Raw genomic sequence first — 125404 nt, forward strand, 5'->3', positions numbered from 1 at the left:
ATTTCCACCTGCTACTAATTTATTTGTCTTAGCTCTCAACCCCAGGAGGCACCCCCTATTAACCCAAGGGCTGCTCCTGCAAAAGAAACAAGTAAGCTGGCAGTGGGTCTACATTTCTCCTCTACCCCTCTAGATCTAATCTCTCCAGTCTGTAACTCTGTAACAAAAAATTCACTGCAGTCTCCCTCTCCATTCTGACCCCATTCCCAAGGAATCACAAAGAGCTTCTTCCCCACCTTTCCTTTCTCTTCACACTCCATTATCCTATCCTCCAATTCAAACAGACATAGCCTGGGAACACACTAGCTGAGTAGGCCAGAGAAACAAGTCCACAGAAAATTTGCCAGATAGCACACAGCCACCAGACTCTCCAGGCTTTATTCAAGGAAAACAGAAACCAAGGAACATAACACTCACCCAACAGAAACAAAACCATATATTATTACCCTCCTATAATCACTCCAGTCCCAGATGAATAGACATCAGAAGAAAAACACAATCAATAACAGTCAGGATAATATGTCTCCACTGGAGCCCAGAAACACTAAAACAATAAGCACTGAGTATTCCAACATAGCTGAAGCACGAGAAAAAGATCTTAAAATAGCCTGTTTGGAGATGATAGAGGTTCTTATAGAGGAAAGGGATAAATTCCTTAAAGAAATTCTAGGAAACACAAACAGTTCAATGAAATAAATAAATCCCTTAAAGAAATCCAGGAAAACATGAACAGTATAAGAAAATTAATAAAACTCACCAAGACCCAAAGACAGGAATAGAATCAATGAATAAAGCCCCAACTGAGAAAATGCTAGAAATGTAGAACTTGGAAATTTGAACAGGAACTATAGAGGCAAGCTTCACCAACAGAATACAAGAAATGAAAGAGGGAATCCCAGGAATTAAAGATTATATAAAGAAATTGATACATAGGTCAAAGAAAATTCCTGACATGACACAAAACGTCCATGAAATCTGGGATAATATGAAAAGAACAAACCTAGGAATAATAGAAATAGAAGAAGGAAAAGAAACCCAGCTCAAAGACCAAGAAATTTTCTTCAACAAAATGATAGAAGAAAAATTTCCTAAGCTAAAAAATGAGATACCCATAAAGGTACAAGAAGCATACAGAACACCAAATAGATAGAAAAGAAAGCCCATAATAATACATGTACACTAAATGTACAGAATTTTTTTAAAGAAACAAAAAGCTGCAAGGTAAAAAGGCATATGAAGATATAACATAAAAAGACAAACCTACTAGAAGTATACCTGATTTCTCAATAGAAATTCTAAAAGCAAGCCAGAAGGGTCTGGTCAGATCTGTTCCAGATGCTAAGAGACCACAGAGGCCAGCCCAGATACTATATCCAGCAAAACACTCAATTATCATAGATGGAGAAAGTAAGATATCCCATTATCAAACCAAATTTAAGCAATACCGATCTACAAATATAGCCATACACATGGTGCTACAAGAAAACTCCCAACCTCATGAGGTTAACTGAGACCATGAAAACACAGGGAATAAATAGTGATAGATCACCAAAATAAAAGGGAGGGAAACAGACATACCACCACTACCACCACTACCACTACCACCACCAACAACAACAACAATGACAATAAAATAATAGGAATTAGCAATCATTGGTCACTGATATCTCTCAATATAAATTACTACAATATCACAATAAAAAGACACAAACTAACAGAACTAGTGTAAAAACAGGAATCACTTTTGCCACACCCATGAAACACATTTCAACATCAAAGATAGACATTACCTTAGGATAAAGGGTTGAGAAAACATATTCCAAGAAAATGGTTTTAAGAAACAAGATTAGATATCCATTTTAATATCTAACAACTAGATTTCAAATCCCCAACTGAGAGATGAGGAAGGAGACTATATACTCATCAAAGGAAATATAGAGCATGATGACATTGCAATTCCAGCATCTATATATCTATATCCTAAACATGAAGATACACATGTTTGTAAAAGAAACACTTCTACAGCTTAAATCACTTATTGACCCTCAGACACTGAGAGTGGGATACTTCAATACTCCACTTTCACCAAGTGAAAAGATCATCTGGATTAAAAACTAAACAAAGAAATGCTAGAGCTAACAGACATTATAAACCAAATGGAACTAGCAGATATTGACAGAACACCCAAACACAAAAGAATATACATTTTCTAAACCTCATAGAACTTTCTTTAAAATTGGTCACTTGGTCAGTCACAGAAAAAATCTCAAAAGATACAAGAAAATTTAAATAAAACCATGTATTCTATAAGGATTAAAGCTGAGTATCAAAAACAGAAAGCTTACAAACTCATATAACTGAGCAATTCTCTGCTGAGTGAAAAATGGGTCAAGACAGAAATAAGAAATTAATGACTTTCTAGAATTGAATAAAAATGAATACCCAATATACCCAAACTTATGGAATATAATGAAAGTGGTTCTAAAAAGAAAATTCATATCAGTAAGTGCCTACATAAAAAAAGCTGGAGAGACCTCATACTATTAACTTAATAGCATATTTGAAAGCTCTAGAACAGAACAAAACAAACAAATGACGAATCACATCCAAGAGGAGTAGCCAGCAAAAATTAATCAAACTCAGGGCTGAAATCAATAAAATAGAAGCAAACCATAATATACAGAATCAATAAAATGAATGGTAGGTTCTTTGAGAAAAATCAATAAAACTGGTAAGCTCTTAGCTAAATAAACTAAAAAGTGGAGAGAGAAAATACAAATTGACAAAATCAGAAATTAAATGGGGAACACAACAACAGATACCAAAGAAACCAAGAGAATTGTAAGGACAAACTTTTAAAAACTGTACCTCACCAAATTGGAAAAAATCTAAAAGAAATGGATAATTTTCTCAACCTGTTCCACTTTCCAAATATAAATCAAGCTCAGATAAACAATATAAAATTCTACCTGACTCTCAAAAAAAAAAAAAAAGAGTTAAAACCAATAGTTCTCAAATTGCTCCACAAAAGAGAAACAGAATAGACATTGCCCAATTCACTTTATGAGGCCACAGTTATCATGATACCCAAACTACACAAAGACCCAACAAAGCAAGAGAACTATAGACCAATTTCCCTTTAGAACATAGATGTAAAAATACTCAACAAAATATTCGCAAACCAAATCTAAGAATACATCAGAAATATCATCCACCATGATCAAGTAGGCTTCATCCCAAAGAGGCATCCCAGCATGGTTTAACTACATAAATCGATAAAAAATATTATCCACCATATAAACAAACTGAAAGACCAAAACCACATGATCATCTCATTAGATGCAGAAGAGGTCTTTGACAAAATCCAACACCCCTTCATGATAAAGTTCCTGGATAGATTAGGAAAACAAGGGGCAAGCCTCAACACAATAAAGGGAGTTCACAGAAAGCTGATAGTTGTGGTTAAAAAAAAAAAAAAAAAAAAAAAAAAAAAGGTAGAAATGGCACGACCAGTTCCCCAGCGTACCACTCCATGCTTTCTCTCCCCGACTTCCTCTGACCTGGGCAGTCTGTGAGCCATTCCATCATGGCACCTTGCCACACTGTTTTGCTTTCACTCGCAGGCAGGTTGTTACCATTCCAGACATACACATCCCAATTCTGTAATGGGCTTGGTGTGTCCTACCACCACACATTCTCTTGAACTCAATTAAGTCACCACATAAAAGAACATACCACATAATAACTCCTGGTCCAATTGATAAGATATAATTTGCCCATCTAAACAGCACAAAATCCTGTACACATGCATCTCTTAAAAATATTCATAACAACCTGTATTTAAGCGCACAGAGAGTCTTAACATCTGTCGCCATATTCTCCCAGATCCTCTCCTCACTCGGGCTCCTTCTCTCCTGCTTCTCCCTCCCTTCTAAAACATCTGTTCCACCCCCCTTTCTTCTTGTCCAATGACAGGCCTCGTTTTATCTTGTCTGCCTTCACCTATATAATGACATCAAACTACAGCTAGTCAACACCAACTTAAATGGGGAGAAATTCCACTAAAATCAGGAACTAGGCAAAGTTGTCCACTTTCTTTATATCTTTTTAATATAGTGCTTGATGTCTTAGCTATAGCAATAAGACAACTGAAGAAGAGTAAAGGTATACAAATTGGGAAGAAAAAAGTTAAAGCAACATTATTTGCAGATTATATGAGAGTATACATAAGTGACCCTAAAAGTTCTACTAGGGAACGTCTACAGTTTATAAACACAATAAGCAAAGTAGCTAGATACAAGTTAATTCACAAAAATCAGTAGCCCTCCTATATTCAAATGACAAATAGACTGAGAAATAAGGGAAACAATACTTTTCACAATATAGATGATGATGATATATTCAATAATATAAAATATCTTGAGGTAACTCTAATCCAGCAAGTGAACGATTTGAGTGATAAAATTTCAAGTCATTGAAAAAAGAAATTGAAGAAAATATAAGAAAATGAAAAGATCTACATGTTCATGAATAATACAGTAAAAAATGGCCCAGCTACCATGAGCAGTATACAGATCGTGTACAATCCCTACCAAATTTCCAACATGATTCTTCACAGACTTTGAAAAGACAACTTCATATGGTAACACCAACAAACACACACACACACACACACGGGGGGGGGGCAAATGGACAGAGGGAACTAAGGGAGGAGGCTGAGACTAGATATAAAGTGAATGAATGAATGAATGAATGAATAAATAAATAAATAAATAAATAAATGGAAAAATCAGCTTAATAAAGAAGATTTTCAAGTTTGTTGCTAGACACATTGATGATGGTCATACTGTTTTTTTATCCAGGGCTTTGTTGCCACTGTTCTAAAAGTTTTCTAGTTGTAATAAAATACACAGAATATAAAATATATCATCGTAACTATTTGAAGTGAACAACAGGATATAAAACCAGGCTAGCTAAAGCAAAACAATCCTGAACAACAAAACAACTGTAGGAGATCTTACCATTCTTGATCTCAACTTAAACTACAAAGTTACAGTAATATCATTGGTATTGACACTAAAAGAGACATATTGATCAATGAAATCAAACTAAAGACCCAGATATAAAACCACACTCCTAAAGTATTTTATAATTATCAACAGAGGAAACACAAATGGCTTAGAAACACTTAAGGAACTGTTCAACACTCTTAGTCAAGAGGAACTGCATCTCAAAACATTTGAGATTCCATTTTATACATGTCAGAATCACAAAGATCAATAACACAAGTGATAGCTCATGCTGGCAAGGATATGGAACAAGGGGAACCTACCTTCATTGCTGGTTGGGGTGCAAACTTGTATTTCCACTATGAAAATTAGTGTGGCACTTCCACAGGACAGTGGAAATCAATCTAACCAAAGACTTACCTATACCATTCTTGGGCATATTCCCAAAGTGCACTTCATCCTACCACAGGGAAACTTGCTCTAACGTGTTTCTTGCTGCTCTATTCATAATATGCAGAAATTGGAAACAATCTAGATGTCCCTCAACAGAAGAATGAATAAGGAAAATGTACACATTTACACACAGGTTTTTTTTTATACTCAGTTGTTTAAAAAAAAATGGTATCATCAGATGGACCCGGAATACAGACCTGCACACACCTGCTCACCACCTGAGCTGCCACCCAGGGCCAGACCCAGTGCTTTGAGTCAGTCTACCACAACGTCTACTGCATCTACACTCTGCTGGGGTGAGTGGAGTAGCAAGACACCCAGAACTGCTTGTCGATACCAAATAGGGCCAGTCCTAAACTCCAGGCCTGCAACCAGCACGGAGCTGCTGTAGTTGTAGCTTCTCGCCCTGCTGAGAGACAGACAGAATAAGACAGTGATGATACTGTATAAAATCACCTTACTTCCATCTATGCATATAAGGAGTACATAGCACATTAACGAAGTTTGAGTTTATACTTTCAGTCCTAGCCCCAAGTGTACCGGTATATATGTAAAACATCTTCAATAAGCTGTTGGGTACTCGGTCCCCAGCTGGTAGCATGGTTTGGGGAGGTTATAGAACCTATTGGAGGTAGATCCTGGCTTGAGGAAGCAGGTTCTCCAAGGAACTAAAGAGAATTCTTTCTTCCTGTAAGTTTCTTCTTCAAATATTTTGAAAAATAACAGGAAAGCATTATCTTGGTATGCATAAGCACCGATGTCAAAACCTGAAACAAAAATCTCAAATGCAAAACACTTCTTGCTTTGAACACTACTGATAAAGGTTTCTAAGCCTATACAAGGCTAGAAAAATGAAGACAATGTGGACTGTTTTTATAATGTGCATGGTTGTCTTTAGTGAGCTGAATTTTGCTAAAGATACAAAGACAATTCAATAGGGACAGAATAGTCTTGTTAATAAGCAGTGATAGGATGATCTGAGAAGCAAATGAGACCCCTTATTTCCTGCTATTCCAAAACATAATAAAAAACTAATTCAGAATTGCAATTGAGCTAAATTTGGAATCTAAAGCCACAGCTCTTAGGGGAAAACCTATGGGCAAATCTCCATGACCTTTGGTTAGGCAAATGTTTTTGGGATATGGCAATAAAGCCCTAAGCAAGAGAAAAAATTATATTGGACCATGTCAAAATTTACCTTTCATACTAGCTGCAAACATACCACCAAGAAAGTGATGGTACTGGACAGTCTATATTATGGAAGACAAGATTTGAAAAGTCTTCTATCTGATAAAATATAAAAAATTGTTCCAGACATATAATATCCTTGAAAACATCTGTCAAGAGAAAGTAACAGGTCATAAAATACTACATTTAGGTAAATCCAGTAGACAAACACATGAAAAAAAATTGGATTACTAATAGCCCAGGGATGTGGATCGGAAGACGAGAAGTACCTGCTAATGAGTGGAGGCTTCTCTTGGCGGGAGATGAAGTGTTCTAAACTTGGATTATGGTAATAATTTTATGACTATACAAAAACTATTTAGCTTCACACTTTAAATTGAATTCAGTATAAATGGATGGATTTAATGGGAATGGTAAGTAAATAGGTGTATGGTCTTTTGAAGAGGGAATATATAATCCATCGGTCACCAGGCCACCAGAAACTGCAGAGTGTGATAGCTTGAGATTTCACAGATATTACTTCTTAAAGTTTTCATTAGACTGACACAACCTATAGTTTATATAATTTATATAGTATCAATTATGGAAAAATTAAAAATGGTTAACTAGTTCATTGCTGTATCTGGACAGATATGATATGACTAGATCAGGGATCATCTGTGAGAACCATCTGAGCCAGTAGGTTGCTGTCTCTTCTGTTTCTGGTCAGCTTCTCACCATTCTCTGTGTGCTCACACAGATATAAGCTGATCTCAATATTATCTTAAACAAAAGACAATTAGTATATTAGTCAGGGTTCCTAGAGTAACCACATTTATAGAATAAATGTGTATGGGGTGGGATGGAAGTAGGGAAAGAAGAAGGGGGATTTATTAAAATGTTTTACAGGCTGTGGTCTAGTTAATTCAATGTCTATATATGAACAGAAAGTCCAAAAATCCAAAAGTTGCTCAATCCATAAGGCTGGATGATGGAATCCTGAAGAAGCAGGCTCCAATGCTGCTGAAGGAACAAACATGCTACTAAGGTGAGGGCAAGCAAGGCAAAGAGCAAACTCTTTCGTCTTCCATGTCCTTATATAGGCTTCCAGCAGAACGTGTGGTCCAGATAACAGGCGTGTCTTCCCACGTCAAGATCTGGGTTAAAAGTGGATCTTCCTACTTCAGGTTAAGCAAAAAATGTATCACAAGTGTGTCCTTCAATATTTTGGATTTTAACTAATTCCAGATTGAAAATTGAAAACCTTGGTTGAAAACCAAGAATGGCCATCACAAGTCTACTCTTTGTCAACTTTACACACAATCATATTTCGTCGTTGTGATTAATTCTCAAATGAGGACAATAACCAGGTGTGATGCATAGTTTATGTCAACTTGGCTCAAGCCAACATCATCTGCGAGGAAAGAACCTGAACTAAGAAAATGCTTGCACTAGATCAAGCTGTATGCAAACCTATAGAACATTTTCCTAAATCGTGATTGATGGTAGAGGCCCACCATGGAGGGCAATCCCATCCCTGAGCTGATGGCCCTGGGTTCTATAAGAGAACAGTTGAGCAAGCCATGAGGAACAAGCCCAGTGGGCAGCACTCCAACACGTCCTTTACATCATCTCCTGCCTCCAGATTCCTGTCCTATTTTAGTTCCTGTCCCGAGTTCCTTGATAATGAACAGTGATACAGAACTGTAATTCGAATTAATTCTTTCTTCTCCAAGTTGATTTTGGTCATGCTGTTTCATCACAGCAGTAGTAACTCTAAGACACCAGGTCATAATCATGTCTAAACATAATATAAATAATATAGACACAAACCGAAAGAATTTCATATTTAACCAGAATATAAATATACCTAATATAATACAACTATCCCTCAAACATCCAAAAATGCATTATAAATTTGGAAAAGGTAGACACCTTTTTGGAGGGACATTCTTTTGTATATTAAACTTGCATATGATAATCATTGCTATTCTCTTAACTGTGTCTGTGCCTTTTGTCATCCTGTCTGGATTAGGCTGTTGTAGTTTCCCATTAACTTTAATCACAGAAAATAGTAGCACAAAGAGACACCCTAAAGGAGCTCCCGCACTCTAGGCATAAAGTTTCATATTTCCATGGAGGAGAAACAATCCAGTTTTCCCATGGTAATCTGGATCAATCACTCCTCCTAACACTGTTTTTCTTTTGCTAGCCTATTGGTTTAAGGGCATCAGAAGCCCAACGTAGCCAGGAGAAAGTCTGGGCTTCCAATTCAATAGAATGTTTGTTGTGGCTACTGACAGGAGCTCCCCTTACTCTGAAACCTAAACTTTTAGGCCAGCAGAGCTTAAAGTTGTTGAAATAGGAGGCAAACATTTTCTAGAGGTCACTGGGGTTAATAGTGAGTGGAACTTTTCTACCACTTAATTTCTGGGCCCATGGAACCTGGCTATGGATGAAATTGTACTACATATTGAATACTGATTCAGAACACATTTAACTTTCTGGAGAAGCGCTTCAGGCTGCTGCTGCCTAATTAATTCTGAAACTATGTCTTCAAAAAGTTATTCCATTTTTCTATCAGTCCAGCTGCTTCAGGATGGTAGAAATCATGATAAAACCAATGGACTCAATGATTGTAGGTCCACTGAAGGAGCTGAAGGGGATTTCAACCCTAGAATGAACAACAATATCAACCCAACCAGACCCCTAGAGCTCCCAGGAACTAAACCACCAACCAAAGAGAGTACTCATGGAGGGACTCATGGCTCCAGATGTATATGTAACAGAGGATTGCCTTATCTGGCATCAATGGGAGGGGAGGCCCTTGGTCCTATGGAGGGAGGCCTGATGGCCCAGCATAGGAGGATGCTAGGGTGGTGAGATAGGAGTGGGTGGGTGTGTGGGGAAGCACGTTCATAGAGGCAGGGGGAGAAGGAGATGGGATGGGGGATTTGCAGATGGGAAACTTGGAAGGCAGACAACATTTGAAATGTAAATAAATAAAATAACCAATTAAAAAATTCAAAAACTCAAGTACAATTGGCTACTGGATCATGTGGGCCAAGTGGTAGAGCCCTCTGCACAGCAGCCTGGACCTGTTGGAGAGCCTTTCCCTGATCCCCACACAAAGCTAGCCACTTAGTATATGGGCCTGAGTAACACACCCAAGTGAGGAATGTGCTGTTTCCAGAATTCACACACCAAACATTGTGATTTTTTTTTTTTTTGGTGGTGGGAGGAGCCAGGTACAATAAACTTATCCTTCACTTAGAAAGGAATATCTCTGCATGCTCCATGCCAGCGGACTCCTAAGAATTCCACTGAGGTAGAAGGCCCTTCAATTTTTGTTGGATTTATTTCCCATTCTGATGTGCATACATGTTACCAGTGAGTCCAAAGAGGTGCTACTCAAGGAATGGCCATTCAGAGCCTGCCCCACATGTGACATATATATATGTGTGTGTGTGTGTGTGTGTGTGTGTGAGAGAGAGAGTGTGTGTGTGTGTGTGAGTGTGAGAGAGAGAGAGACATATATACAGCCACCAAAACTAAATAAGACTGATGAAGCTAAAAAATGCATGTTGAAAGGGACCAGATATAGATCTCTCCTGAGAGATACATCCAGAGCTTGTCCAATACAGAGGTCAATGCTAGCAGCAAACCACTGAACTGAGAACAGGACAGCCTTGGGGAATTAGAGGAAGGATTGAAAGAGTTGAAGGGGCTTTCAACCCTATAAAAACAACAATGCCAACCGACCAGAGTTTCCAGGGACTAAACCACTACCGAAAGACTATACATGGACTGACCCAGGACTCAACTGCATATGTAGCAGAGAATACCTTTGTTGGGACACCAGTGGAAGGGGAAGCTCTTGGTCCTGCCAAGGTTGGACCCCCCCAGTGCAGGGGAATATGAGAGCAGTAAGAGGGATGTATGCGGGAATACTTTTATGGGGGAGGGGAGAGGATGGGGGTTTATGGACAGGAAACCAGAAAAGAGAATAACATTTGAAATGTAAGCAAAGAAATATATATATAAAAAAAAATCCTTCTTACTTGGTCCAATCAGTGTAATATTAATATATAATACACTAATGTGATATTCTGCCGAAAAGACAAACTATTACTATCCCTTCTAACTAAGTTACAACACAGGCCTGCAGAGTTAACATATCCTTGATGTAAAGCCATAAAGGTATACTTGCTGGCCTTTCCTATTACATGCAAATTGCTTCTAGGGATCCTTATGGACAGGAGCCAGAAAAAAGGCCAATAGTTGTAACAGGAGCTGTGTTAATCTGCTCAAGTAAAGACACCACATCTGATCTCATTGCCCCTGCAATGAGAGTCACTGCCAGAGAGATGGGATTTCTTTTTCTTTTTCTTTTTTATTAATCATTCTATTCATTTACATCTCAAGTGATATCCCACTTCCCAGTTACCCCTCCACAAGCCTCCCATCCCACAACCTCCCTCCCCCCCCTTTGCCTCTATGAGGGTGCTCTCCCACTCCACCCCTCCAGCATCTGCCTACCCTGGGGCATCAAACCTCCACAGGACCAAGGCCCTTCCTCCCATTAATGTCAGACAAGGCCATTCTCTGCTACCTATGTATCTGAAGCCATGGATTCCAACACTCCTGGGTTGGTGGTCTAGTCCCTGGGAGCACTGGGTGGTCCAGTCAGCTGATGTTGTTCTTCCTTTGAGGTTGCAATCCCCCTCAGCTCCTCCAGTCCTTCCACCAGCTCCCCCACCAGAGTCCCTGAGTTCAGTCTGATGGTTGGCTCCAAGCATCCACTTCTGCATTGGTCAGCTGCTGGCTGAACCTCCTGAGGCACAGTCATAACAGGTTCCTGTCAGCAAGTGCCTCTCGGCAACAGCAAGTGTTGGGTTTGGTGTCTGCACAAGATGGATCCCCAGGTGAAGGATGGGCTATCATTGCACTGGCCAGATAGGAGAGTTAAAGGGAGATGTGGTAGGAACCACCACCTCTGCATCTTTCAAGTGCTTGAAAGTGGTGCTAATTTTTGCAGTTCCTCCAGGGATGTAACATTGTGTTTAGTTTATTTACCTTGGCAGAGATGACTGGGAAGGATTCCATTTAGCCTTTACACCCATGATGGCCCTTAGTCCACGGGTCAAGGAACCAATGTGAGAATTCTGCCAATTCCTACATATATTGACCTCAATTACAGATTCTAGGAGTGGGGAAATAACCATGGAATGAATTTGGAGAACCAGTGGACCTACTGTAATTTGGACTTCAGCCACTCTAGCATTGCAAAACTCCATTACTTACCCAACCTCCGTAAGCACCTACTTTAACTGGAGGATCAAAATGTCTCTTGGGAATCAGTATCCGTTTAGAACCAATATCCAATAGACCCTAGAAAGTCTGATCATTTTCTTTCCCCAACTGTACAGTTACCTTTAAGGCTATAGGTGCCTTTGGGGAAGGACTTGGAGAAAGGCTAATAGTAAAACTTTCAGGTATTTTTTTTTAATCAAGGTTCTTCCTCAGGGGAACCTGTCCATCTCTTCATTCAAGGGGTTCTGAGTCTGCAGCCTGGCTCAAACCTGAAAATTGATTCACAGGCTTAAATTCCCTTTTGCCACAATCTAATGTAACCTTTCAAAAATTCAAATTTTTTAAAAAATTAGTTAATTCCAGATGTAGTCAAGCTGACATCCAAGATTAGCCATTGCACAAGGTAGGTATGTATCCATACACACACATGCACACACACACACACACACACACACACACACACACACACACATAACACACGATAGTGCATTTCATAGAGGCAGTTAAAATGAATTTGTACTACTTAGTAGCTAAATACTTTCTTGTTTAACATAGTTTTAATAGGTTAATACTTAGGCATAGCCATGAATAATATAGCCTAAATCCTTTTTGGCAGGGGTTAAGAAAATCGACAAGCTGAAATCTTGGAATATATCTATACACTTCCTCCAATTTCTATTAATCGAAAATGTTCACTCACCTCACTGTTCAAATTTGTGCATGGCATCTCTGTAGTCCAGCCATATCATATCTATACTTCTTAAGGAAGACTTGCACTTTATTGTCTTTACAATGCTGTATCCAGGATCCTGAGGCTTTCTGAACATAATTTACAAGACTCAAAGATTAAACACAAATTAAAATTTGTTAATTTTAGAAATTAATTGAAAGCATATAAGCTTATTTATTTGTGTAAAAGAATTTTCTTTTGCAAATATACTCATAAATTTATTTTTCTGTGTTTTAATTTTTAAATTACATTCCTTTATTTAGTGTTTTGTGGAAGGGCAGGGGGTGGGAACTTTCTGTTGAGTATGACTGTGGAGAAGAGAGGATAACTTGTGGGAGCAGTTCTCTCCTGCTTTGTGGCTCCTGGGCATTGACCTCAGGTTGTTAGTTTGGCAAGAAGCACCTTTACGCACTGAACTGTCTCACTAGCTTATAAAAGTAGTTTTATGGAAGGGGGTGGGAGGATTTAGAGATGAGACTGGAGTGCTAATATAGTAAAATACAAAGTTGCGAATTCTTCTGCCCCAAGTAAATACATTGTAGTCTTTCACATCCTTGTTTGGGATGTCCTAAAACTTCATGCATTATCTGCTAAGTAGTTTGGTTTTATCAGCTGTACTGAAGTTTCTACAAATAAGATCTCAGAGTAAAAGGCCTATCTTCTTTCCAGAGTCCCTTTCATTTTCTGTCTTTCTAATCTGCCTCAGTAAAGGCTGTAAACTTTATGGGACTCTATCATTAAATAACATAAAAAGTAGAGGAGCTGTTCCTAAATGAAACTTCTTCACTTTCCAGTTGTTTCTGACTTTTCGTCCTGACTTTGCCTTCTGAACTCCAGCACTGCATCATGGGAAAGCCCACCCTGATACTCATGAGAGAGTAGAAGGTGGTTAAGAGCTGCACTGGTGGCAGAAGTATCCTTGTGGGGTTTTTTTGTTTTTTGTTTGTTTGTTTTTGCTTTTCATTTGTTTGTTTGCTTGTTTGTTTGTTTATGTGACCCATCTGTTATTCTGGAAAAGAGCAACTCATACTGTGAAGCACCTCCTTCTGTCTCCCTTCCTCCACTTAAGTACAATTCAAGTATAGCCTTCACATGCCCTAAAGAGAGCAATTCTCATAAGCACACAAGGTTTGACTAAGTGGAAAACGGTGTTTTCCCTTTGCCCTGAATTTCTATTTCTTGAAAATGAAGTATATGCCTAGTAGTAGAAGGTCTTCCTTAGATAGCCCATTGGCCTTCAAGCCACAGTAGGCACGGAAAGATTAAGAGGACTCAAAAGAGATTCGTGCAGGATAACACTTCAAAAGCTCTGACCTTAAGATTCTGATTCTATGTGTATCCCTGTATTCCCACTCAGAAGACTCAGTGAGGAGACTCGTTTTAGGCCAGAGATATGAGGCCAGCTTTGCCACTATAACTAGACCTTGTATCAAACAACAATGAAAATGATTACCTTGGTTTCAGGGTTGGAGTACAGCACAAGCCAGGCATGTACAAGACCTTGTGTTTGGGCCCTAACATTACCAATAAAAGAGAAAAGAAAAGAAAAACACCATATTCTTGTAATAGATATGCTGGTTACTCTAACCTGATCATTACACATTGTAAGCCCAACTGACAGTACCACAAAAATACACAAAGTTAATGTATGTCAATTAAAAATAAAGTGTTGTTTTCAAATGATTCAAATGACTCTAGGAGACCTGGACTCAAAAATAAAATTTTATTTTTTTTTTTTAACTCAAACTGGTTGAGTCCAGCAGAGGCCCACATGCCAAGGAGCAGTGATATAGATATGACCCTAGGATGGCGGGTTTGGGACTGTATCTTTATAGACCCTCTGTGAATACATAGAATCTTCTGCTACATCTAGTACCCAATGCCATAGCTTAGCAAAAGAGTAGCATTTATATGTTTACCTTAAGGATCTCACTACTTTCTGGGGACTGGGGCAGGTGTTATGGAAGAATACTGAATTGCATATCATTAGCCAATGAATTATCAAAATTCAGAGTAGTTTCTGATGATGTATGCTTTTGAGCTATTATAAAGTTGGAGATCGGAAGTTCAGCAATGACTATAAGTTGAGGACTATTTTGAGGACTGCAGCGCTACCTTTTCCTATTCTTCAGTTATCTGTTTCCTGCTTTGAATTGATATTGCCACCGTTCATTATTGAGAAAAGATCTGCAGAGCACTCAACCACCTTTGCTGTGCTTGGGCTGAGTGGGTGGGATGGAGAATTCTGTGCACAAGGTGTGGCTACATTAGAAAGCAATTTCTCAACTTCCCTCTGAAATGACAAATTGACCTTCAAGATTTGTGAAATAGATGAACCGAAATAACTGAATTACCAAAGCAGAATTACCGGAACTTACTACCCTTTATCCAGAACCAGTATGCCAAAGGCACTGGGGCGTTCTATGACAGGATGTTGATCTGAAACTGCTAGGGTCCAAATCCTACCTCCCCTCTTATGGCTTATTATATAGCAGAGTAACTTTTCTGAGCCCTGGTTTCTCCTACCTACAGGTATATGGCCATATGTAATCCCTATTCCCTTGACTTGGTAAGAGGGTCTTAACTACCTGATAAAACCAATGATAAGATTCTAAATATTTGGCAAATACCTATTTAATTTTAGGTTAATGCCACAACACCATTGTGACAGTTTCCAGTAAACATTCTCTTCTATTTGAACAGGTTAAATGAATACTGTAACCTAACCGGAGTGACTTTCCAGGAGTCTCTGTTAGTTGAAAGTTCATTACCCTTCGTTTTCCTGCCACAGGCTGTTTGGCTCTGCCCGCTTCCTTTCCCAGGCTCTAGAACGAACCCCCGCGGAGCAGTCCCCAACAGGTGTCCCCTGGGCACAGCAGCCCGCGGGTCCCCAGAGCCGCCCCGCCCGCAGTGCGCACCGGGGAGGATGCGGCCTGGGCTTGAGCCTGCGCGGCCACGTGACGGCCGCTATAAGAGCGGCGGGCTGCGGACTCCCGCCCTCCCTGCTGGCCGCGGTCACCTACAGGCGCCCGGCTCCTCCGACCCACCGGCCACACTATGACAGGTACGCCCGCGTAACCGGGTCCTGCGGCGGGGCCGCCCCTACGCCCGGGAAGCTCCGGGCAGCTCGCGAACTGCTGTATTCTCCGGCTGCTGACCGAGTCCCGCTGCAGAGGCGGCTTCCGTCTCCGGCATCCGGGGAAGGCCAGGCGGGGTGGGGCGGGCACGGGGCGTGCCGGGGTCGCACGGAGCCCAGTGGGGCTCTTGCCACAGGGAACAGCGGGCGCCCTGCGGAAACACCGGCTTGCGCGGCCCTGCTCTGGCCTCTACACTGGCCTCTACACTGAGCCTATTTTTAGGCCTCAGCGGCGGGTGCTGCTAGACGGGAACCGGCTAGCGCCCCGGGCGGGCCTCGGTGCCACTTGTTGCACAGTGTCAGGCCCTAAGCAAATGAACCCCAGGACTGGGCACCAGAAGTAACTGGCCCTTCTGAAAGCTTGAAGCTGTAGCCTGGGTTGTGACAGCAATTAACTCGCCATCTGAAGGTTAAAGCACCAGATGTCAATTGGTCTTACCGTTCATTTGTAGGTGTTTTAGCCCGAGTTTATAACATCTGGCCTCTCCATTTGTTAATTTAACCTCAGAAAGCATAGTGTTGCTTCGTGTAATTTTTCAATCCTATTCATATTGCACGTTTCTCCACCTCCTCCTGAGGTCACTTTGGGGTTAACACATAATTCATTGTGCTCATTTTAAGTACTTCGGGGGGCAAAATGCTTTTGAAATGTTACTGTCTCCGAATGTTCTAAGAATAACGCGGACAAGTATCAGCCGAGGTTGATGGATGTAGCAGGTGTCATTACAGAGTATAATTGACTGGAGGTAGGGCATTCACGACTTTTTACATCTTGGTAGTATGTGGCTTGTTGTGAAAGATAGCCCTATTAGTGAAAATGGCTTTCAGGTTGGCTTCTAAGGAATGCACTGGATAAACAGGACAACCCACAACACTCTCCCTGCTCAGAGGAATTCCCACTACTTCTAGCATCCACAGCGGAAAATGGGCAAGGAAAAATGAGGAAACCCGAGAGTGACAGTGACAAAGTCTCCTAACTCTTTTTATGGGCAGCTGTCCCCCCCCCCCCAGGTGACTGCTATAGAGCCTTAGTATCCCTACACACTGTGGATACCCACCAGCTGCTAATGTTAAAGTCCCCTTTAGAGATGGTCCCAGAGTGAGCTTGCAAGAAACCTGAAAAACATCTTAAAGGCAGATATGTATAGTGAGGACCCTTCAGTGGGAGAAAGAATACATGTTTGACTTCCTTTCTAGCTGGGGCTTTGGGAAGATTGGCGTGTATGTCCATGTTGTTAGGAGAGGAGGGGAGAATGGGAGAATAGGGAAGTTGGTATATGGCTTGTTTTCCCAGAGAAGTGAAGGCAGCTGGCCATGGTTTACACCTTTAATCGTAGTACTTGGGAATTGGAGACAGGGTTGTTGTCTGGTCAGCTTAGTCTATGCAGCCAAGCCCTAGCTCAAAACAGTAAAAGCTGGGGATGTAGTTTATCGGTAGACCACTTGTCTAACATGCAGAAGGTTCAGAAGCGTGTGGATTGGAAGCCCAGGGAAGAATGTGGATGAAGATAAGGAAAAGACGGAAGAAAGGGGATAGAGATGAAGAGACAGCGAGAGAGATTACTTAGAGTTGGTTTCTAAGCTCACCAGTGGTGATTGGTCACTAAGAGGTAAGGCCACAATCTAGGTAGAAGCTTAGTTACTTTCTGGGGTGGTGGGTAAGAAGAATATTGCCTGGATGAAAATACTACTCACGAGGCCTCTTAAGAGAATGGAAGTGTGCTTCGTGACATTCTCATTATCAACAGTTTCCTAAGTCTCACTCCTGTGCTGGCTACAGTTTGCTCTAAGGATGTGTACAGACCTTAACTGGGACTTGAGTTTTGTGGTTGTTGGGACTGTCTTGAAGGTTAGCTGGCATTCCTGCTAAACTGCGGTTTTAGCCTGTTCCTAGGTAGATGACTGTGTGAGTTCTCCCACCAAAGGGGCTGCTGCTCCATGAACAGAGAGTTGATCTCTGAGGAGATGATTTTGCTGAACTGTGGTATGAGAGGACACCTGGGGAAAGTTCTTTTCCAGCTGAGATATGCTTCTTTTTCTTTGTATTAAGATCAGGCTTTTGTGACGCTCACCACAAACGATGCCTATGCCAAAGGGGCGCTGGTCCTGGGCTCATCTTTGAAACAGCATAGGACTACTAGGAGGACGGTTGTACTCGCCAGCCCACAGGTTTCAGACTCCATGAGGTAAAGATTACCTGCCTGTCCATCTCCTTGTCCTCAGGACACTAACACTCTTCTCCCTTGTACCAGTAGCACTGAGCCCACACCTTCCTAGGGAACTGAGCACTAAGACAGATAATCAATGCTAAGGTAAAGATTACAGAATTTGACATTTCTTCCTAGCTTTGGGGAGATTCCCAGGATTCCTCCAGGGAGGTTCTATTCTGTGCTCCATCTTCCTGAGTCCATCTCAGGATGGGAAAAGAACTGCCCACTCACTGAGTCTTCTGAGGGAGATCCTGCCAACGTCTGTCTGTCCTCACTCCCTTTCTAGTCCTTTCCCCAAATGAAGCTAGGATTGTGTTGTGTCCTGTAAACAAGGTAACCTTCAGGTGCTATTGAACTATTTTCATTCCTGGATGACATTTGTCACCTAGTGACCTTTATGTATGAGAGAATAAAGTCATTATTAGTCTTTCTGAAACCATTACAGAATTTGTTAGGGGACACATGCTGAGAAGTACAAGCTACTGGTTGATTGGAATAGTTCATTTTGAGTTTTTGGAATTCAATTTTGGTACTCAATTTAAAAACATTTTGGTGCTCCAGAAGCTTTGTGTTGTCTTATTTTTACAATCTCCTAGCCTTCTTAGAAATTGAGAATACCTTACATGTTTTAAATGTAAACATAGGCTGAGGGCCTTTAAAAAATAAGGCATTATACATATGTACATATACATATATTTATGTATCTTCCACATTAATGAAATTGATCCTACATGGCTCTTTGAGAAAAGTGCCTCAAACCTTTTCTCCTGATATATCCATTAGTGAGGATTGTGTAACACCCAGATCTGGTCTCAGATCCCAATACTCAATATAGTCACTGGTGCCATTTCTTATTTAAAAAAAGACAAAGGTTACTCAACTAAAATGTATTTGTTATCTAGCTTATCTAACTCAAGAGATGAAGTGCAATGCCAGTTTTTCTTCTGTTCCATGTTTCTCAGTAGGTAAATGTTTGTATCATTCATTTTTCCTCTAGCTAGGTATAGTGTCTGTGTCATTAGTGAGGACATCACTAAAGACATGGAAACCTGAGTTCGGTACCTATATAAAAATCTGGGCATCATGGTGGTGTATGTCTGTGATGTCATCACCAGAGAGACAGAGTTCGATCCCTAGAGTTCACTAGTCCTAGTCGGCCATCCTAACCTAGTCAGTAAGTTCCAGGTCCCAATGAGAAAACATTTCTCAGAAAATAAAAACAAAAAAATACCAAGGCGTATCATTCCATCATTCCTGAGAATGACCAATGACTTCTGCACGCATGTGATCTCATGTGTGTGCACTGGAATGAATGAGTGTACACTCATTCATACTCATACACACTCTCCCTCCCTTCCTCCCCCCCCCTCTTTCTCTCTCTCTCTTAGATAAAATCTCAAACCAAAATGAGCTTCTCATCATGGCAAGTGTTAAACACTTAAAAGCAGTTATACTGGGCTCTAAAACAATGATGATCTCATAGTTAATCCTTTTAATTTCTTTTCTTTTATTGGATATTTTATGTATTTACGTTTTAAATATTATCCCCTTTCCTGGTTTCCCCTTAGAAACCCTCTCCCATCCCCCTTTCCCCTACTTCTATAAGGGTGCTTCTCCACCAAACCTCCCACTCCCCCCTTACCACACTGGTAATCAAGCCTTGACAGGAATAAGGTCTTCTCCTAACATTGATGTCTAACAAGGCCATCCTCTTCTACATATGAGGTTGGAGCCATGAGTCCCTCTGTGTGTACTTATTGGTTGGTTTTTAGTCCCCTGGGAGCTCTGGAGGGAGAGTCTGGTTGGTTGATATTGTTGTTCTTCCTATGGGTTGCAAACCCCTTCAGTTCTTTCAGTCCTTTCTCTAACTCCACCATTGGGGTCCTTGTACTCAGTCCAATGATTAACTTTAGGGCAGTTATCTAATTTGCTTTCATTTGCTTTAATGAACACCATGACCAAAAGCAACGTTGGGAGGAATAGTTTTATTTTTGGCTTACAACTGACAATCTGTCATCATCCGGGTAGGAGCTCCAGGCAGGGATCTGGAGGCAGGAACTGAAGCAGAGGCCATAGAGGAACACTGTTCACTCTCTTGATTTCCATGGCTTGCTTACTCAGGACCACCCTGAGTAAAGTGCCCAGGAATGGCACCACCTACATAGGTCTAGACCTCTTACATCAACCACCAATCATGAAAATGCCCCCAGAGACTTGCTTATAGGCCAATCTGATGGAGACATTTTCTCGAATGAGGCTGTCTCTTCCCAAATGACTCTACCATGTGTCAAATTGGCAAAAACTTAACCAGTAGAGACATAAAACTTCAAGAAATTCTCAATTTATTGCTCTAGCAGAAGTGATTATTTATAGGCTTCATCTCATATACAGATATTATCCAGCATCACTTATTTAAAACATGCAAAAGTCAGTCAAGCCAATTCCAAAAGAATCTCATTGTCAAACACATGGGCTAGGACAGAGATACATTCTTAACACGTTACTTACATGTTTCAAATGTATTTTCCCATTAAAAAAAAAAAAAGGCAGATAGTTCTTGAGAGTGACTAATGACTTCTGCATGCACATGTCGTCCTGTGTGTGAACTCAAATGAATGAGAACACAAAATTAACTAAATTTTGAATTTTAGTTCATTTTGAACATTGAAAACTCTTATATGTTACATTGAGCTTACCGGATATACTCTCAGAAGAGAGAAAAGTTCTTCTATGATAATGTCTTGTTAGGTGGCACTGTAAAGTTATCATTTCTTATGGAATTAACTACATGTGCACATGAACACAGTTTTTTCTGAAATTCATAAAGGCAGGTTTAAGCGGGTATTCTATGCCAAAGCACCAACTGTCTTGTGATTGGTAGGTTGTGAAGTAAGGGAATAGTCTTAAAGTAAGTGTATCATGTGCTATGAAAAAGAGTATATGTGATGCTTTCTGGAACTTATTTTTACAGAAAAGTTTTAGAGACTGTCTTTGATGAAGTCATCATGGTAGATGTCTTGGACAGTGGTGATTCTGCTCATCTAACCTTAATGAAGAGGCCTGAGTTGGGCATCACGTTGACTAAACTCCACTGCTGGTCACTCACTCAGTATTCCAAATGTGTGTTCATGGATGCAGATACTCTGGTGAGTGTGGCTTTAAGGGCTGAAAAGATGTGCATAGTAGTGGAGACCTGTTACTCATTTGAGAAATGCTGTCAAGACATGACAGATAAAGCCACTATCAGAAGGAGTGCCAAGTGATGAAGGAGAGTAATTCTAGGCTGCCACATAGCTGTCCCCATCGTTTGTGTTGGGTAACAGGAAGGACACCCTAGGAAGGGGGTGCCATGGCAAAAGCATTCTTGTAATGCCTTTCTTTGTCTTTCTCCTTGAAAATCAGGTTCTCTCAAATATTGATGATCTTTTTGAAAGAGAAGAATTGTCAGCAGCACCAGACCCAGGGTGGCCTGACTGTTTCAATTCTGGAGTCTTTGTCTACCAACCCTCAATTGAAACGTATAACCAGCTGTTGCATCTTGCTTCTGAGCAAGGTAGTTTTGATGGTATGTACCTGCTCTCCTGCATTTGATAAGCGGCTAGTCAGTCTCTCTACACATGTCACTCTCTTCTCTGTCACACACACACCCCTACCTATGGATGCATCAAAGTTACCTAAACTAACATAGACACTTTTTGTGCCTGTTTGTTTATGACAGGGTCTCACATGGTCCAGACTGGCCTCAAACTCACTGTGTAGCTAAGGATGACCCTGATCCCCTGTCTCTACCTCCCCAAGTGGTATTCATCACAACTGGGTTTATTGTTTACTGGTGGGATCAAACCAAACTTCAGTCATGCCTGGTAAGTACTTCTCCAGATCCAGGCAGATGCTTAAGTGACTTTTTCTTATCTAAATTACAGTGAGTTTTTAAAAGCTGAGAAAAGACTACAGAATGACACACTTCTGTCTTAGGGCTAAGCTCAAGAATAGTGGCGGCTTGCTTGTTTTGAATACGTGATACCCTGGATACAATCCCTAGCACTGAATTAAACATAACTTCTGTTTTTAAACCTGAGTAAACCTCAAATGTGTTTGGCACCCATTGCTACCAAGGATGCAGTGTTTTGTGAATGGGAACTTAAGAAAACAGCCTGATAACTCAGAAAACAAGTTTATGTGAACAGTCTCTACTTCCAAAGTCTCACTTTCTATAAAGCTATGTGTTAAGTAAAATGGTATCCTCACAGCTGACGAGTAGAGCGTTGACTAAGTTGGGAGCTTTTACTTGTGCCTGTGAGTATGTCTAGAGCTGTACATAACATAGGCCCGTGTGGGTGTCTGCAAACCCTAGGGCATGCAGTATAATCCAAGCAAGACAAGAATAAAATATGGTTTAATACAACCGAGTAGCCGGCGTTGGTCCTAACTTATAAAGCCTGACACTGGATAGTTTATTTTAGGCATGCTTAAGTAGAGTACAATTTGGAAAAAAAGTTTCCTGGTGTAACACAATCCAAAGTGCACAATAAGGGATAATTACATTGAGGCTCCTTTCAACATGCTGTCACTTCTTCCATGAAGATAAGTTCTATAGATAGGCTACAAGTGTTACCTTAAAAGGGCCTAGGGAAGGCTCTGATGTGGTCTCGGTCATACAGATAGCACAGAGGTCATCTAGACCATTAACCTTCATTTCCACCCTTCGGGCAGGAAGCAGGTTCTACACCGCTTCCTCTGAAGAGACAACCCTGAGTGTGGTCTCCTCATGCTCTCTGTGAGCACAAGGACCTTTGTGCTCCCAACAGGCCCCCGTGTCTTTCATTTTTCTCTCTTTTCTTTTTATTCCTGGTGTTGGATCTTGAACCTAGAGCCTTGAATGTGTTAGGCAGCTCATCAGTGGGGAATATGGCCAGCTGAATTAGTAGGTGTATTTCTGTTTCAGGCCAGTGTTTTAAACAATGTCAGAAACCTCACAAGACAAAGCCAACAGTGACCGTGCAAAAGCAGTCCCTTTTCAAACTCCTGGTAGTGGTTCTTTAGAAAAGGTAGTCTACTTAGTGCAGACAGAATGGACGCACTCCATAAAACCTGTTCAGTGGTGACTCAGTATCAGACCTTTGACACTGTGCCAGAGTCACAAGCCGGAAACGGGGATGGCCAGAGGCCTGGGCACATTAGCAGATGCCTGCTTCAGCAGCTTTTTTCTTCTTAAGAACCTACCTTTGATTTGAAGTAAATGGGTCTTTCAGAATAAGCTGAGCCAGGCTTTCTCATTAAGATTCAGGGCTGATTATCAAAGATTCATTCTTAGGTCCAGGGATGTGGCTCAGTAGATAAAAGCATTTGAGATGCAAGCCCAGAGCCCTGTGTTTGCATCTACATCACCCATGTAAAGGATTGGCCTGAGATCCCAATGCTAAGGGTTTGGAGGGAGACACACAGAGATTCATTTCGGTTAACTAGTTAGAGAAGTTTAAACACCTTAAATGTCTCAAAGGTTAAGTGGAACATTTGTTTCATTGCTGAAGTCAAGCTTGAAACTTCATAACATTTCAAGCTATACATATGAGGTTATTTCCCAAATTCTGTATAGTTATTTGCCTGAAGAGTTGGGATTTACAGCTCTTTATAATCTCATTGCAAAGAATAAGGATGGCTAAGTTTCACTCTTGTTTTAATATTTGGCTTTTTAACATCCTGAGCTAGTAGTTTTCAGCTAGGGATGAGTCTGTGTTGTAACCCCTGCCCTCGCCCCCATCCAAAACCAAGAAATGTGTGGCTACTTCCAGAGAATGTGTTTTCTTGAGACAGATTGTTCTCATGTATCTAAACTACTTATGAAGCCCAGGCTGGCCTTCAACTCATAATCATCCTGCCCCAGCCTTCCAAATTCTGCTTGGACACATTTGTCTTAGCTGAGGGAAGCCACTGCTTACTGGCACCTGAAGGGTAGAAGCTGCTGCTGCTGCTGCTGAATGGTTTGTAGTACAGAGGAAAGCTACTCACAGTGAACTACGCAACCTACCATGTCAGCAGTGCTGAGGACAAAATGATCTGTTCTATGCCTGTGCTTTCCATGCTGTACCTATAAGGAAGTACAATCAGGCTGGGGAGAGTTCTCAGTGGGTAAAGCACCTGCCCTGCAATTGTAATAACCTGAGTTCAGTTCCTCAGGAACATGTAAGAAACTCATGGGAACTAAGAGTGCTGGACTCCTTGTGTAATCCAAGCAACAGGGGATCAGACCCAGGAGGATCTCTGAAACATTGGCGGGCCAGCCTAGCTTAACTGAAGAGCCTCAGGATCAGCGAGACAAAAGGAAGGTTAGGTGGCATACAGTCGAGGATCATACTAAACGTCAATCTTGAACCTCCACATGCATGTGGCATATACATATTAATGACTACAACACACAAGCACACACACATACACTTACACTGTCTTGCTTAAGCAACTTTAAGAAAATTAACTGTTCACTGGGACCAACAGATAAGAGGGTGCCACTTTACTGGCACGCTTTTAACTGATACTATTTTGTTCTCATAAACAGAATGGAAATATGCTACTATCCATGTTTAAACATGTGGAACGTTGCTGATCCTTACACTAGTTAGTTGCCTTAGCAAAAGTAGAAGGCAGTGATTTTAGCAGAACGCCACTGTGTCTCAACCTTTGCCTTAGGTTGAGCTCTTTCCATTTCCTGTAATTGAAGGAAGTTTAATCTTCCCGGAAGGTTAAACCACTCTGAAGTTTAGAATACGAGTCAAATTCTAAAATATATATGACGGCCTGCCAGCTGCTTAAAAGCCACATGATTTTCATCAGCTAAAGGAATTCTAGCTTCTAGTCTAGTGGCTAGGAGTTCGGATCCCAATAGTCACGTGCCATATTAAATTATTCAGGGTACAACCAAAGAAGAGAAAATGAGTAAACAGCTAGCAGCCAAGAGGCACTGTGCATTATGGAGGCCCTAGTCGTGGAGGGCCCACTGTTAAGCAGCTTGAGTATGTACAGTGTTCCTCTGGAAAGCGTCTGCATTTTCAACACTGTGCATTATGGAGGCCCTAGTCATGGAGGGCCCACTGTTAAGCAGCTTGAGTGTGTGCAGTGTTCCTCTGGAAAGTGTTTCTTCCGCTCTTTCAGTCAGAACTTGAACCACTGAGCTTCTCCTATGCTGCAATATGGTTCGTCATTTAACTGCAGCTTTCCAGACACTGGCCTTCTTTTCATTTGCTCCTGGCAAAGGAATGAGTTTTCTCTGGTGTTACAGGTTAAAAAGAAAAGAAAAACGAAAAAAAAAAAAAAAAAAAAGCCAAGCAGTTGGCTGTTCAAGATGTTTCAATTCAATAGAAGAATAAACCAGATACTCTTAGCTAAAAAGCTTTTTCCACTTGAGGTGTGTGTTGCTGAGTTTCATATAGCAAGGATAGTTGTCTCTATACCTCAGGAGCCTGCCCTTCTCTGCACTATAGTCACTCACTTGGAGCAGCACCTGTGTGACAGCAATTACTGGGGCTTAAACCTAATACCAGCAATAAACAACTTTCTGGTGGCAGTTTACGATTTGTCTCAAAATTTTAATAGACTTTATAGTTTCTAAAAATTAAAAATACATATATAAAGTTTCAAGGATCTATTTATTTTTATGTGAATGAATATCTTGTCTGCATACATGTGTTCCTTATGCCCAGCTAGATCAGAGAGGCCTTCAGAGCCCCCGGACCTGGCGTTACTGATTGTTGTAAGTCACCTAGGTACTCTGCAAGAGCACCAAGTACTCTTGTCTACTGAACCATCTCTCTATCCCAGTATATAAACATATTTTTAACGTCGTTGCTTGGCATGATGGCACACACATTAACAGGAGGAAGGGGCACAGCTCTGTGAGTTCAAAGCCAGCCTTGTCTACATAACAAGTTTCAGACCAGCTAGAGCTGCACAAATAAAATATTTGTTAAAAATATTTGTTGTTGCTAAGGTGTTAAGCCATAGGCACGGAGGCAAACATTTTCAGATACTCCTTTCTCTTGTGCACATCTTCTAACACTCACAGGGTACCCCTTCTCCTTTCACATATATTTATCAGGGCCGCGCGTATCAGCAGTGTCAGGTTGCTGCCACAGAAAGCTTGTTAGCAGATCATTGTATCTGTCTGAGTATCTTCAAAGTCCTGCTTAATCTCTTGGTCACATTCAAAAGATTGGAGCCTGGTGTCTCTGACAAGCCACATGGGCTGCTGATGGCTGAGCTTTTGCAGCTGCTTTTAAAGCCCTTCTAATGAGAAGGAATGTGCCTGCTATTCTTCTAATCATCAGCCTTCAGTCACATCCCTCAGCAATTGCCTCAGGCCAGGAGAAGCATCCTAATATGGCAAACCAGGCTTGACTTCCCTTTCTTCCCCCAAGTGTCTGAACTAATCAGGATTTACAACTAGAGACAACATACTTCATTTGTGACTAGCATCTATTTTTCCTTAGGGGCAAGTGTTAAGTCCGAGTTCCTATAAAGTTTTGTGTATTTTTAAATTATTTTGAAACTGCTTCGTTGTTGAAGTTTCCTGAAAAGTTGAACAATAGCTATTGTGAAAGTCCATTAGATTTTGTAGGATGATGAGCAGACATTTCAGAGGAAGATGAAGTTCAGGGATATTAACGAAAGAAAGATCATGAACTACAGGCATTCCTCGGGGTGAAATGAAGCTGACACACTGGCCTGCACAAGTCTGCACAAGCACTGGAATGAACTTTCTTTCCCCTGTATCTATAAAGTGTCCTAAGTTAAGGCTGCTTATGTATCTATCCGTCAGTCTTAAAACTCATTACAAGAATTAATATTGCCCAGTCTGGAGTGCCCTATTGTTTATTTAATCTTAATAGTTGCTTTAATTATTGTAATAAAAATACCCTACATTTTTAATTTGTTTACTAGAATATTTGCGGCAGAATATTAGATTTTATTTTACTTTAAGCTGAATCCAGGATTTGTAATAAAGTTGGTATCCGTCCAGTTTCTTTATTCTCCTTGATATCCTTAGAATTTTATAATGTTTTACAGATTTGGTGTACCTTCTCTAATCTTGGTAGTTAATCTGGCTTTGTACTGAACTTACCCAAGAAAAGGGAGGACTGAGGCATCTCAAAGTAAATGAGTATGTGCATGATTTTTCTGAAGACCTTTTTCTTCTTTATACTCTTGATCCATTTTCTTAGCCATCTGTCTGCCGTTAGCTTTGCAACAAGAGAAATGAAGACCCTGTGAGAAACAGGAGGAGGAAGGAACTAATGGGTTATGTGCCTGTAGATTCTAAACCGAACTGTTCTACATTCTCATTTCTCCACGGACGTGAGAGACACAGTCATGCAAGTACATGTCACGTGCTCATTGAGTACTCATTGCTAAAAGTTCAGGATAGCAACTTTCCTATTGGTTCTGAGCTGATGGCAGAGCCAGGTGTGACCAGAATCTTTCTCAGTTCTGCCTTGGCATACCAGAGGAGGACCAAAGACTGTTGCTATCGCAGTGGTCGGTCGCTTTGTTGTTTCTTCCCAATTAGTCCACACTGAAACATTCTCTGGAATAAATTCCGAGAATGATTATACATGAAAAACAATCCGTATTACCTTTTTCATTTTATGGATCAATTTCTTAAAATTCACTTCGCTGAGTAGAAAGAGCAGCTAGTGCCTTAATAATTTTATAGATAAAGTGAAAAAGAATCAGGTCTTTTGCAGCTGTGTTTCTTCCCTTCTGCTTTGCAGAGTCTGAAGAGATTTCATTTTGCCTTAGACTGGGAAATGTGTCATTCTCAGTCAGCAGCTGTCAGTGCTCTCCTGCTGTTCTTGGGTGTCACTGACTGCCCTCACCTGTGTTCCTATTAAGTCCTTGAGTCCAAGACTTGATATTTCAAAACTTACCTTCACCTCTCATTTAAGCAGGATACCAAATTGAAGGAACAAAACTAGGCCTAAATAGCACAGGTTTGGATTTCTACCTCTCTAAAGTTTACAATATTTGAGAGCTTGTGGGTTTTGACAGGCAGTTATGCAACCATGGTTCTGTCGGGATCAGCTTTCTAAGGAGACCCTGACCAAGATCCCTGCCTTAGACTGGGAATGTGTCATTCTTGCTAAACTCAATGTTTTGTGGCATGTATGCAATATAAATTGAGAATTTTTTTAAGTGAAAAGAGCTATATAGCATGGAGTGTTAAGTCAGTTGTTCTTGGTTTGAATGGATTAAAGCCAGTGAAATGCAGGAATGCTAGTGCCAAGTGCCTAGATTTCCCTAAGCCATGTAGGGTTAATCCACTGATGCCTAGTAAGCCTCATTACTTTAGAGGTAAAAGTCCCATCTCCACTGTCCCCAGAGCAGTATTACCTGTCATTTAGTAATCTTTGGCCTGCTTCTGTGTGCAGCAGTGATGGCATATTCCAGATATAACATAAAAGCCAGCTTTGGGGATTAAGTTTTATGTTATTTCAGTGCCTGACTGATAATAGTTGGAAATTATTTACTTAATATTGCCCCTTTGCCCTCCTTCTGCATTAGGAACCATTTGAGAGTTGGGCCTTCTCATTTATCATATGCATTATACATATACCAAACATAAAACTTTATGTTCTGTAGAGAAATTTTTAATTGTGTGCACACATTGATATAGTAAATTTTAAAAGGAGTCTTTGTCTGAAAGACTATGGACCAATGCTCCTCATCTTTCGTGTGTGTGTGTGTGTGTGTGTGTGTGTGTGTGTGTGTGTGTGTGTGTGTGTTCACATGGGAAATGAAAATGGATTCTGATCTGAAGGACTGGGCTGAGAGTCAACATTCTGCATTTCTATCACGCTCTTGGGTAGGAACTACGCTATTTCAACCTCAGTCATAAGTGAGGAACACAATGGTAAGAATATTCTTATGGAAGAGATAGTGGCACTGTTGCTTAATCTAGAATTGATTCATACCTTCCTCTTAGACAATGACCAAGCAATCTACCGAAAACTGGGCAGTCCCAGAAACTAGACAGTATTGGGCACATGTACAAATTTCTGAGGCAACATTCTCTGTCTGTAGAACCAATAGAACCAATGTCTTCTTGTGATGTGTCCATGGTTACCAGGCTCATGACCCTACTCAAAAGTGTTAGGGGGCTATAAAGTACCAGCTTTGAGCTGCCTAGTGGAAGGGTGATACAGAACTGGGTATTTGTTTTTGTTGCAAAACTGGAGCCACATGTCTCTCATTTCATTTTCTTGCTCTCTGCCTCCTCTATGCTGCCATATTCCAGCTTATCAGATCACAGCTAATGATGATCACTGCTAATCATGTCTGTCATCAGGTCTGAGATGACTGAGATTTAAAGTTCTTTAATGTGCAAGATTAAATCAGAATGCCTCTAAGCCTGACTAAAAAGCACTGGACAAAATCTGGTTTGTTTTCGTTTTTGATAGCAGAAATTCAGCAATCTTCTTTGCAACTTTGTGTGTTTTGTGATACAGGTGTGCCTGCCTGCACACTCTACTTTGAACACTGATTTAATATTTCTAAAAAAAAAATATTTTTCAGATCTAAATGATACTTCAAAGGAAAAAAAAGCCTTACTGACCCTGCATATAGATCTTTGTAAAGTTTATGCATCTACCTTACTGAAATGTTAAACTATGTATTTGAAAAAAGATGACAGGATCTCCAGACTGCTTAAGTAAAAGCATTGTCTAAAGGCAAGCGTGGTGTCACACACCTGAAACCACAGCACTTCCAAGGAGGAGATAGGGAGAACAGAAATCCAAGGTTACCTCGACTCCAAAGAAAGTTCGAGAACAGCCTGGCCTACATGGGACGCTGTTAAAACAGTAGATGGTACTTACTCCCCTTTATAACTCACTGGGGATAAACAGTGAGGTGTTGCAGTGATATGATGGAGTCAGTAGTCATAGTACTTACTGAGCATTTCAGGTCTGCCAGCGTGACGTACAGATACCTCTGGTTCACCAAAGCAACCTTATTGCCACTATCCTTACTGTTTCCTGGTGCCTAGGGCCCCTCACTCAGCTAATGAGCTGGGGATATTGGTGGGGGCGGGGGTGTGCTGGACAGTAAGCAGAAGCAGCCTTTTGTGACCACTAGCTTATGGCTGCACAAGGCCAGCAGCAATGAGTCTCTTTCCCAAGCTCACATTGATCGGACTTGGACATGAGAAGTTCTTGTCAGGCCTCAATTTTTTGGGTGCTTTTATACATGGTCAATATTTATTTTAAGCATTGTTTTTAAGGGTCTTATAATGTTCCATAAAAAGACAGTAGAAGGGCTGAGGAGGTAGCTCAGTGGTAGAACGTTTTTATGGCAAGCACAAGGTTCTGGGTTCCATCCCTAGGTCTGCCAATAAACAAAACCACTGGTCTGGACAAGTAAGCGGTTTTCTAAAGTTCAAAATAAAAACTACTGCTTGTATTGTCTGGGGATACATATGTAGTAAGACAATTTGGAGTTTTATTTATGACTATATAACTTAATAATTACCCACAGGGAAGGGGCAATGAGATTGGATGGATGTGCCCTCACAGAACACAGAACACAGTTGGCAATATCCATGCTCTTGAACTGGATGTGTAGAGTTGTATTAATAGTGATTTATCATCTACCTGTATACTTTTCTGTTGATAATAAGAACATATAAAGAATGCTTAGAAAGGTCTTAGACAATTCTCAATCCTGCCGCTTTGTATTGATATCTTTGAATTACAAAAAATAAAATAAGGGAAAATGAAAGAGAAACATCTATAGCACCAATCCCCTAATATCATGTTACTTTCATTTTTATTCTTATATATTTAATGTTTATATTGCATGTCTGCAGCTAGGTCTTTATAATAACAGTGCACAGGTGGTCTTTATGTTGGTTTTAATGGCATAATAGTAACTATGAATGATTAATACGTTCATTTGCTACCCCTCCACTGGCATGACGCTATTTCAGCTTCTCTGCTATGGATGTTCTTGAATATCTTGAAGGTTTTTGCATTCATTCAGGAAATAGTTTTATATATTTATGACATTCTGTTATCTAGGGGGATGACAGTGATAAGAAAATAGAGCCAAAATTTCTGTCCTTGTGTAATTTAGAATCAAAATGAACAACAGTTTCTTACTGTATTTTGTATTTTAATTACATTAACCCTTTATAACTTTTATATTTCATTCTGTGTTGTTTTTTATATTGAGTGAATTGTAGATTCACATGGTGCTATAAGAAACAATAGAGATTCTCTATACCCTCATCCATCTCCCTCAGGGACAACATCCTATATAACTATAGTATAGTACAAAATAAGGAATTTTAAATTGGTTCAGTCCACCAGGATTATTCGGATTTCATCAGTTTTACCTATGCACTGATTTGTATGTCTGTATGGATGTGATCTGTTCCATTTTATTACATGTATTCTTTGTTGTGACCACTACCATAGTCAAGAACAGAACAGACCCCTCATGATACACTTTAGAGCCACAGCTTCCTCTCCTCTCTCCTGTTCTTGGCAGCCACAAATATGTCCTCTATGCTTTTATTACTCTAAGGAGTTTATATAAATGGAATCATTCTGGTTTTTACTCAGCAGTATTTCTCTTGAGATGAATCCAAGTCCCATGCATCAGCAGTTTTCTCCTTTGTTCTGAGTGACTTTCTAATTATGGTTATATTTATGTACCTGTTGAATGTCATCTGGGTTATTTCTAGTTCTGCCCTTTAATAAATAAAGCTGTTATGATTGTTTCCTCAGTCTTTGTTTTGATAAGTATGTAGAAAAGACAATTAGTCAGACTATAGACCCCTGTCCTTGGCCATTCGTGTCTGTATCACCCATATTGATGATCTTTGGGAAGCCCAAAATCTCAGAATGGTGTAGTAGTTTGGGTTTTATTATCTTATGCCTCAGAATATCTGTTGGTCTATACAGATAGGACCATCTTTTGTATTGATCTTTCATTGTAGAGTTTAGGGATACTATTGACTAGGGGCGTATGCATGGCAGGGATTTACTTATTAGTTCTAGAGACTAGGAATGCCAAGGTCAAGATGAAGGCAGATTGTCCATAGGAAACCACATTCTGCCCTCCCACACCAACTTTTTGCTGTAACCTGAGATCTTGGAGGGGGTGAAGATCCTCCTAGACCACTCTGTTATGACAGAAATTCAGTCTTGGATCTAATCTCCTCTTGGAGATTAGGATTTCAACGTGTACATTTGGGGATCATAGCCATTCACTTTATTGCATCTTTGAAACACTGAAGCATATTCTGTTCCATGTCTGATTTTCATTTCAATTGCTCATTGAGGAATGGGATCTATCAGAGGCTTTTCAATCAGAAGACTTTGTCCATAGATGTTCACTCAACAAACGCCATTCATCTATCAACTGGATGGATGATACTTAGAAAGAATAGGATATATAAAATAGGGACCAGGCACATTTGGATATTAAATGCAAAGATCCAATCTTACTATTTTTTCTTAAGGCTACTCAAATATCCATAGTTTTAAAAATCTTCTAGTCCAAAGGAAACCAAATAGCACAGATAGACTATTGATTGGGCTCTTCGAAAAAGAATACTGGATCTTGACACAAAGCAGACCTAAGACAGGATTGAAATACATGGATGCTAGCCTCACACTTAAAGTATACTTATTTGGTCCATCACCATATCGCACATACACATTCACCCTATGTGTCTCTCCACACCACACACACACAGGCCCCATGTGTCTCCTGTGACTGACACACACACACACACACACACACACACACACACACACACACACACACACACCCCCCCCACATCACACACTCCATATGGCTACTCAAGATTCTGACTCTGTGTGTTTTCTGAACTCTCAGAGGTTGAAATAGAAAACTCCTGGACTCAAATGAAGATTGTGTTTGGAGATTGTTTTTCTTAAATGTTTATTTAGGACTTAGGTTGGGTGCTTAGCTTTTTAGATTGATGTTTTGTTTGTCTTCCCTGCTTTGGTTTTTTTGTTTGTTTGTTTGTTTTTGAGACAGGATCTCACTCTAGCCTAGACTAACCTGGAATTCACTATGTGGCCCAGGCAGGCAGACCTTAAACTCATAGCAATCCTTCTACCTTAGCTTCCCCAATTGAGGAATTACAGGCCAAGAACTGAGATTACAGGCAAAAGCCACCATGCCCAGTTTATTTTCCTGTAAAATGAATCGTATGTCTTCACTTTCCAAGAAAGACATGGAGTCCAGGCCCCTAAGGGTACTTTATTGCTTCATGCATAACCTTACCCATAGACATGACAGGCCAGTACATGGCCAGGGACCAGGTCAGCAGCACGCAACTGATGGTTTGTCACTGTGCTGGCTAAGGCATGTGGAGTGTATGCTCTCTGCTCTGTCCAGATCCCCTTCTGCACTCCTCTCTCCTGAATTTGTCAAGCGCTCCCCAGTAGACCTCAGGTCTTAGCTGAAGCACAGCTTTGCCTGGGAAACCTCCTCTGAGCCATACCCATGAATCTCTAACACTCGTCCTTTTTGCTTCTGTACCCTCACCCAACCGTGATCATCTTCATTGACTTTAACGTGTTAGAATCTGCATCTGCTATCACACTCCAGACCCTGTGAAGACAGTAGTCATGAGTCTTATTCACATTGGTTCCATAGTACCTCATTAAATGTGTGACATAGTAGCTGTTCTTAAGTCATTGTTGAAAATAAATCAGAAAAAATAACCATTCACTCCAAGAATGTCCTAAAGGATAGGTTTTGAAATTTATTATGTAAAACAGAATTAGTATATATTTTAAGCTCCCCATATATTTCTCTGAAATTCCTGAATTGCCTTAGAGGTTTATAAACCATAATTCTGTTTGTGTGTCTCCTTTCAGGTGGGGACCAGGGCCTACTGAATACATATTTTAGTGGCTGGGCAACGACAGATATCACGAAACACCTGCCATTTGTGTATAACCTGAGCAGCCTCTCAATATACTCCTACCTCCCGGCATTTAAAGCGTAAGTACAAACAGTTTAACTGCTGTTGCTTATGGTGAGGGGAGAGGAGTGGGCTTTCACGCTATCATCTTTTGGAGGAAAATAATAGTTGGGTGCTTTTGAGGAAAGCTTGCTCTTGTAAAAACCTGGCTGCAGTTTCGAGAAGCTTGATGTCATCCACTGCTCTATACGTAAAGTAGCCCGGAGACATTTTGCTGTCTTCTGGAACAGATTCCTCTGTTTCTGGGTTATACCACACCGGCTGCTGAGCTTTGGTCTTCCCTCTTCTTTCTCTTCTTCCTTCTCTTTCTCCTCTTCCTCCTTTCTCTTCTTCCTTCTCTTTCTCCTCTTCCTCCTTTCTCTTCTTCCTTCTCTTCCTCTTCTCTTCCTCTTCTCTTCCTCCTCCCCTCTTCCTCTTCCCCCTCTCCCTCCTCTTCTTTCTCCTCTTCTTCCTTCTCCTCTTCTTCCTCTTTTTTCTCCTCTTCTTCCTTCTCTTCCTCCTCCTTTTTCCCCTGCCCCTCTTCCCCCTCTTCCTCCTCTTCCCCCTCTTCCTCCTCTTTCTCCTCTTCCTCCTCATTCACAAAGAGGACATTGCCAGTCCCATCCATGGCTTTCGTGGGAACTTAGAGCAGGCAGCAGCATGCTGTGTGCTTAAGGGGGGACTTGCAACTGACTACACTCAGCTCACATCCTAAAGTCACTGCTTACCAGTTACTGATGCTGGATTTAAAGCCTGAGCTGTTCTGCTTCTGCATCTTTGTGGGGTTATTGTAGGAACTGAGAACTCTGACCATGAAAGCAATTAGGAATCTGGCCTTCACTGGGCACTAAGTGAAAGTCCTTTACTTAGTTCATTTAGAAACTCTGTGTCACCCCATTGCAGTTTACCAAACAGTGAAGACCTGAGACCTGTTCTTTAGCTTCTGAATCATTTGTGTTCAACTGAGATGATTCAGTCTTCATGAGCAGTGGCCAAGCTGTCAGGGTGATGCTAGAACATAGACATAAAAATAAGGCCCTTTTGGGAGTTTATCTACTCTCTCCCATACCCATGTGGCATGCACATTCCCGTGTAAGCCCTCGTGTTTTATTATCCAAAGTCCTCTCTGTATATCCTGCACCACAGTAATGAACATACCTAGATTTTTGTGGCAGGGATGTATCCTTTTCAGCACTTTTTGGGGGCAGACTCTGTGACCATCCCCAGATAAGGATTTTAAGTATCTTTCGTTTTTTTTTTTTTTTTTTTTTTTTTCCTTAGTGTTTTCTTGGCACATCTCTGACATGGAGTCAATTCTTTTGCCCTTCAATAATAAGACAGGCAAGCTCTTACACTATTCTGAGTAAAGCAAATAGAATAGGGTTGACATCATCAAGAACATAAATATTGTTTTTCATTCCTCAGTCCTCAGGATTATAAAATCCAATCTGTCTTGTATGCACTTGTGGACCTGGTTTATTTTAATCCTATTGACTCATAACTAGGCCTGCCAGCTTGAATAGTGTCCTACAGACCATGATAGCTTGACCCCCCTAGAGCTGAATTTGTCTATAGTAAAGCAGTTGCTATAATCCAACTGACTAAATGAGTGTAACAAGCAAGAACTGTGAAAGCGAATAATTTGAATGGCATGATGAGGGTGCTGAGTTCTTCTGAGCAGGTATTTTGGAATGAGCGTAGTGGGGTGGCACACATCTGATGTTGTCTATTTAGCTTCAGTTCCCGAACATGATGAACTTGGTGCTCATGAAGCTTCTGTTTCCCTGTGGCTTAGTTTAATCTGCTTTCCAGCCTATGTGCCAACAGCAGACACATCCCATTTCTCCAGACAGCTTGGTTTGCTTGAGCACTGCTTGTGCTTGTTCACACAGAGGAAGCAGGGAGAGCAGTGTTAGTGCTGCAAAAGAAGGACTTCTTTGCTAGAGCTTTGGTACCTATCTCCAAAGAGCCCTGCCATTTCATGTGCTCTAAATGAAGTTCCCAAAGTTTGAGATCTAAATGATCATAATGACCAAGGTGATTTCTTCTTCCTAGTGCAGCGAATGATGCTAACTTAGGCAAGATCCTTGCTCTGTTGCCATTTCTATAGAGTGTGTGGCACATTGAGGAAATCTAGATGAGTCCCATTGGTCACTGATCATGCAACCTGCAGGCTGACACATTTCTGCTACCCTATGGTAGCTTGCCCTCAGTGGGCCCAGCTCTTTATTTCTTTGATACGACCGCTCAAAGCCAGACCTTATCTCCTCCCACTGCTGTCTGTTTAAGAATCCTGAAACCAGATTCAAGAATTCATTTTCCCTTCCCTCTGCCAGAAAATGTTTTTGTTTTTCTTTTCAAGACAGCTTCATAGACAATTCCCTCTATTTTCTTACACTGGGAAAAGGATGAGACAGTGTAGGCAGTGTGACATGTATATGTATGCATGCACACTTGATGTGCACCCACATACACTTAAAACATGTACTATTGCATGCAGTTTCAGCCAAGATGGCCTCATGGGAATTAATTTCTATTTGAGCCATGAAATAGTCTAATTCCGTCTTAGGAGGCAAATCAGCTTGGAGAGGGGTGTTACAGGATGGGCAAAAGGGGGTGAAAGGAGTGAGATCCCATGGGCAGAACCTTGTTGGAGGTTAGGATCTCATTTGGAGAGGGGCTCATGGAAGGAAAAAACAAAATTAAGTAAAGGACTAGCCCTTCTCGCAGATCTTTTTTTTTTTTTTTTTTTCGGAGCTGAGGACCAACAGGGCATTGCGCTTGCTAGGCAAGCGCTCTACCACTGAGCTAAATCCTCAACCCCCTTCTCACAGATCTTAAACCCTTAGGCTGCATTTGTCACATGAGTTTCTTCCATTTGTGCTATGCATAATTTTATTACATTCATTTGTCATTGTTTAAAAACTAGGGGTTGACTCCCAGCACCACAGTATAAAAGTTAATTTCACATAAAACCTAGTCTTCCAACTTGCTTTGAAAAATCAAGTATCGGGTGTAATATGTCAAATATGACCAGGAGGTTTGCAGAGTGTGGGTGTTGCATTTCACGAGGTAAGAAGGACTTTGGAAATAAATGTCAGGTGTATAAAACTTGGGAAGTGTGTATTAACATCCTAGTGAGACTGTGAAATAGATAAACTGATATAAAAGGATTGTTCCAACCCTAAATCAGGCATTTATACTACTCCTTTACTACTCACCATGCATTGCAAGAGAAGGGCTGAAGGATCCAAGTGCTGGGACACAGGGAGAAAGGAGGCTTCTGCAGTGCCACTGTCCAGAGGCAGTAGAGCCACTGCACTCATGGACTCACAACAGCTGTGCCTTCTCACATTGAGACTGCATGAGACAGGCCGTCAAGTGTCAGCCCGGGTTAGGGAAAAGGCTAAACTATCAGCTACTGATAGATTCCATAAGAGGGAGCCATTGTTTTCAGGTGCGTACTCCATTCTGAGGTGATCAGGATCCACTGGATAGGATAGCTCGATATCCATGAGCACTAAGGTGTCCTCAGTCTAACTCAGTGGGTCTCCCACAAACATAACAAAAGCCATGTATGTAGCAATTAGTAAGGAAGAGGGGAATACATAGGGGAGGGAGAGAAATAGAGACAGTAATGGGTGAGAGCATATACATCTATGGAATAAGGCCATATATATATCTACGGACTTGCCAGAGAATCAATTTTAAACAAGTCAGGTCTGAATGAGACAAACTACTAAAGCTGCCAGCAAATAAATGTTTATAGCCACTAAACAAGATGACGTAACCAATGGACTGGTTATTGGTAGAAGAATCCTGAAGACTGAGCCTGGAGAGAAGGGGTAATAAACCCAGAACAGAAAGGTACAAGGAGACCCAGCGAAGTGGTGGTATTGTGGAAAGGCATACAATGAAAATATTTCCAGGAGAAAGGAACACTTCATCTGTGTGGAGTGCTATTGTAGATGAAAGGACAACTTGGAATGGTACAGAATGTAAAGTCCCTGGTGAGTAAGCAAGTACGTGTGCAGTAAGGTGGTGGAAGAGAAACTCTGACTAAAGCAGGCCTAAGACAGTGGAGGCCGGAAATGCACACAGCCCTTCCTGCTTCTAAAAGGAACAGGAAGGGCATGGCAGCTGAGTGGGAAAAGAAAGCAGATGTTCCATGTTTCTAGCAATAGGAATGGATGTGGAGGGATGCCATTAATAAATAAAGCAGAGAACTGAGAGGAGAGTGAGAGTGATGTCTTTGATAGGACAAAAAGGAAGACATCTAGTCTACACATGGAGAGGTTGTGCTCAGAGAAGAGGCAGGATAGTTCATCCTCAGAAACATGGGGGAAATGGTGTGTAGTACAGGTATGGATATTGGCACGTGGGTGTAAACTCCAGTTTGGGGAGTGGGCAGTCAGCTGGTAGAGGCAGAGGATGACATTCTACACCAGGAGAGTCTACCTCTTGACATTCTGAGACTTTGTGGAGAAATGCTGGCCTGACAAGCAATGTACCTGACAGGGCCCAATCAATGCTGTAGAGTGCGGATGCTCTGCCTTCTAAATGCTGTTGAGAGGGTTCACTTGCTAGGCATGGAAAACAGTGTGGCATGTTGTTTGTAGCTATGAAACATCTGTATCTGGGGATGGGACAGGAATCCTTCTGTGTTTCACATCCCTACTTGACTTGGTACTCAACTCCTTCTGCAGGATTAACCGTATCTCATAGGCATTTGAGTTTGTGACTTTTTAAAAACATTTGTGCTAGGTTGGGCTGGCTTTGAACTCACTGTGTAACTCATGCTATCCTCAAACTTACAACAATCCTCTTACCTCAGCTCCTCACTCCCAAGTACTGAGCATTTGTTCAAGCATGAGCCATCACCCCAGGCTCCTGACAGACTGTGGATGGGTGAGAGATGCACATTTTGGTGAAAAGAGAGAGGTATTCGTCACTCTTGGGGAAGAACTGTTGGGAAGCAGTCTCAACATTTGTGAATCTGAACAAGCATTTAACCGAGTGGTGATGAGACAGAGAGCATGCACCAATTTGGGGTGGGCAAGACGATGCCCGCTGCCTTTGGCACATTTCCAGAAGAGTACCATGCAAATACTGCTGTTTCCTTCTTAGTATCTCATAGAGCACTGCATATAAAAAGTTGACTGATTAAATTGCTTGCCGGGTGTATTGCTCTGGATTAGCTCCTTTCTATTCTCACTAGGTCTTCAGCCTCATCCGTGTCACTAACCACTGAACTAGCCATATGATGCCCATCTGATCTTGTGGTAACATCAGGTCACAGAGATTATTTCAACAGCTAGCATAAGCAGTGTTGTTGCTGGCTTCGGCTCAAACTATGTCTTGTGATCTGGACGATGACTCCTTAGAGATTCTATCAAGTTAAAATTAGAATACTTATTTTAAGAAATATATGCAAGCTGATACAAATCCCCTTACTGGGTCAGAATAAATGGCTCTTAATAATTTAGAAACAATTGAACCAAACTTCTTTTTTAAATTCCTGGCTGGTGATTTTGTGGATAAACCCAGGGTATATCAGGAAACCTCATTATTTTTGTCATAAGCTGGAGTCAATTGAGCTAAATGCCCCTTCCTAGCCATTAGTATTTTTTGTATTTGTTTGTTTGTTTTTTGCTTTCTGCCAGGTGGTGTACATTCTACCTACTTGCTGCCTTTAGGTGAGGAAAATATAAACTGCCCACCCACACTTGTATTTAGGCTGGAATTATTTGTTCACTTACCTGTTTATATGTTTGCAATGCTAAGGCCTGAGCCCAGAACTGCATGCATGCCAGGTACCCTCCCAAATGAAATTTCCATACCCCTAAAAGTCTTGAAAGACTGAAAGCATTTTCCTTTTACTTAGGATCCTACTCTTAATTCATGTTGATATCATTCTTTTTGATTTTTAAAATGAGTCAAGGGTGGAAATATTTTTGCATTTTTAAAAACTTTTATTGATTATCTGTAAGTTCACATCATGTACCATAATCCTACTCATCTCCCTGTCCCCTTGTATCTGCCCTCCTCTCTTGTAACCTCTCCTCCCCTCAAAATAAAAACCCACAAACTAAAAAAACAAAACAAAACAAAACAAAAAACACAAAGCATAAAAAAATCTTGTCATGGGAGCTGTAGTGTGTCATGGTGTGTATCACAGTGTCTCAGTTACGATTTTACTGCTGTGAGCAGACACCACGACCAAGGCAAGCCTTATAAAGGACGACATTTAATTGGGGCTGGCTTCTCAGGTTCACAGGTTCAGTCCAGTATCATCAAGGTGGGAACATGGCAGCATCCAGGCTGACACGGTGCAGGAAGAGCCGAGTGCTCTATATCTTCATCTGAAGGCTGCTAGGAGAAGACTCACTTCCAGGAAGCTAAGTTGATAGTATATAAGCCCACCCACACACACACACACACACACACACACACACACACACACACACACACACACACACACACATACACACACACACACAGCATATCCCTCTGTCTATACATTTTCACTTGCAAATGTTCATTGCAACAAGTCACTGGCCTAGTCTGGTTCAATGTCTCTGGCTTCTGTGTCACCATTAATGTTGGATCTTCACTGGGACTCCTCCCAGTTATCCTTTTATCGCTCTGTCTCATAGAGAGCTGGCAGCTTTGGGTCAGCAGAACTGGTCCTTTCACGAACTCAAACAGTTCACAGATAATGTAGATTTTGGGGTGGGCCAACTCAAAGCACTGTTTCTGGGCCTGAGCTGGTTAGCCTGCCAGCTTTCCTGCATCCACACCACCAGGGCACCAGGGCAAGCTCTCTAGTTAGTTCCAGCTAGGCCATCCAGTGCTGCAGCAGGAGGCAGGATTGGCTCTCCTACTTTCTTGCCCTAGGGCCAGCTCGCTTGTACCCACACCTCCAAAGCCAGCTCCACTGTGCTGCCCAGTCCATGCACTGGGCTACTCTCCCAAGTGCTACAGCCAGTGAGGGGCTGGACCAGATCTCCTACTCTCACACATTCAGGGCCAGCTCACCCAACTACCACAGGTGTGAGGGGTGAGCATCACCCCTGTGCCAACTCTACCTGATGGCAGAGAGTGGCCAGGTCAGATCACCCACACTCACAACCTCAGCCTACTCCCCTGAATGCTACTGCTGTTGAGAGGAGGTGGGGCTAGCTCTTCAGAGTGCTATAGCCAGGGAACGGTGGCATCAGTTCTGCATAGCCTTTGGATATCTGCACGGTCCCAGGAGGCTGTCCAGATGAGGGACATCCCCATGGTCTCTAGTGCTAATATGAGCCACAGACATCAACACCAACCCCTCCTGCTCCATGGCCACAGACCCAAGCATGGCCCTCAGTGTCAACATAGACCGGAACTTCACCATGGCCTCAGGTGGCAGGGCTGGCTAACTCCTCCCTACTCTCTAATCTCCAGTTCCACCTCTCTTCATAATTCTCAAACTGTTCTGCTTTTCTTTCTCTTCTGTCCACCACATACTTTGCACATTGTAATAGCTTCCATTCCAGGCTAGCTACATGGCCAGCTGGCTTCTGGGTGACCTCATCTGCCTCCACTGCATGGCATAGCAGCAAGCAGGACTCTAGGTGTCTAGGCCTGCCCATGGACTGAATTTCACTGCATTGCAATGATACCATACAAGCCTCTGTGTGTCTACAGACTACCCATGCCATGCAGTAGAGGGCAGCTTCTCTCTAGGCATATTTCCCTACTGCATGGTATGGCTGGAAAATAATTTTTAAGTCATTCCCTCATGTCCATAATATAGATGTAAAAAGTTGTCTGAAACTTGAATCCAGATGAATTGAAACTTTTGAAACAAAAACTACCTAGCGTTTGAGACCTTTTTGCTCATCGTTTTTGGATATAAGACTATCGATAAATCCTTTAGCCTCCTTGACTGTTCTGCTATGCAGCTAGTATACTGGGATATAAATGAAGGCACATCTTAACTTTTGTGACCAGTGTGGGACCCAAATAGTACTCCTCATTACAGATGGTTGTGAGCCACCACGTGGTTGCTGGGGATTGAACTCAGGACCTCTGGAAGAGCAGCCAGTGCTCTTTAACCGCTGAGCCATCTCTCCAGCCCCCCCAAATAGTACTCCTCATACCACGATAGCCCTACATGATTTTGAAGATTGTTCTCTGCTGTGACTGCTTTCCACGAAACTGGCAAGTTTGTCTTCATTGCTATTCCTGAGTGCAGTCTGTTTCCCACTTCACTGCCTTCTCACTCCCTTTGCCTCTGTTGCCTAGGAGCCCTTGGGCTGGCCCAGCTCTACCACCTTTGTTTAGTGACCAATGGAGGCGCCAGCTCTAACATGTTTTCTTTCTCTTGCTTTCTACCACTACCCATTTCTATAACTATTGTATATGTGGCAGTTTACCTACTAAAGTATAAAGAGTCCTCAGTCCCTACTGTACAGAAATGAGTGGCCATATCCTCAGCTGACACCAGCAGCAGTCGCTGCCTGATTTCTGCTCAGCCAGCCTTGCATCCTTCTTCTTTTTTCTATGCTTTTCCTCAGTCTTCAGGAGCTATTTCTAGTCTTCCCTTAAATGGCCTCCCCCAATTAGCATTTTAAGAAAGCTACACAAATCCCATGTTTTGTATTGATGCAGAAATCTGGGCATTGAGTCATGACTATTTTCCATAATCCTGATCATCTTCATGTAAGAAATTCTTTACCTTAGGTCAAAAAGAGCAATTCCACCCACATCTCAGACCTATGGGTCAACTCCTTGAGGAGTTGAACAACATTTTCACAGTGGTCACATATCAAATATTTATATTACGATACATAAGAGTAGCAAATTTATGGTTGGGGGAAGGCACAATGTGACAAACAGCATCTACCTTAAACAAGCTTAAGTAATTCAGAACTGCTTTGTCTATAAAACAACTACCCACTGGATTTAGTTATTTTCTCTCTCTCTCTCTGTTAAGTAAACATATTTCAAAGGAAGAGGATCCTTTCTTTATTACAAAAGGTAATAGTGATCTAGCTAATGAGTATTAGAAATGGGCATTCATGAATGTATATCCCTAGGCTTGGGCCACAATGAAAGTAGGCCTGTGGCTATCTGCAAAGGCCATTGCTGTTGACATTCAAGAGGAAGACCATGAGTCCCAGCATAAATCCAGGGAGGTTATGGGGAGGACCTGAAGATGAGATGTACATTCCTGCTCACAACAGAGGGCCAGACAGTCTGTGCAGATGGGTTGGATAATTTAGTCCTTTACCTACATGCAGCTTGAAGTCCCAGTTTGCAGACTGAAGTCCTAGGTACAGGAGAGCGTTAGATGATCCATGCCACACACAGTCTATGCATTGTTCCATATATAGACCTCAGATACACCATCCACTTCCTGTTCTTATTTTCCTTTCTCTCCCCAAACTTTGTATAAACTTTATCCTTGGAAGAACAGTGTTTAGACTCTTGGTACTATGAAATTTTCCTATTGGTTACTACTATTGCAGAATCCTTGACTACACTTGATGTATTCCCTTTTCTGCTTAGATTGGCTCTCCATAGCTGGAGATTAATAGATTCCACTCATCAAACAGTGCCTGATAATCCCAAGCATGCCTTTACAGAATAGCTCATCCTGGCCTGGGTTAAATCACAGCCTGTTCATTTACTAGCCATGTGATTTATCCTTTGACAAATTCTTTAACATTGAGCCTTGGTCCCCTACACACACACACACACACACACACACACACACACACACACACACACACAGACAGTAGTTTTAGAGACTAAACAAGGTACAGAATGCAGAATGCAGATGCTAAACATAGCTTAGGGTATGTACTTGATAATGTGTCAACTGACTCCTGATAGCTTACATCTGTGCACTGTCAGGACAGGTAGGAAAGAAGCTACTCCCAAATGTTTCTGTGTATTTTTATTTTCCTTGCCATCATGCTATGACGGTGTGTTGTGTATACAGACTAATAAAAATGTAAAGATCAGTGTATCAGTATGTAGGTTGAGGTTGGCTAATATAGGAGAAAAGAGTAAGTACGTGCTGTGGCTTCAAGCAGGGAAGTTGCATCAGGACAGGTGAATGTATAAGACCTGTGCTTCCTTGTGTGCACTACTAGGGTGAGTCTGTGCCTGTCACCACCTCTGCAACACACAAACATACACTCAGATCTGAGACAGAATCCCTCACCATCACTGGAACATGTGACAATGCTTACTTGAATCCTGTCCATCTTTCCCAGGCATTACCCCATCCTTACTTACATGAAGCCTGTTTTGAAAACAACCCACCTTGGAATTCCCATAACCCATAACATCATCATGGCCCTAGTGGCCCTGACTTGCTTCATTTCACTGATTATTTCTATGTGACCCTTCTTCCTTCATGAACAAAGGCTTCTTGTGGATTCACAGCTAACACAGTGCCTGAGATATAATAGGTGCCTATGTAGGGCATTAGGATTTCTATCAGCTTAAGTACAGAGAGTGGGGAAGATGGATGGATGGGGAGACGGGGCAGGGAAGACAAAGACTCTAGGTATAAAATATAGAGCTTGGAATATCATGCACCTATTTTCATGAGGTGTAGACTAAACAAACCTTGAAGAGGAACTTTCTTTCTCGGCTTTACTTTTCTTCCAAGATCACCCACTAGTTAAGCTCTGACCTCAGGTAAACCTGTACATCTCTGCCACTTAACAGCTGTATGACCTTGAACAACACCGTCTTTGGCTTCAGCTAGTGTATTAATTGAAGTCTATACAATTATTCCCAACCACGTCCATACAAAGTCTGGATCATCCCAAACATTACAAAATAAAATTGGGAGGCAGGAAATGTTACCCAAATGGTCAATGCTATTTTGTTTTTACATCTCATACAAATATGTTGAATACATATTGGATAAATCCACTATTCTAACCCTGGAACCCAGTACACAGGCCTTATGCCCCGTTTTCTGGCTATGGCAGGTACTCACCTGACACCTGCCATCTAACTGTTGGTGTTTGGTACAGGTACTCAGATGTTATCTATATAAGCTTGAAATTACAACCTACCGTCTCAGACTTCTGCCCTCCGCACTGACTTGTAGAGTCATCTTTCCCTCTGAATTCCCAAGCACTTGGGGTTCCGTTTTCCCTTGTGGGGTTTCTTGTACCTTATTTTAACTTTGAGACAGATTCTCATGAAGTAATTCGGCCTGGACTTGAACTCACTGTATAGTGTAAGTAAACCTTGAATTGTAAATCCCTCTGCCTTGGTCTCTCAAGGAGCCAGGACTACATGCCTGTACGAATAGGCCCAGCTAGTTGCTAAAATTCATCACCATCTTTTTTGTGCTTATCCCACATGACATCTTGATTGTTCTTTTTTTTAATTAGATTTATTCATTTTATTTTGTGTTTTGACTACACGTATGTATGGGTATCACCTGAATACTAGATGTCAAATGAGGTCAGAAGAGGACATCAGATCTCTTGGAACTGTAACTACAGATGGTTTGTGAACCACCATGTGGGTGCTGGAAATTGAAGCCAGACCCTTAAGAGCAGTAAGTGCTCTTAACCATTGAGCCACCTCTCCAGTCCCTATTTTTGTTTTTAAATTCATAGATTTCCTTCAAGTTAATAAAGGACCAGGCCTAGCACTTATGAATTGAAAAGTATTATTTGTTGTGAAATTTGATGTGGGTGTGTATTACAAAAAAAAAAAAAAGCATGTCATAAAAAAGTGCAGAAGTGCAGTGTAAGGCTGGAGAGGTGGCTCAGCTGATAAAGCCTGCTGTGTTAGCAATGAGGTCCTGAGTTTGGATCTCCAGTATTCACATAAAAAGCCAGGTTCGGGTATCTGTAACTCAGTGCTGGGAGATAGAAAACAATTAAGAAAGATGCTGAATGTTCCCCTCTGGTCTCTGCACATACAAGCACACATGGGCACACCACCCATATCACTTCACACATATATCATATACAAGCTAAAGTGGGTTTTAATTTTTCATGTCTATGTATACATGGGGGTGAGGGTGTAATAAATGAGTGCAGTGTCCTCAGAAGCCAGAAGAGATCACTAGACCCCACTGAACCGTGTGTGTTGTGGGCTGCCCAGTGTGGGTGCTGGGAACTGAACTCAAGTCCTCTCCAAGAGCAGCACATGCTTTTATCCTGACCCCCTCTCCCATCACAAACTGCAGGGTTGTTACATTAAATAATAATAATTCTATTTTTTAAAAAAAAAGTATGCACCATTCCACACTACACTGGGCACCGGTGGGGTGTTCTCATCTCTGCAGACTCTCTGACCTTTGCTTTAAAGTCTCTCCACCCTACTCACTAAGTTCCCATGGCAGGTTGCTACCACGCCAGCCCCACGCATCAAATTCTGTGGCTGGCTGGAGTCCCTTGCCATCTTACCTTTCTCTGGAACTCAGTTGAGTCACCAAGTGAAGGAAAACACCACACAAACTTAGTTTAGAATCAACGAGTAACTCAATCACTGGGTGCAACTAGTAGCATCCTAATTAGTAAGCCATACAAAATTAAATCCACTAGGACCCTCCAACTAACCAGGGGTGGGGATTGGGGTGGGCTCTAGTTTGTTACATCTTGTACCCCAATTTCTCTCTCAATCCAAAAAGCCACAAGTCCCTTTTCTTCTCCCCCTCACTTCCCCCCGCCTCCAACCTGGAAGTCCTGCCTACTCCTCACCAGTGATTGATCCTCTGAATTCTTTATTTATTAGGGGAAGGTCCTTGACACACAGGGTTTTTAAATACTTAACCACTGAAGAAATATTACAACATAGTAGGGTGATTGTAGATAATAATATACTATATATTTCAAAACGCTAGCAGGATTTTCAAAGTTCTCACTCAAAGGCACTGATAGAGTCTTCAGGACATGTATGAGTACATTGATCTAATCATGCAGTGTATACACAAATCAAAACATTTCATTCCTAGTAAGCAAGCATGTCTCACTTAATAACCTAGCAGGCCAGAAGAGACAATTTTAATCCATTCCTAGCTGGAACTGGAGCCACAGATCTGAGGCAGATATCCTATGTAACTGGCAGGCCTCAGGCAGCATAGCATGGCCCTGCTGGCAGAGCTGTAACTTCTCAGGAAGAGCAAACATAAGCAAGCAAGGGGACAAGGCAATCAAGTCATACGAGCACATTTCCTTTGAAGTAGGAAGTACACCCTCTCTGTGGAGAAAGGGAGGAGTGCATATTTACTGTTAAATAACCTCATCTAACAAGGGTGTGGACTGCTTCTAGTTTGACTAGAAGCAATGTAGCAGCTGTGACATTGTAATATCTGCCACTGCACAAATACGTCTCTTTAGAATGGGTGCCTAAGGGATTAATTAGCTCCTGGGAGGTAGAACATGAACATTTTCTAAGTGTCTCCTATTTTTCGTGTAGTTCTCTTTCCAACGGCTACCACAGGATAGAAGATGCATGACTGAAGCTTGACGGAAAAAGGTGCTCAGAATCTGCTCACCCTTTCTGCCTGTTCTCTTGGCAGGTTTGGTAAAAATGCCAAAGTTGTGCACTTCCTGGGACGAACCAAGCCATGGAATTACACTTACAATCCCCAAACAAAAAGTGTCAAATGTGAATCCCAGGACCCAATTGTGAGTCACCCAGAGTTTCTGAACCTGTGGTGGGACACCTTCACCACCAACGTCTTACCCCTGCTCCAACACCATGGCCTTGTCAAAGATGCCAGCTCCTATCTAATGATGGTAAGTTCTGTTTGTTTATGTCATTTATGGTACATTTACTTATTTCAGGAAATTTAGTGCTGTACCTTTTAAATTTGATATATTGATAGAATTCAATAGTTCTTAGTAGTATTTTAAATAGAGATAGGACTGTATGGGGAAAAACTACAACCACCTTAGAGCTGGGGAGTGATAATACCACAGAAACAAAAGTAGATCGTGTGGCAAATTTCATTAAACCTGAACATGTTTTTGGAATTCCATAAATGCATACACTGAAGCTATAGAATTCTTGGCTGATAAGTCATAAAAATGATGCTTAGATGATTCTTATATTGTAAATCTACATAAAGAGAATGTGTAGTCCAGGCATTTAGCCTCGTAGGGAAATGCTTACCTAGTATGGGCAAGCCCTGCCTCCCATCTCCAGCACTGGCTGGGAAGGTCAGAGAGAATGCCACATTTAAGGTTTAGAAACCTCCAACCTTTAAATATATATTGTATTTTCCAGATGCTTAGAAAAATGAACTTTCTGTAAAAAAAAAAAATCACAATAGGAATACATAATACACAATAAATACTGTAGGAATATTCTGATTTCCTGTTTTATTCTCTGAAGATCTTGAAATGATCCCTTTGTGGGAGGGAGATGACACTGTAAATTTTATAATAACAAACTTCATTAGCATGTTTTCTGATTTTAAAGGTACTTTTCTGAGGTTTGTTCTTCATGCTGAATTGGAAGATAAAGAAGAATGTAATTTTACATATTAAGATATACACAACAAAAACAACTAATGAGTAGATGATGAGGGTAGTACTCAATATAGGCCTAAGAAAGGGATAAATAGCATATTCTTCTTAATCAGGACTGTGTATTGTGTACCTGTTCACAGCAGTGCCTGCCAACATAGTACGTCCTTAACTGCCTAGAACAACTAGGCCACTCAACAGGTAGTTGTTATCCCCTCTTTATAAAGAAACTATAAGGCTTCGAAGTCATGGAATTTTACTCATGTAAAAAAAAGGTTGCAGTAACAACTAGGACTGAAACCTATATCTGAAAGACTATACTCTTTTCAAAAATTGGATTTCTAGAGCCTGTAATTAAGCATTTTATGGCTGAAGGGAGAATTTTATAATTAATTACTCATCTATTTTGTTAGCTCCATTCCAAGCTTGACCTCAGGTGCCTCTCTTAGGGACATTCATTAGAGTAACTCTAGTTACTATATACTAACTATGATGACACTGTCTTTAATGCCTGTGTTGCAAGTAGAAGGCAAAGGCAGAGCTGATCTGATATGCATACTTCCTTGCTTTGCCTGAACTCCAACCTTGTTCTGTACCTAAACTCCTTGGAGCTTCAGCACATGGATTAATAGTTGTTCACATGATGGTAAAAACCCTGTACTTAAACTTTCTGGCGTTTCAGTACGTTTAAATGTTCATCTCCAGTTTTTTACATCAGTAAAAAAAAAACCCTTTACTTAAACTCTTGGAAATTTCAATATACTTGGAATTTTAGTATTTATTTAGTTTTATCCATTTTTCTACTTCTAGTAATATTTCCAACACCAACTTAGCTTAGAGACAACACAGGTTGTCGTTTGTGGTACGTTTAGTTGATTGCCTAGCAAGTGCAATGAGAATCAAGTTTAAGGTAGACTAGATTTGCTGCATGTACACGAAAAGGTGAAGGTGGGAAACAGTTGTCTGAAACCAAGCAGATTATCAGAAGCTGCAATAGATGCCACCAAATGAAAGCTTGGACAGAAAAATGTGGTACAGCCTCAATCCACTTAGCTTTCTTTCACATAACAGTGACTCGAGTGAGCACTGTCTCTCTGGGTAAGTTCTCTATGAAGCAGAGCATCTGAGGAGTTTGTTTAAGTTCTCAACCTTTCCAAGCCCACATGGATCAAGAACTTATCATGAAATTTGTGTTCCCTTGTCCGCCCATCTTACACTTTCTACTGAACTGTTTGCAGCTTTCAGACTTGGTCCATACACTGGCTTTCTCTTGTGGCTTCTGTAGAAAGGTATGCAGAACTTAAACATTAACCCTAATTACCTTGTTCTCCCAATGTTTTCACTGAGTCAAGAAGTCTTCATTTTTTTAGAGGAAAAAAAATCATATTTCCCTTGTATTCTTGTCTTTTGTTTGTTTCATGTGATGCTTTTCAGTTTTTGCATGATGATTCATTTTGGCTTTTCTCACATTCTGTTTATTGCATTAAGTTCATCAGAACTTCAGACCTTAAGGTGCCTCTGATGACTTTCTCTTCTAGGAGCATGTCACAGGAGCCTTGTCAGACCTGTCCTTTGGGGAGGCCACACCTGCATCACAGCCTTCTATGTCCTCAGAAGAAAGGAAGGAACGGTGGGAACAGGGCCAGGCTGATTACATGGGAGCAGATTCTTTTGATAACATCAAGAGAAAACTTGACACTTACCTACAGTAGAAGCACTGCCATTTTCCTGTGGACACATCCATGTCTTAGGCACGTTTCGATACATAGTATGTGAAGTCTGTTACAATTGTTAGAGGCTTTCACTAAACCTCAGCAGATGAGGGGTTTGGGCAGGACAACAGGTGAGAACTGGGCAAATGTTATTAAGTAATAATTCTATTATGTGGACAAGCGTTGTGTTTAACCCTAGACTTTTTCAAAAACTCTAAATTCTTAAATTGCCAATGTGTGATAAATAAAAGCCAACATTAAGCTACTAAATTAGGCTCTTTCAAATGGTGCAGAACTTGACTCTCCATCTTCAAAATAAGGTATGAGATTCTCCAATATTTGCTTGTTGTATCCTTCACTAGACCTGCAATGTAGAATTGTTCAAAGCCTGTCAGAGAAGTAGCCTTCTAGACTAAAGTGGCCTTTATTAACACTGCGGAGTGATTCATAAGCCTACCAGCTAGTGTTAGTTCACCAGTTTTCTATGCACCATGAAGGCGGCATGCAGACCTGCTCTTTCTCAGTTATCTACTTGAAAATTGCAGTGTGCTCTCTGACGGTAGCTGTGGAAGCACTGTGTATAACAAATAAAGACTTATTGACATACCTCCGTTGTTTAAGTACTTCTCTACCTCACCCTCGAGGGGAAAATCAGTCGGTAATTTTTTATAATTTGTGCGATTAGTTTCAAAAATACAAACCTTCATATTGGTATATGAATTTTAAATCTATTCTCTAGTGATTGTGACAGATCTGATCAGTGGAGAAAAGTGAGATTAAAGGTACTTAGTCTGTCATACATTGTATCACTAATGAGTATTCAGATAGTTTTGACTCTTAAAACTACCAAGCCATGTCAGTAGTCAGTATACTCAATAATCTTTCAGAATAATCAGGCTCAGTCCTGAACCCGTGATTTCTAGTGTTTTAGCCAAAACAAAACAAATATGTTTGTTAAACTTTTGGGTGCCTGAATCTGTACTCTTTCAGTCACCCTAGAGCAATGACCCCATAGCATCAGTAGAGTGTAGGCTGCAATGGGAGGCAAACTGTGAAGGGTGGGGTCTACAACAATATTTTATAATCGAAACAAGAAATCACAAATGATTCTGTTATAGAAAGCAGAATATGAATGAGGAAAACAAGATGAAATTGACAGAAGCTGCAAGGGCATTTATGTTCTAGCTTTTATAGTCCCTTCTTTTCTGTAGTATCTTACAGATACTTGGTATATTTGGTATGGCTGAATGAATACACAAGGATTTGGATACCTAAAGACAAAACTGACCATGCAGCAACTCAGAGGGTGACTATAAAAATTCTCTAGCGTAGTGATAAATTATCCCTGAGACATTTGGAACGGTAAACATGAGTTGCTATGGTCTTCAAATATAAGAAACATTTGCCAAAAGGAATACCTTTGCCACTGGTCAGACTATGTAATGGGATCCCAGACCTCTTCCAGTTAATTTGGCTAAGTCATACACGTCTTCCTTTTTGGCTTCTGAGTCTCTGCTTAGATAAACAGAATTCCGTCTTATTTGTAGTCCAAACACAATGTACAGGAAACAGTATGACTGAAATTTTTTTTAATTTAAAAAAGATTTATAAACACCAAATTCTGGGAAATCAAGCATTGAATTGTTGTTTGTTCCCTGTGTTTATACAGCTTAAGAAAAGTAAGCTTTAAGGTGAAAAGCTTCTACGATGTTTAGCTTTTACATCATCGGTATTCAGTGAACTCTATTGGTGTTATTAGGTAGGAGCAGTACACAATTACCACACAGCACGGTACAATAAGGACCAAGGTACATACAGCAGCCTACGTACCTGGCTGCAGTGGCATGACCAGAACCCTACCGGTCCTTCAGTAGGCTTCATCTTTCATCACCTTCATCTGTCAAAGGTGCCTCAAAGTATTTCCTCACTGAAAAATCTTTCAAGAATTGCTTCCAGGCAGTTCAAAATACCAAAATACTTCCCCAAATATAATATGTATTGTTGTAAAAATATATTAATATAAGAGTAGTAGTCTTTACCCGCTGGGTCTACACCTCGGTGCCCCAGATATCTGCTAGATACCTGGCGGAAACACATCCCAGCCGCACACTTTCCTACACTCAAACCCTCACATAAAAGAACACACAACACAGTAATCTTAGATCCAATTGGTAAGATATAATTGCCCACTTAAACATACAAAGCCCGGTACCATCCATCCCTTGAGAACATTAATAACAACCTGTAAATACACAGAGCAGAATCTTAACATCACCTGCCATCTTGTCCTGCCACGGCTTCTCTCCCTCTCTCCCTGCTGTCTCTTCCTCTCCCCCTCAGTCTCCTCCTCTTCCTTCAAACTTCTCTCCCACCCATCCTTCCTTCTCCAATGATAGGCCTCCTTCTATCCTGTGCCTGCCCCTCACCAGTACTTTACAAATTCAATGGAGAGGTGGTTCTGGTGAAGTCACCTGAGTTCTGAGTCCTTGACTAGGCAGCTGTCCTTGGGACAGTGGAATTAGCATCAAAATACAGTAACTTCAGGGCAAACCACAACAAAGATGTATTTTTCTAAAAAAGGTATTAACTCAATTTGTAAGGTAGATAATTGAAAGTGACCTATAAGCCCTTACATTTTTAACCCCTGTGAACAATACGGGTAGTAAACTATTAATAGGATTGTTTCTGATCATTATTTTAAGGGCAAAATCTATAATTTATTATACATGGCTATTATAACTCCCTTTGTTCTTAAAATGAAATTAAATGAAACCTAGTGTTTTGTATTTATATTCACTTTAAAATACTAGCTCTGAACAAGAATTTCAATAGCTGTACCAAAATTAAATGTGAATGAATAAATTATAACAGTACTTTTAAAGGGATTCAATGAAAAATTGTGTAACAAACATATTTGTAGAAGTGAGATGCCTTTTTTCTGTTAAAGGAAAGGTTAAATAGTTAAAAGGAAAATAGTCACTAATGACACCAAAGAAGGTAATTTTTTAGGTTTTTATTGATTTTTTTTTTAATTTAAAGAAAAATCCAGTTGGAAACACAATTTGAAATAGAATATTTTCAGTACATTTCTAAGTAGTAAAATAGCACAGCGTAAATTTTTTCATTCCAGTGATTCATGTATCTTAGAATTAACTTTTTTTATTAACAGCAAACTTGATTGTTCTCAAAGTTTACAGCATAGCTCTGTAGTTTCCTGGGGAAGAAGCACATGGCCTTCACTTTTGAGCCTCAGTCTATTTGGAATTAAAATAAGTAAACTGGGTTTCTTGTTTATTTGGGCCATAACCAGTTTATACTTAATTTCACTGTGTATGGGAACTAAAGAATTCTAGTGTCATACATAATGAGACTTGATTTGTGTATGATACTAGTCCTACAAGGTGAAAAAACTCCTGTGGGCTACTACCCCTAGCAGGCCAATCCCAGTTATTCCACTTTCTACCCTACAGAAAGTCTTCCTGACCTGAACACTGCTCCACCTCCCCTGGCTGCTCTGAGAAGCGGAACTGAGAAGATGCTTGCTGGCTAATCCTGTTCCCTCGGAGGAATAACATGTTAGGGAGGATTAGTGAGTCAGACATGTGGTGTACTCTTTAGAAGGCTATCGATCATCTCTCTTAGTCAAGTCTTCTGTAGCATAAATAAAATCTCCGTTGTTCTTCAGTCTGCACCATAAACCATGAAGCTTTTCTTAGTCATCTTGTCTCTGGATTCAAAACAACAGCAACAACAACACAGGAAAATAAAGCTATTGTTATCTACCCTGAGTGCTTGTTTTAAATATGAGTCATAGTCATCAACTACCCAGAAAACGGGTTTTAAATGAACAGATCAATTAGGAAAATGCCAAAATTAAATTCTAATTCTAAACCCACAAAGGCATTTTTATATTCAGGATTAAGATGTCTTTAAGAATTGAACTTTGGAGGTCAACCAGCCCAACTTCCATGCCGATTATCATACCTCTCACGTTTAGTAGTAGTCCTCTGTGTTAAATTTATAAAGTTATTTCCAAAAGACCTAGATGAGTAAAGATTATCTATTTAAATTACATAATTTAAGCATTCAAAACAAACCGGGTAGAACTGGTTCCCTCACCCCTTCATATCATTTATACCTCTACCTCTATTATCACATTTAATAATGAATGTACCACTTCACTAAAATAAACACACAGTGCTTTTTTTCTCTCTAAATTTTCTCTAAACACATATGGCACATATCTCAACAAAGAAAAAAATTTCAATTAACTTGCCCTCTGAACTTTGGTCCTTTATGGATGCATAAATATAGTTGCATCCATAACCTTTATGGTTATGGATGCAACTATAGTTTTTGAACATCGTAAAATCTTATAGTCTGTATACATCTGTTAATAATTTACAAGAACTGTGGATCCATTGAATCATCAACCAAAGGCTTTGGTGAATAAGTGGTTCAAAAGTATAAGCTTCGACCACACTGCAGTGAAGATATGGAACACGTGGGAAATGTAGGAAAACACTCAGCAAAGGCATGAAGAGCTGGAGAGCAAAGGAACGTCTATGAAAAGGTCTTTCAGGGCAGGTTACAGTGGAACTTACTGCTATTTGAAGTATCATAAAAATAGATCCGTGAATAGAAGAGATGTGTCAGTAACACCACTGTATTAATATAAAATGTGCCCACATAAAAAGTACTCTCTAGGGGTTGGGGATTTAGCTCAGTGGTAGAGCGTTTGCCTAGCAAGCGCAAGGCCCTGGGTTCGGTCCCCAGCTCCCGAAAAAAAAAAAAAAAAGGACTCTCTAGATCTCACTCTTAAATCTGCAGTTTTCATCTATAAAACTTAAGTATCTATTCAAACTGTCCTTAGAAAACCCCCACAAATTATAGATCAATCAAGGTTCTGATTTCATTGATTTTAGCTTGTTTCATTTCATCAGCATCTGGTTTCTTAGTTCCAAAGGCTCCAGCTGCAAGCTCTCTTTTCATGTTTTGTATTTTCAACATATTTTCTTCAACAGAGTCCTTCACAATGAACTTCAAAAAGAAAAAAATAAGTTAAAAATAAATGTAAAATAATATTTAAGAACTTTTCAGGTAACAAAATGAAATATTTTAATACTCTTAAGAAACCTTTACTAAGAAAATTAGCCTTTTCCTAAGCCGCACTAAGGATGAACACTCTAATGACACTGCACACTAAAGTCAAGGAAAACACTGGAGATACGGTGAAACAGTAACACACGCACTTTAAAAGGACGTGTATTTCAGGAGTACACATTTCAAAAGTGTACCCACATTTTAAAAATAGAATGATTACTTATACATACACACATACATACATACTTACACCCATATATGTATATAAAATATAATTTCCTTTTCTCAACACGCAGTGAGGATATTTACAATTAAACGTGGCTTCCCTTTCTCACCCAATGCCGTTTTCTCATATAAAGAATATAGCTGGAAGCCCAGAACTTACACCACTCCTCACAATTGTCACAGGAGAACATCACAAACACAACCGATACAGGTGTCCCTGTAGCTAGGCTATTATCAAAATGCATTTAGTATTATCAAGTTCCCACAAATGAAAGTCTATATACATAAAAAGGGACAGTGCAATGTGGTGATGATGGTGATGGTACACAGAGAATATTCCTAATGTAAATGAATGATGTGTATATAATACTGGTTGAAATGAGTTTACCACTGTAAGAAAGTGTTGATCTAAATGGATATAGACAGTAAATCTTCAATACATGTTTAAGGGAAAGAAATATATTATGAAATAATAAAGTATGATCCCATTTTCTTTCAATTTTTTTTATGTTGAGATATATACATGAATAAGAACAAATTTAACTACAGAGGGAAACTGAAAAAGTCTGAAACTATAAAGAAGACAAAATGACTTTTACATTTTTCCACATTCTACTTCAATTATGGCAGTAATGTATTCATATATTGCCTGTGTTACCTTTAAAAAGCAAGCATAATCTTAAGTGACTTCAAAAACTCACTTTTGTAATGATAACCTCTTGTTTCTGGCCAAGTCGATGGCATCGGTCAAAGCACTGATCCTCTGCAGCAGGATTCCAGGCCTAGCGAGACATAAGTGCAATACTCTACCGTGCACGCCTTCTGCACTGCCCTTCATCCCAGCATGTCTGGATGCCTCCTCCACTAACGAAAGTCACACACTGACATTACAAATGCACTTGGAAGAAAGCTATTTCTCCATCGCTCTGAAGACAGCCAGCCTTTTCCCCATACACTGCATTCTACCCACTTCAATAATGGCTGAGAATCTATCTATAATGTTTAAGATCTGCGTGTTTTATAGTTCAATTTTCCAAATCCTGGAATGTTTGCATAGATCCATAATCCAAAACCAAATGTCCAAAACTTTCTGAAGTTTGTGACAGTAGGCAAACAGATCCAAGTTTTAGGGCATATGTATGAAATACAAAATAATTTCAACCTGTGCCCAACAAAAGCCTCCCGGGTGTGGCAGGAACAACATAAGACCAGGCAATTGGTCAGAAACCCGTGGCTTTTCTGTGTAAAATGAAGTTATACATTTTCTCTCCAATGGTTTAAATGACTACACAAAAGATATCATTCTTTATGAAAAATTATGAAATTTTTTATGAAAATCTTTCTCCCTTTGCTAAGCATTGGTTTATTGATATATTTTCCTCTTTTCCCTATTGATGAAATAAAAAATAATTTCAACAATAGTCAAAACCTAAAAACTGTTTCAGACTTGTTGATACGAGTTGATTCTAGAAGCAGTTGGCCAGCAAGCCTGGCCAAAATGAATTAGCAGAGCCTGTCTAGATGGACTAACATGGAGAACAACAGAGAAAGACAGCCAGGTCTACATACTCACTTGTACAGGCACACACATTCACATACATATGTACACACACACACACACACACACACACACACACACACACACACACACACACACACACACCTGAAAACAGTATTTGGGGGTAAAGATACATTTATGCAGCAAGTGCTGGCTGAAAATAAAAATAATAATAGCTCATATGCAGATGAGATTTATCATAGTAGTCATGCTCAAGCTGTTATTCTCTTCTAAATGTCGAGGTCTAAGAAGAATACTCATTGATTTGCTGCATACTGAATCTTAAAAGCATTACAATAGGCATGTTTTATGTATTCCAAGGAGTTGAAATGCACAGAACTGTACTTAAGAACACAGAACCTGACTAGTTTTACAGATTACTGTGTGATTGTGGGAACGCTCTTTACTTTTCTATATAGCAGTTTCCTCATCTGCAAATAAGGATAATGTTACCTTTTCACAATTAACTGTAACTAAAAAGGCATCTCTCAAACAGGTTTTGTTTTCTTTTCCTATTTTGTTTTGTTTTGTGTTTTTGTAATAGCATTTTGGAAAAATATATAAATACTTACTGGGTCCATTAAGAACACTCGAGAAGCTGCACAAAGATTCAAGCCGACTCCGCCTGCTTTTAAGGACAGTAGCATTATAGTAGGTGATCCTGCGTCTGTATTTTGAAAACACTGAATTGATTCAACTCTTTTCTTTTGAGCCATGGAACCGTCTAAGCGAGTAAACACAAATCCTGAGGCTCTAATGGGAAAAAGAAAACAGATAATGTACTATGAGAAATGTTAAATAGTTAACAAATATTAGTTAAACCAAATTCATGCATAATTTATTCCTGTGGTACTAAGGATCAGTCAAACCCAAAGCCTTGTACAAGCTAAGTAAACAGCTTCCGAGTGAACTACAGATTCATTCAATAATTCATTTCTTGATAAAGCAAATGCCTACTGAGCATCTAGCCATCTGCCAGACTAACTCAATTAATTCCTGACTAATTCATTTTAAAATCTTAGGCTCAGGAGTTCTGTTGTTACACTGAATATCATTTTAAATAAGATGAAATGACCAAAACTTTTGGGGGAGGGGGCTCTCAAACGACACACATGTACAAAATCCTTCAACGTGATGGAAAAGTGCTTGTTAAACTTACTTCAGTGGTGTTTCTATTAAAGACAGGAATGTGGTAAACTGAGAGACAACTAAACTCTTTATGTTGGGGTCCTTTGTCCGTAACTCAATCAAAGCATTCATTAGAGCATTAATCTGGAAAAAGAAAATCTCAATTGGTAAGATAAATCCAGACACTGTAGTTTTTAACAATTTGTTTGCACAAACTCATTTTAATAGGGGTCACATACTGTAGGATTCACTGAACAAATCTCCAACATTTTTTTTTATTGAGAGGATTTTCATATAATTTAACTGAAAGTAAAAGAAAAAGACTGAAAGAAAAAAACATCATAATAATTCAGATACCTTTCTTTTCCAACTGAAATTCAATATGAAATATTAACAAAAGCAAGTACAACTAAAAGAATATGAAATGACAGGATTAAAAGCAGAATTGGAATTGCTATTTTATCATGACTTTTCCTCATTAAATATGAAACATTAGAATATTTACACGAGTGGACTTTACCTTTGAACTAGACGTCCATTCCATATCGGACTTGTTGTCACTGTCACATGCCAATTCTTCTGGAGGATATTCTAATAAATTATGTTCATGTATATTACTTCTGCATAAAGGACACTTTGCATGTGGCTATATACAAAAGAACAAAGAATGAGCCACATGCATATGACAGAAATACAAATGTACCTAACTTTATGTCATGTAATAGAAAGGTCTATACTCCATAGTTTATTCAGGTTTTTTGTCATGATCATTTACTTGGGATCAACCTGTACCTGAGCTCCAAACATACAAACATGTCCTCGTGCTGTAAGAGACATGTTTACAACATGTTGTAAAGGGCAGAGCAAGAGTGTAATCCTAACTAAATGCAGAAGCTCGGAGCACTGAGTACCATCTGCTACTAAATAAAATGTGACAATTTCTTACCCTTAACTATAATACAGTAAAAATACATAGAACACTTCAAAAGAAAAACGAAGTCCTTAATGTTCTCACCTTCTGGATCACAACCCCTTGGAGGTTGCATATCAGATATCCTGCATATCAGATACTTACATTAATATTCCTAACAGCAAAATTGCCGTTATGAAGTAGCTGCAAAATCACTTTATAGTTGGGGGTCACCACAACGTGAGGAACTAAATGAAACGGTTGCAGCATTAGGAAGGTTAAGAGCCGCTGCAAGGTTTTATAAACGTGTAGTAGTTTATAAAGCTGATTACAGTGTGAGACCACCTCTCTCAAATACTACAAATTCATTCAGAGCAAGATCTAATAAAGTGAGATTGTATCTTAGCCACTCAGTATCATTGCAAGAAAAAAGACTGTAAAATTAAAACTGCATTAAAAATCTATACAAAGAACCACCTCTTGGAAGGGAAAGGTAAAAGGCTGGGAGGAGTGGACTAGGACAGTGGTTCACGCAGCTATGTTTACCTCATGATCAAGCCTATACGTGTAATTTGCATTTTCCCACATATTACACACCATTTACAAATTCAAAATATTTTCACATTTTGAAATTTAAAAATATTTTTAATTTGCATTAGCTGACAGATTGCTTAAAATATTATTCAATTCAAGCATTTCCCACAAAAGAATCTAGCCCTAGTTCATCCTACTTCATTCAACACAGTAAAGAGCAATACGTGTCAATCAGAGTTCCCTGAGACACAGCTGAGCCGGATTAGGGTGATACAAGTACAATACCATCAGATTTTTAAGCTTAATTAAGAAAAAAGTTATATATTAGTAAGTGCTTTAAATATATTAGACTACATTAAACATGTTGCTTTTTTTACTTTTTAAAAAATATGGCTACTATAACATTTAAATTCATTGTGTCTCTATTAATGTATTTAATTGAACACAAGGATCTGAAATTTAGAACTAGAATTACTGGCTAAAACATAATGTCTCCAACAAGTAGTGCCATTTAATTTATAATACATTGACTATTACCATGCTTGAAATAATTAAACATAAAAGGTGCATTATTAAGTTCAAGAATGGAACACCCTATGTCTGGAACTCGGTTGGGTTTTGATCACTGCATCACACACTGACTCCAGGCTGAAGAACAAGCTCACCTGCTCACGCTGAATGACCTGGCAAATGCAAGGTTTACAAAACACGTGTGCACAATGTGTGATCACAGGAAATGTTAATGAATCCAGGCAAATTGAACATTCTTCATCTGAGCCAGAGCTCAGAATTAACTTCATCTTCGTTACTAACATCTTCCTCAGTTCTTCAGGTGTGTCGCTTCCTACGAAAAAAAAAGATGCTCAAAAATTAGTTTCCGACCAAACTCTGTATGTGACTAGAATAGTTTACCTTATATAAGAACACCGCTTAATTGTCTTTCATCTCTATTCCGGCATTTGCAGCGAAAAGCGTGCCATAAATTTGGAATTCTAAGAAAACCTCTGAAAGTGCAATAGCCATCTCATAAAATAACATCTGCCACACTAGCAGCATACAAGAAAGAACCAGTTTGAATGTTCCTCTATATTGATATCATACTTCCATTTCATTTATAAAACATTCTTGGAGCCAGCACGATGGCTCGGCAAGTACAGACACCTGCCACCACGCTTGACAACGTGAATGCAATCCCTAATGAACATAGTGCAGAAAGAACTGACTCTTACAAGGTATCCTCTGATCTCCCACACACGGACCCATGCAAACACATACAATAAAAATGTAATTAAAAAAAAAATCTTAACTAAAGCAAGGTATAGCAAAGTAATGGAGCAAACTCAAGTTGTATAAAAGCCTATCCTTCTAACTGGAATATTTAGCAAATACAGTGGGGTGAACTAATTCCGTTTCCTTACTGGAGGGGTCACTTGAAGATGTTCCATTTGTAGGAAGATGGACATGACAACAAATCTGCCGCAGCCTAAGCAGAAGACCCAAGACATCGGCATAGTGTGCAAGGACAGTTCCTTCAGTAAAATACCTAGGGATAAAATGTCAAACGTTATGAAAATCTCTAAATAAGAATAAAGAAATGAAGCCAAGAAAAAAGTCAGCTAGGAAAGGGTCAATATGCATGATCTACAGACCTCAGCTGGTTCTTCAAAATGGGTGGTACATACATACTGAAAGGAAAATTCCCATCTCTTATGTAAAAACAGAAATAGGGTGTAAGCATGATGACTTCAATTTTTAAGTCCAATTTACACACACACAGAGACACAGTGGGGGAGTGTTGTGTCACAGTAATCAATTTTGTAAGTAATTATGTTTCTGGTCTCTGTTATATAAACACCAATAAAACCTAGAAGAATTGACTCCTATAAATAATAAAAAAAATTGGGAATTTCTTCATGGCCTGGGACCCATATATGACTCTGGACAAACAGCTAGTCCAGAAAGAACTCAAAATAGTCAAATTTCGAATAACCAGCAAAGAGCAAAGAAGGCAGTGAAAGAAAACTCACCAGAAAGTTACCAGAGAACACATAAAAATTATGACTGTGAGCCCTCCACAATTACTCAGTAGAACAACTCCCATTCTTAAACAGTACGAATCCATGGCAAAGACAAAGAGACTTTATACAAGAGATCAAAGTCAAACCTGAGTATAACAAAGAAAAGGAAGCCATCAGAGAAAAACAAGCCGTACTACATCTCAGTCAGTGTTCTCCGGAAGAGACACCATGACCACAAGCGCTCTTATAAGGAATGCATCAACTGGGGCTGGCTTACGGTTCAGAGGTTTAGTTTATTGTCATCAAAGCAGGAAGCAGGCATGTGTTGTTGAGGTAGCTCAGAGTTCTACTTCCAGATTGGCAAACAGCAAGAAGAAAGTGTCACACTGGACACACATCTGAAACCTCAAAGCCCAACCTTAGTGACACACTTCCTCCAGCAATGCCACACCAATTTGAATAATGCCAAACTTCCCAACAGTGCCACTTCCTGTGAGCCTATGAGGACCGGTTTCATTCAAACCACCACAAAACCATATGAAAGGAAACGGGGCTAAGAAAACAAAAATTAGTTATAGGGTTATAAATGGATCAATACCAATAAAAAGCAGTAGGACATTTAAAAATGGGGAAAGAAAACAGAACAAAAAAACCAACAAAATAGAACAAAAACAGTACATTTCCTTTCTAAAAGGTGGGGTGGAGGGTCATATAGATAGAATCCAAAGATTTAAATGGTGCTATATCTTCCAGAAAATCAACAGGAAGTTCCTAGCCTAACTGCTGAACTTTTCAGAGGGTATGGATGACCACGTCAAGTTTCTTGTTATTATTTAAATATGAAACGTTCTCCATTGGTTCGTGTGCTAACCTCCAGGTCTCCAGCTGCAGGAATGACACCCGAGGTTCTAGAAATGCTAAGCCTTTGGGGAATAGATATATCTTGCCCTGACTATTTCCCACATAGCTTTATCAGCACTCTGCATTCCCTCCCTGGCATGGCTACGTTTGACTGGCATTCAGCATTTTGCTTTAAGAAACTGCTTATGAGAACCCACCGCATGACGTGCTAACACGAGGCTTCCCTGTTTCACCAGTCACTGGTAAGTACCGTTTTGGATAGACCTATTTTTAACTCACTCTCTTAGGTGACCTTACTCAGTCTCATGGCTTCCATCACTCACAAATGACAGAAACTTATGACTCGAACTGAGAGCACTGAATCCTATACCTTCATATCCTGCTGGTAAAGCCAATCTGGTATCTTCACCTGGACACGTCATAAATGACACGGCCAATGCCAAGCTTCTGATCCCACTTTAAAAACAGTTCTTCCTTTATGCTCACCTCTGCAAATGGAAATTTCCTCTGTTCTGTTACTTCATTGCTGTGAACAAACACTCAGCGTCCGTGTGTGGGTTACAGTGTATCAGGATGGGAGGCCCTGGTGAGACTGCACCCAGTCAGGAAGCAGAGTAAGAGGAGTACTGATATTTAACTTGCTTTCTTCTTTTTATCTCAGTGGGACCCCAACCCATACAACAGCACTGCCATTGGCAGGGTGGGTCCTCTTTCTTCCATTAGCCTAATCTAGGAAACCCTTCAGACTTGTCTGCTCAGTAACTCTAGATTCTGTTACTGACAGTATCAATCATCAAAAGTCCACCTCCTACCAAGTTGATGTACAAATACACCATTTTAAAGCCACGATCTTTTCCCCTCGTCTCCACAGGCTCATAATGCAAAATACATTCAATTCAACCTCAAAAGTCCCCATAGTCTCAGCGGTTCCAACACTTCAAAAGTACAGAGCCTCTTCTGAAACCCAAGCAACCAGGAGCCCCAGTAATATGAAAAAATACTTAATTCATACATACAATAGCATAGACTAATGATTCCCATTACCAAGGGAGGAAAGAGAGCATAGCAAAGAAAAAGACCAAAGACCAAAGCCCAGCGAGGCAAACAACAAATCCTGCAGCTCCAAGTCAGACACACAGGGTTCAAAGGGCTCAGGCAGCCCCGCCCCTACAGCTTTTCTTTCCTCCTGGAACGCACACAGCTTGAGGGTCTGTATTCCATGCTTTCCTCAAGAGACATCCCACTGTCCAGGCATCTCCAACATTCTGGGATCTCCATTCTAACTTGGACCCTCACAACAGTCTCGCAGGCCTCCTTGTGGAGAATCTAATTCTGCTCCATGTTGTTTTGACCTCGGTGACTTTCTGCTACCTTTGGACAAGACTCCCCAAGGCTTTCACTCTTGAATCTTTCTTTGCTACAAAATTAGTGCCTTGACAACACTGCCGGACAAATTCTGCTGCTAGCATAAGCAGCAGCTCAGCCCCATTGCACTGGCTTCTGGGTGCCTTCCAGGATAACAGAAACAATTCCCTAGGTGTTCCCGGGCGGGGAACACCTGAGTGGCACTCTGAATTCAGACTCTCCCTTTTTAAATGAATTTGACTCTCATTAAGAGAGAACAAGGGATAGGTGGGGTCCTGCCCTTAGGGTATCTTTCCAATTGTTTCAGTGCAGACCGTGAGGTTTCTCTTTAGCGGGGTTAGATTTCTTTAAGGATTATACGTGCTTTACTCAGCATCTGCCTTGTCTAAAACTTTAAACTTGCTCTGGGCTCTTTATCTCACCACATCACACAGTTCTAAATATCTTTCTGACCCATTTGTTGTTCTTCTTCACTATAGACCTGGATAACAGCAGTGAACTATTCTACACAGAAATGTCCTTAGTCAAACAAGTAGTCCATTATCTTTTAATTCATTTGGGGGGGGGGGTCTCAGGACATGGGAAAATGCTGCCAGAAATTCTTTGACAGAATATAACACAAATAGCTGTTAGCCCAGTGCAATGGTGAATCTCAACTGTCAACTTGATGAAACCTAGAATCACCTAGGAGACCAGCCTCTGGATAAGTCTATGAAGATTATCTTGATTAGGTTAAGTGCATAAAAGATAAGCCTATTGGGGTGGCTACCATTCCCTAGGCATGGATCTTGGATTGTATTTAAAAAAGAAAGTGGGGCACAAGCACTTGTTACACTGATTCCTGGATGAAGATACAATGTGACAAGTTGCCCAACGCTGCTGCCACTGTGACTTCCCCTGTAGTGGTAGACAAGAACCTCCAGCCAAAGAAAAACAAACCCTTTCCCTCACATTGCTTTTGTCACTGGATTTTACTGCTGCAATAGAAACAAATAGGACACCACATGACCAACCTAGTGCTTATTCCCCTCCGAAATCTCTTGAACTGAGCCTCCACTGTCCACATTTCTTTCAGCATTCTTGTCTTCCAATGTCCTATCTGAATGGCTCATTAAGCTCTTAGAATGCTCTAGCTTTTCTAGGCCAGAGATCCAAACTCTGATATTCCCCTCACAAATTTCAAAGGCTTACAAATCGCTAGGTCAGGCTTAGAAAAAAAAGCAACAATCTGACTTCTAGGCTCCAATTTTCAGCATTAAGTTCTTTTCTCAACGTTGTGGCCAAACACTTAAAAAGAAACTAGAGAATGCAGTCAGTGAACGGTGAGGCCAGGGCCTCTACAGAGTAACATGGTGAGAAGTTGTGGAAAACAAACTAAATTTGCAACCATCTTTGAAAAACATCTTTACAGCAGGATGATATTCTGTGTAGTATTACAAACATGTAAGAAATACGTCAGCTTGACTTACAACAAAATATAGAAATCTAAGAACAGAAAATGATGACAATTAAAAAAACTAAGGAACCAGAAGGCAAGTAGTTACAGTTCACGCAAAAACATATCTGCTGTGAATGACCACAAGGATCAGAAAGAGACAAAGACAAAAGAGGACTGTAAATAAGACACTCTTCATAACAATACACACTTTCATGAGGTAGGCACAAAGCAGATTTGATAAGGGAGATGAAGAAAAAAAGCTTCCAAGTTTCAAATCTTAGCAGTGCTAAGTGAAATTTCTTCTCAAACTATTATCCAAAATTACTAAGTACATAACATACATATACACTGGAATGCAATAGACTAAAATGAGTTTTATATTTTCAATAAAATGAGGTGGGAAACTTCAAAACATTAAGTTTTATGAGGAGGAAGAAGCAGAGGGAAGGAATCAGGAAGTACTAAAGCTGTTTTTAAAGGCCAGTGAGGGAATACTTCACTGAAAAGTTGATTTATAAACAAAACACAAAGGAGATTGTGACTCAGGAGTATTATCAGAGAGAAAGCAAACATAAAAGCCCAAGTAGGATGCGAGCCCCCTGCCCTGTGTGAATCCTCGCATGACGCTCAGAAATGGAAACAAGGCCCTCTGACTTCAGAAATCAATATTTTAAATAGGCTTTTATTTTTTCATGGGCAAGAAATTACTTAGCTTGTTTCATTCATTTCAACTCTTTATAAAAGAAGAGGAAGAGGAGGAAGAAGAGGAAGAGGAGGGGGAGGAAGAGGAGGAGAAAGAAGAGGAGGAAGAGGAAGAAGAGGAAGAAGAGGAGGAGAAAATTTTAAAGTATAAGCTACAAAAGAATAGTTTTCAATATATTTCGACTTCCATCTAAAATGTTGAAAACCTGTAAGTCTGCTAATAACAAACTAAGAAGTAGACAAGAGCCAAACCTTTAAAGTGGCGCTGTGTTTCCATACCTTGCAATAGTAGCTTTGCCTTCATTTTTAACAGACTGATAAATCTTTCTCTCTTCGTCTGACAGAGTAATGTGCTGAATAAATACTTTCCTTTCTGGTAACTCCAAGACAGGCTTCCCTTTAATTTTGCTTGTCTTTGTTCTTCTAAGTGTGATACTTTTAATTAAGGATTGTAAACGCCTAGTCAAAATAAAACAAGTAATTACATAGCTATTTCTAATACACTGAGCAGTAAGGAACAAAAAAAAAACAAACAAACAAACAAACAAAAAAAAACAAAAAAAACCTAAGAGTTTAATGACTTATAATCTTACTAAATTGAAAGTTTTACAAAAAAATCATTTATTTAGGTTTTTATAGTTATAAGAATATTCTATAAATAAAGAACTATTACAAAAAAGTAATAAAATTACACCTTGACATAATTCCAAGTATTCTATATTGTGTACTTACTTTTCCAAAGCTTTTCTGGTTTTGTTGTCGACATTGATACTTTTATTTCTCAAATACCTTCCTATCGACTCTACCACTCAATACACAATTTCTGAATTCTTAATAAGCAGCTCATCAGTTTAAGGTACTTTATTAAATAGAATACAGATATGAGTAAGAGCTTATCTTCTGTAGTCTAAAGTAATCCTCTTCTCAAGAGCTAAAAAAAAATTCCATAGCGTTGTTAACACCTTCAAGCCCTTCAGTCCAAGGCAAAAGGGATGGGGGTTGGGGAGAGGAACACTGTGAGGGGAAGCCAGGAAGGAGACAGCATTTGGGATATAAATATATAAATAAATTTTTTAAAATCCCATGTAATGTAATATGGAAAGTAAAGATATAATATGAAAATCAAATAAATTAATGACTAACTGAAATGTAAAATCACGCAAATACAGAAGAGGACAAAAACATTTTTCCCTCAATGTTAATTTTTTTTAAATGTTACTTATCAATTTTTATTTCCAATAATAATAAAATAAACAATTTTTAACACAGACTAAATAGAACAAAAATATTTCTCAGGAATCATGTGGCCAGTTTTGACAACTAGGATAATGGCTTATATTTTAAATCATTTCCACTTTAACTCACATTTGGAAGTACACTTTACTGTAACAACCCCTAGCAGAAATAAGTATTTCAATGCATACACATAATACATCTTCACATGAAGACCGTACTCTGGTATTTTTTTCATCCCTACTATGCGTGTTTCTTTTTCCATGTTGACTGATGCTTTTATAATGATTGTATGACCCACTATATGGTCCTGAATCCTGTTTAGGCAGCCACTGCTCTAGATCCACAGCAGCCAGGTATGTGACAAAACCCATCAGTGTTTTCCTTCCTTTCTCACACTTTATCTTCACCCACCAAAGTCAGCCATATGAAATGTTCATTAAAACGTTCAGGTCATTCATCTCTCCTCTCTCTCTCTCTCTCTCTCTCTCTCTCTTCTCTTCTCTCTTCCTCTCCTCACTGGCTTAAAAAAAAAAAAAAAAAAAGTTCAGGTCACTGTACACTGTGTCCTATACACAGCATCAAATGCCTCTATAAAAGTTACATAAGTCATCAAAATATAAGACGTAATGAATCATCAAAGGATGTAGCTTTTCATCACACACAGGGAGCATAAAGCTGTGGCTTTCCTTTCAGTTTTGCTAAAATATGGAAAAGTTACACAAACAGAAAGCTTGGATCCCCAGACACCGGGCACTAGGGTTGCAGAGCCAGTGACATGGAAGCTCCTATGCTTTGGAGAATAAGCTACGTGAAAACAGTGGAGGCAGGGGAATTAGTTCACTCGTCACTAATGTATCACCTCATCAACTCACTTACCTAAGTCCTCCCTCATCTCCCGTTGTGACAGGACGCTGTATTATTCTATGCCACCATTCTCTATCAGTAAATGGTTTCAGTTTTAAAAAGGACAGAAGAGACCACAAGTCCTTCAAAGAATTCTGGATAGGAGTACCTAAAACAAAACAAATGTTCAAAACAGGAAACGACTGTAAGTCTTAAAAATAAATTAATTTTGTGGTGCTAGGGAAGCAAATCTAGGCCTCACACATGCTAGGCAAGAACTCTACCACTGAGGTATAGTCCTTCACCCAGAATATTGACCTGGTTCAGTGAGACAAACCATAGCGGAAACTAGACACCGTGCTAGGCTCGCACTAACGAAGGCTCTCACATACTTAACACGGCAGGTGTTTGACACACTGAGCCATCTCTGCAGTCTGACTTCTTTTTCAGATAATTTGCTATTGGTGTGTGTGTGTGTGTGTGTGTGTGTGTGTGTGTGTGTGTGTGTGTGTGTGTGTGTGTGAGTGTTAGGGGAATACTGGGGGAAGCTGTGCTGTAAATGTCGAGGACAGTAGAAAAGCAATCTTACCGGGGTGAGGTTAGAATGAGATTTGGGTCAGCATGACATAGCCAGTGCTAGGTCAAAATTTCTGGAGTCTGACACTAGCCAGTTTATTTTAGACATAGTAAAATACAGTATAATTTTGGGAAAGAAAGTTCCCAGGTAACTACCATTCCAATTCCATATGCACAATAAAGCTTAAGGCATGACTACACTGAAACTCTTTTGGAAAGTACATGTGACCATGAAAATTGGCTCTGTAGCTTTAAGGGAATAGGATCTGGTGTGATCTCTGACAGAGATAGAGCTCAGCAGAATATAAAGTACATGTGACATCTCCACTAAGGATGGACTCTTTCTGACCGAGAAAGCTAAGGATAAGCATTCTGGGGATTCGGGTAAGGTCTGTCCCCACCAACTCACTAACAATATCCTCTCCCAGCTTTCTGAGTGGAAAATAGGTGTTTATTCATTTCCTTCTCTGAGAAGACAATGCTGATGGTTAACAATCCTGGTTTCTGCAGCGCTTATCAGTGACCACTCACACCCCCTACATCTTCCCATTTCTCAGTTTTTAAAGACAAAAACTGAGTGCTGTATAAAGGTCATGATAAAATGTATTGCCTCTATGGCTAGGCAAGCAATTTAGATGGTTAAAAGAAAAGCTAATACAGGACCAAGGAAATGGGAGAGCTGTGTGGGATGATATCACAAGTGAGGCAGGTACAAGATAGAACAAGGCCTGTCATTGGACGAGAAGGAAGGATGGGTGGCAGAAAAGTTTAAAGGAAGAGGAGGAGACAGGAACGGAAGAGGAGAGGAGGGAGAGAAGCCATGGCGGGACAATATGGAAGCTGATGTTAAGATTCCATGCTGTACCTTTACAGGTTGTTATGAATGTTCTTAAGGGATGGATGCGTATTGGGCTTTGTATGTTTAGGTGGGCAATTATATCTTATCAATTGGATCAAAGGTTATTGTGTTGTGTGTTCTTTCATGTGCAGATTTAAGAGTAAGGGAGTGTGGGGCAACTAGTCTGGGCCACCATGGAGTTGGAATGTGTGCTTCTGGCAAGATATCCAGCAGATGTCTTGGGGCACTGCGGTAACAGACCTAGTGGGGGATAAAAGACAGCATTTTATTTTTTGTAATTTTACAACAACAGAAAGTCATCTTAGCAATGATGGCCATTCAAAAATCACTTGAGAGATTTTGTGTCTCTCTTTATGTAAATCATTAATTTGACCATCAATAGTATCAGAAAAATCTGACACAGTAAAGTAACACGTGCCAGGAAATTGCTGACAATGGAGATTATACCGGAACACAAATAATCTATAGTAGCTCTACTTTGCAAAATTGTGGTCACCAATGGAATATAAAAATGGTACTGAATTTTGGATGTTGGCTTTGCATCTGGCAACTCTGAATGTGAATTCATTCAAATGCCCAGATAAAGACAGACACAGTAGCATGCATCAGTAATCTCAGGATCTAACAACAAGGTGAACAACATTTACAGTGAAAACTACCATGACATCAATGACATCAATGACAGAAACATCTAAAACAACAAAAGAATCAGTGCTGTGGGGAGGTAGAAAAGAGATGGAAGGAGCTGAGAAGGTGAAAGCAAGGCCAGAATACATTGGGGGAGGGGGGGGAAGAGGGGGGGAGGGTGGTAAACCAGAACAAAAAACAACCTTTTCCCTCCAATAGGGGAGTTGGGGGGAGGATAAAAAACAAAACCGAAAAACCATGCCCAGCTTTGTGCAGTATAATGCTTGGAAATGCTACTGGGCAAATTTAGCAAGTGTGTTAAAAAACCAAACCAAACAACCACCAAAAAACCAGAAACAAAACAAACAGAAACTAACAAGAAAGCTGACTGCAGGGGCTGGGGATTTAGCTCAGTGGTAGAGCGCTTACCTAGGAAGGCGCAAAAGGCCCTGGTTCGGTCCCAGCCCGGAAAAAAAAAAAGAACCAAAAAAAAAAAAAAAAAAAAAAAAAAAAAAAAGCTGACTGCACCGGCTGAGTGGTAAGCCATGAAGAAACCTTGCCATTGGAAGAAGCAGCATCACGGGCAGGCTGCTCTCAATGCCTATCTAGGTCAGGCTACCATCTGGCCTTGTGGAGAAACCATTCCAAGATTTTACCAAGACATCTTATATTTAGTAATGGAATATAACTCTTTAATGGTCTGTAAAATAATTTAGCAACAAATGATACGTAGTTCTAAGTCAAATAATTATTAAGGATTAGATAACCTGAAATTATATACAATGAAGGAATAAATAGAAAGATATATTTTTCAATTTATAGGAAAAAGATGGCCATTTGTTTAAGAAATAGATACAATTAAAGACTCCTGTAAAAGGGAAAATACCATAAAAATGTCCTGTGATGGTTTGTGTATGCTTGGCCCAGGGCATGGCACTATTAGGAGGTGTAGCTTTGTTAGAGTAGGTGTATCATCGTGGGTGTGGGCTTTAATACCCTGTCCTAACTGCCTGGAGTCAGACATCTCCTGTTTGTCTTCAGAACAAGATATAGAGCTCTCAGTTCCTCGTACAGCATGCCTGCCTGGACACTGCCATGTTCCTGCCTTGATAATAATGGACTGAACCTATGAACCTGTAAGCCAGCCCCAATTAAATGTTATCCATATAAGAGTTTTCTTGGTCATGGTGTCTGTTCACTGCAGTAGAACCTTAAGACATGTCCATACTGTGCAAAATGATCTACAAATCAAAATCAATCCTTACCAAGATACCAATGGCATTCTTAAAGTACTAGAAAATTTATATTAAAATTCATATGGAATTATTTGGTTGACAAGATGGCTCAGTGGGTAAGAATATGTGCTGCAAAGCCTGAAGACCAAATTCAGATTACACATGGTAGGAGAAAACCAACTTTAAGTTGTCCTCTTACACCCATACACATATGCTATGGGGCACATGTGTACCCTTACTAAATTAATAATGTAAAAAAGGTTACAAATTCATATGGAATCACCAAGTCCTTTGAAAAACAACACAATTTCAAGTATGAAGAACAAAGCAGGAAGTATCACATTACTTGTCTTTGGCTATAACACCAGTTTAAGTATTCAAAAGAGAACAGTATTGTCATAGATAGAGAAGCCAATGGAACAGATCAGAAAACACAAAGAAACCCATGTGACTAAACATAAACGTCGATACACTGTATAGAGAAACTGGATAAATCCACACAGACCAAAGACACTAAGCCAGGTATAAAACCCAATCAAAATGGACTAAAATTTTAAATGTAAAATCTGAAGTTGTAAAACTACTAAGAAAATGGGTAAAATAAACACACACACACACACACACACACACACACACACACACGCCCATACATGTGAACAGACACACAAATTTAAAAAACAAAAAATAAAATTGAATGCTATAATTACCTGTCAATACCCATCTTCTTTCTGCCTCTAACTCAAGAACAGCTTTTGTCTGTTGAGCATTTGGATTTCGTATGGCATGGCCTTCATCCAGGATCACTCTTAACCACTTTATGCTGTGTAATGGACTATTATCTTTAGTCTGCAATAGAGAGTTCATATGAATTCAAAAAGCACAGTAAAATATCACAATATGTAAGTGCTTGTTAAATAATAATAGATTTGATCTTCATTACTAACCCTTACAAGGTTCCTGGCACTAAGTACTCCAAAGACTAAATTAGTGACCACTTATGAGCCTTGAATATTACCTCTATTTTATAGCTAAAACAACAAGATACTAAATATGGTGCACAAAGTGCCACTAAGAAGCACTAGTTCCTTCTCCAAGCTTAGAAGTCAACTGAGTCATGCATAATACATTGAACCATTTTGCAGCAGATTGAAACATGACAGAAAAGCCATCCCTTATAAAGAAGTTTTCAATGTAACAACCTTGCTTTCTTTTATAGAAATGGTAATGTTCTTTCTAGAACACTGAGATTTTAACTATAGTATTTCCAAATTAAGTTGAATTGTTAAGGAAAATAACAGGTTCATAAAGGAGTTGAGAACCTAATTAATAACGACTATAAACAAAAAGTTTATTTTCAGGCTGTAACACTAGTCAAGTTATCAAACAAACAAAAAACAATTTTCCAGAACATTAAAAAGAAATTTGTGTACAAATTGTGATGAACCCTAGAGAAAATACACATTTAAAATTTTAACGGAAAACGTTCTAAATGAAAACTGTTTCCAAATTACTAATTAGTAACTCAAGAAGGTACAAAGCTCTTTTTTGCAACATGCTATTTTATAGACATTCTTAAGTACTTCCAAAGCCAGAAAGTAAACTGTAAACACTATGAACTTTAGAGTAATTTAGAAACATGGAAAACAGCAATTAAAGTCAACCTTAAACAATCTCTAGGCAGGGCTGGAGAATAAGTAAGTGGTTCCAGTGCTTAATGCTTTTGCAGGAGTCTGAATTTCTGTTCCCAGTACCTACCTCACGTGACTCATAAATACCTGTACTTCCAGCTCTAGGGACCTCCAAAGGCACCAGCACTCACCACACACATGCACACACACTCACACACACATGCACACACACTCCACACACACATGCACACACACTCCACACACACACACACACACATGCACACAACTCACACACACAGACACTCACCACACACACACACACACCACAAATAACACACACACACACCACACACACACATGCACACACACCACACACACATGCACACACACTCACACACACACACACACGCACACACACCACACACACATGCACACACACACACACTGACACACACATGCACTCACACACACACACATGCACACACACCACACACACACATGCACACAGTCACACTGACACACACATGCACACTCACACACACATGCACACACACACATATGCACACACACACTCAAATTGAAAAATAATAATAAATATTTTAAAGGCTCTAGGTATCTGAATACTTACTTCATAATCATGAGTTAAAATATTATAAGTAGTCAAAATAATATCCTGTTTTGAAAGCCAGGTTGAATCTCTAATACGATCAGGACCATAATATACATAAAGATTCAAGTCCACTTCTGATTTTATATGTTGTCCAATCTGGTCCTAAAAGAAAATTACAAGTATTTTAATAGGAAGCAGATGAGTATCAAGTTTACCATGTTAACTTTACTAAAACTAAAGTATAATGATAACTATACTACTAAGTATCAATTAGTGTCATATCATAAGGCTGACAAACATATAAAGCACATCATATAAATTCTGCCTATCCTACCAATAAGCAGCCATTTCTTGCTTCCCCCTTGAGTTATCACTATGTAGCTCAAACTCACGTCTTCCTGCCTCTGGCTCCCAGGCACCGGCATTACAGGCATACCTAGCATGTCTTCATTTTTAAGTAAAAAAGAAGTCCAAGCTTCTTTGTAAACAACAGACTTAAATGATTTTGAGCCAGGGACGGGAGGTGGGGGGTCGGGGGAAGGGCATGAGACTAGGGAGAAGATGCCACGGGGAAAAGCTGGCAAATGCTTAGGTGAGAAGGTCTAAGACCAGACAAGCAGAAGATGGAACAGAATAGAAACAAGTATGAGAGAGAATATAACAAGCAGGAAGCCTGGACTTGGGATGTAATTATGGGACGTGAGGAAAAAGGATAAGATAGAGTATGTCCTTATAGTTCAGATGGCTGTGGGAAAGAACTGAGTGACAAAGGTATAGAAACATTGACCCAAAGGAGGAAAGAAGTAAGAAAGAGGATATTTGTGCTTTTTGGTCACTATAAACCAGTGGTTCTCAACCCTCCTAATGCTATAACTAATGCTTTAATGCAGTTCTTCCTGTTGTGATGATCTCAACCATATATTTGTGGCTACTTCATAACTAAAATTTTGCTATTGTTATGAATTGTAATATAAATTTAATTTTGAAGATGGAGGTTTACCACAGGAGTCGCAATCCGTAAGTTGAGAACCACTACTGTGGGCTATCTAGAATACACCACAGAACATAACCATTGATCTACACATACAAGAGGAGTATGTATGCATATTAGCTATAAATAGACAATACATACAGGTAGGATTAAGTCTTTAAATATCTTTGTTTTAAAGAGAGCATGAACGATGAGAAAACATAGTGGTTAGGGATCCAGCCTGCCTACACTGAACCACTCCACGCTTTAAATGGAGGAAAGACATGGCTGAGATAAGGTTAGGTTATTCCAGCAAAGATGGTGGCACTCTGGTAATTCTTGGTAATTGCTTTTCATAATTAACTGTTTTTTTTTTCTTTAAAGATCATCATGTAACCAAGATGGCCTTAAAACTCTCAAGCGCCTGAGAGTACTTTTATATGAACAAGAAGTAAAACAAAAGCAACAAAATGGTAAGCAGAGAGACACATATAGAATACCCGCAGACGAAGAAAAGTCACAGAAACACCAGCAGTAGACGAAACGTAGGAAGTGCTCAGGTGGCAAATGAGGTGCGTGCTCACCTGTCACTCATACACGCTTTGCACACAGAGCGATTTCAATGGTGAAAGTAAATATGCAAAATACAACCAAGAGTAGGGGGGAAAACTGGAGGTCCTGAAACATACAGCAATGAGTCAAAGGTTTTCCCAAAGGGAGTTTCCATAGCAAATGAGAAGAAGCACTAGGTTATAGTAGGCTGAAAAATGAAATGTGAATAAAATAGAAAAGACAAAAATGCGGAGGTAGCACAAAATCTGAAGTAAAGATAAAAACAATTTTTTAAGTAGTCTGGTAGAGAAGAAATTCAATATGAGGAGAAATTTTTAATTAAAAAAATCAGAATCAAATAGGTAACAATGAAGTGGAACAGTGTGTATTTATGGAAGGATAAGAGGTAGAGTGAAAGAAAATCAACATTTCTGGACTAGGAAAAACACATGCTACTCACTATGTGCATTGTGTGGCCTATCAACAGAGGACAAAATAGGTGCTTTGGAATACAGTTAAATAATTTGTTTTAATATCTAAAACTAATTAATGGTGTTTATGTAATTGGTATTTAAAATCTTACTCCTTTAATTTGATTATTTTTCTTATTTGCAAACAAAAAAGGGAGGCTGGAGAGATGGCTCTGCAGCTAAGAGCAACTTGCTATTCTTGCTGTGGATCTGGGTTTGGTTCCCAGCACACTCACACAGTTAACATCCCTCTGTAAATCCAGTTCTGGTATTTGTAACTTTCTAGTCTTCCCCTGGGAATGGTAGCTGATTAACAAGGTAGGTAGAAACAGAGTATAATGTTGGGAGAATGAAGTACTGTTTACCATAAGCCTCTGTATCAGTGGTTCTCGACCTATGGGACTTGACCCCTTTGGGGACAGAAGGACCCTTTCAGAGGGGCTGCCTAAGGCCATTGAGAAGCACAGATATTTACATTATGATGCAAATTATAGTTTCGAAGTGGTAACAAAAATAACTTAATGATTGGGAGATCATTACAACATAAGATATTGTTGTGGTCGCAGCATTAGGAAGTCTGTATGCTCAAATGTCCATTATGCCTTTACATTTTTGCATGATTTGCCAAGGTTTCCTTTTCTAAGTTTATATTACTTAAAGTTTTTAAATATAAAACTATAGTAAAATATTGATTAACAATTTCTATATTTATCTAAACGTAGTTAACTAACTATGTAGTTAGTTAGTTAGTTAGTTAGTTAGTTAGTTAGTTAATGGTATTGGCCATGCTGGGCAAGCAGTCTACTAAAGATCTACAAGGGAAAAAAGAAAACATGAAGAAGAAATGCATTAAGTTAATGCATAAAAAGCAGTCCAAAAAAAAATCAAGAAAAAAAGATGAATATACAGTAAAAAAGAAGGCAGTAGGCATGACAAGTCACTAGGTGTCTCTCCCAGTGCAATTCTGACAGCTGAAAAGAGAAGCCAATTCAATGCATAAGAGCATAAGGAAGAAACTAACATCCCAGGGCTATACCAGGAAAGGAATACAGAAAAGCAACAATTTCAATATGAAACATAATGAAAAGGAAGTATTTAAAATGCCAAGAAGTGCATGCTGACAGGAGCCTGATATAGCTGTTTCCTAAGAAGCTCTGCCAGAGCATGCCAAATAGAGGTGGACACTCACAGCTAACCATTGAACTGAGAATAGGGTCTCCTTTAGAAGAGTTGCAGAAAGGATTGAAGGAGCTGAAGGGGTTTGCAACCCCATAAAAACAACAATATCAACCAACCACAGCTCCCAGGGACTAAACCACTATCCAAAGACCACACATGGACAGACCCATGTAACACATGCTGCACATGTAACAGAGGATGGCCTTGTTGGGCACCAATGGGAAGAGAAGCCCTTGGTCCTGGCAAGGCTGGACCCTCCCCACCCCGACCCACCCCGCACCAGTGTAGGGGAATGTCAGGGTGGGGAGGCAGGAAGGGGTTGGATGGGTGGGGGAGCACCCTTATAGAAAAAGAGGGAGGGGGTATGGGATTGGGAGTTTATGGACGGGAAAACCGGGAATGGTGATAGCATTTGAAATGTAAATAAATAAAAAAAAAACAATAAAAAAAAGTGAGCATCTGAGTATATTTCATGAAGAAACGCAGTGATATCAGACTGAATAACTAAGAGAAGGGGAAAATAGAAAAAGGGAGAAGGTAAAATGAAATGAGACATAAAAATTTAGCCGACAGCTTTATGAAGAGCAGGACTTCCTCTTCCTGAGCTAGGACAGATCAGGAGACAGCTATTCTTGAAGGCAGCAGGAATGAAGGTCACATCCAGTAGTCTTTATGTTTAAATGCTTCCGAAATAATATTTCATTATAAAACAAAGCTTGAGGTCCAAATTAGAAGGGAAATAAAAGCAGGCTGCTTCTTACACATAACATACAAAAGATACCCCATCCCCATGCAATGTTCTTAAAAAAGAAAAACAATTTGCTGGGGGAAAACATGCCTTCTGATTGGTAACCTTAAAATAAGAAACTATTGGGTCAAAATGTTGGTAAGCACATTCAAATTCTTGGCCGGATGGCCTTAGTCAAGTAATTTAACCTATCTGTTTCAATTTGGTCACCTGGAAACTGAGAGTGGTGAAGATTGAGAAAAATCTCTGAAAATAAATTAAGGACAAACCCAAGCAGACAGAAGCACATGTAATGTTATACGAAGTTATGAAAGTCACTTCATAACTTCATGAAGTCCACTTCATAGTGGACTTCGCATAATTCCAAAAGTCAGTATCTAAGTAGGAGTGTTGAATTATAAATATGTTCTTCTTGGAGGGAACAAAAATGGCAGAAGCAGAAGTACAAATCAAATCCTACATTAGCAATTAATAAGTTAATCATATGAGCCTTCAAGAAAAAGTACTTACTTCATCAAATGTAATTCACCTAACAGATACTAACATGCATGTCACATACATTTGTAACAGTACATTCTTACAGACAGATATAATATTCCACTTCAAGCTGAACGGCTTTAGACTTACAATCCAATTGCTCAGCACAGAGAGTGGACAGATGATCAGTGTTGTTCTTGCCCTCTCTCCAGTGTCACACTTCTTTGAGCTCTCCATCACAGATGTGCCTGAAAGAACAAGGTGTTGACAGACTTGTTGGTAGACCTGCCTTTTTTTATTCTAAAATGTACATCTCAATAAGGTCCTAGCAATCATCATCTATACAGAAAGAAATCATGAAGAATCCAACAGGAAATGGGCTGAAGGTGGCAGTGCTCATGTATGCCTTTAATCCCAGTACACAGGAGGCAGAGGCAGGCAGATCTTTGTGAATTCAAGGCCATCCTGGTCTACAGACTTGAGTTCCAAGATAGACAGGGCTACTTGGCCTGAAAAACAAATCAAATCAAAACAAAGACAAACAAACAAACAAAAAAGATACAGGAAATGTACTGTTTGCAATCTTTCTCACTCCATAAAACCAAAAATGTAATAATTATTTGTCAGAAAGAATCAAAGGACTGTAACTAGACACTGGGAGCAGTCTTCCCTCTTCAGTTAAAATTTTCTAGAAATACCCTCACAGACACAACCAAAGGTGTTTCTATGGTGATTGTAACCCCAATCAAACTGACAAGGAAAACTGACATCACAACTCTCTCTCTCGTCAGTTTAACACATGAGCACATCACTCTAAGTCATAACATTCCACCCTGGCCACTGAACTCTCATGCTCATCTCAAAATTCAAAATGCATTCTGTTCATTTCTAAAAGTTCCCTATCTTCTTGAACACTCCCAATACTGTTCAATAGCTCAAAGTCTCTTCTGAAACTCAGGACAATTTCTTAACTACAGATTTCCTCACCAACATCCTAAGGTTCTGGCATCTCCCTCATCCCAGAGCCTCCACTCTAACTGAAGCCATGCCTTCCCAGCTTTGTAGAATGGCCTCCCAGACCTCCCTCGGGAAGTCTGACCGTGTCCCACACTTTGAAGCCTCAGCAGCTTCTAAAATCTCAACCCGAACTTCCACGAGCCTGTCCTCGCGCATCTTGCATGCCTACAGAATCAGTACCATAAGAAGGGCATTCCCGAGTTCTGGAGCCAGCCCCAAAATACAGCCTAGCACCCTGGGGCAAAAGCTGTAACAGCTTTGTGTATCTTTAAGGCTAAGAAAACACAACTTCAGGTGTTACTAAGGAGCAGACAGCTCCTTCAGTGGCTTTCTGTCTCTTGGCTCTCCTTTCAAATTCATCTGCACTTACAAGCTAGATCCTTCAGTGGGTAAGGTCTTGCCTTCTGTGTACTTCTACACATAAATGCAAGGTTCCACTATAATGTTAGTATCTGTAACAACTATGGTTGCTCTCTACATATCTCCCCTGTCCTCAGCTATAAACTCTCATCCTCCTTCCTTGCCAAGCTTTGTTGGCCTTAGCTTTCTGCCCCATTTGCAGGTTTCTCTGTCAACCTGGCTAAAAGCAGAGAGCAGTAACCATAACATAGCCTAAGTACTATCCCTGTGTTGAAATTTCTGTGCCAAACAATTAGCCAACCAGTGCTGTTTTAATTCAGGACCATTCAAATGCTCAAGACGTAGACAGAATTAAGCAGATTCTCTGACAGAAAAAAAACATAGTAGGCCACTAGCCTAAGAAAGGTATCTGAAAACTGATGAACCAAGTTCCTACTATCCTCACTTCTCTCAGCATTCTCATCTTCCAAATTCCCACCAGAATGGCCCAAAAGTCTCTTGTCTAAAGGCGTCTACAGCTCACCGCTCCAAAATCTTTCACACTCTTCCTGCAAACCAATACTAAATGCTTACAAACCACTGTCAGGCTACACAGCAACAGTGCCATTACTCAATACCAGCTTCTGTTAGTTTTTGTGTCAAAATATATGACAAAAGCAATTTTAAAAAGAAGAACCTAGGATTGACTTTGGCTCACAAATTGAGAACATAGCCTGTTAACGGGTAATCATGGCAACAAAAGCATGCAGCAGCTGGACACGCACCATCCACAGTGGTAAAGTATGCAGAAATTAATCCTGGTGCTCAGCTCACTTTTTCTTTAAGTCCAGGACCAGTCCATGGAATGGGACTGTCTACATTCAAGGTGGATTTTCCCTCACTAATTAAATATTTTTAGATTTATTTTTACTTATCTGTGTACATGTGATATGCATGTGTGTCTGTGTGGGTGTCTTCAGAGGTTAGAAGTAGTTGGATCCCCTAGAGTTGGGATCACAAGCATCTGTGAGCTATCAAGATAGCTGCTGGGAACTGAATTTGAGGCCTCTACGAGAGTAGCATGTGCTCTTAACCCCTAAGCCACCCAGTTCCAAAAGTACCACTTTTAAACAGGCTACATTCATGTACATTATACTGCTTTATCCTCTTTGTGTCATTTAACATCTAAAGTCTTTTACTTATTCATTGCAGCCTTGAGACTGTTCAGTAAGCCACAGAAACAAGATCTTGTGCTATAAATGGAGACCACGGCACAGAAATACCATTCTCTTGGACACCTACCCTCAATTCAATCACTTTCCATCATATTCATAAGCAGTACTGTGACATTCTTAAGAAAAGCAAATCTTAATCCTACTAAAATTATATATTTATATTATATTTATATTATATTACGTTAAGCTCTGAAACAATCATAAATGACTTAATTTACAAGAATAGACAACTCTTCTATTTGAGAGAGAGTTCTATCCATCATACTTTGATCCTTTCTAAAACAATTACAGTAAGAAAGGCAACACCAGTATTTTCTAAAATTTTCACAGTATATTTAATATTATTATTTAAATTTTTCATTAAAAATAGGGGGGAAAGGTAGAGAACTAGACTTACTGACCCTTTTTCAACATTTTCCTTTTTGTTGCAGGGGCAAAATAAGTAAGTGCAAGAGCAAATTGAGTATCTTCTTTAATCTTAGATGATCCTGATAAGAAAAAAATCATTAAAGTTCTTTATTACGCTTCCTTAGGCACTTTCTGTATTCTGCAACTTGAGAGGCTGTATTATTAAATACAAATAGTATTTGAAAAACAACATTGGCATTTATGACACTAAGTGTGTCTCTATAGCTCAGAGAGATGATGTAACCATGGCCCAAGTGTTCCGTCTCTTACATGAAGTAAAAGCAGAAGACAACAAAGGTACAGTGACTCCGCTCTCAGTAACGAAGGCTCCCCTAGGATGAAGCTGTTCGGAGCAGTGCTGAGCTTCCTTCCAAATATAATATAATTTCTCAGCTAACTAGAAAGACAGCATGGTTTGAAATCGGAATATAAAGCATGTTTTAAAGATGAAGGAAGTAAACAGTATTCCTTCTTTTGTATGTGTATAAAGTGGATGCTGCCAAGAAGATACTCCAAACCTGGACAGGGGTACATATGTGCAAAAATACACAGTTTTATTCACCTTATTTTATAAGTAATAGAAAATGACTTTTGCTCAAAGTTTATTTAAATATTATATCTTTTAATTGAAATTATTCATTGAGTTTACATCATTTAATTCATTTAACAGACATAGTAAGTTCATGCAAAGCTCAAATTCAGGAAAGGGTTCAAAAGCAGCTGATTTTATACAATTGCTAAAAATTAGGCTAGCAAAATGTCAATTATTGAGGTTTTATTTTAATAATCTTTACATGCAGATTCTATAAGTTCTGAGAAGATATAATATATTCTTACCTTTTACTTTACTTTTAGTATCTAACTGTGTATTTTTCAGCTTGCCTAAAATAAAACAAAAATAAAAAATGGGCATACCAGGAGATTAGAATACATGACAATATCAATGAATTACCTCTCAATTATATCAATCATATTACCTTTCATTTTCTGGGACAGTTTACTTGTTTCAATTTCCTCTGATTCACTGCTTTCAGTGGACTGTACAGAAATTTTTCTTCTGAAATTGAAAAATTCAAAATAAAATACAATAAAGCAATATGCTTATTAAATGCAATACAGAAGTTGTTTAACTCCAATTTGCTTTTTAAAAATTTTTTGCAAAAAGTCCTTTAGTAGCCAAGTAAAAGTCAAATCTGCTAAAACCTTGTTCTGTATGAGCAGACAGCTGCATTTGTAAAATCTAGTACCACTGTGCCTATGTTTGAAAAGGCATGCCTACAGAGTTCAGTGCTCAGTAATTCAACTAAAACATTGATGTAACATTGAAATCACCAAGACCTAGTAATGTAGTGAGGTAGGTGGCGACACTGTTAAGTTCACAAAAATTAAAGCAGGGACTGTGAGAGCCACCGTCCTGTGAGGGGAGTGATGACAGACAAGCACTGGCTTCCACGGGGAAGAAAGTAAACACTGAGTAGCCAGCTCAGGAATGTCCAGAATTGACTCTAAAAATACTCAAGTCCCAACAGGGGCACGCTCTATTCTGAAAAAAGGACTGAGAAAAACTAGAGAGGATAAGAATCTCAGTTTAGGACGGAGTTTCAAGTAGCCCTACTCTCACTACAAGGTAATTTATAAGGCAGAAAAAGAAGGGAGGAAGGCAGGCCTCTGTATAGCCAATTTGTAGAGCATCTGTGCAAATCCTCAGGCAGAGGCAGGGCAAAGTCCAAAGACAAACCAGGAAATAAGGCAAGCACACAGAAAGTACAGGCAACACCTTACAGATCACTGCAAAGACTTACAGTTCAACGAGACAGGAATGTGAGGGCACATGTTCCACATTCACATGTCTCAGTATTTAGTTGAATCACATACAAGTCATTTAAAAAGACTTGGGCAGATCTAGAGGTAAAGAGGTCCTCTCTGCATCCCCCAGAGCAAGTGTCGGGGAACTATTATCAGTCCTAGAAAACTCCAGCCCCAGTAGACAGAGAAGCAAACGTGTAACAATGTTGGCTGAGACACACTCTGTAGTGCCTTCAGGTATGTGACCACATAGAGACAGATCACGGTCTGCCCCTGCAGCAGTGTGACCGCACGTGGTCGGCATGTGAACACGCACTAATGGCTTTAGAGAAGGTACATTCTCCGGGCCTGCCCTGGCCTTGTCAACAGTCAGTAATAAGTGGGGGAGGAATTCATAGGGCCCTATTCCTCCCTGCTGAATTAGTGGATATGAAGAGATTTGGAGAGTAAGTTTGATTGTGTACCTACTTATGTGTCCAACCAAGTTCCAACCAATAGTTCAAACCCATAGGCACAGAGATGGCCCTGCTTAAACTCAATGGGTCACAAAATAAAACAAAAAGTCAAGACTGTAGGGAAGAGATTCTTGGGAAAGTGAGACATTAACAGGAGTGAGAGAGAAAGAGTAGGACAAAAAAAAACTACAATGAGACTGTAATTTTCATACATATATATGTATGTATGCATTAAATTATCAGTGAACAATTTTAATTGTTAAAAACTAATAAGGTGAACAGCAGTTGAGAATGGCAGCATTGATTTCTGGCCTCTCTTCTCACCACCACCCCTTCTCTCCTACATACACACAAACTCACACATGTGGGACCATGAAAGGCAGCCTGGTTCCTGGTTGAGCTAAGGCTAGAAATCCCGGTGACCCTGAAAGGACAGTAGGCATTTCGCCTGACTCCTGGAAAACCCAAGCCCTGTCACTAGCCACAGTCCTCCAAAGACTTGTGGCCATCAGTCACGTTTAAGGGCAATGCACCATGCCCCTCCACAGGTAAAGGACATGACCACAGGTCACAAAGGTTCAAGACAGATCTCCATTTTAATGAGATACCTAAAGGCCTGGAGGCTTAGCCAATGAACCTTTCCTTCCCAGACACTGTAAAAGGTTTTTAATCTCAGACCCACCCTGAGAAGTGGGGTACGGTTTTACTCATCCACTTTCCACCATGTCAATAAATGTCTTAAAACTATGGACTGCCTCTTTTCTTCAGGAACTGCTATGGGGAGCCACGGAGAAGGCCTTCACCTACAGAGCCTAATCTTCCATAGAAGGCCTCCCTGCGCTCCCAGCCTCAGTCTCCACCAAGCTTGCAGTCCCCACCGTCAAGGCATGGTCTATCCCTGCGGGACCAGCCGGAGCTCCCCAGTTTTTCCCCCTCAGCCCTGGGCTAGATCCAGCCGTGGGGGCCCCCACTCTGTTCTCAGCCCTTGTGCGGCTTTGAGCCCTAGATCCTGAGAACCAGACGCCCGGCCTCGTTGCATGCCAGCCCAGGCACCACTAAGCCAGCTCCAGCTGCCCTGAGCCTCAGACTGCTTCCCCACCCCTACAGCAGTGTCTGGAGGCTTCCCTCCAGCCCAACATGTCAAACTTCCTGCCTCCCAGAGTGGCCATGCCCCATGGCGGAGCAGACCAGACACCCCACACAACCCTACACACACATACCTATAACGGACACAAGTAGAAACATAGAAAGATGAACAAATATACACACATAAGAAAGAAGGAGAAAATAAAGGAGAAAGAAGTCGTGTCAAGAGCAGCAACAGCAACAACAACAATGAAGAAAAAGGCTCCCAAGGGGCACAGGTTGGCCTGAAGCTGATGAAACGCCCTGTCAGCCTCCTGACAGCTGGGATTGCTTGAACTGTGTGTATTTCTTCAGCCCATTCTGTTTTCATTCCTACTTTACCTGAAGCTATTCCATTTCTGCTTCCTTCATTGTTCACTCTTCTATGTTAGTCTCCAGTCTCACTCAGAATATTAATTTTTCATTCCTACTCTAAGTAACTAAGTAATATCTTAGTATACAATGCATCCTTATTCCTCTATTCTGCAAAATTATTGGAGTTGAAAAGGGTTATTGTTTTATTGCTATTACTCTATTTTCACTGTGAGCCAATCCATCAATTGAGAGTGATCTATAGTTAGTATTCCAGCCTAAGAGTAATGCTGAAGACAGTAGCTGCTTCCTGAGCAAAAGCATGGTGGGAAGGAATGGCCAAAACAACCCAAAATCTGCACCATAGCTTAACTCAACTGTCCTACTTGACCACTACAAATACTTCAACTGAAAGTCCGATCAAGCTAATGACCTTGCATAAATTCTATGCAGAAATGCAAACAAGAAAGAAATCTTCAAATATTATCAACTCCATGGGTGTCAGGAGCCATAACAGGACAAGCTAATAACTAGCAGGTGACCATCCTGAGATGGCCAGCCTCGGATTATTATATAATCTGTGACTGGTTCACCCTTATTAAGCAAGGCTGTAAGGAATTCATTTTAGGAAAGATTCCTGCTATTAAAAGGCTTTTCCTGTTATTATTAAACACATATAACAATCATTAAGTAATAGCACACCCCTTTGGAGCGTGCTACAAAGATGTACTGTCTTATAGTGATACTATGTAGACAAATAGATGACTTCTTAAGTCTTATTATGATCCTATAAGAATTCCTAAAATGATAACGTGATTATTAAACTCTTTTATAGTGGGACCGCTAATTAAGTTCTTCTCTGATAATTAAAACTGCAGTGAGAACTCTGCCAGTCTCCCAGGTGTCACCAGTTAATTGCTCTTAGTTAGTAACCAGGCTTTCTCCTACTCAGAACACATTCCAAGAGGTTGTAAAACAATTATCAAGGGTCATAAAAAGAGAACATACGATTTATTGCAGGTGCAAGGACAAAGGATAAAACATTGACTGGATTTATCTATATAAATTTACTTCTATTTCAATTTATGCTTTGATCTTTCATATGAACTTGTGATGAACTTTGTAACATGTGATTATGTATTCTGAAAGATGTTTAAGTGCTGAGGACTGAGGTGAAAAAACACAACAGCTGGACGGGACGGAGCTGGGAAAGGATAAAGCTACAGAAGGACTGAGCTGGAGAGGGACTGAGCTGAAGAGTCAGGTTTGAGCTAAGGAGAACTGAGCTAAAAAGATCTGGGCTGAGAAGAAATGCAGAGAGGAATAACTTAGAGACTATAGGTAACATAAGAGAGCAATGTGCAGAATGCAGAGGAAAAGAGGAAAAAAGAAGAAGCTGGAGAGAGCAGAAGGAGCAGGCAGGTTTCTCCTTACCATGGGACAGAACAGGTCATTTCTCAATAGCAACGCAGGCTTAGTCTTATTAAAAGGAACAAGTCTTTTCTCTTAAAAACTTGGGTTTAATTCATTTAGCACTAAAAGGGTAGAAGCTATTTCTTTCTCTTATATCTTAATAAAGATTGGAGCTCATCTTTCATCCAGAATGAGTGAGTTCTTTCTGCACCGGTGCTTGGTCTTTTGCTCCATATGCATATGTAAGTATGGATGTGTGTGTAAGTATGTAATCGTGAAAATGTATGCGTGTGTGTGTAAGAATGTAATTGTGATAATGTATGTAAGCTGGGCCAACTGATCTGGGTGGAAATGTATAAATGTGCACTGATGAATCCGTGTATGAAATCATATACGTTTATGCATATTTGGCTATGTAAAAGTTTTTCCTTCTGCAAGCACTATTCACTTCTCTTGGTTCAATAGAAGTTTATTGCTTCCCCCTAGCCTGACAAGCAAGAGGCATAGGGGCAAAAGGGAAAAGGCTCTAGCAATTAATCCTCTACTTTATCTCATGCTGTTTTAGAATGAGGTGCTAAATGCCAGAGACTGCAGTTTCTGGCCTCAGAGGAGCACAGAAGGCAGCAGAGCATAGTGACTTAGACATAAATAAATAAATCAGCTACAGTAACATAGTAACTTAGACTTAGATAAGTAAACTTATTATTATACAGCAACCCCAAATTTCTCGTAAGACAAAGTCTTACCTTCCGCTAACACCCTTCCCCCTTCGCTGCCTCAAGAAGAACCAACACGAGAAAGAAGACCAATGTCGGAGCTGGCCCCCGGCACTAGGGAATCAGAATGGACTCTAAGACAAAGCACGCAAAAGAATAACGATTAAAAAAAATTCAATGAAGTGGGGGGACCCTCTAGAAAGTACCAAAGCCCTGGGAGATGAGAGACTCTCAGGACTCAATGGAAGTGACCTTAGATGAAATGCCCAACAGTGGGGAAAGGGAACTCGAAGAGACCACCTCCAGTAGAAAGACAGGGTATCAAGTGGAGGGATGGGTTGCCAACCCACAGTCACATCTCTGACCCAGAAGTGTTCCTGTCTAAAAGAACTACAGGGACAAAAATGGAGAAGAGACTGATGGAAAGGAAGTTCAATGACAGGTTCAACTTGGGATCCATCTCATGGGGAGGCACCAAGGCCTTACACTATTATTGATGCTATGGTGTAATTACAGAGGAGCCTAGTATGGCTGCCCTCCAAGAGGCCCAACCAGCAGATACCTACACCTAACCATTGGGCTGAAGTCAGGGACCCCTATCGTTGAATTAGAGGAAGCAAAAGCTGAAGAGGATGGCGACTCCATAGGAAGACCAGCAGTCCCAACTAACCCAGAACCCTGGGAGCTTCTAAATGGTAAGCCACCAACAGGAAGCATACACTGGCTGGTCCAAGGTCCCCAGTACATATACAGCAGAGGACTAGAGAAGATGAGTCTAATCCTTGAGAGACTTGAGGCCCCGGAAGGAAGGAAGGCCTGGTGGGAAAGGAGCACCTTCTCAGAGACAGGGAGAGGAAGAAGGGATGAGGAACTGTGGGAGGAGGGATCGGGAGGTGGGGTAATGGCTATATTGTAAATAAATTAAATAATAATAAAAAAATCAGTGAAACAAAAATATTCAAATGAAATTAAAGACAATGTGAAAAAGCTTCCAAATGCGTGCAAAGAGAATATAAACAGCAGAATGAAATCAAGTCAATAAAGAGCATGAAAGAATTCAATGGATAAAAATACTGGAAAAAAGTCAACCCAAATAAAAACTTCAATAAATCAAATCAAAGGCTTGCCAGAAAGCCCCTCCAACAGATCTCATGAAGACAGAGTATGAGGGCTTTAGAACAAAATAGACAAATCAGAAAATGACAAGAAAAAAAAAGGAGTAAGAATGAAATAGAATACACCGTGAAAAACCAAATCTATATATTACGAAAAGAAATTCATTTTCAAGGCATAAAATTTGAAACGAAATCCTAACAGAAATGTCCCCAAATCCACAAGGAAAACAGCCTTCCAGAAAGAGGAGACATTTAGAATACCACACAAGAGAAAGGAACATCTCCATGTCATGTTGCAGTTAACTACTGAGTCCAGAGAACCTAGAATAATAAAAGCTGCACGAGAGAACTACAAATCACAAAGAAAAGCAGATCCACCAGAATAACAGACTTATAAACAAATACTCTAAAGCCAAGGAGGCAGGAAACAGCGTACTTTCAAGTTCTGAGAGTCGTTAACTGCCAGCCAGATTATTATATCCAGGAAAGCTACTCTTCCTTGAAGAACTTCTCATGATGAACATAAACCAAGGGAATTAATGACTACTAAGCCAGCCTATGGAACATAAGTGAAAGGCTCTTACACACTCAAAATATTAAGCCATGTGATTACAGCAAAACAAAAACTATATCAGAAGACTAAGGAGGGAAGTGCTAGAAACCACAAAAACAGTAAGAAGACCAGATTAAGCCAGACTCAGAAAAGTAAATATATGTTCTCTAACTGTGGATCTTAGCTTTTACAAAGATATATATAGCCACACATACTCAAAAATTCTCCACACATATTTATATAATGTCAAAGCAGAGGGATGCTGAAAGAAAGATTATAGTACGGTAGGGATAAGCAGAGAGAGGAAGGAGAGGAAGATGGATAGGGTATGGAGGTTGAAGATGGTCTAAGTATCCAGTATTGAAAAAAACTGTCTTATAAAGCCTATCGATGTGTCCGATATACACTGATTAAAGAAAAATCTTGACAAAGCCTTTGAAAATTGAGTAATAAGAGAAAAAAACCTGAGTCTTGTAAAAGAAAAGGGAAAATATAATTATTTCATAAATTCTATGTCGTTGGTGTTTAAGAACAATAGACTTTGGAATTAGATTCATTCTACTAGTAACTTGATATGACTTTAGGCAAAACTCCAAACTATGTCTGTTTCCTCACTTTGAAAATGGAAATAAAAATATAACCCACTGTATAGCACAAAAGTGACAGTATGCAAAAGTCCTAAAAATATTACTATCTGAAGAGTAAGCATATCTGTATTGGCTATAACACACTCAACCGGCTGCTGTTTGTCTAAATTTTCCTCGTTATATAATCCATTTCCTTTTATCTGATCTGTTCTATTTAATAGTGCAATATTGCAAGGCTTAGGCCTAGTTCATTTTAAGATTTAGCATTTACACAAGAAGGAAACGGGGCCAGTAATGGCACACTTCTTTAATCCCAGCACTTGGGAAGCAGAGGCAGTCAGCAGATCTCTGAGTTCAAGGTCAGCCTGGGACAGCTAAGGCTACTTAGAAAACCTAGGCTAGGGGTTGGGGATTTAGCTCAGTGGTAGAGCGCTTGCCTAGGAAGCAAAGCCCTGGGTTGGGTCCCCAGCTCCAAAAAAAAAAAAAAAAAAAAAAAAAAAAAAAAAAAGAAAACCTAGGCTAGAGAGAGGATTCAGGGATTATCAGCCTGGTCTCCTCTTGTAGAGGACCTGAGTTCAATTCCCCATACCCACAGAGCAGCTCACAATGATCTGTGACTTCAGTTCCAAGAGATCCAATGCCCTCTTCTGGCTTCCTGAGCACCGGGCACACACGTGGCACACAGACATACATACACGCAAACACTTATACACATAAAACAATAAAATGAAAAAAATTTAAGTAACAAAAAACCTAATTAAGTAGTGATTCTGAGTTCAGTTCAAGTGGTAATTCATGACAGAATCATCAACGAGGCCATATTTTGTGTTTGCTGCTGAGGAATTGCTAGGATATTTAGAAATAAGATCATATCCATGTGCACTGATGGGAGACCACACTGTATAACAAAACCTAACTGTATAACATACACCCTAAGAGGGTGCATGAAGCTTATAAAGTTAAGAGATTCAAGGTGAGATCAGACAGGAATTATATCTTTTAACCAAATTCTCTGTAGATTCCAGTCTTTGTTAACAATATAACTCTCCATAAATAACTTTACTGTGATTTATTTCTACCATTTGGTCAAGTAACAACTGAACTGAGCAGAGAGTGCTGTGTTACATCTTCTACACATCCTTGAGTTTCATCCTCTAAAATCCAAAGAAAAATTCTTACTGTCTCAACAATAAAAAAGAAAAAAAATAGGTCAAAATAATAGGGAGAAAGTAGTGGTGAGTATTAAAAATTAATGAATCATGTATTTTATAAATTATTACTACTTTTACTTTTAAAATAAAAAATAGGGGAGAATAGCAGCAAGATTTAGGAATAAATTCCTTTTGTATAGAGCAATATTACCTTTCATTTTTAAAATGAGAACTGTCATTGTGACTTAGCAATCTGCAATTAGAAGTGTATTTGAAGTAACTAAATATAGTACTTATCTCTTCTTCTTACAAGAAAGCAGAGGAGGAGTGTAAGCAAACTTGTCAAGTAGTTAAATCCCAACACTTTACCTTTTAGAGAAGAAACTAAACAAATCTGACACATTACTCTTCTCCGAAACATCTGAAATACTGGGTTCTTCACTACATGCCGATGGCTCTATTTCAAAAAGACACAGAGAATTATCAAACTGTCTTAAAATAGCAACATCTCTATAAAAAGATTAGGTTTTCCATAACCAGCCCCGAGCTGTACTGATTTCATAACTTCCACATTTCTCCTAACCTAGTATTTTTCCACTGGGAAGTACTTTCAGTTTTTTATGACCCACAGTCATTGACCAACCTAAAGGCTGAATTTACTTCTGTATCAAATGCACACACACACACACACACACACACACACACATAAACACACTAATAGGCAGTTGATAAATCTGTACTTCCAAATATTAATTGTCAAGTAGCAACTGTCCTATCACTGCTTAGTCCTCCCAGACTCTACGATACACTACTGTAGGCCTAAAATCAAACTAATTTTAAATCCCAGAGAACTTCATTAAGTTTGCAATTAAAGTGCAATGCCAACTTTCTACCTCTCCCCCACCACCCACTTGTTTATGTACTCCTTCAACCTTAACTTACATAGTTTTTCTTGAATTCTCATTTCTCCCACAAGCTTACCAACTATTCTTACCCCTATATCCAAATATCTGCCTACCATTAAAAAAGGCAAACAGTTACACTCGGTTCTACCCTCTGAGAATGTTTTCTATCCTTCACTGCTACCCCAGTCTTACACAGAGCAGTCACTACCAGCTCTCACGCACTCATCTAAGGCATTTTCAGACTGGCTCTGCTTCAGTCTGCCTCAGAAATTCAAGTATAAAACTCATGACTCCTAAATCCACAGGTCTCGTCCCTTCTTTGTCTTCAGAATTGGTTTTAATTTATCTTTCTAGCTTTCTTTCCTTTTACCTAAGCACACTGTATTAGAAAGAAAGTAAAGTTCTAAAACAGAACATTATTTTTTCTTTAAACTGTTCTTTAAAGAATTTTTTTTCTCAACAAAAAACATTTTCCCCTAAGTTTTCTGGTATACCAATAACCAATCCAACTATTTTGACACAACCTTTCCTGATTACCAATCTTCAGGAGACTTTTTTTAAAAGAAAGCAATCCTGAATTTATGCATATCAGAAAACCCCAAACAGAATTACCTAAGGTAAAAAAAAAAAAATCATCCACAAAGTGGTCAGACCATGTTTATAATTAAAACTCACCTGAGTGTCCATCTGTCTTCTTGTTCGTATTACTTCCTCTGAGTTTAATGGTCTCGTCCTTGTATTCCTATGTAAAAAGACATTTTCTACAATGGGATACCAGTTTTAAATGATGTTCAGATAGAGCTTGCTTTACGTTGCTTTACATTTCATAATGAAGACCACTAAAAATGCTACCAGAGTTTGGAGTAATGGTGAGATAGGAGGTAAAAGGATAAAAAGATATACAAACTGATTTAAATGTTCTCAATGGTCTCTCAGAAATGAAAATCTGACTCCTCGTGATTAGTGTTTGTGGAGCTTTAAAGTCTATGCCCAGGAAGGAGAAGAAAAGGAATCATCACTATCATCCAGCTAGGAACCCTGCAACCTACAAAAGGGACTGCTTGCCAGACACACTAGTAGTAATAGCACGAATGTTATTAGCGTCACCAACCACTTGTTAATATTGGATTTAAGGCCCACTGCATGAGATAGAACCCATAACTGGCATTGCTGAAGTGGCCCAGACCTAAAATTAGATAGGTCGTGGACCTAGAGGGAAAACTAAGGAAGGAAGTGCTAGAAACCACAGTGTGCCTAATGAACACAGCAATAAAACAATTCCTAGTGACATATTTTTATAGCCATAGACCAATTGTTCCGTTCTCATCACAGAGGCTGCTTCTTGCAGTAGATGGCAATAAATGGCAATAAACAAATAAAAACTACAGGTGATAGGCTTTGGAGGACTCAGCTCTAAATGAGATGTCTTTATCAAACCTCTCTCCTCAAGGCTTAGGACCAACTTGGAAGAATAAGCAGAACAATTTGACTACAAGAAAACAGCATTTCCAGACTTAACAGCCCTGAAACACATGTAAACTCACAAGAGACTATGAGACACCCAAGACCTATCAAGAAACGATATGCAAGTGATATCTGTTATGACGGGGAAAAAAAACAGTTTTCTCCAATGAAGTGACACTGTGTATATAAGCCACACAGCAGGGCAGGCCTTGTGCTCAGAGATAGTCAGCCAACACAAAATGGACTCCATGGTTTTTACGTGCCTTTTTTTCACGTATCTTTTTCTTTTTAGGATTTTTTTTTCCTTGCACCACCCTATGCCGACCCCTTTTTATGTTTTTGTTTGTTTTGAGAGAAAAAACATAAAGTTGTTCTTGTAGAGTAGGATGGTGGAAAGAATCTTGAACAAAAAAAAAAAATTAACCACAGTAAATATAAAAAAAGAAAAAACCCTTTCTCACTTAGCTTTCTAATTATACATAGACATTTGCTTAAAATATTAGGAAACAGCAATGACTATAATCTCTTGCTATACTAAAAAACTAAAAATTAATTGTTCTTTATCTTTCCAAATGAATACACACAAAAGAAAACTCAAAATTATGTTACTATGAAAAATTAATGAGATTTACATTAGAATAAAAAAATTCACACCAAATTTTCAAACCAAGATTCCCTATTCTGTAAATAATGTATCTACCATTAGACTACTATTACCATACTCTCTCTTTTCTGGAATTCCCAAAGCTGGCAAGATACAGCAATAATATTAATTTAAACAAACAAACAAACAAACAAGAAAACTAAATCTAAGATTCTAGTAGGTTAAAGACTCAATAAAATTAGAAAAAAAAATCTCAATAAGCAGGTCAAAGGACTCATCTTGCTCTCCTCCCCCTTCTTCACTTCTTCCCTCTCTCCCTCCCTCCCTCTCTCCCTCCCCTGTCTCTGCCAGCTTTCAGCCAATGCCCTACCGCCATGCCTGCCTACCTGCCTATTACATGTTCCCCACCATGATGATAATGGTCATGATGTTCTTCACAGCAACAGAACTATGTAACTATGGCACATACATCCTTTTTTTTTTTTTTTTTTTTTTTTTTTTTTTTAAATCTGTGTCTTCTGGGCTGTTTAATTTGTTTGTTCTTGTTTATATAGCCCTGACTGGACTAGAACTCACTATGTAGACTAGTCTGACCTCTGGATTCTGCCATCCACATACTTCAGGCTCTTGAGCACTGAGATTAAAGACATGCACCACCACAGAGATTGGCACTGACACTTTTATAAGCGCCATATAAGTCCTAGTTAAAACACTAATTGTGCCTCAAAAAGATCAGCTATTACTAGGTATCTGTCACCAGTCTTAGTGAGACACAACGTTCTACAGAACACACTCTTACTTACCTTTCCTGGGTGACCCTCCTTGCCTCTTTTACTGAGAAGCGGCCTGCCATCATCAAAGTTGGTAAGAATTACAGCAATAGCAGTAAGAGTTTTGCCCTTTAAAATATTTTTAAAAGACAAATGGTCAGATTCTAAAACCCATAGAGAAAACATTTTAGAACATATTCCAAAAATAATAAAATACTGAGTATCAGTCAAATCCACAGCACGCATGGTTGTTAAGTAATATAGTTATTAACAAAAAGTAAGTAGTTCACTTAGTTAAGAAGAATTTTTTTGTTTCACGCAGATGCCTAAAGAACTGTCTTCCTGTGGTTTATTGGCTCTTCTGGACTTCAACAGAGAGTGACTATTCCATTTGGAAGAAACAACCCCTTGTTCTGTCTGGTTTGACAGCTTCAGTAATGACTGATTCTTAGGAACAGCAGAGTACTGGGAAAAGTACTGGGAATAAACTAATTACTTAATTAAAAAAATTATACCTTATAAGTTACTAAATGATTGATTACAAGCATCATGGAAAACTCTCATTTTACAGAAGGACTAACACCCTATGTTGACCTATCATTTAATTATGAAACTAATATTAACATGTTTTCCATGAACCTCATAGCTAATTTAAAATAATTAGAAATTCTAACATATATAAGAAGATATTTTCATTATTTTCAATAGTAGGATTCACAGTAATACAGAAATAAATCTAGCAATTTTAAAGCAGTCCCCAAAGTCTGATTCTTTTATACCCTTTCTGGAGAATATAACATCAGATTTGTGTGTGTGTGTGTGTGTGTGTGTGTGTGTGTGTGTGTGTGTGTGTGTGTGTGTAGGTAGGTAGGTAGATATGTGAGTACACATATGTTTGGAGACCAGAGAAGAATCTCAGTGACAGTCCTCAGGCACGGTTAACCTCCCTCCAAACCCTCCCATAAATCTCTTCTCACTCTAATTCACGGCCTTTTTCCATTAATTTTTGTTACGTGCATATACATACATTCAGTACATTAGTTTCCTGGAAAGAATAAATGAGCAACTGTCATTATTAATGACTGAGTTCTAGGATGAATTTCCTTGAAAGTAACCAGTGTAACGTTAAGGCATTGTCTTCAGGAAAAACTACAGAATATTTGTTGTCAGAGTTAATATCAATTTGCAACCAAAAGTTAAAATGTTCTATGACTAAAGCAACTACCCAAAATGTAACTCCTTTTCTCATACAATTTAGTAGTAAAGTTAAAAAATGTAAGCATTCAGTACTGTATGAAATTAACTGTACGTGGTAGAGCTACAACTTGCCAATGGGCAAGACTCACTATAAAATCATTCAATATACAATGTGCACAGATGGATTTTAGTGACAGTAAGTCAATATCATTGTGCAGTAAGTACCTTTAATGATTAAATACTTAGATTGTAGTATTTACCAAAGAAATCTAAAATTATCTTAAAGCCTTTAAAATACATGTGAGCAAACTACTGATTATCAACTTGACAGAACTACAGTCTCCTAGGAAACAAACCTGTGGAGCACGTCTGTAGTAAGGTTTCTAGACTAGGTTAAGGAGGTAGGCTAAGTTACTCAGTGTGTGACACCACTCCATACATTGGGGTAATCAGCAGACTCTACCTCTTGACTACAGGTACAATATGACCGTCTCTTAAATCTCCCCCAGGATATTCCCTATAATGGACTATATCTCCCATAACTGAAACTCAAAATATAAACATATAAAATAAAGTAACATTATGACAGCTCAGCTCCCAATTTTTTCTCCTAAGCATCAAAACAACTTGTAAAACAAAAGAGGCAGCATTCTCTAAATGTTATTGTTTAGAAATATCTTTAAGTTGTGCCACTTCCATAAGTTTTTGTCTATTGTTCCTTTTAAGTATTTCAAAACCATTTAGTTTAATGCCTAATACTATAAATGTTATAGAGCTCCAAGTGACAGCTCTATGACCAAACCAACAGGAATGGCTATGGTAACCAGTCACAAAGATCTACTATGCTGCATACCCAGCATTTGTGCTAGAATACTTCAAATACCATCCTGTTTCCTCTCATAGCAACAGTGTTATTAAAGACACCAAGGGAGTTTGAGGAGTAGGCCAGTAGGAAGGATGCATGCCTAGTATGGCTGGCATCTATGGAATCCCCAGGATGGAGCAAAAGAAAGAAAGGGGGCTGTAGGAAAACCACCAGGCGTGCAGAGTCAAGGTTTCGTCCTAGTGTTTGATTCTGGTTAGGGAACCTTACCGTTAACAAGAGTATAGCCCTGAGAATGGAGTAGGACACTGCTGGAAGAATGACCTGTCTATAGTCGTGCTAATGTCATTGCACAAGCCACACTCGGCACCTGAGCATGAGCTGAGTCATGGGGTCTAACCCCCTCTCTTCAGCTTACCTTTTTCCTGTTCCACATATAAAAAGGCTACTCTAGGAGATGGAAGCAGTATCTTCCGTCACCTTCCTCTGTCTATCGTATCACACCCATCCGTCCCGATCCCATTCCCAGTCCACTCCCACTGTATACTTTATTACAGCCATGTTCTGATCTTGCCATGGCTCCTGCCTGACTTGTCACCACATCTGTCTTGTTTCTCCTGGCTACCGTCTGACTTCTCTTGGCTCCTGGCTGTTTTTCATGACTCAGGTCAAACTTCTCAGTACTTGTATTACTGTTTCTAACTGCTCGCCACACCTAGTAACACTAAATTTGGGTTAACAGAGAGCCAAGACACGAGGCCAGAGTCCGCATTCTAATAGTAAAGGGACCTGGAAGAAGGAACAGACACCTTGTCGGAGCCTAGTGTAGTGGTAGGCCCTCCCACTTGATAACCTCAAAGTCTACGGGATCATCAAGCACCATCCTTGAAAATGACTTCATTTTCTGGTTTTGCTCCATATATCTAAGGATACCTTTCTTGGCCAAGCAGATCTGCAGCAGAAGCATGGCAAGAAACACATAGTTTTCTTGTGTTATAGTTATTTGGGTTACAAGAGGCTATTAGACTATTTCTTCTCTCTTGTCAGTATTATTGTTACTACCAAAGGACTTTCTTTCTTAAAACAGAAAATTAGGTGCAGGCTCCCCGGTTCAAAGTAACTCAGCCTTTCTCTACTAACTACCGTTTTTTGCAACTATGGGGATAGAACTCACTATCACCAACCTTTACTTTTTAAAAATGCTATGAAAGGCAGGTTGCCTTGAATTTCCACAAGAAAATTGGGAATACATGTTTATCTATTCATTAATGTTATTGTATCCTATTTTCCTTATTCTGTTATTTGACTCACCTGTTGGTTCCCTAGCAGACCCCCATTTTTAAAGAAAAACAAGAAAAAAGAAAAACAAATAAAGTATTTTCTAGCTACACTAAAAGCAAAATCTAGTCCTAAGCTGACACCCTTCTTTCAACTTAAAACTTTCTTTCTATAAAATCATAATTACAAAATAAGATTTTGCAAACTATAAAAAAAAAAGATTACCAAACCCATATCATCAGCTAAAATTCCTCCATGAACATTTTCTGGTCGTTCCTTCACAGAAAAATTTGTTATTGTATTATAATACAGGTCATTTCGCAGTTCCCAGAACGGTGGAAGTTCTTTGCTGTTCTCTCGTGCAATCATCCAAGCTAGAGCTTGTTTTTGGTGTGGGAGCAATGGTGTTTCAACAGCCTACAAATATAAAGTCATAAAGAGAAACATAATCAGCCTGCTCTCTCTTCATAAGCAGAACCTGAGCTACTTTCTTACGGTAGGAAATGTATAAATTACCAAGGCAGTTAATAATTCTGCAGCTTTACATTTGAAACACTGGTTTATACTTCTGAGTTCTTTAAATTTTCTAGATATCAACAGACATCGACACAGACATGGAGCTGGCAGAGATTTCCCCAATGTTCTAAACTATCTCTTCAGTCCGTTAACTGCTTCCTTGTCCATTCAGAAGCTTTTTAAGTTTATGCAACACCACTGATCAGTTCCAGGAATGATTTCTTGAGTTTCTGGAATTATTTTCTGAAGCAAATGAGTAAATGAAGAAAACAGACGTTTCTAAAAAAAAAAAAAAAACCACACACACACACACACACACACACACACACAGCCAGATAGACTGGAGAAATGGTTCAGTGGTTCAGAACGCTATTCTTCCACAGGTCCTGAGTTCAATTCCCAGTAACCACATGGTGGCTCACAACCACCTGTACTGGGATCCGATGCTCTTTTCTGGTGTGTCTGAAGATGGCTACAGTGTACTCATATAAATTAAATAAATAAAGCTGTAAAAAATATATAGACGGCTAATAGGTATGTGAAAGTGCGCTCAATGTCCTTAGCTTTCAGAGAACTGCAGCTCAAAACTGCACTAAGAATCCATCTCACCCTCCTAAGAATAGTTGTCATTTTAAAAATAAACAAAACGTATGCACCAGGACTCAGGAGAAAAGTAACTCATAGAATGTTAGTAGAAATGGAAGTTACTGTTGGATTTCAGATGCTAGAACAAAGAGCTGAGGGGCACATTTAACATACCAGGCAGACCTGGCCTCCAAGTACTGGCCTCCCAGCATCCCTCAGTCCATACTTGCCATACCCTTCCCTTAGCTGGGCTGCCCTTCCCCCAAGAGGCTCTCCTAAAAAATCCAGACATCTTGGTCTCTCACCCCTCTCTCCCTTTCATTGTGCTTTCCTTCTTTCTCCTCTCCCTTCCCTTTCTTTCCCTCCCCATGGCAACTTCCCTGACCTTGGTCCTTGGGGCCAATGAACTTCCCAATAAACCCGCCTTTATATACTCTAATGTGGCTTGAATTGGCTCATTTTGCTGGCAGAGAAATTACTTATTACTTATCAGCTAGTCGATCACTACAGAAATCAGTATGAAGCGTCCTAGAAAAACTACAATTATAACTACCATATAATCCAGCTGTATTATCCTGGGAATGTTCCCCAAAAATATGAGTGAGTAAACTACAAAGACACCTACCTGCTGTTTCAAATTTAGTGTGTCATTACAACAACACCATCAGCAGTTGACAATTGGCCGAGATGCCATCAATAGATTAATAGAAAAAAGAGGCAGTATATTTACAGAGTAGAGTTTTATTGAGCCATATTATTTATTCAGCCAAATTTACGTCTTACAGAAAAATAAATGGTCATTATTTTATGGAAAAGGCCAGACCTAGAAAGAAAGCCAGACTCACATTTCATATTTTTTCTCATATTAAGAACTTCATGTGTGTGTGTGTGTGTGTGTGTGTGTGTATGCATGTGTATAAATATCATATATACATACAACAAATACACATGACTTGAAAACAGAAGGGAGATTCCAAGAAATATCCTGGAAAGGAGAAGGTAATGGGGTGTGAATACAGTCAAACTCAAAGTATACTGCACACCTGTAAAAAAAGTCATTATAAAACTATACAGCATACACAGCAATAAATTTTTTAAATATACAAGTTCAGTACCTCGGCTGGCTCCATTTCAATAGTTCTATCGTCTTCTTTTAAATCTTCAAATAATTTGTCAAATTCCGTTTTGAGCTACAGTTAAAAAATAATAAATGCTGAACAAACCTATTAAAGTGCAAATAGTATGTAATTTACACATTTAAAATCATTTCATTGAACAAGTCAGATGCTCAGGGGTACATAAAATAAGTATCTGAGGTAGTCCACTACTCACTGACAAATAGTTCAAGGCAATTTTTCTGTAGACATAAATACAGTCATTTTAGATGAATATACAAGCGTTATAAAGGAGCAAGGGTACCATCTGCTGAGAAAGCACTGGTCCCAGCACTGACAGGGCCCAATCCTAATGCTACTGAAAGGACAGTGGGGAACCTCTAAGGTACCAGTCCCAGTCCTGTCACAAATGACTCTGCATGTTTAGGCATAGAACTATGGCCTGTGTCTTACCTTCATAAAATCAAGAACATGAAATAAAATGGACAAGGTTCTTTCTGTCATTAAAATTCTGTTATTCTTTCAGCATTGAGTCTATTTTGGGGGACCTATTTGACACATCTAACTTGCCATGTTCCATAAAATGTTAGGCTAATAAGATAATTTCATTATTAGGCTAATTTAGCTGAGGTTTTTGTTTTTTTTTTATGGAGGGGTGGTTTTTTGTTTTGTTTTGTTTTGTTTATATGTGAGTACACAATTGTTCTCTTCAGACACACCAGAAGAGGGCATCAGATCTCATTACAGATGCTTGTGATCTACCATGTGGTTGCTGGGATTTGAACTCAGGACCTCTTGGAAGAATAGTCAGTGCTCTTAACTGCTGAGCCATCTCTCCAGACCAATCTAGTTTGGTTTTAAAGCAACTTATACTGTATGTCTTAAAATTTCTTTTTTAAAAAATTTAGCATATGAATACATTTTAGCATCTTGAAGACATAATGCCAGCTTAATAGAGATGGCCTACAGTTTGCCCACAAAGCACAGGCTCGTGCTTTCTCAGCACTCAGGGGAAACTAATTGGGAAACAGAAAGAATACCACTAATGGATAAACAGATATAAAATGTTTTAATGTTACTGTCGAAAACCATTAGTGGATACACAGTCATAAAAATGTTTTAATGTTACTGTCTAAATAAAATATATTAACATTATTAAACATTTTATATATTTTTTGGAGCAACTTGGTGTAACAACACATTGAATTACAAATCAGGCAAAAAAGTAGACTAAACCAAAACTTTTAATTTAAGTTTTTTAAGATTGCATTTGCAAACTTACTGAAAAGAGAATAGCTTTCACATTCTGATATTTTTATCACTACTTTGGATAGTCTGAACGTTTCAAAGAAAAAATATTACATATATAGTCACATCCATGATTTTATGAATGTACAGTTGTATATATGTGAATCTACCATCCTTTTCATAGATCTAGCTAAACAAAAAATGGAGTCACACAAAGGTAATGCCTATATTGAGCCTGTATACATACATTTTCCTTGTCACTATTCTATAACCAATACGGTATAACTACTAACTATCTTTTATACTTATCGCAGATTTACAATGTAAATTATAGCAGATAATCAATTTAGAAATTGTTTAAGATAGGGATGTGCAGTGATTTTATACAAAAACAATGCCATTTTATATGACGGTTCCAGAATTAAAAGGGGTGAATATATTCCTTATCACTGCCTTTTTAGACTATGTTTGCAAATAAGTATCTACATTCTATTTGTTATACAATAATTGTTGTTATAATTTTAACAATATCCTAAAGATTATTAATACCAACACATAGATATTTAACCTATTCTTTTAAACAGCAACCTTTATCACTAAAAATTTATATTACAGTACAAAATAAAAGCACATCTGAGACAGCGACGGTGACAAACACCTGTAATCCCAGTATCTGAGAGGCAGAGACAGAGAACTGGAGTTCAAGGCCATGCTCGGTTACACAGTGATTTCTGATGTAAGCCTGCATGAGCTCTTGACTCATGATAAAAGCAACCAACCACAAAAGGCTTACCTGTTCAGTTGTCATCTGTACAGCAACATGAACCGGCCTACTATAGCTTGGTCCAGCTCTTCCAGAGCCCCATGCATCCTCCAAACTCGATCCTACAGCTATCATTTCCAAACAGGAAAAATAAAATAACTGAATAAAAAGAAATTAAGCAGCAGGAGTAAACTAAAATACAAAACAGTACTAAAACTTCCCAGACCTAGCTGTGTACCGCAGTGGCAGAGTACTTGCCTAGCATAGACAGTTCCCAGTACTGCAATGAATATTAAAAATGAAACAAAACACAATGCATTGAACTATATCCCTAGACCTAAAAAAAGTTAAAGCTAAATACTAAATCATTCCCAAAAGAGAAAAAAAAACAAACAAGCAAACCTTATATTAACAAAATAATTACATATTATTTGAATAAATTCTAACCAAACACCAAACTATTTTTTATTCCTTACTGATCAATTTTTCTTGTCTAAAAGCTATAAAGACAAATGTTTTAAATGAGGAATTATTGACCATCCTTGTGTATTTCTGTATGTGAATCAATCTATATATGCAAACAAGCAGCTTTATATTTGGACGTATAATGGTGGGCCCATAAGATTCACTATTGTATTTTGTGTGAGTAGTCCGTAATGGTTACACAATGATAAAATCGACATAATAACATTGCTCAAAATCTGCCCTGCTGTTACATGATGCATATCTGTATTTCAATGGAAATATAAAAGGAAAAGTCAGCAATTTCTTCAAAAGATAAAAAGTTATAACTTGGAGCATTTTTTTTTTTTTTAAGAACTCTATTTTTTTTTTTTTATTATTAACTTGAGTATTTCTTATATACAAATGTTATTCCCTTTTCCCGGTTTCGGGCAAACATCCCCTCCCCCTCCCCTTCCTTATGGGTGTTCCCCTCCACCCCTCCCCCATTGCTGCCCCTCTCCCCAACAGTCTAGTTCTCTAGGGGTTCAGTCTTAGCAGGACCCAGGGCTTCCCCTTCCACTGGTGCTCTTACTAGGATATTCATTGCAACCTACGAGGTCAGAGTCCAGGGTCAGTCCATGTATAGTCTTTGGGTAGTGGCTTAGTCCCTGGAAACTCTGGTTGGTTGGCATTGCTGTACATATGGGGTCTCGAGCTCCTTCAAGCTCTTCCAGTTCTTTCTCTGATTGTTCAACAGGGGTCCTGTTCTCAGTTCAGTGGTTTCCTGCTGGCATACGCCTCTGTATTTGCTGTATTCTGGCTGTGTCTCTCATGAGCGATCTGCATTCACATTTTGATCATCCGTCTTGAGTTTCATTTGTTCTAGGCACCTAGGGTAATTCAAGCATTTGGGCTAATAGCCACTTATCAATGAGTACATACCATGTATGTCTTTCTGTGATTGGGTTAGCTCACTCAGGATGATAGTTTCCAGTTCAACCATTTGCTCATTGAATTTCACAAAGTCATTGTTTTTGATAGCTGAGTAATATTCCATTGTGTAGATGTACCACATTTTCTGTATCCATTCCTCTGTTGAAGGGCATCTGGGTTCTTTCCAGCTTCTGGCTATTATAAATAAACATGCGATATGAACATAGTGGAGCACGTGTCTTTTTTATATGTTGGGGCATCTTTTGGGTATATGCCCAGGAGAGGTATAGCTGGATCCTCAGGCAGTTCAATGTCCAATTTTCTGAGGAACCTACAGACTGATTTCCAGAATGGTTGCAGCAGTCTGCAACCCCACCAACAATGGAGGAGTGTTCCCCTTTCTCCACATCCTCGCCAGCATTTGCTGTCACCTGAGTTTTTGATCTTAGCCATTCTCACTGGTGTGAGGTGAAATCTCAGGGTTGTTTTGATTTGCATTTCCCTTATGACTAACGATGTTGAACATTTCTTTAGGTGTTTCTCAGCCATTCGGCATTCCTCAGCTGTGAATTCTCTGTTTAGCTCTGAACCCCATTTTTTAATAGGGTTATTTGCCTCCCTGCTGTCTAACTTCTTCAGTTCTTTGTATATTTTGGATATAAGCCCTCTATCTGTTGTAGGATTGGTAAAGATCTTTTCCCAATCTGTTGGTTGCCGTTTTGTCCTAACCACAGTGTCCTTTGCCTTACAGAAGCTTTGCAGTTTTATGAGATCCCATTTGTCAATTCTTGATCTTAGAGCATAAGCCATGGGTGTTTTGTTCAGAAATTTTTCCAGTGCCCATGTGTTCCAAATGCTTCCCTAGTTTTTCTTCTATTAGTTTGAGTGTATCTGGTTTGATGTGGAGGTCCTTGATCCACTTGGACTTAAGCTTTGTACAGGGGTGATAAGCATGGATCGATCTGCATTCTTCTACATGTTGACCTCCAGTTGAACCAGCACCATTTGCTGAAAATGCTATCTTTTTCCATTGGATGGTTTTGGCTCCTTTGTCAAAAATCAAGTGCCCATAGGGTGTGTGGGTTCATTTCTGGGTCTTCAATTCTGTTCCATTGGTCTATCTGTCTGTCTCTGTACCAATACCATGCAGTTTTTATCACTATTGCTCTGTAATACTGCTTGAGATCTGGGATAGTGATTCCCCCTGAAGTCCTTTTATTGTTGAGGATAGTTTTAGCTATCCTGGGTTTTTTGTTATTCCAGATGAATTTGCAAATTGTTCTGTCTAACTCTTTGAAGAATTGGATTGGTATTTTGATGGGGATTGCATTGAATCGGTAGATCGCTTTTTGGTAGAATGGCCATTTTATATATTAATCCTGCCAATCCATGAGCATGGGAGATCTTTCCATCTTCTGAGATCTTCTTCAATTTCTTTCTTCAGAGTCTTGAAGTTCTTATTGTACAGATCTTTCCTTGCTTGGTTAAAGTCACCCCGAGGTACTTTATATTATTTGGATCTATTATGAAGGGTGTCATTTCCCTAATTTCTTTCTCGGCCTGTTTCTCTTTTGTGTAGAGGAAGGCTACTGATTTATTTGAGTTAATTTTATACCCAGCCACTTTGCTGAAGTTGTTTATCAGCTTTAGTAGTTCTCTGGTGGAATTTTTGGGATCACTTAAATATACTATCATATCATCTGCAAATAGTGATATTTTGACTTCTTCTTTTTCCGATCTGTATCCCTTGACCTCCTTTTTGTTGTCTGATTGCTCTGGCTAGAACTTCAAGAACTATATTGAATAAGTAGGGAGAGAGGGGCAGCCTTGTCTAGTCCCTGATTTTAGTGGGATTGCTTCAAGTTTCTCTCCATTTAGTTTAATGTTAGCAACTGGTTTGCTGTATATGGGTTTTTACTATGTTTAGGTATGGGCCTTGAATTCCTATTCTTTCCAGGACTTTTATCATGAAGGGTGTTGAATTTTGTCAAATGCTTTCTCAGCATCTAATGAAATGATCATGTGGTTTTGTTCTTTCAGTTTGTTTATATAATGGATCACGTTGATGGTTTTCCAGATATTGAACCATCCCTGCATGCCTGGGATGAAGCCTACTTGATCATGGTGGATGATTGTTTTGATGTGCTCTTGGATTCGGTTTGCCAGAATTTTATTGAGTATTTTTGCATCGATATTCATAAGGGAAATTGGTCTGAAGTTCTCTTTCTTTGTTGGGTCTTTGTGTGGTTTAGGTATAAGAGTAATTGTGGCTTCAAAGAAGGAATTCGGTAGTGCTCCATCTGTTTCAATTTTGTGGAATAGTTTGGATAATATTGGTACGAGGTCTTCTATGAAGGTCTGATAGAATTCTGCACTAAACCCGTCTGGACCTGGGCTCTTTTTGGTTGGGAGACCTTTAATGACTTCTTCTATTTCCTTAGGAGTTATGGGGTTGTTTAACTGGTTTATCTGTTCCTGATTTAACTTCGGTACCTGGTATCTGTCTAGGAAATTGTCCATTTCCTGCAGATTGTCAAGTTTTGTTGAATATAGGCTTTTATAGTAAGATCTGATGATTTTTTGAATTTCCTCTGAATCTGTAGTTATGTCTCCCTTTTCATTTCTGATTTTGTTAATTTGGACACACTCTCTGTGTCCTCTCGTTAGTCTGGCCAAGGGTTTATCTATCTTGTTGATTTTCTCAAAGAACCAACTTTTGGTTCTGTTGATTCTTTCTATGGTCCTTTTTGTTTCTACTTGGTTGATTTCGGCTCTGAGTTTGATTATTTCCTGCCTTCTACTCCTCCTGGGTGTATTTGCTTCTTTTTGTTCTAGAGCTTTTAGGTGTGCTGTCAAGCTGCTGACATATGCTCTTTCCTGTTTCCTTCTGCAGGCACTCAGCGCTATGAGTTTTCCTCTTAGCACAGCTTTCATTGTGTCCCATAAGTTTGGGTATGTTGTATCTTCATTTTCATTAAATTCTAAAAAGTCTTTAATTTCTTTCTTTATTTCTTCCTTGACCAGGTTATCATTGAGTAGAGCATTGTTCAATTTCCACGTATATGTGGGCATTCTTCCCTTATTGTTATTGAAGACCAGTTTTAGGCCGTGGTGGTCCGATAGCACGCATGGGATTATTTCTATCTTTCTGTACCTGTTGAGGCCCGTTTTTTGACCAATTATATGGTCAATTTTGGAGAAAGTACCATGAGGAGCTGAGAAGAAGGTATATCCTTTTGCTTTAGGGTAGAACGTTCTATAAATATCCGTTAAGTCCATTTGGCTCATGAGTTCTCTTAGTCTGTCTACGTCTTTGTTTAATTTCTGTTTCCATGATCTGTCCATTGATGAGAGTGGGGTGTTGAAATCTCCTACTATTATTGTGTGAGGTGCAATGTGTGTTTTGAGCTTTAGTAAGGTTTCTTTTACTGTATGTAGGTGCCCTTGTATTTGGGGCATAGATATTTAGGATTGAGAGTTCATCTTGGTGGATTTTTCCTTTGATGAATATGAAGTGTCCTTCCTTATCTTTTTTGATGACTTTTAGTTGAAAATTGATTTTATCTGATATTAGAATGGCTACTCCAGCTTGCTTCTTCTGACCATTTGCTTGGAAAGTCGTTTTCCAGCCTTTCACTCTGAGGTAGTGTCTGTCTTTGTCTCTGAGGTGTGTTTCCTGTAGGCAGCAGAATGCAGGGTCCTCGTTGCGTATCCAGTTTGTTAATCTATGTCTTTTTATTGGGGAGTTGAGGCCATTGATGTTGAGAGATATTAAGGAATAGTGATTATTGCTTCCGGTTGTATTCATATTTGGATGTGAGGTTATGTTTGTGTGCTTTTCTTCTCTTTGTTTTGTTGCCAAGACGATTAGTTTCTTGCTTCTCCTAGGGTATAGCTTGCCTCCTTATGTTGGGCTTTACCATTTATTATCCTTTGTAGTGCTGGATTTGTAGAAAGATATTGTGTAAATTTGGTTTTGTCATGGAATATCTTGGTTTCTCCATCTATGTTGATTGAGAGTTTTGCAGGATACAGTAACCTGGGCTGGCATTTGTGTTCTCTTAGGGTCTGTATGACATCAGTCCAGGATCTTCTGGCCTTCATAGTTTCTGGCGAAAAGTCTGGTGTGATTCTGATAGGTCTGCCTTTATATGTTACTTGACCTTTTTTCCTTACTGCTTTTAATATTCTTTCTTTATTTTGTGCGTTTGGTGTTTTGACTATTATGTGACGGGAGGTGTTTCTTTTCTGGTCCAATCTATTTGGAGTTCTGTAAGCTTCTTGTATGCCTATGGGTATCTCTTTTTTTAGGTTAGGGAAGTTTTCTTCTATGATTTTGTTGAAGACATTTACTGGTCCTTTGAGCTGGGAGTCTTCACTCTCTTCTATACCTATTATCCTTAGGTTTGATCTTCTCATTGAGTCCTGGATTTCCTGTATGTTTTGGACCAGTAGCTTTTTCCGCTTTACATTATCTTTGACAGTTGAGTCAATGATTTCTATGGAATCTTCTGCTCCTGAGATTCTCTCTTCCATCTCTTGTATTCTGTTGGTGAAGCTTGTATCTACAGCTCCTTGTCTCTTCTTTTGGTTTTTATATCCAGGGTTGTTTCCATGTGTTCTTTCTTGATTGCTTCTATTTCCATTTTTAATTCCTTCAACTGTTTGATTGTGTTTTCCTGAATTCTTTCAGGGATTTTTGTGACTCCTCTCTATGGGCTTCTACTTGTTTATTTATGTTTTCCTGAATTCTTTTAGGGATTTTGTGACTCCTCTCTATGGGCTTCTACTTGTTTATTTATATTTTCCTGGAATTCTTTTAGAATTTTTATGATTCCTCTCTGTAGGCTTCTACTTGTTTATTTATGTTTTCCTGTGTTTCTCTAAGGGAGTTCTTCATGTCTTTCTTGAAGTCCTCCAACATCATGATCAAATATGATTTTGAAACTAGATCTTGCTTTTCTGGTGTGTTTGGATATTCCGTGTTTGCTTTGGTGGGAGAATTGGGCTCCGATGATGCCATGTAGTCTTGGTTTCTGTTGCTTGGGTTCCTGCGCTTGCCTCTCGCCATCAGATTATCTCTAGTGTTACTTTGTTCTGCTATTTCTGACAGTGGCTAGACTGTCTTATAAGCCTGTGTTTCAGGAGTGCTGTAGACCTGTTTTCCTGTTTTCTTTCAGCCAGTTATGGGGACAGAGTGTTCTGCTTTCGGGCATGTAGTTTTTCTTCTCTACAGGTCTTCAGCTGTTCCTGTGAGCCTGTGTCTTGAGTTCACCAGGCAAGTCGTTTGTACCAGAAAAGTTTGTCTTACCTGTGGTCCCCAGGCTCAAGTTTGCTAGTGGGGTGTTGCCTATGAGCTCTCCACGGCCTCAGCAGCCAGGAAGATCTGCGCCGCCCATTCCGGGAGGTTCCGTGCACCAGGGTTCCAGATAGCTTTTGTTTTCCTCTGGGGTCAGTACTGTGTGCAGCGTGCAGTCTCTTCTGGTTTCCCAGGCGTGTCCGCCTCTCTGAAGGTTTAGCTCTCCCTCCCACGGGATTTGGGTGCAGAGAACTGTTTATCCGGTCGGTCCCTTCAGGTGCGTGTGTCTCAGACGCAGTGGATCTGCTGCTCCTGGGCCCTCCTCACGGGAACCCAGAGGCCGATACAGTATCCTCCTGGGCCAGGGATGTGGGCAGAGGTGGCAGCGTTGGTGGTCTCCTCCGCTCTGCTGCCTCAGGAGTGCCCGCCCGACCAGGGGGGCCAGAACTCCCCCCTCCGGGGGCCTGGGAGCAGAGAGCTGCTGAAGGCAGGGATCCTCCGCTGGTCCGGGACTCTGGCCAAACACCGGAAGTGTCCGCCCCAGAGGAACTCCGCCTCTGTGTGACCCGAGATCACCAGGCAAGTCGTTTGTAGCAGAAAAGTTTGTCTTACCTGTGGTCCCCAGGCTCAGGTTTGCTCGCGGGGTGTTGCCTATGAGCTCTCCACGGCCTCAGTAGCCAGGAAGCAACTTGGAGCATTTTGCATGCTATTAGTTTAGCCAATCAAACTCATAGAGACTAATACTTTATAATCCCTGCATCTTACAATATCAAACTTACTTTTTGGTGTGGGACCCAACTTAAATCCATGTTTCTTCAAATGATCTAAAACCACCTCTCTATTTTCTTCTTTTCCCCAGAAAGTCATATGAAGAGGCATGGTAAAAGTATTACTTGCACCAAAAGGAACTACCCTATTATAGAAAGGGGAGAAATGAGAAATTCAAAGTTATTTTTATACTAATTCTGAATATTAACTCTACCACCAAACACAAAAATGTAAAACAAGAAAGCATTACTTAAGCAAATTTGAAAAACTGAAAAGGAAATAAAGCCAACACTCATAATGGTGCACACTTCTAATCCCAGTACATAGGAGGCTAAGGAAGGGTTTGAAGTTCAAGGCCAGGTTGTACTTCCAGGAGGCAACCATCATGAAATGTCTGTTGTAAAGCATGCCTGTCACGCCAGTACTCAGGAGGAGTTTGAGGCTATTTGCTGGATAGAAAAGGCAAAGAAGAAAATTGAGCATATCTAAAGCACAGTAACACAAGGAGCCATGACACTTCCAGAGGCTCGAAAAGTACTAACATATTCAAAGATAACTGAAACCACAAGTAGTAAACTCTTAAAAGTGCATTACCCTTCCACTTGGGCCAATTTGTTGTCCATGATATAGGCCAAGGCAGCTGCAAGATCTCTCTTTAGATGGCCAACCTGATTTCCATTCACATTATTTACTTTAATAGCATTCTTATCATACGGGTTATTAGGCTCTCGTTCTAAAGCAACCATTTCATTATTATTCACCTAGTAAAAATAAGGAACAGACAGTAAAGACATAATATGAACAGTACTAGCCTGACTTATTGCACTGTTTCTAGAATTTCCATTCACGAATCTTTGTTAGTTTTTCTTTTGTTTGTTTGTTTGTTTGTTTGTTTGCTTGGAACAGAGTCTCATGCATGCAAGGCTGGCCTCAAATTTGATACGTAGCCAAAGATGATCTTGAAATTAAAAAAATGGATCCTTCTTCCACTGTTGCCCAAGTGCTGAGATTACAGGTATGAACCACCATCCTCAGTTCTTTCTTGTGTGAAGGACTGAACCCAAGGCTTGGTAATGACTACAAAGCATCTATCAACTGAGCCACAGTCCCAACTCAAACTAGAAATATTAAGGAATATGTCTTACAATGATTCTTCTACTCTTCTTTTCTAATTTATATTCATAAGGAAGGCTAATAAACCATTAGGACCTAAAAGGTACAGTCAAATCTACTATGAGGATTCGTACTCCCTACAGTTTTCAAGATAGCTAATCTTTGGATACATGTGCCCAGGTAGAGTTGGGTCAGAGCCACATGCTCAACCACGATGGTATTTACTCTATTCATTATGGCTAAGACATGCAAACAGCCTATACGTCCATCAACTAACAAGGAGTGAAAATGTGGTACCTATATACAGTGGAATTTTATATAAAGAAAAATAAAATGTGCAGGTCAATAGATGACACACATACACATTACACTTAAGTAACCCAGAGCCATAGATAAAACATCACATGTTCTCAATCATGTGGATCTTAGTATCAAATCTTCAGACTTGTTTGTTTATTTTGGAACGCCTTACAATCCAGGAAACCAGAAATGAACAATGAGGGGAGGGGCTTGAGGGTAGGAGAAAAGAGAAATAATGTGGATGTTTAAGTGGGAAAGGGATGAGAGGAATTTTAGGGGAGAATTACCATGAAGGTTGTATGTAAAAGGCAATACAGAAATTGTGTGTGTGTGTGTGTGTGTGTGTGTGTGTAGTATTTTCCCACATAAAAAAGGTTAATTAGAGTTACCCTATATGAGGACTATACTCATCCCAAAATCCATAGGTTTCCAAACAAAAGTTCCGTGCCAGGTATGGTATACTACAAGTAGTCCAAAAGATTCCCAAAACAATATAGGATATTGTCTTGGCTCCTGGCTGCCCAAAAGAACTTGATAGTAAGAAAAGCATAAAAGCAGCATACACATTGTCCATAGGACCTGGAGAAATGAAGGTGGTACTGACTTACTCCCTGCTGAGTAGCTTTCATAATACGAAGGGGCTTTGGAAGCCTCCGGGACAGGGAGGGGGGGAGTCTTCAACAGCCTTACCCAGCTGTAAACCACGTGAACTGCAGTGACTGGAGTGACAAGAACTGCCCAAGTGTATAACAGTGGCATGAATGCTATGGTAGTAACTACCCATTTCCTGTTCTGGTTTATTTTTATTAATATGATTTCAATTATATGTGTATATTTATTGAAAAAAATGATAGAATATATAAAGTAAGTTATAGTATAAAAGCTTGATGAAAATTCAATCCAAATAATCTAACTTTAAAATAATGAAGATATTACCTGCAAATACTGTACAGTGGGAAAATGAACTAAACATTTAATCTTTATATATTCTTATTAGTTAACTAGTATTATAGAAATTATTCTAAGATCAATATAATTGATTGTTCTGAGATTAATAACTATAACCTAACAATTCATCGAAGTGTTATTTAGAAAACAATGTCAATTTTGAAATAGTACAAATATGAAGTATGACTCACAAAAGGAAGTGAGAACCAGAGAAAAGATAAAGACCAACTAAGAATGGATAGATTGTTAAAATGACTAGAAGAGAAAGATTTAACGAGCAAACACTAAGTACTACAATCAACGTAAGTGTAAACAGAGCATCTGAAAAGCACGGTAAGAAAAAGAAATGAAGTGAGGAAAAACAAAAATGGAAAATCACAGCACAAGGATTCGGAGGCTATAGTAGACATGGACTATTAGAGGCAACCAGGAAACAGATGGAGGAAGTGCATGAGAATACAGAGTTTCTAAAACAAATGGCTTTGGAATAAAGCAAACATTCACAAGTATAATTTTAGAATTTTTTTTAAATAAAAGAAAACAAAGTTATAGAATACCTTAATGAAACTATTAGACTTCTTTTTAAAAAAAAAAAAAAAAAAGGGGGGGGAAAAAAAGGGGAAAAAAAAAAAAAAAAAAAAAAAAAAAAAAAAAAAAAAAAAAAAAAAAAAAAAAAAAAAAAAAAAAAAACAAAAAAAAAAAAAAAAAAAAAAAAAAAAAAAAAAAATAGTCAATATAGTCAATTCACTTAAGACAGAAAATCCTATGGTCATCAAAATTTTTATGAGCATTACATTGTGCAACATTAGGATATACAGAAAAGGTGTGAATCAAGCACTTTATAGTTGGCCAAACTCTAGAGAAACAAACGAAAATTATGATTTCACCAAAACTAAAAAAAATAGTTGTTCTTCCCTAAGTAATACACTTCCCTAAGTAATCCTATACACTGCATCTCATACAACTACTAAACAACCTGAGTTATTCCAACATAAAAATACAGAGAACAAAAACATGACAGATAGGAACCACAGAATTCCTCCAAGGAACCTCCTGATATCATACTTCAATTTAAAAAAAGGTTCTGAACCCATCAAGTACTCAGAAGGCTGAGACAAGTGGACCACTGTGGGATGATGTCACAGGTGAGGCAGGTGCAAGATAGAAGGAGGCCTGTCATTGGACGAGAAGGAAGGATGGGCGGGAGAAAAGTTTGAAGAAGAGACAGGAATGGAAGAGAGGAGGAGGGAAAGAAGCTGAGAGACAACATGGAAGCTGACGTTAAGATTCCACGCTGTACCTTTACAGACTGTTATGAATATTCTTAAGGGATGGATGTTTACTGGGCTTTTATGTTTAGGTGGGCAATTATATCTTATCAATTGGATCAGAAGTTATTGTGTTGTGTGTTCTTTCATGTAGCGATTCAAGTGTAAGAAAGTGTGTGACGGCGAGAGATACTGGGCCACTGCAGAATTGTGCTTCTGACAAGATATTTAGCAGATATTTTGGGGCAACACAGTTTCGGACCTAGAGCGGGTAAAAAGACAGCATTTTATTTTTTATATTTTTACAACAACAGACCACTACGAGTTCACTATGAGTTCAGGGTCAACCTTGGATTACTTAGTGAGTTCCAGACCAGCCAAGGCTGGAGTCTTAATTCAAACCCCTTCCAACAGGGGATAAAAAAAATAAAAAATAAAAAAATAAATTAAAAAACTCTTAATGAGCATTAATATAAAAATATGAAAAGGGCTAGAGAGATGGCTCAGCAGTTAAGAGCACTGACTGCTCTTCCATAGGTCCTGAGTTCAATTCCAAGCAAGCATATGGTGGCCCACAGCCATCTGTAATGGATTCAATGCCCTCTTCTGGTGTGTCTGACAGTGTACTCACATAAATAAAATAAATTTATAAATTTAAAATAAATATGAAAAAAATGAGGGAAGGAGAAAGTAAGAAATCAACAAGATTCCACAAAAGAGACCTTATTTTTAAATGATACACATCTATAAAAGGATATTAGAATGGACTTTATAGCCCATAGCAGCCAAAACTAATATAATAACCCTGTCTTGATCTTAACTGGAAAAATCCATTTTAAATTATCAATAAAATCCAATTATTGAGTGCTTATTACACATATGGGTTAATTCCATTAATAAAAATGAAATGTAAAAACTGTGAGGGTTCTTTAAAGATGTCTTTTATTTCTAACCATGTACATGTGTATATTGGGGAGGGTAGTCATGTATGCCAGAAGAGGGCAGTGGACACCTGCAGCTGTAGGTGCTGTGAGTTGCCAGCCATGAGTCCTGAGACCAGAACTGCAATTGTCTGTACAAGCAGCAAGAATTCTTAACTGCTGAGTCATCTCTTCAGCCCCCAAACTGCATTTTAAAGAGATATACACTGAACTGTACTAATGTAAAGTGATACAACTGGTATCTGTTTTTACAAGACCCAAAACAAGAAAGCAAACAGAAAATACTTGCTAACCACTGAATCTTATTCTCATTTTGTTTGAAATTTTCTCATAATAAATTAGATAACATTAGAATTATATTACTAAATAACAAAGATGAAACTAATAAGGATTATTGTCCAAAGAAAATTATATATATTCTCAATCTGTCCCCTTTTCTTTCTCTCACACACACACATATACACACATTCAGTTCAGAGAACAGGAATGCATTAGAAAGAGCAGGAAATAAAAGAGAAAAACTAAATGCAAAACCTGGTGGATTTAAAGTCATTGTTTTAAAGTCATTTCTTAAATTTACCACATACCTCAGTAATTAGAAGGATCAAATGTGTGGGCAAAAGTACTTTATATACTGCAAGCACGGTAGAAATGTTAAAAAATTGGTCAAAGTTGGTAAAAGTATTCATGACTAACCTTTCATTCAAAGTAAAACATTAATTGTATATATCACCTTTTAATATAATTTACTGTTAAAACCATAAAAATACAATTTTATTATCTAATCCTATACTTACAACTCCTGTGTAATAGCGTATTCCAACAACTTGTCCTCTCATAGTTCCAAATAAAACCAAATCTAGCTCTTCATCACTAGTTTGGAAGTCATCTGGAGGGATAATGTCTTGGAATTCAAAACGTGGAAAGAAAGGTGGGTATGAAAGTCTTGGAATATTTTCATGGGCTCCATACTGGGCAGACTGTGAATACTTCCAAACAGAATCCCTATTTTAAAACAAAACAAAAACTAAAACCACAGAACTTGATTAAGTTTTCCCTCCTATTTTCAGGCTGATCACTTCCTTGTATTTTCTTTTAGCAAATGAAATGCTATGTGGCAACAATCACTTAACAATTTCCCTGAATAAATCAAGAATCCAGTGGAGAAGGTTATCAGAAATCTGACCTGTTAGATACTGGAACTGCTTTCAGTATCTGGTGAAAAGAAAACTATCTAATGTCGGAAGCTACAATTACAATGTCAAAATTTTCGGTGCCTACGGGATGAAGAAGAAATGGATTTATAAAAACAAAATAACCATTAAAAGATTTTTTTTTCTTTTCGTTTTTATTTCTCTTTTCTCCTCTCCCTTTCCCTCTTCTCTTCTCTCTTTGTTTTTTTTTTTTTTTTTTTTTTTTTTTTTTTTTTTGAGACTGTGTTTCTCTGTGTAGCCCTGTGTAGCTATCCTAGATCTCACTCAGTAGACCAGACTGGCCTCAAAGTCGGAGATCCATCTGCCTCTCCCTCCAAGGTACTCTTAAAGGCACGTGCCACCACTGCCGGCTATGAAAATATTTTTAACTTTTGACATAAATACATGCACAGCATCTTCTGCTTTAACTCCTTCTGAACAGAACACATATTAAATCGGGTATCTAAACTGGGACATCATAGAGAGCTGACCTGAAGCCCCTTTACGTATACATCGCCCTATTATTTTAAAGGATAAGGATAATTATTGCAAGAATTGGGCATGAAGACCACTATAGATGATGAAAAGATGCGTTTGCTGGAAGCCTCCTAGAAGTTGTCATTCTCCTAAAAACACACATGGCTATCAAGTAGCGAGTTTCCCTTTCAGCTCCTCTGCAAATACGTTTAGTAAGCTTTTGCACAGTACCAGGAGACACACAGGATCGGATTACCATAAAATGACTAGCGAACAGTGAGATAACAATGGTGAATAAATCATTCCAGTCCGGTTTCAGATCCCCCCCGCAGTCTTTGACGCAGATTCTCCGAGGTCATAGCAGCCGATTCTCGGCTCAGCCGAGACACTGCTTTGGTACCTCCACCACAACACCAGCAAGAACCCGCAGAAGGAATGAAAACAGCACCACAGGAATACAAGCTGCACCTATTGCCCGGGCGCGCACCTTCACTTGAGCAAAACGTAGAGAAATTAGCCTCACGCCCAGCCCCCCTCAGCCCCTCACCTCTTGAACTTCCAGGACATGGCGGGGGGCGGAGTGGCTTTGGAATGCCCTGGGCACCCCGGATCTTCTCAGACCGTCTGAAAAAGCTCCTCAAGGTGTAGCGGCCCAGGAGCGGGAAAGCAAGTCAGAATCCGGAGGCCACAAGCGCCCGGGGAGACATGTCTACGCCCACTCCTTCCTGCAACAATGTGAGGAACCAGTGACGTTCGGTGATCGGCACTGCGAGTACCCAATCTAAAGAAAGAGTCTGAGAAAACCAACCAATAAGGATACGTGAGGGTTGGGAGCTCCGCCCTGTGCTGCGATTCAAAGGCGGTGTGGCGCGCCAGGGTTCCACCGAGTTCTGACGTGGTCGGAAGCGAGTTGCGCGGGAAAACATCGAAGCGTCTAGAATGAGGCACCTGGCTCAAGGTCATGACGGACTTGGGGGAAGAACATGACTTCTAGCCACTGCCCTGATGCCTCAAGGATATCCTCATAGGTCAGACCCTCTCTATCTGATGTAATGCCTAACAGGGCCTGCCTCATTTCTTCTCCTGAGCCCTGACTATATTTGTTCTTAGCGACCTCCGTGTATGCGAGACCCTGAGTTTTGGAAATCTGAGAACATACAAATTTCCCTCTCCCACCTCGTTTTTATCTTGCTTAAAGAAATTTGCTTCCCTTGGTAGAAGAAAGCCATAAAATAAGACAGCCTTACAATTCCGTTGCTGACAAAGGCAGACTGGTCCAACATTAGTGTAAGGTCTGAGGTGGTGGCTTGAGCCACATGTGTTTTCTCAGGAAACTGAAAGAGGCACTGTAAAGAAATTTTAGAATCTAAAGGGACATTCCACTTGGAGTTTTGTGTGCACCAGTATCAGCCAAGGTAAAGGTGATTCCTGGGGGGGGGGGAGGTACGGTGGGGGGGGGACCCTAACGTATTTATGCTGGAGGCAAATGTCAATAACCACGGCCTGGGAACACAGATTTAGGTCATCCCAAATGCTATGTTTCAACTGAAGCAGTTTCATGAGGTTTTTATACTAACAGAACAAGGAAAGTCATAAGTGAAGATACTTTTCCAATACATTTGGTGTGATCATTAAGTAAGTAGATGGGAAAAAGTATAATGGAGAACATCTATTAGAGGCCTAAGATACTCGACATTGTCCTTGGCTTTTTAGTTTGTTGACAGGTAGTGCTGTTTGTACATTCCAAATTATTTACCCTGTGGTCATAGAAACATGTTAAGTACAGAGGAGGACAATAAATGGCTACTAAGAAGGCTAAAATGGCTCAAGATAATTTGGCTCTGGGTTTGCAGCATTCCAAACAGTGCACAATCATAGTAGCTCAGTTAAGGGGCCTTGCAGAAGATTGATTTGGCGGGGCATCATCTTTCCTGGGATTGTTGTGCGTGCTAAGCAGGCACTCTTCCTCTGAGTTGCATCTCTAGCCCTCACTGAGAATCTGTAGAAGGAAGTATTTCATTCCCCCAACAGGAAACTTAATGCAGATGTTTCATTTTCTTCAGTTATTTTACCATCGTCATGGTGTTTTATGATACAAATGCAGAGGTGGGTTTTGGTTTGGGATTTTTCAGTAGTGGGTATTGACTCCTAAGGCCTGTGCTTATATAGGCAAGCTGTCTATCTACAAGAAATACCCCCAGGCTTTATTTTATTACAAGGACTCAAAAAGTTACCCAGGCTGGGGATTTCCCAGGACAACTTTGGTCCTAAGGCAGAAGCCTCAGTCTCCACAGTAGCTGATAATCTTTTTATGTGTCAAATTAATAAAGCTATCTATGCTCATTGGACTAAATATTAACAATTCTTATAACATGGTTCTTTAACAGCATTTTTTCTGCTGAAAATAGAAACCCAAACCTCAACAACAAAGACAAACCACTGTTCATCAGCCACAAAAAGAACTTATTTCCTCAAGTAACCATGTAGAAAAGAAGCCCTATACAAGCTCCCTGTTGCTAAAGGGGTTGCTGTCACTCCTCAATCACCTGAGGATTCACCTGAAAGCTGAACTGAAAATTCCTAAGCTACTGCCCCAAGATATGTAAATGTATACATGTGTGTTTCTGTACTATCAATTCACTAAAAATGGCATATAATTTTCTATTGATAAATACATGTTGAATAAATGAGGAGGGTTTCTGGAACTGACACTGTCTAAAAGGAATGCAACAGAGTATTGTAGAACAAGCCACCCAACAATTTCTTGTAGCCACCATGTATATAACCCTGCAGGCATAAACACACACATACCACACATACACACACTTATGCACACATATACTCACATAAACACAAAAAAATAGCCAAAGAATATTTAAAAAGAGAAAAATTATTTATTTATAACTGCTTTTTCATTGATTTTCAGCCTTTTGGCTAAGATGAAGTGTAGTATAACTGCTTTTTCTCACATAACCAGGTATCAATAGATTAGAGTTCACGACAGAAGGCTGGGCAAACCATAACTGGAAGAACAAAAAACATGATGGAAAACTAATACTGAGTAAAGTTAGTTCAGCTTGGCTAATTGATATCAAGTACTTGTTTTAAAAAATAAATAATAGGGCTGGAGAAATGACTTAGCAGTTAAAAGAACAGACTGTTTTTCCAGATGGACCTGGATTCAAATCCCAGCAACCACATGGCTGCTCACAACTATCTGTAATTAGACATACGTGCAGGCAAAACACCAATGTACATAATTTGAAAGTAAATTATTTCTTTCAAAAGCAATGAATAGCATTCATTCCTTTTTAATAATATCCTTGTAAAATGAGTTACTGTCTAATGAGTCCTTCAACCCATAATGAAGACTATGGTTGGTTGAGGCCTGTTTCTGAATGAGGTGTAGTTGGCAAGGTTGTTCCCCATAAGTAACAGAACAGTGCAGTTTCCAGAAGCCGGTCATTTTCACATATATCCTCAAAGAAAACTGAATTGTTTCAAATCTAAGGCCAGAAGATAAGCTGACCTCCACTCCTACCCACTGAGACAAAAGGAGATGTTTCCTTTTAGTCCTTTAGACACTGAATGTTCTTCAGATAACCAAGTTCAGAGCTGTTTGAGATTAGCTTGCAATGTGGCCACCTGCTAGGACCCTTTTGTTGTTGTTGTTGTTATTGTTCTTGTTGTTGTTGTTGTTGTTCTTGTTCTTGTTCTTGTCCTTGTTCTTATTGTTGTTTTGAAACTGGATCTCACTACATAGCTCTGGCTGTCCTGGAACACACTAATTAGACCAAGCTTGCCTCAAAAAGATCTCTCTCCTTGCCTCTGCCTACTGAGTGCTGGATTAAAGGTATACACACCACCCCGGCTCTACACAGGGGCCTTTACGCAGAGGCAGCACCATTCCAAGACTAGCTTTGCACAGAAATGTAAGTGGAATTATTTCCAGCTATTGCCAAGGCCATACCAAAGCTATCTCTTTTCTTTTACCTAATGAATATTAGAAAGATTGGTAAACACTTTCTACCTTTCAGTAAACATTAGCCAACTTTGTATCTAAAAAATTAAATGACTAAAACTTCAACTCTGTATGCAATTTTGATATGATAAAACCTAATTTTTACATGGGAAACTATCATATTGGTAAATCAAACCATCACGTCCTAATGTTCACCAAACGTTCATGTCCTACAGTCATAGAAATGCCAATCTAAAGTCTAACTCACCATTTCAAATACTCTATTAGAAAGTGAAAGCTAAAAAATGAAGACTAGGGTCAGTCAAGCTGCAGGAGCCCTGCGGTCCAGACTGCACCGAAATCTGAACGGACCCAGTCAAACAGCTCCCTGCACCCAAATCCCATGTGAGGGAGAGCTCTACCTTCAGAGGGGCAGACATGCCTGGAAAACCAGACGAGACTGCTCTCTGCCCACATTTCTGACTCTAGAGGAAAACACCTAGCACCATCAGGGTGCCCTGTGCACAGGGACCCAGAAGTAGGGGCAGGCCCTTCTGGCTGCTCCCCTCACGGAGAGCTGAAACCCAGACCCAAGGAGCGACTTCAGGCTGGAGACCAGAGGTAAGACCAACTTTTCTGTTCCAAGTGACCTGCCCAGTGGACTCAGGACACACGCCGACAGGAACACCTGAAGACCAGAGGACAGACAGGAACAACAACACACTTGAAAGCAGGACACTCTGTTCCCATAACTGGCTGAAAGAAAACAGGAAAACAGGCCTACAGCACTCCTGACACAGGCCAATAGGACTGTAAAGCCACTGTCAGAAATAGCAGAACAAGGTAACACCAGAGACAACCTGATGGCGAGAGGCAAGCACAGGAACCCAAGCAACAGAAACCAAGACTACATGGCATCATCTGAGCCCAATTCTCCCACCAAAGAAAACACTGAATATCCAAACACACCAGAAAAGTAAGATTTAAAATCACATTTGATAATGATGATGGAGGACTTTAAGAAAGACATGAAGAACTCCCTTAGAGAAATGCAGGAAAACACTGGTAAATAAGTAGAAGCCCTTAGAAAAGAAAGAAAAAATCCCTGAAAGAATTACAGGAAAACACAAACAGGTGAAGGAACTGAAAATGGAAATAGAAACAATAAAGCAAGCACAAAGGGAGACAACCATGGATATAGGAAACCAAAGGAAGAGACAAGGAGCAGTAGATGGAAGCATCATCAACAGAATACAAGAGATAGAAGAGATTATCTCAGGAGCAGAAGATTCCATAGAAATCATCAACACAACTGTCAAAGATAATGTAAAACAGAAAAAGATACTGACCCAAAGCATACAGGAAATCCAGGACACGATGAGAAGATCAAACCTAAGGATAATAGGTATAGAAGAGAGTAAAGACTCCCAACTCAAAGGACCAGTAAATGTCTTCAACGAAAATCATAGAAAAAAAACTTCCCTAACCTAAAGAAAGAGGTGCTCATAAACATACAAGAGGCCTACAGAACTCCAAATAGATTGGACCACAAAAGGAACTCCTCCTGTCACATAATAGTCAAAACACCAAACGCAAAAAACAAAGAAAGAATATTAAAAACAGTAAGGGAAAAAGGTCAAGTAACAAATAAAGGCAGACCAATCAGAATCACACTAGACCAGAGTATTAAAACCAGAAGACCCTGGACAGATGTCATACAGACCCTAATTTCTTATTACACAAATACCAGCCAAGGTTAATGTACCCAACAAAACTCTCAATTAACATAGATGGAAAAACCAAGATATTCCATGACAAAACCAAACTTACACAATATCTTTCTACAAATCCAGCCCTACAAAGGATAATAAATGGTAAAGCCCAAAACAAGGAGGCAAGCTAGACCCTAGAAAAAGCAAGAAACCAATCATTTTGCAACAAAACAAAGAGAAGACAAGCACAAACAAAATCTCACCTCCAAATACCAATATAACAGGAAGCAATAATCACTATTCCTTAATATCTCTCAACATCAATGGACTCAATTCCCCAATAAAAAGATACAGATTAACAAGCTGGATATGTAATGAGGACCCAGAATTTTGCTGCCTACAGGAAACACACCTCAGAGACAAAGACAGACACTACCTCAAAGTAAAAGGCTGGAAAACAACTTTCCAAGCAAATGGTCTGAGGAAGCAAGCTGGAGTAGCCATTCTAATATTGAATAAAATCGATTTTCAACCAAAAGTCATCAAAAAAGATAAGGAACGACACTTCATATTCATCAAAGGAAAAATCCACCAAGATGAACTCTCAATCCTAGATATCTATGCCCAAATACAAGGGCACCTACATACATAAAAGAAACCTTACTAAAGCTCAAAGCACACATTACACCTCACACAATAATAGCAGGAGATTTCAACACCCCACTCTCATCAATGGACAGATCATGGAAACAGAAATTAAACAGAGACATAAACACACTAAGAGAAGTCATGAACCAAATGGACTTAACAGATATTTATAGAACATTCTATCCTAAAACAAAAGGATATACCTTCTTCTCACCACCTCATGGTACTTTCTCCAAAATGGACCATATAATTGGTCAAAAAACAGGCCTCAACAGATACAGAAAGATAGAAGTGATGTCACACATGCTATCAAACCACCACAGGCTAAAACTGTTGTTCTATAACAATAAGGGAAGAACACCCACATATACATGGAAGTTGAACAATGCTCTACTCAATGATAACCTGGTCAAGGAAGAAATAATGAAAGAAATTAAAGTCTTCTTAGAATTTAATGAAAATGAAGGTACAACATACCCAAACTTATGGGACACAATGAAAGCTGTGCTAAGAGGAAAACTCATAGCTCTGAGTGCCTGCAGAAAGAAACAGGAAAGAGCATATGTCACCAGCTTGACAGCACACCTAAAAGCTCTAGAACAAAAAGAAGCAAATACACTCAGGAAGAGTATAAGACAGGAAATAATCTAACTCAGAGCTGAAATCAACCAAGTAGAAACAAAAAGGACCATAGAAAGAATCAACAGAACCAAAAGTTGGTTCTTTGAGAAAATCAACAAGATAGATAAACCCTTAGCCAGACTAACGAGAGGACACAGAGACTGTGTTCAAAGTAACAAAATCCGAAATGAAAAGGGAGAGATAACAACAGAATAGAGGAAATTCAAAAATTCACCAAGTCCTACTACAAGAACCTATACTCAACAAGACTTGAAAATCTGGAGGAAATAGACAATATCTTAGACAGATACCAGTTACCAAAGTTAAATCAGGAACAGATAAACAATGTAAACAACCCCAAAACTCCTAAAGAAATAGAAACAGTCATTAAAGGTCTCCCAACCAAAAAGAGCCCAGGTCCAGATGGGTTCAGTGAAGAATTCTATCAGACCTTCATAGAAGACCTCATACCAATACCATCCAAACTATTCCACTATACTGAAACGGACAGAACGCTACCGAATTCCTTCTATGAAGCCATAATTACTCTTATACCTAAACCACACAAAGACCCAACAAAGAAAGAGAACTTCAGACCAATTTCCCTTAAGAATATCGACACAAAAATGCTCAATAAAATTCTTGCAAACTGAATCCAAGAACACATTAAAACAATCATCCATCATGATCAAGTAGGCTTCATCCCAGTTATGCAGGGATGGTTTACTATACGGAAAACCATCAATGTAATCCACTATATAAACAAACTCAAAGATGAAAACCACATATCATTTCATTAGATGCTGAGAAAGCATTTGACAAAATTCAATACCCCTTCATGATAAAAGGACTGGAAAGAACAGGAATTCAAGGGCCATACCTAAACATAGTAAAAGCCATATACAGCAAACCAGTAGCTAATTTTAAATTAAATGGAGAGAAACTTGAAGCAATCCCACTAAAAACAGGGACTAGACAAGGCTGCCCACTCTCTCCCTACTTATTCAATACACTTCTCTAAATCTTAGTCAGAGCAATCAGACAACAAAAGGAGATCCAAGGGATACAGATTGGAAAAGAAGAAGTCAAAATATCACTATTTGCAGATGATATGATAGTGTATTTAAGTGATCCCAAAGTTCGACCGGAGAGCTACTAAAGCCTGATAAACAACTTCAGCAAAGTGGCTGGGTATAAAATTAACTCAAATAAATCAGCAGCCTTCCTCTACACAAAAGAGAAACAAGCCGAGAAAGAAATTAGGGAAACGACACCCTTCATAATAGTCCCAAATAATATAAAATACCTCGGTGTGACTTTAACCAAGCAAGTAAAAGATTTGTACAACAAGAACTTCAAGACTCTGAAGAAAGAAACTGAAGAAGACCTCAGAAGATGGAAAGATTTCCCATGCTCATGGATTGGCAGGATTAATATAGTAAAAATGGCCATTTTACCAAAAGCGATCTACAATTTCAATGCAATCCCCATCAAAATACCAATTCAATTCTTCAGAGAGTTAGAACAATTTGCAAATTCCTCTGGAATAACAAGAACCCAGGATAGCTAAAACTATCCTCAACAATAAAAGGACTTCTGGGGGGATCACTATCCCTGAACTCTAGCAGTATTACAGAGCAATAGTGATAAAAACCGCATGATATTGGTCCAGAGACAGATAGATAGACCAATGGAACAGAATTGAAGACCCAGAAATGAACCCACACACCTATGGTCACTTGATTTTTGACAAAGGAGCCAAAACCATCCAATGGAAAAAAAGATAGCATTTTCAGCAAATGGTGCTGGTTCAACTGGAGGTCAACATGTAGAAGAATGCAGATCGATCCATGCTTATCACCCTGTATAAAGCTTAAGTCCAAGTGGATCAAACCTCCACATCAAACCAGATACACTCACACTAAGAGAAGAAAAAGTGTGGAAGCATCTTGAACACATGGGCACTGGAGAAAATTTCCTGAACAAAACACAAATGGCTATGCTCTAAGATCAAGAATTGACAAATTGGATCTCATAAAACTGCAAAGCTTCTGTAAGGCAAAGGACACTGTTGTTAGGACAAAATGATAACCAACACATTGGAAAAGATCTTTACCAATCCTACAACAGATAGAGGGCTTATATCCAAAATATACAAAGAACTCAAGAAGTTAGACCGCAGGGAGACAGATAACCCTATTAAAAAATGGGGTTCAGAGCTAAACAAAGAATTCACAGGTAAGGAATGCCGAATGGCTGAGAAACACCTAAAGAAATGTTCAACATCTTTAGTCATCAGGGAAATGCAAATCAAAACAACCCTGAGATTTCACCTCACACCAGTGAGAATGGCTAAGATCAAAAACTCAGGTGACAGCAGATGCTGGCAAGGATGCAGAGAAAGAGGAACACTCCTCCATTGTTGGTGGGATTGCAGACTAGTACAACCATTCTGGAAATCAGTCTGGAGGTTCCTCAGAAAATTGAACATTGAACTACCTGAGGACCCAGCTATACCTCTCTTGGGCATATACCCAAAAGATGCCCCAACATATAAAAAAGACACGTGCTCCACTATGTTCATAGCAGCCTTATTTATAATAGCCAGAAGATGGAAAGAACCCGGATGCCCTTCAACAGAGGAATGGATACAGAAAATGTGGTATATCTACACAATGGAATATTACTCAGCTATCAAAAACAATGACTTCATGAAATTCATAGGAAAATGGAGGGAACTGGAAAATATCATCCTGAGTGAGGTAACCCAATCACAGAAAAACACACATGGTATGCACTCATTGATAAGTGGCTATAGCCCCAATGCTTGAATTATCCTAGATGCACAGAACACATGAAAGTCAAGAAGAATGACCAAAATGTGAATGCTTCACTCCTTCTTTAAAAGGGGAACAAGAATACCCTTGGCATGGAATAGGGATGCAAAGTTTAGAACAGAGGCAGAAGGAACACCCATTCAGAGCCTGCCCCACATGTGGCTCATACATATACAGCCACCAAACTAGATAAGATGGATGAAGCAAAGAAATGCAGGCCGACAGGAACTGGATGTAGATCTCTCCTGCGAGGCACACCCAGAATACAGCAAATACATAGGCAAATGCTAGCAACAAACCACTGAACTGAGAATGGGACCCCCGTTGAAGAAATCAGAGAAAGGACTGGAAGAGCTTGAAGGGGCTC

At 39.5% G+C, this 125404-nt stretch overlaps 2 protein-coding genes across 2 annotated transcripts; one reads left to right on the forward strand and one right to left on the reverse strand.

Moving 5' to 3' along the window:
- Positions 1–15606: 15606 nt before the first annotated feature.
- Gyg1 (glycogenin 1) lies at positions 15607–50829 on the forward strand. Its single transcript, XM_032898604.1, is given in 7 exon segments — positions 15607–15736; positions 17859–17994; positions 20990–21164; positions 21421–21583; positions 33924–34050; positions 50049–50238; positions 50240–50829. Coding segments are annotated over 7 exon segments (864 nt in total). The 5' UTR covers positions 15607–15729; the 3' UTR covers positions 50306–50829.
- Positions 50830–55034: 4205 nt separating this feature from the next.
- On the reverse strand, positions 55035–115984 carry Hltf (helicase like transcription factor). Its single transcript, XM_032898605.1, has 25 exons — positions 115806–115984; positions 114386–114593; positions 109613–109779; positions 109030–109163; positions 101605–101702; positions 99564–99638; positions 97573–97764; positions 94083–94178; positions 91887–91953; positions 90676–90763; positions 82051–82130; positions 81911–81955; positions 81067–81153; positions 78225–78322; positions 73697–73840; positions 72148–72286; positions 68177–68312; positions 66344–66523; positions 61099–61223; positions 60346–60524; positions 58757–58882; positions 58268–58380; positions 57681–57861; positions 56252–56332; positions 55035–55262 (listed from the first exon to the last, which is right to left on the reverse strand). The coding sequence occupies exons 1-25, from the start codon at positions 115823–115825 to the stop codon at positions 55110–55112; spliced, it is 3012 nt and encodes a 1003-aa protein (XP_032754496.1). The 5' UTR covers positions 115826–115984; the 3' UTR covers positions 55035–55109.
- Positions 115985–125404: the final 9420 nt, after the last annotated feature.

The sequence above is a fragment of the Rattus rattus genome, chromosome 3 (genome assembly GCF_011064425.1).
Source record: "Rattus rattus isolate New Zealand chromosome 3, Rrattus_CSIRO_v1, whole genome shotgun sequence".
Taxonomy (NCBI): domain Eukaryota; kingdom Metazoa; phylum Chordata; class Mammalia; order Rodentia; family Muridae; genus Rattus; species Rattus rattus.

Bases quoted from the DNA above. Each gene is read 5' to 3' on its own strand.
- Hltf (XM_032898605.1), bottom strand. From the start codon at position 115,825: ATGTCCTGGAAGTTCAAGAG. The intron at 91,954-94,082 runs GTAAGTAAGAGT...CTTTTTACATAG, and splicing joins AGGAGGGTCACCCAGGAAAG to GAATACAAGGACGAGACCAT. The intron at 56,333-57,680 runs GTAAGTATTTAT...ATGTCTCGCTAG, and splicing joins GAGTGTTCTTAATGGACCCA to GCCTGGAATCCTGCTGCAGA.